Source organism: Eretmochelys imbricata, chromosome 12, assembly GCF_965152235.1.
Source record: "Eretmochelys imbricata isolate rEreImb1 chromosome 12, rEreImb1.hap1, whole genome shotgun sequence".
In the NCBI taxonomy this organism is placed as follows: Eukaryota; Metazoa; Chordata; order Testudines; family Cheloniidae; genus Eretmochelys; species Eretmochelys imbricata.
In genome coordinates this window covers 4,538,623-4,655,778 of record NC_135583.1, presented here as the reverse complement: position 1 = coordinate 4,655,778, position 117,156 = coordinate 4,538,623, and the positions used below count along the sequence as shown (strand labels likewise).

At 56.5% G+C, this 117,156-nt stretch overlaps 2 protein-coding genes and 1 non-coding gene across 4 annotated transcripts; 1 reads left to right on the top strand and 2 right to left on the bottom strand.

Annotated features, from left to right (window-relative positions):
* Positions 1–42,859: 42,859 nt before the first annotated feature.
* On the top strand, positions 42,860–58,560 carry ENKD1 (enkurin domain containing 1). The gene is made up of 9 exons (XM_077831179.1): positions 42,860–42,926; positions 46,530–46,624; positions 50,653–50,756; positions 51,908–52,132; positions 53,557–53,729; positions 55,534–55,695; positions 55,855–56,024; positions 56,809–56,945; positions 57,454–58,560. Exons 3-9 carry the CDS (start codon positions 50,672–50,674, stop codon positions 57,612–57,614), a joined length of 1,113 nt encoding a protein of 370 aa, XP_077687305.1. The 5' UTR covers positions 42,860–42,926; positions 46,530–46,624; positions 50,653–50,671; the 3' UTR covers positions 57,615–58,560.
* An 8,349-nt stretch (positions 58,561–66,909) lies between these two features.
* PARD6A (par-6 family cell polarity regulator alpha) lies at positions 66,910–84,161 on the bottom strand. 2 transcript variants are annotated; one of them, XM_077830668.1, is made up of 3 exons: positions 84,018–84,161; positions 81,902–82,124; positions 66,910–68,036 (listed from the first exon to the last, which is right to left on the bottom strand). In XM_077830668.1, the coding sequence occupies exons 1-3, from the start codon at positions 84,078–84,080 to the stop codon at positions 67,285–67,287; spliced, it is 1,038 nt and encodes a 345-aa protein (XP_077686794.1). In that variant the 5' UTR covers positions 84,081–84,161; the 3' UTR covers positions 66,910–67,284. The 2 variants fall into 2 exon arrangements, with proteins under 2 accessions (XP_077686794.1, XP_077686795.1); XM_077830669.1 differs by having other exon boundaries at positions 66,910–68,033.
* Positions 84,162–111,089: 26,928 nt separating this feature from the next.
* Positions 111,090–111,165, bottom strand: TRNAF-GAA (transfer RNA phenylalanine (anticodon GAA)). The gene has a single exon. It is a non-coding gene; the product is annotated as a tRNA-Phe (tRNA).
* Between the last annotated feature and the right edge of the window lie 5,991 nt (positions 111,166–117,156).

The following is a 117,156-nucleotide window of genomic DNA, read 5'->3' as shown; positions in this document are numbered from 1 at the left end:
GTTGATTCCGAATATGTACCCTATAGCAATGAACTACAGAATGACTAAGTTGTCTTTTAAGTCCTGGGTATTGCTGTTATACAGTGACCTCTACTGGAGGGAAGGGAGAGGATGTTTACAGGTTTTAAAACAGGTTATCCTTATTGGTGGTGGTTTGAACACTTCTCATTCAGATTTGGAGTTGGCAGCTGTCTCTCTGGCAGAGTTTCACCAGCTCTGAGTTTGGCACCTGTCAGGGTTCCTTCCCCACTCTGAACTCTAGGGTACGGATGTGGGGACCTGCATGAAAGACCCCCTAAGCTTATTCTTACCAGCTTTGGTTAAAAACTTCCCCAAGGTACGAACTTTGCCTTGGCCTTGAACAGTATGCTGCCACCACCAAGCGTTTTAAGGCCATCTGTCTATCATGCTCTTTTTGTTTCTCTTCAGCTTTGATTCTGGCTTGCTCTAGTTTATTAGCTGCTTCACTGGTAGTCATTTTCCTGCTTTCTTGTGCTTAACTCTAGCTATACCTGAAAGTTCAGGGGAGGGAGACTTGTGAATTTCCCTGCAGGAAGTTAACTACCCTGCCTTTAGATAGAGAAAACTCCAGCTCAAAAAAGAAAAATCCCTTTGTAAAAAAACTAACACCTCTGTCTCCAGGCAAATAGACAGAAAACCCTCTAGCTGCTCTCAACTTAAAAAAAAAAAAAACCTCTTCAGGTCTGTGCTTTTGGTTCAGAATGATCTCTGGTTCAAAGTGATCCCACTGCTCTGCCACCATGTCAGGATTCCTTCCCCACTCTGAACTCTAGGGTACGGATGTGGGGACCCGCATGAAAGACCCCCTAAGCTTATTCTTACCAGCTTCGCTTAAAAACTTCCCCAAGGTACAAACTTTGCCTTGTCCTTGAACAGTATGCTGCCACCACCAAGCGAAACAAAGAACAGGGAAAGAGCCCACTTGGAGACGTCTTTCCCCAAAATATCTCCCCAAGCCTTACACACCCCCTTTCCTGGGGAAGGCTTGATAATAATCCTCACCAATTTGTACAGGTGAACACAGACCCAAACCCTTGGATCTTAAGAACAATGAAAAATCAATCAGGTTCTTAAAAGAAGAATTTTAATTAAAGAAAAGGTAAAAGAATCACCTCTGTAAAATCAGGATGGAAAATACTTTACAGGGTATTCAGATTCAAAACACAGAGGATCCCCCTCTGGGCAAAACCTTAAAGTTACAGAAAACAGGAATAAACCTCCCTCTTAACACAGGGAAAATTCACGTAAAACAAAAGATAAACTAATCTGCTTTGCCTGTCTTACCTCTACTGGTTGCAATATTGGAGACTTGGCTTAGGATGGGTTGGAGAAGATGGATTTCTGTCTGGCCTCTCTCAGTCCCAAGAGAGAACAAACACGTAAACAAAGAGCACAAACAAAAGCCTTCCCTCCCTTCTCCCCCCCCCCCCCCCCCAGATTTGAAATATCTTGTTCCCTTATTGGTCCTTTGGGTCAGGTGCCAGCCAGGTTATCTGAGCTTCTTAATGCTTTACAGGTAACAGGATGTTGCCTCTGGCCAGGAGGGATTTTATAGCACTGTATACAGAAAGGTGGTTACCCTTCCCTTTATATTTATGACAGCACCGTATATCTGTGTTGACCTAACGGGGTGGAAATCAATAAAATACAGGGATTTTTGGTGGTAGTTCAATCCACTTCCAGAATTTCTGTTGCAGCTACAGGAGAAGAAATCTGCTCTCATGTGCTGGGTAGCTTCAAGAGCCTTTTAAGTCCTGCCCCTTCACTCCTGGGCAATTCAACAGCCATTCTCTCTCCCTCTCTCTGACCTGTGGCTGCCACCAGTATGTACAAATGGGTCCAGTGCACCTCAGCTATAAGTCAAGCAGGTGGTAACAAACGTGGATGCAGTATTTCTATATATAGTTCCTCCACCAGTTGGGCAGGTGGGCTTCCCACATCTTCTGCCTAGCTGGAAGCAGCAACACCTTCTGTTCATCTTAGCCCCCAGCAGAGTTTCGGAACTGCAGGGGCCAGGGCAGGACAAAGGAAACCTCTTCCCAGAAAAACCAGGGAGGAAAGCCTGCTCCTGTGCCTCTGTCCTGCGGTGCTGGGGGGCAGGTCCATTCTGCTTCCCCCTCCCCCTGTGGCCTTGTGCCCAGTTGCTGCAGGCAAGCCTGGGCAAGTACTGAGCTGCTCTGACCCACACAGCCATGCTCCGTTGTAGTGGCCCGCACATGCACACTTTGTAGACAGCTCCCACATAATCCTGGACACCCAGGGAGAGGCCCTACAGGTGGACCAGAACTCAGGTCAGAGTTCATGCCGAGTCTTGGGTCTGCACTCCCAAGAGAGCCTCCTCCCTCAACACGTGAGCTCCCAGCCCCTCCTACCCTCCATCATCCCTGCCCTTTAAAGTCTCCACGAAGTTGGCTCTCAGTCCTCAGAGATCCCCCTCCTCACACACAGTTGCATCCTCCCCAGCATACACTCACATCAGCCAGGTAGCCTATTTGAATTATCGAGATGGGACCTGGAGCATTTCCCTCCAGTAGGAATCCAGCATCCTCTTGCACAGGGCTGACAACTAGCCAGGGTGCCTCACAGCCCTGCAGGGGCCTGGCTGTCTGAATCTTCAGGCAGATGGGCTGAGCCAGAAACACCTCCTTCCAGAGGGAATAGCCCCTTCACTAGGAGATTTTCAGTCCTGCTGCTGCCTGGTCCTGGTTTCCCTCAATCAACCTCTTCTTGTCAAGCTGCAGTTCCCTACTTCCCAGATACTGCAGTAGGTACCTGGCAACTCCCAAGGCCTGGGTGTAAGATGTCATGGGCGGAGGAGGTAGCTTACACCACTCCTTCCTTCTGTGACATTGGGTTGTGAAGAAAGCAGAAGAGAATTGGTGTTTGCGGAATCCCCCAGCCTCAGAAGGTCTATAGGAGCCTGATTTGCAGACCACATCTGGCTGTCCCCAGGTCTCAGTCTGTATCTACCAGACAGAAAAGACCATTCTGACCCTTTACTTGGCCCCATCCTTCTCATACTCAGGGCCTGACTCCCAAATGCTCCTTCCTCTTGAAGCTAGAGATCCCGGGCTTGGTTCTTATCACCATTCCCAGACGAAGAGTTCTTTCTCCTTTGGCCATCCATAGGATTTTGGCCAGGAATTCGCTCTGTCCTGGAGCTCCCCCAGTATGGGTCTGAGGGAGGACTCTATGCTAGGTTTGATTCCAAGGTCGTAAGGGGACATTGTGATCATGTAGCCCAAACTTCTGTAAACACAGGCCAGAGAACTTCCCCAAAATAATTCCTCTTGAACTAGAGCAGATCTACTTCCCTAAGGGTCTCAGCTTCTACCCTCAGGGGCTCTGTAGGCAGCTTCCCAGTGGGGGGGCTGTGCCCTCATAACCAGATTCCTTAAGGCAGTATCTTACCTTAACCCCGCTGTTAAGTTACTCTTGGGGGAATTCTGTGCACAATATTTTAAAATTATGTGTATTTTATTTGTCAAAATAACACAATATAATCATGCCAGTTTCAGTTGTTTTGGTAATTTATTTCGAAATATCTGTTAGCAAGTATGTTTTTAATAATGCGAATACAACAAAAAAGATTCAGGATATGTTTTTTGACAAATAGATTCCTCACTAGGCATATTAGTCAAGAACTTTGAGAAATAATTCATTTAAACTACAATATAGAAATTTCTTGCACCCCTCAGAAGCAGTGCAAAGGCTTGGGGAAGTCAACAGAGGAGCTGAGGGAGAGGGAAGTAATTTCTGGGAAGGAGCCTGGGAGTGAACATGGAGGGGTGTGGGTGGGAGAAGTATGGAACAGTTGGGTTTTTTTGAGGGGGGATTGTTAAGAAGCTGGAGAGCCTCCCCCATGCAGATTCTGCCTGACCCCTAGCCTCTCCCTTTCAGTCAGGCACATCTGCCCCATCCATGTGTCCCCCTCCCCTGTCCCCATGTGTCCTTGCACCCCTACTTAGCCACCTCTTCCCCCTATCCTCATGTGTCCCTAAACCCCACTCCCATTCAGCCCCTGTATCAATGCTGTCACCCCACTAGCTTCTGTGCCCCTGCCTCAGTCTGTTCCCCCCACTAGCCCTTCTGAATCCCAGTCTGTGACCCCCCAAGCAGCCCCATGTGCCCAGCTCTGTCCTTCCCCCCCATATCCTGTGTCTCCTCACCTGGCCCTGCGGGCAGAGCTCTCTGAGAAGGCAGCTTCTGCTCTCCTCCCTCTCTGTGGCTGGCTGCTCTGGCCCTGTGCTGGCTGCCCTCTCTTCTGGTGACACAGCAGCCCCTGGTGACTGAGACGTGTAATTGTGGCGCCTCCCCGGCAGAATCTGTTTTCCGTGGGGACATGAATTTTGTGCATGCGCAGTGACACAGAATTCCCCCAGGAGCATTAAGTGTCTTGTGTCTTTTGGAGCCTAAAGGTAATGTCCTGCGCTCTGAGCGGTTTGACCCGTCCTTGCTGTTCCACTCACTCTCTGGCTGGAAAGTGCCTGTTCCCTCAGCCTGGGGAGCCTTGGAGCTTATAGCTCCCTGAGTTCTCACTTCCACAAGGAGACACTAGCTCTCTGAACGAGCTGAAGCTTCCTCCCTGAGGTGGTCTTGGCCTTCCACCTTAACCAGGAGAGCTCAAGCTGTTATCCCACGGCCAGACTCAAGGTTGATTGCCCGTCTCTGGATGTCTCCCAGGTGTTTTGGATCAGCCTTTTTCAAAGTAAACCCTTTTGCAACACCAGGTTCCTCTTCATGCTGCTTGAAGGGTCTCATAAAGGGATGAAGACTTCCAGAAAGATTCTTTGTCCTGGATCAGAGCCTGCAATTAGCATCCTCCCGTGCTGCCTGCCTCTTGCCCGGGAAAGGTTCAAACTCATTCTGCCCCCAGATTACCAGCAAGTGCATGCATTGGACCTAGTCTATGCACCCCATGCACCTTTTATTAAAGTTCTCTTAGGGGTGCTCTCCGCAGCTCTTGTGATTCTAGTGCCCCCTGCCTGCAGTATTTAGCTTCATCCCCATCGGCCTGTGGTCAGTCTATGGTGCAATGACACTGCATTGCACAGCAAGGGCTAAATTAATGTGAGCATTTAATCCTTGCGTCTTTCAGCCAGGTGTCACTGCAGCTGAGCACAAGTGCAGTAGCTTTTTTAACCATCTTGGCTCCTTTGAATAATCTCTTTTCGACATTGCTTTTGGATGTGTAAATAGAACCGCCAGCTTATTTGAGAATTACCTGGTTGAAAATATGTTTATCATTGTGTGAGCTGTATATTCTGGTAGCTGGATTGCTGCTGTATTTATTTAGCTCAGTGGTTTTACTTGCATTTTTCTATTTAATTAGAACTGTTCAGAAGCATGTGGTCTCTTTTCAATAAAAGGGTTAATAGATGATTAAATTGTAGCTGTCTGTTTTGGTTGTAGGTACAGTTCTATTTATATTTCTTTAAGATGGGGGTGAACCACTAGTATGGTAGCCAACTTGGTTGAACCTGACCCTGTGTATAACCTGGGGCTGTGCAAACAGCAATAAACCTGGCCATGTGGACAACCTTGTGAGTGAGAGGAGTTATAAGGCTGTGGTCAGGAAAGCAAATTCATTAATTAGGAGAAAGGAGAAGTACGTGGCGACTGGGTCTTTTTGTAACTTGCCTAGCACAATGAGGCTCTGATCTGATTCTGTGCTAGGCGCTGCCGTAAAACCAACAATATAAGCCCCGTGGAGCTTACCCACAGCAGATGTCACATTCCTTCAGGGAGGATCTCACTGGCTTATTTCCTGCTAACTTTATGCCCATTTGGAAGCTGTAATTCCTGAACTGACTCTGACAGTGTTCCAAATGCTAAGATGGTCTTGTACAGCAAAAGGATTAAATGTATTCTGGAGCGGAAACATTAAATGAAACACTGTTCGTCAAGGGAGAGAGGGACTCAGAAAACAATTCCAGATAGACCCCAGCAAGTCCAGCAGTGGAGTAGGAATCCTAGGAAGGAAGGAGAACATACAAGAGGAGTGAGAGAAGAGAGGATAACTGGGAGTGGCTTCTTTTGTGTTTGGAGCTGGGACTGGGCTTCCCATCTAATGGTGATAGCATATGGGGCACTGGCCAAATCGATGTTCAGCCCGAACCCCGCAACCCAAAGTGACTCATGCCGCCGCACCTCTTGGTAGAGTGGGAGGAGATTTTGCCGCACAACCCCCCGACCCTCTTTTTTAGAAAATTGGAATGTAAGCAGTGTCCCCACCTGCTGTTTGCTTGTGCAGCATGTTGTGGCTGGAGAGGTCTCTAATGCTATCTCCTCCAACAAGTGCGCTCTGCTGCTGGGGAGGGGCAGCCCAAGGGAACCTGGGAGCCTGAAAAGTCTGATTTGAACCAGAAATGTAATCAGCGGTTGACTCCTGCTCCAGGGCCAAACTAAGCCAGTTACAATGGTGCACTGAATCTTTAGACAGTTCTGAGAGCCAGCAATTTTAAAGTCTCCCTTTATTTCATAAACAAGTCAGAAAGGCACAAAAGGTTAATGCTCACCTCCCAGCCATAATGAGCAGCATCTGGGAGATGCAGGAGCTCATTATAAAGGCAGTGGCTTTTACCAGGAACGCTTGGCAAAAGCTGTCTTAAGGGTTCACTGCAGAGTTTTAAGAAGGCAGAAAGTCAACAGGCTTCTTTTATGCTAAACTGACAAGGCAGGAAACCTGTGAGATTATTTATACTGTGGTGAGAGCGGTGGCACCAGGTGAGCTGCACAGACACTCAACATCTTGTCGATGTCAACTTGTGTTGACTTGTCGACCACTGCCTGGGGTGGAGTTCCTGGGGAGCAACTCTCTGGATTATCGCTTTTTGTTCCTGAAATGAGATGCAAGACAGGTGGGTATCTGAGCTTACCTCCCAGGGCAGAAATGGGTAGGATGATTCGTTTTTGGAAGGAGAATGCCAGCTGGTGACTATTTCAGATGGGAACTGAAGGGGCTCCTCTGCTGGGAGAGTTTCTAATCTGTCTGTCTAGGCCCTCTAGAATCTATGATAAAAGACAGACTGCTGTCAAATGGGGTGTAGTAGACCAGGTGCGTCCAGCTTATCTGGAACAGCTACAGCTGTAAATGGAACAAAAGTGGCAGGATCACGTCACAGGATCACATGGAGCTGTGCCCTCTCCAGGGTGGGTCCCATGCCTGGAGGTTGTGCTGCCATTTGAGTGTCACTCAGCTGCATGTGCTGAAGCCCTAATGATGCTTCACAGCTTCCTAGGCTAACGGGAAATGACTCGAACACAAAGAAGGTTATAGCCTGTGCCCTTCATACAGGAAACGGGCAAGTGTGAATTGTGCGCCCGTTCCCTTCCCCTCTCTTAGGTAACTTTGAACTAGTCCCTGGCACTGGCTCCTACATGATGGGATCTGAATCTGAGACGCAGGGGCAGACCCGTCCTGGCCTGCACAGCTGTGAGTGGAGTTAAAGCAGTGCTGAGCGAGATGCTAATATTGCAGTGATGGGTTTCCCATCTGAGGCCGAGAGCTTCTGACCCAAACTCTGCCACTTCATATCTGCCTGAGGCACGGCCGGGACACAAAGGCTGGACTTGTAGAACTCCCTGGCTGATTTACCGAGGGTAGCTCTGTGACTCTGCCGCAAAGCATCATCCTTAGGCCAGGCAGTAGGCGGCTGCTCTACACACCTTACGTCCACAAGAGCCGCCCAGCTCACTCCCTGACCATAGCTGGTCTCCTCTTCTCTGTCGTCTTCCCATTACTGCACTCCCCATTTCAGCCACACTGGCAGCAGCCTTTCCTCACGCTGCTCCTAAATCCCCCTGGAGCCTGGGTGCCATGAACCTCCCCAGCCCACCCACATCTTCTCTCTTCCATAGCTCTCCCCGAGTTACTGATTAAAGGGGCTAGAAGCATTTTAATGCTTCCCGTATGTTTACAGGCAAAAGGGAGACTGAGGCATGGTGCCTGTGTCAATGTTGCTCGGTGCTGTGGACCCCCCCCCACCCCCTCTTGTGCAAGGGCAGCTTTCCCAAAGATCTGCTGTAGCCCCCGCAGGTCTGGGCTGGACACAGGAGATGGGTGCTCTAGCCTGTGCTGTAGGAATAAACAGGAGCTGCTGGTTCAGGGGTTGCCCAGGGTGTGAGGGTGTCTTCCTGTCCTCAGAAGGTCACGGGTCCTTTTCCCAGACATGTGCTAGTCAGGCCTGTGCCTCTCTGAGCACAGCGAGGGAGCCCCTCTTGGTGCAGATCTAATTGTGGGGCTGGGCAGGGCCAGCCTGGCTCTTCCTCGGACCAATGCCCCACACGCCATCCCAGAGCAGACACACAGGCTGGCTGTACCTGCCCCAATGGATCATTTCCCTGCTACTACCCACCAACTAAGAGCATCTGGCCTCATGTCTCCCGCAGGGGGGAGTTCTCATGGTCCATCCCAGGGAGCAGTGAGCCCTCTGCCCCCAACCCCAACCCCCCCGAGCGCTGGAGCAGGTTGGGCCTGTCTCTCGGTCTGCATTGAAACCACCCCGCAGCGCCATGGCCTGGCCTTTTCCTGTCCACTTGGTAATGGGGAGAGGGGGGAGCATGCTTCATTGCAGCTCTGCTGCCACCAGCATGCTCGCAGACCTGGAGCATTTCACTTGGGGGCAAGGGGGCGGGCGAGGGAATGACCCCCTGGCCTGTGATCAGCTCTTCAAACAAGGGTTCCACTCGGCCTGGGCCACACCCTCAGCAGGGAGCAGAGAAGAGCTCTTCTGGGCTCAGAGAAAGGCGAATCAGTTATTTGGGGCTGGAGGAGCAATTCTTCCAGCTTCCGAGGGGATGTGATGCAGGGTGTGGGGGAGGCTGTAGGCTGAGGAAATCCTAACCCTCAGCAGCTCTTCCAAGCAGGCAAAGCGTTTTGACTGTTCTCCCCTCCTTGCAAAGGTGCTGCCCCACCATGCAGGGAGTTGTCATCAAAGCAGCCGGAAATCGGTATTAATGTTTACAAAACACCAACCAAACCTGCAGAGCATCCCTGGGGGAGGAGCTGCTGGCTGGCAGAGAGCTCTGCACACTGGACGGTGCAAGCAGGCTTCTTTCTGCCCTGGCTTGCTCAAGAGCTAGTGGTTTTCAAAGGGGGTGGGTGGGACCCCGCAGGGGGTTGTGAGGTGACTACATGGGGGGTTGAGCTGTCGGTCTCCACCCCAAACCCCTCTTTGCCTCCAGCATTTATAATGGTGTTAAATATAAACAAGTGTTTTTAATACGTAAGGGGGGGTCGCACCCGGAGGCCTGCTGTGTGAAAGGGGTCAGCAGGACAAAAGTTTGAGAACTACTGAACTAGGGCCTGGCCCACCCGGCCTCATGGGGAGCAGTGGAAGCTCGCTTCAGCAGCAGTGACAGGGCCCAGCCTGCACGGGTACCGAGAGCGACTCAGCCAGAAGCCGCAGTGTTCCAGCCCTGGGACGGAGCAGATCACACACGGCGCTGCCAGCTGCTCGGGGAAGCCCAGTGTGCTCAGGCAGGATGGAGCATTCTCTGTGCCCAGAATCAGTCCACAGGCCCCTCACTGCTGGGCTGCCCCCACAGAGGGGAGCCCGGCTACCTGGCTGTGTCTCACAGCATTCAGTCCATAAGCTTCCCAGTGGGTCCCCACTTCACGCCGAGCAGCACGGTGCAGTTCTTAGGACACAGGACTGGGAAGTGAGAGACCTGGACTCTGCTCCTGGCTGTGCCCCGGGCCTGTTGTGGGCCCTGGGACGAGTCACTTCACTTCTGGGCACCTGTTTCCCCCATGATAGAAGGGGTGATACTCGGCCTGCGTTGTGAACCAGCCAATAGCGCTGTAGGCGTGAGGAAGTCTGGAGAAGGCTGTGGGTTCTGGTGATGTTACTCTCCAGAGGTAAGTGGGGCCCAGACTAATTCCTGCCCCTGCCCCAACCCCCTGCTTCCCCAGCTCATGGAGCGCTGGGGCCAAAGGCAACTGGACAGCGAGGAGGGTAAAGCTGGGTCAGGCGGCCTGGCCCTGTCTTAGTGGGATCAGGTTTCCCTCAAGTCAGGGCAAGTTCTGCCAGCGCTATCCAGCTGGGGCCGTCCTCAGCCGCCCAACGGGGCAGAGGATTCGAAGTGTGCCCACAAACCCAAGGGAGGAGCCCCTGGGTGGAAAAGGGGTGGTAACGAATCAACATACACACACAGCACTGTGGGCTGCCCCTCGCTCTCCACAGGACAGAGCTGGGCTGCCCCAGAAGGAACAGCACGAGCCCCCCATACTTTAACCCCCTTCTTGCCTCATCCCATGTGTCCCTGGCTGGAAGCCACCCTTTCTTGGAGCAAACTGCTGTGTTAGCCCCAGCAATTGCTAGTCTGGTGGCTGGGCCCAGGCCCAGAGCCACAGCTCCTTCCCTGTTACCTGCGTGTTGAGACTCTTTTGACTCCTCAGTGTCTGCCCTGTCTGGGGCTCCCACAGCATCCCCCAGTACAGCTGTCCCTGGTGTGTCGCTCTCATCCTCCGAAGGGCTGTTCAGCTCCGGGTTGTCATAGTTTATGTACTGGTATAAGGGTCGCAAGCGCTGTGGTCTCCCTAGCGGGGTGATAACACCACCGCTGTAACACACAATACTCTACACCCCAGCCTCCCAGCCCAGGCCCTCAGGGCACCTCCCCAACGCACTGCAACAAAGCCTCGTGGCCCCAGGGAAGATCATGATCCCTGGGCTACAGAGGGGGAAACTAAGGCACAGGGCAGGGGAGGGACTTGCCCAAGATCACACAGTTCAGCAGTGACCACTCTCGCAAAGGAGGTTGGTTCTGTGGCGAAGGCTCCAATCTCAGACTTGGGAGACCTGGATTCAGTTCCTGGCTCTGCTGCAGACTGGCCGGGTGCCCTGGGGCAAGTCTGTCAGTTCCCCATCTGTGCTCTGGGGATACCAACCCTTCCATCCCCCACTTTGGTCTGTCATGTCTAGTTAGACTCCCTGCTGGGACTGCCTCCCTCTGTGCCTGGGAAGAGTCTGGGGCGATGGAACCCCAATCTCAGGCGCAGCCTGGGGGTGCTATCACCATAAGGAGAAGCTGGGGTATGTGGCAATGGGGGAGTCTCTCCTGGCTGAATCCTCTTTGGGGGCCAGCCCTAGGAAGGGCAGCAAGGCTCTTGGAGCATGATTGCCTTGGGGGCCCAGCTCTCTGAAGGGAAGCCCTCCCTGGGCTGGAAGAGCTCAGAGCTGGTGGTGATGGAAAGACGCCAGGGAGGAGGAGGAAGAATGGAATCTGGCACTGGGGCTCGGCCCTTATCCCCTTGGGGGGCACCTGCTTGTATATATTTGGAGAGAGGCAGGACTCGCCCAATCTGTACAATGGGGTCTATGGGGAGGAGGAAGCAGACCGGGCCCCAGCTCAGCGATCAGGCTGCTCCTTAGACCTGAGGCCAAGGCTGGCAAGTGGAGGATGTCAGGCACGCACACAGCCTGATCCTGTAAGGAAACTGCTGCTGGGGACAACAGTCACCCGGACTCCACAACACACACCCAGAGTCAGGGAGCCCAGCTTGGAGCTCTTGCCTGTCTGTCCCCAAACCACAGGTCTTTGCTACCTGAGCTACAGGAGATCCCCTTTAGCTGGTAGCACTAGCAGGGCCATTATCTTTTCTGGGGGCCAACCTACCTTGCCCTAAGCCGGCCCACCATACTGCCATAGACGGCACCACAAAGGCACCGGCGTGCACTGAGAAGGAGGATGCCTGCTGCCTCCCACAGGTACAACGAGAACAGCGAGCACCGCCGTCGCGCCGGGAAGGGGGCTGTGCGATTCTTTGGTTGTACATCGTGTGCACTTACTGTCCGTGCGCAGTGTGTCTGGGGGCAGAGCCGCTGCCGTGCTGGCTGCAGAAGCAGGGAGGTCTGACGAGCTTTTCCTTTTCTTGGCTTTCTTGTGCTGCCTGGTAGCGAGGGGAGAGTCCACCTCCCCCGCCTTGGGAGGCAGCTTCCTGAAGTCAGCGTGCTGGAAAACAGGTACTGCAGGATCAGCCCTGTGGAGCAGAACCAGAGACAAGGGGACGGTGGGTTTGAGCTGCTGGGCAGAGGGACAGCAGCCCCTGGCAGGGCAGAAGCGTCCCCTGCTTCCCACACAACCTGCACCAGTGCCAGGAAACTTCCAGAAAACAAGCTTACCTTTGGGCTATTTTGACTCCTTCTGGCCCTCCGCAGGCTGGGAGAGCATTTCCCGGGGGGCTTGGGCAATGCTGCTCCTGTCTGAAGCTCGAGGCATCACAGCTTGAAATGCTCTGCCCCTAGCCCTTGAGGAAGATGGAGAAGTAGGACCTCGCCCCTTGTGCAGATGGGGAAGCTGAGGCAGAGAGCGGGGCAGTGACTTGCCCAAGGTTGCGCCCAAAGTCAGTGGCAGAGTCGGGAGAAGAGAACCCAGGACTCACATTCCCAATCCCCTCTGACCTAACTGCGAGAGAACAGTTTATAAATTAACCCAACCCTTGCTGAACCTTGTGCTGGCTTTGTATCTTAGGAGAGGGTCAGGGCAGGTCTGCGTTTTAGCCAGCCTGCTTTACGCAGCCCTGGTGCGGCTGCCTCTCATAGCTTTGGTGCAGCTCTCCAGTGGGCTGGCATGTTCCGCTGTCTCTGCCCTCTCCTCTGGAACGGTGGGGAGAGGCTTCACCAGGCACGCCCGACGCATGCGTCTGCATTGCAGAAGCTGGTCATGGCGAGCTGTCAGGCTGCAGTGCAGCTGAATCCTACTCTGGACGCTGGAGTTACCTTGAGATGGTCCCAGAAGGGATGCTGGTTAGTAGAACCTGTTCTGGGTCCATTTCCTGATGTGTTATTAACGGGACTGAAGCTGGTATTATTTAATACGGCCGTGTTCTGAGAACACAGAACAGCCACAACTGCTGTGCCAGCTTCCCCTGCCGTGCCCAGCCGCCGTGCTCAGCCAACGTGCAACAGGCCCGCTCGGAGGGGAGCCCCTCTAAGGCAGCTCAGTCTCTGCTCCATTCAGCTCCTGGATCCTCTGCTGGGTGCCAGCTGTGGTGGGTATGAGCCCTGGCCACCAGTCTTGCTGGCTCATGTCGGAAAGGTCATGCAGCAGCCATCAGTGGGTCCTGACTTTGGGTCAATACTGACCTGGACTGCGTTCGACTCTCTGTCTCTGAGACAAGAGGGTTCAGGACTCCCAAGCGACCCAGTGTCCATATGCCATTGCGCTAAAGACAACAAACACTTCCCCAGCTGTCCCTCCACCCCTCCTGCCACCAGGCCTGGGGGCTGAATGAATGGTGCTGTCACAGGAATGGCTGGGACATGCCAGGCTGGCCTATGACCATCCCATCCTTCCAGTCCTAGCATAGACTGGAGGCTCTCCCATGTTGAGAGATGGCAAACCCTGTAGGAACATACACGTGCAAAGCCCATCCACAGGTCCAGCAGCCTCTCTGTACCAGGGCCCAGCGCAAAGGGCTGGCGCAGGACACAGACAGCCCCACAACAGGGCAAGTCAGGGCCTGCCAGCCCCTGCAGGATCCCCAGAAGGGCCTGTTTGGGGCACCAAGCCCAACAGCTCCCTTTCCCCCCACAAGAGGAGCAGCAAGCAGCAGCTGGGAGGAGCCTTCACAACCTGGCATCATCATTCACTCAGCTCCAACGCCCTGTTGCTGCATTACCCTTGTGTGCTGGTGTCCCCCACCTCTCATTCTGGCCTCTGAGATTCTCACCTCCTCCCTTCCCCCGTGCCCACTCCCTGCCCAGCTTCAACCTCCAGTGCCAAGCTACTTAATTCTCAACAGAACACAGGCCTGAGCCAGTGTGTAACCAGGCCTGGCACTGGGACGCCATGTGCTGGCCCCTGCCCTAAGCCCTTTGTGCATGAGTTAGGGCCCTGGTCCCAGCCTCTGTCTCAGCTCTTTGCAGGTGGTGAGCTCCTGGGAGCCAGAGGCTAGGCCTCGCCATTTGGTTGGTGCCCACGGCACACTGGGGTATGATCTCACTGCAGTTTGATGCTAGTAATACAGCCCACAGGGGACCCTCCAACCTACTTCACTGCCTTTGCTTTAAAGCCAGAGGTCAGCAGCCATGCCTGGAGCACGGAGACAGATCGCAGGGGTTTCAGCTCCGGAAAGAGCTCTTTGTGCTTCTGACCTTCTTCGTCGTACAGCTTGGTGTTCACAACCACTCCTTGCCCGTCCTCATCCCACTAGGGAGGGAGACAAAAGTTACTGCTTGGGAAGCGTAAGATGAAAGTAACACTTAGCGGCGGCAATGCCTGGCCCAGATGCCAGCTCTCAGACCAGCCCCGCGACAGCCCGTTCTGTGCTGCTCCTCTGGACCTGGAGGGGAAGCTGAGCTTCGCATTGAACAAGTGGCTGGGGGTTTCTGGACTGTGAATTGCTTAAGCTACGTTTAAAATCCATCTGCATAAGCGATCAGGCGTCCTTGGACCTGTGCTGTGGTACAGAGCCTGCCCCCACCAGGCCATGGGACTGGCTAGCAACAAGACCTACATGGCAGCTTGAGGCCCGTGTGCTGCAGCTCGGAGCAAACGCTGGGTTCTGTGGTGTTAGACATACGCAAAGGTAGGATACAATAATTTCATGGTAGGATGCCAGGGCTCTGTGCTGCTATGAGACGAACAGCATGGGAGTGAGACTGCTGCTGAACAGCAATGCTGCACGGTCAGCTACTGAGGCAGGACAATGCGAGGGAGGCAGGTCAGCTGTAACTATCAAAGTCCCCTTGTAATGGGAACCCTGGTCAGGGTCTCTGGGGCAGGAAGGTGTCAAAACAGCCAGGAGAAAGGTGAGCCCCAAATTACCCAGCTGGTTTTTCACACGAATGAACTGGAAACTTTGAAAATCATCATTTTGGGGCCCACTTCTTCTTGTTAAATCTCTCGCAAGGACGGGGTGGAAATGTAACAGAACTGGTAGGTTGCCTTTCTGGGACACAGCCCCTTCCCCAGGGGAGACGAGCTGGCTTCCTCAGGGCCTGGCCACGTCTCAGCCCCACACCGCGGCTGGAGGAGACGCATTCCCCGCTCCCCATGCGCCTGGCCAGAGCCCCTGGTGAACATGCCTGCTTCAGGCAGCCGCAGCTCTTGCAAACGTGCCTGTTCCATTATGGCTCGCATTCTAAACGTGCAATCGTTCTTTACCTCCAGCGCCTTGATGGTTGGATTGTTCAGTGCAGCTGCCAACTGGGAGAGGAAGCGTCCGGGCACGGCCTTCCCCCCAGGCCTCTTCTCGCTTGGACTCCTTGCTGCAGTGGCCATTGCCTGAGAACAGGGCAATCAGTGACATCAGATACGTGTGCACTGTGTTCAGCATGATTTGATCCGCTGTCTGATAATGATGCTTAGCCCTAGATCACTGAGCACTCCAGGCAGGGTTGTGTCAGTAGCCCCCCAGCCTGGGGGCAGGGAGATCAAGCTTTACGAATGTTGCCACCCTGTGCCCCTCTCACAAGACCCCATTACAGCTAGCACAGGTGAGTTCTGGCCACCTAGCAGCATCTTTCACAGCAAAACTGAATGTGAATTTGGGCATCCACAGCGGCCAGGCCAGCCAGCTGTGTTGCAGTGAACTATGGGAAAAGCTGGGCGACTATCCCATAATACTTCAGCAGGGGAGTGGATGCCCAGAAGACATGCACCCAGAGCAGTGCACTGTGGGATGTCACAGTACTGGGAGGAATGGCTGACACTCCAGTTGCACAGATGCAGTGAGGGGGGGCCATTCCTCATGGCAAAGATCACCAGGGAGCCAAGCCTGTGCCAGCCCAGGCTGCTGCCAGGGGCATAGATGCCACAGTCACTGAGGGTGACCCAGGCTATGTGCAGACACAAGCTATGTTCGGAGCGGAGCAGGCCCTAGACCACTTCCAAACTCAGCTAAGAGCTGCACATGGACAGGTGCCCAGTCTCCTGCCTCGGATAACAACTGGCAATGGTCCCAAGGGCTTGGATTCTCAGTTCTACCAAGACCCCTTTACACCTCATGGGCAGTGTCAACGGGCCATACGGTGGGTGTCAGTTATGTCTGAATGCGCTTTAATGACACCTCATGCTGCCACGGGGCTCAAGTGGCTGGTATAAATGAGAATAAGGACCATAATTTATTTGCAATGAATAATCCCACCAGCTCAGGCGGGAGATGCGATAGAAAGATCAGGTCACATACAGCGGTTGCTCCTAGGGTCTGAGCATGGTTCGTCTGACCAGAGCAGACAGAAATTTTAATGCTATAAAAACCCAGTTGGCAGGAAGCCCCATCCAGGTTCCCAAGTGAATGAACCCACTTGAATGATCGTTTCACCATACAAATGCAGTGTCCTCGCTCTCACGGCTTTAACCAGAGCTGCCTGATGATTGGAGGTTTTTCTTAACCACCTGGGTCTACAGTCCTGTGAATGCATAGAACCTCAGCTTTTGTTTTCTGAAGAATGGTTTTAGCCTTCATGGTTGCAGAGAAAACCCTGGAAATGGGAACCCAACAGGTTCTGCTGGCAAACAGAAAGCCCAGCACTCCAAGCCACGCTCTTATTCAAATCTCTGACTTAGAAGGTTGGATCCCATAGGTCTGGAGGCCTGATTCATGCTTTCTGAACATGAGGGTTTGGCAATGCTGGGCATGCTGAAAGCCCTTCCCATCTTCTAGTCACCAAGTACCTGACCAGGAGGGCCCAAACCAGGGAAGATTAGCAGGGTTCAAATATTTGACTTTCAACTCTGAGCCTCAAATGCTTTCCACACAGGTCAGCTCAGCTTTACCAGCGCTCTTTATCCCATTGGGTGTCCCCCATGCTGTGAGATTTACATTCAGTCACATCAAATAACCCTAACTATGAACTCCTCATCTCCTAGCCCCGGGGAGGAGGGGACCACACTCTGGTGCTAGGAATCTGTGCCGCCGTTGGTTTCTGTGCCCTGCAGCTTTTACGCTGCAAGTCTACAAACACTCGCTTGCAGACTGAAGTGGGACCACCCACAGCAATCCAGGTGAGCCCACGTGCAGGTGTTGGCAGGATCAGGGCCCAAAATGACCTCAACTCATCCTGCAGCTGTTTGTCTCCCTGTGCTGCTGCAGCCTATTCCCGGGGATGCCCACACTGCGCTCTCCCATGGAAATGTGTCGGTGTTCTCTAGCGTCAAGGCTTCCTTAATCTAAACAAGGCACTGTTCAGACCGCAAGCACAGGGCTGCTCTATGCATGGATTGAGAGGTGTCTTTGGCACTGGGCTTGGTAGTGTAACACCGACCCATCCAGGGGATCATACCTGGGCCCTCTGGAGCTAAATGCATGAATCTCCAGCTGGCCTAGCCACCACTAGAGGGGGACAGGGCGAGTAAGCTGGCGTTACGGTACCAGATCTGGGCCCCAGGCAAACCATAAATTAATAAACACACCCGCTTAGCAGAGCGTAGCTAACCCCTCACCCGGCTTCCAGAGCGTCCCGGTGTGCTCCTGGGAGCCATTCCCCCTGCAACTCCACTGCGAACCATTGGTTCCTTTCCCTGCATCGGTGTTACATTTCCGCCTCTCGGCCCTAGGGCTCGCTCGGAGCGTTTCCCAGGGTTGGTACATGTTCCCTCCTCATTTCAAGCCTGCAGGTTTCACAGTCTCATGGAACTTGACAACATGGACTTTCCCCCACTGCCAGCCAGTGGGTGTCCAGCCTAACGACTTCCCCCCACTGCCAGCCAGCGGGTGTCTGGCCTGGCACCTTTCCCCTCTGCCAACCAGCGGGTGTCCGGCCTGGCACCTTCCCCCCTCTGCCAACCAGCGGGTGTCCGGCCTGGCACCTTCCCCCCTCTGCCAACCAGCGGGTGTCCGGCCTGGCACCTTTCCCCTCTGCCAACCAGCGGGTGTCCGGCCTGGCACCTTCCCCCCTCTGCCAACCAGCGGGTGTCTGGCCTGGCACCTTCCCCCCTCTGCCAGCCAGCGGGTGTCCGGCCTGGCACCTCCCCCCCACTGCCAGCCAGCGGGTGTCCGGCCTGGCACCTCCCCCCCACTGCCAGCCAGCGGGTGTCCGGCCTGGCACCTCCCCCCCCACTGCCAGCCAGCGGGTGTCCGGCCTGGCACCTCCCCCCCCACTGCCAGCCAGCGGGTGTCCGGCCTGGCACCTTCCCCCCACTGCCAGCCAGCGGGTGTCCGGCCTGGCACCTTTCCCCTCTGTTGGCCCAGCACCTTCCCCCTCCCCTGAAGCCAGTGGGTGTCTGGTCTGGCGCCTACCCCCGACCCTGCAGCTGGTGGGCATCCAGCCTAGCAGCCAGCAGGCATTCTGGGTGGCCGAGGCTGAGTGTGAAACCGACCTCAGGCCAGAGCTGCAGGGTTTGGTCAGACACACCCACACACGCCCCAGTCCAAGGCGCAGGCTGATCCCCTGGGAGGGAATTGCCCAGCACGCCATGCATGGGCTCAGCGGGTCGTGCTGCACAAACACACCTCAGGGCTGCAGGTTCACTCTCGGCAAGAGGATGCCTGCCAGCCCCACCCTGTGGAGCAGAGCAGCCAGTCAGAACCCAGGAGCCGAGCAGGGGTTTTGAGTGGAGGGAGGAGCCTATGCCATTATGGGGGTCGTGGGGGCCAGAAAGAGCCAGGCAGCTCAGGGTGGCTCTGCCCCTTCCCCTCTCGAGGGAGCAATGGACTAGTATGCTGCCCCCTCCCCCTGCATCCCTGTGACACCCAGCCTGGTGGGGCGGGGCGGGGTGAAGAGCCCCTGCAGCTGGAGGAACAGCAGAGGCAAGCCAGCAGTGGAACAGTGCTGGGCCAGATACTTGGGAGAGTGCTGTGGGACTGCTAGCCCATCAGGGAGCACCCTGGTCTCCATGGCCATGGATAACAGGGAGCCTTGTTGAAGCACATGACTCTGCAGATGAGCTCTGCTCTATAGACCTTTTGGGGTGCATGGGTCTTTGCAATCTCCATGCCACGCAGCTACGAGACAATGCAGACCATGACCAATGGGGCTTATTGACGGCCTTTGTTGGGCGTTTTGGGGTAGGAATGTACTTTGCCATGATCCGACAACACGCACTGAATGTGTAGCGCTGATCAGGTCAGCCCATATGCTCTGTCTTGCCTTTTTGGTTAAACAACACTGTTAGAGAGCTTATTCCTTCACTCTCCCACTTCCCTGGTCCTTCTCGCATGAACAGAGAGCAACAATACCCGAAGTCCGAAGGTGCAAACAATTCGATGTTTATTGGGGTGAACCTCCAGCAAGCTTAAATACAAGTTTCTTTTTCCTTATTTTCGAATCCCAACTTACTTCCTGTTTGCCCCTAATTTATATAGTAATATTCTTAGCTATACCTTAACCAATCATTCTACTGAAATTTAACTAACCAATCCTAACATATTGTAACATGATTAGCTAACCAATTATATCCCACCACCTTAATTAGTTTACAACCAGCAAAATTAATTATACAGCAGACAGAAACAATCACAGAACCAGACAGAGACCATGCCAATAAACAATAGCAAAATGGGAACTATAATGACAAAACAATACAGAAGTGAGGATTTCACATCCCAGTATTGATAAGTGAGTTCTTGCCAGACAGGATGCTATCAAACTAAGTTTCCTTTTACACCTTCTAGGCACTTCCCTTTCTCTGGAGGCGATAGGCACTATCAGGACAGGATTGTATTCCTAACAGCCCAATAGCACCTTATTTCAATGTGACTAGTTTGGAATGTGAGGATGTGACCGTTCACTTCCCAGCTTATGGCTGCCTCTGTCGCTTAGCCAAAGGCCTTAGCCTAAGCACAGGGCCTCAGACTGTCACAGTAAGAGAAGGCCCTTACACTGGCAGACAGTGATTTTGATTCTTTCTTTTATACCTCTAACTAGCCAAGTGATAAGAATACACCTAAATTCTTAAAGTACAGGCCTTTGCAGACAGGTCTGAATATCTACCCTAACAAACACCGGGGTCAGATGTGGTATGTAAACCATGCTCAGCCCTGCCCTGGGAACGAGGGGCATTTGGCGCTGCAATGCTGCCTTGAATTCCCTGTGCTCTGTGCCACCAAAACTGCTGCTCTGGAGCTGTCTCCACTGCACTGCTGGTGGCTTTCTGGTGTCATTTCCCTGGTGTCTTTTCATATAAGGTCTGTCATTAGCTGCATTGTTATCATAGAATCATAGAATATCAGGGTTGGAAGGAACCTCTGGATGCCATCTAGTCCAACCCCCTGCCCAGAGCAGGACCAATCCCAACTAAATCATCCCAGCCAGGGCTTTGTCAAACCTGACCTTAAAAACTTCTAAGGAAGGGGATTCCACCACCTCCCTAGGTAACCCATTCCAGTGTTTCACCACCCTCCTAGTGAAAAAGTTTTTCCTAATATCCAACCTAAACCTCCCCCACTGCAACTTGAGACCATTACTCCTTGTCCTGTCATCTGCTATCACTGAGAACAGTCTAGATCCATCCTCTCTGGATCCACCTTTCAGGTAGTTAAAAGCAGCTATCAAATCCCCGCTCATTCTTCTCTTCTGCAGACTAAACAATCCCAGTTCCCTCAGCCTCTCCTCATAAGTCATGTGTTCCAGACCCCTAATCATTTTTGTTGCCCTTCGCTGGACTCTCTCCAATTTATCCACATCCTTCTTGTAGTGTGGGGCCCAAAACTGGACACAGTACTCCAGATGAGGCCTCACCAATGTCGAATAGACGGGAACGATCACGTCCCTCGATCTGCTGGCAATGCCCCTACTTATACACCTCAAAATGCCATTGGCCTTCTTGGCAACAAAGGCACACTGTTGACTCATATCCAGCTTCTCATCCACTGTCACCCCTAGGTCCTTCTCTGCAGAACTGCTGCCTAGCCATTCAGTCCCTAGTCTGTAGCGGTGCATGGGATTCTTCTGTCCTAAGTGCAGGAATCTGCACTTGTCCTTGTTGAACCTCATCAGATTTCTTTTGGCCCAATCCTCCAATTTGTCTAGGTCCCTCTGTATCCTATCCCTACCCTCCAGCGTATCTACCTCTCCTCCCAGTTTAGTGTCATCTGCAAACTTGCTGAGGGTGCAATCCACACCATCCTCCAGATCATTTATGAAGATATTGAACAAAACCGGCCCCAGGACCGACCCTTGGGACACTCTGCTAGATACCAGCTGCCAACTACACATGGAGCCATTGATCACTACCCGTTGAGCCCGACAATCTAGCCAACTTTCTACCCACCTTGTAGTGCCCATACTTCTTTAACTTGCTGACAAGAATACTGTGGGAGACCGTGTCAAAAGCTTTGCTAAAGTCGAGGAAGAACACGTCCACTGCTTTCCCTTCATCCACAGAACCAGTTATCTCATCATAGAAGACAATTAGATTAGTCAGGCATGACTTTCCCTTGATGAATCCATGCTGACTGTTCCTGATCACTTTCCTCGCCTCTAAGTGCTTCAGAATTGATTCCTTGAGGACCTGCTCCATGATTTTTCCGGGGACTGAGGTGAGGCTGACCGGCCTGTAGTTCCCAGGATCATCCTTCTTCCCTTTTTTAAAGATGGGCACATTAGCCTTTTTCCAATCTTCCGGGACTTCCCCCGATCGCCATGAGTTTTCAAAGATAATGGCCAATGGCTCTGCAATCACAGCCGCCAATTCCTTTAGCACTCTTGGGTGCAACGCATCCGGCCCCATGGACTTGTGCACGTCCAGTTTTTCTAAATAGTCCCGAACCACTTCTTCCTTCACAGAGAGCTGGCCACCTCCTCCCCATGCTGTGCTGCCCAGTGCAGTAGTCTGGGAGCTGACCTTGTTCGTGAAGACAGAGGCAAAAAAAGCATTGAGTATGTTAGCTTTCTCCACATCCTCTGTCACTAGGTTGCCTCCCTCATTTAGTAAGGGGCCAACACTTTCCTTGGCTTTCTTCTTATTGCCAACATACCTGAAGAAACTCTTCTTGTTACTCTTAACATCCCTCGCTAGCTGCAAGTCCAGGTGTGATTTAGCCTTCCTGATTCCATTCCTACATGCCCGAGCAATATTTATATACTCATCCCTGGTCATTTGTCCAATCTTCCACTTCTTGTAAGCCTCTTTTTTGTGTTTAAGATCAGCAAGGATTTCACTGTTAAGTCAAGCTGGTCGCCTGCCATATTTACTATTCTTTCTACACATTGGGATGGTTTGTCCCTGTGACCTCAATAAAGATTCTTTACGATACAGCCAGCTCTCCTGGACTCCTTTCCCCCTCATGTTATTCTCCCAGGGGATCTTGCCCATCAGTTCCCTGAGGGAGTCAAAGTCTGCTTTTCTGAAGTCCAGGGTCCGTATTCTGCTGCTTTCCTTTCTTCCTTGTGTCAGGATCCTGAACTCGACCATCTCATGGTCACTGCCTCCCAGGTTACTCTGTGACCGCCTCTCTTTGTGCTGGGATCATATCAGATCGCACAAGCCAAGCAGGCTTGGGCTGTTAGAACTTGTATGGAGCCTCCCCAGCAACAGCCCTCCAAGGTGGGGCTGGAAAGGGGGTTGGTGATTCAGCAGGAGACTCCTCAATTTCTTTTTAAAATATCAAAGGTGATTGTTGCTGTTCAGTCACTTCTTTTGCTGGAACCTCTCCTTTGCCACAGTCCGAATGTAGCTACAGCACAGAACAAATGGCAAACACTGCTCAGAGGCAGCAAAGATAGCGATGCCTGTATAGGGTGCCCAACACATCCCATTACAAGGCCCTGTTTGTAGTTGCTTATAACTTTGCCAGACTTTAACTCTTCGGGCTGAAAAGTGTTCATGCCGGGTGTCTGCCTCAGACTGATCTTTTTCTTTTTTTTTTTCTTTTTTTTTTTTTTTTGGGGGGGGATTTCAGCTAAAATGGTTCTGCTCCCGCCCCCCAACCAAGAACAAGATTAGGGAAAAATTTGTTTTCCCCATGTTAAAACAAATACTACAGCCATTTTGTTGAGAAGTTCTAGCCCCCCCGCCATGGTCTGTAGCAGGGACTTGCTGTTGAGGGGGGGTTGCCCAGGTGTTAAGGACATGCCCTTTGCCAACCCCACGAAAATCTGCCCTAATTTGGCCAAGTTCTAAACCTTTGAAAAATGTCACTTTGCACATTGTGACAAAGTTCCTCCTCTACCTTGGTGGATCTTGCGCTTATTGGCGGATTTGCTCGCCTTAGAGCTTCACGGCAGCCCTCAGCTTGGCCGTTTTTCTGAACCTACAGTCCAGGTCGACTCCTCCTGCGTCTGACCAGGAGTTGGGAGGATTTGGGGGGAACCCGGGCCTGCCCTCTACTCCGGGTTCCAGCCCAGGGCCCTGTGCAATGCAGCTGTCTAGAGTGCCTCCTGGAACAGCTGTGCAACAGCTACAACTCCCTGGGCTACTTCCCCATGGCCTCCTCCCAACACCTTCTTTATCCTCACCACAGGACCTTCCTCCTGGTGTCTGATAATGCTTGTACACCTCAGTCCTTGTCCTTGTTCTCACTCTCAGCTCCTAGTGCCTCTTGCTCCCAGCTCCTCACACGCACACCACAAACTGAAGTGAGCGCCTTTTTAAAACCCAGGTGCCCTGATTAGCCTGCGTTAATTGATTCTAGCAGCTTCTTGATTGGCTGCAGGAGTTCTAATCAGCCTGTCTTAATTGTCTCCAGAAGGTTCCTGATTGTTCTGGAACTGCCCCTGTTCCCTTATCCAGGGAAAAGGGACCTGCTTAACCTGGGACCCATAGTTCTCCTTTTGAATCACTCTCCTGTAGCCCTCTGGCCTGAAGGGAGAAGGAGGGAGAGGGCTGCTGCTGATTCTGGGCTCTGCCTGCTGCTACTGCTCCTGCTCCAGCTGCTCCCCTGGCTAGGCCAGACACCCCCCCCCCTTTCTCTGCTGCTACCTGGTTGCTGGCCGGCTGCTGGACCCCCCAACTTTGGGTGCTGCTACTGCTCCAACTGCAGCCCCCCGGGGGGGGGAGCCTGCTGGCCCGCTCCCCAGAAGGGAGGAGTGAGGGACCCCAGCCCCAGCTGTTGCTGCTGTGAACACCACCACCACTGCCTGCCTGGACCACCACCTGGAGGTCCTGGAGCTGCTGCTGCGGAGCTTGCTGGCTGGAGCTGCTGAAGCCCCGAGGAGGAGAAGAAGAGGACCATCTACCAGTGGGGGAGCACCTAGAGACTTTGCAGACCACCGTGGAGGGGGCCTTTGGAACTGAGAAACTTTCAAACTGTGCTCTTGTGGTGGGGGTCTTGACTGTGTTTGTAGGGACACAGGGGGTGTGGAGTGGGGCTGTCCCCTGATCCATCTGTGTGTCCCCCCAACCCCCACCACTACCACCACCGCTGCCCCCTCCACCACCCCCACTGGCTGTTTACCATCTGCCTCAGCTCCTGCCTCTGGACTCAGCTGCTTGCTTGGCTGGCCACACCCTGATTCCACCGTTTGGGCCAGAAGCAGCAGCCAGCCAAATTGACTTTGTGCAAGCACACGTGCGCTGAGACTTTGCAGAGCGGGGTCCTCCCTCTTTCGTGCAGGCAAGCCGTGCTCACCTTATTGCCAAAGAAGGGGTACCGCCGCGCTTTACGAAATTGGCGTCCCGTCTCGCTCCTCAGCACGGACTACAAGGTCGTAGCGAAAGCCATCTCGCTGCGGCGAGGGTCCGTGCTGGCGGACGTGATCCACCCAGACAAGACCTATACCGTCCCGGGCTGCACCATCTTCGACAACCTGTATCTGGTCCGGGACCTCTTGGAACTCGGGTGTAGGGACGGTCTGTCGTTCACCCTCCTGTCCCTGGATCAGGAGAAGGCGTTTGACAGGGTGGATCACGGGGATCTCCTGAGCATTCTGCGAGCGTTTGGCTTCGGACCCCAGTTTGTGGGTTTTCTCCAGGTGCTGTATGCCTCCGCAGAGTGTGTGGTCAGGCTCAACTGGACCCTGACCGAACCGGTCAGCTTCGGGCGAGGAGTACGGCAGAGGTGCCCCCTCTCGGGCCAGCTGTACGCTCTAGCAATTGAGCCCTTCCTCTGTCTCCTCCGCAGGAGGTTGACGGGGTTGGTGCTACAGGAGCTGGAGCTGCGGCTGATCCTGTCGGCATACGCTGACGATGTACTCCTCGTGGTCCAGAACCCGGGCGACTTGGCACGGGTGGAGGCTTGCCAGGCTGTGTACTCGGCAGCCTCCTCCGCCCGGGTCAACTGGGTCAAGAGCTCTGGCTTGGTGGTAGGGGACTGGCGGCAGGCGAGCTCCCTGCCACCCACGCTTCAAGCCATCCGGTGGAGCGTGGGTCCGCTGCTCTATCTCGGCGTTTACCTTTCTGCCACGCATCCGTCTCCGCCGGAGAACTGGCACGATTTAGAGGGCAGGGTGGTAGAGCGGCTCCGGAGATGGACAGGACTACTCCGGTGTCTGTCCTTCCGAGGGCGGGCACTGGTGCTCAACCAACTGGTCCTGTCCATGCTCTGGTACCGGCTCAACACCCCGGTTCCGGCCCCGGATTTCCTGGCCAACCTCCGGAAGTTGATTCTGGAGTTCTTCTGGTCAGGACTGCACTGGGTCCTTGCAGGGGTTCTCCATCTACCCCTGGAGGAGGGAGGGCAGGGCCTGAAGTGTCTCCGCACTCAGGTCCATGTCTTCTGCCTCCAGGCCCTGCAGAGGCTCCTTTATGGTGCAGGTAGTCCGGCGTGGAGCATACTGGTGCACGTCTTCCTGCGCCGCTTCTGAGGGCTCCGATACGACCGGCAGCTCCTTTATCTCCATCCGAGAGGTCTTCCGCGAGATCTCTCCAGGCAGCCGGTCTTCTACCAGGACCTCCTCCGGACCTGGAAACTGTTCACAGCGACCATGTCCGTGGCGGCCTCCGTGGGGGAAGATCTCACGGAGCCCCTGCTACACAACCCCCAGCTCCGTATGCAGGTAGCAGAGTCCCCCTCGGTGCGCCAGAGGTTGGTCCAGGCAGAAGTCACCAGAGTCGGAGACCTCCTGGACTACGACCGGGGAGACTGGCTGGACCCCCTGACGCTCGCTCAGCGCATGGGGCTCTCCAGACCTCATACTCCCCAGCGCGTACTTCAGGAGGTGAGGGCCGCTTTGCCGCCCGCTGCTCGGGTTTACCTTGACCGAGTCCTGCGAGAGGGTGCGCCCCACTCACCCTCCACCCCAGGCCCTCCGGACCTTTCCATCGGGCCCCTGCCCCGTGGACCCGACCAACCCCCCCGCCCCTTCACCGTGAGCCGGCTACGCGAGCTGCAGCCGGTCCGGTTCCAGACCGTGCGAAGGAAACATCTCTACACGCTCGTGCTCCACACCCTTCACGTCCTCACCCTCGCGTCCCGCCCTGACATAAAGTGGCGGGACCTCCTGCCACCTCTAGAGGGTGAGGAGCCCCGGTGGGCCAGCCTCTATTCCACCTTAGTCCCGAGGCCCGCCGGGGATATCCGTTGGCGGCTCCTTCATGGGGCCGTGAGCACGGGCATGTACTTGGCATGGTTCACCCAATCCCGGACACCTGCCCCTTTTGCGGTGTGAGGGAAACCCTGGTGCACGTCTATTTGGAGTGCGCCAGGTTGCAGCCCCTATTCCGGCTCCTCACGAATATTTTGTTAAGGTTTTGGTTGCGCTTTTCCCCTCACCTCCTTATCTACGCACTCCCTGTCCATGGCCCCACTAAGTCGCGGGACCTCCTGGTCAACCTCCTCCTGGCCCTGGCTAAAGTGGCCATCTATAAAACCAGGGTGAGGAGGTTGGCTGATGGAGTCTCCTGCGACTGCGGGGCCTATTTCCGATCCTCTGTCTGTTCACGCCTCCGGGCAGAGTTCCTCTGGGCGGCGTCCACTGACTCCCTTGACGCCTTTGAGGAGCGGTGGGCGCTGTCTGGGGTTCTCTGCTCGGTGTCCCCGTCCGGTTCCCTTCGTTTGACCCTTTGACTGCACTCCCGTCCCTGTTGTTCATTAGTTGTCCCCCATAATTATTTGGTTTCCCAGGTCCTGTGGATCCCCCCCTTAGGCTGGGGGGGGATCCTTTAGCAGTGGGTGGCTTCGCTCGCCCACTTCCTGGATCCCAATAGGGCTACTGGTCCTGCTCCAGCTGCTCCCCTGGCTAGGCCAGACCCCCCCCACCCTTTCTCTGCTGCTACCTGGTTGCTGGCCGGCTGCTGGACCCCCCAACTTTGGGTGCTGCTACTGCTCCAACTGCAGCCCCCCCGGGGGGGGGAGCCTGCTGGCCCGCTCCCCAGAAGGGAGGAGTGAGGGACCCCAGCCCCAGCTGTTGCTGCTGTGAACACCACCACCACCTGAGGGGTCCTTTCTGCCTGCCTGGACCATCACCTGGAGTTCCTGGAGCTGCTGCTGCGGAGTCTGCTGCCTGGAGCTGCTGAAGCCCCGAGGAGGAGAAGAAGAGGACCATCTACCAGTGGGGGAGCACCTAGAGACTTTGCGGACCACCGTGGAGGGGGCCTTTGGAACTGAGAAACTTTCAAACTGTGCTCTTGTGGCGGGGGTCTTGACTGTGTTTGTAGGGACACAGGGGTGTGGTGTGGAGCTGCCCCCTGATCCATCTGTGTGTCCCCCCCAACCCCCACCACTGCCACCACCGCTGCCCCCTCCACCTCCCCCACTGGCTGTTTACCATCTGCCTCAGCTCCTGCCTCTGGACTCAGCTGCTTGCTTGGCTTGCCACACCCCGACTCCACCCTTTGGGCCAGAAGCAGCAGCCAGCCAAACTGACTTTGTGCAAGCGCACGTGGGTGCCCCCTCCCCCCCCCGGACTGCCCACCTCACAGCTTTTCCCCTTGCCACCTGCGCCATTTGCCTTTTGCAGCTTTTGCCCCCCTTTTACCTCAATCCCCCCTTACTAGCTTCAGTTTGTTTGCCTGCCCCACCCGTTTTCCCTCCTCAGCCTTTGTTTGTTTGCCCTGCCCCAGCCTCTGGAGCTAGCCCCTTGGTTTCCCTGCCCTAACTCCAGCCCGCTCAGCCCCTTGCTCCGTGCGCCCATGCCCCCTCCCATGCACTTGTGCCACTCCCCATTTTAGCTTAAACCCTCTTCACTGCACCCCCAATGCTGTTGTATCCCCCTCCCCCAGTGCAGCTAGAGGAGCTGGAATTCCACCCCGTGTCGGCGACGGACCCCTAACCCCTGTTTTGTCCCCCCCGTCCAGCCCACCCCTTTTTGACGCCCTCCTCCCCTGCCTGCAGCCTAGCGGGGAGGAGTGGTCGACCTGCTTCCCCTTTCCCCTCCTCTTTCCTGTGTCTCCCCTTCCCTCCCTGCTCACGATGGCGGGGGACGAGACGGGTGGGGCCCCTCCAGCAGCCCCAGCTACCCCTCCCCCGCCTGCCCCTCTGTCACCCCCCCAAGCCTCTACCTCCGCTGCCGAACCACCTGCCGCCGCCCCCGCGGTGACCTCCGCTGCTGCCGCGTCCCTCCCCCCCTCAGATTCGGGGGGGAGCCCCCCCAGCCAGCGGGAAGGGCCAGGGTAAGAAGAAGGGGGAGGGCTCCGCTAAAAAGACCAGGCCCTCCATGGCAGGGCCTGCCCCCACTGCCGCGGCCCCGCCACCGGCCGCGGCGTCCCTCCCTGCTGTTCCCCCCACCAGCTCTGCAGGTGCCCCTCCCCCGGCCCCCAGGGCATAAGGCCAGGTGGCGGCAGCCCCCCCGTCTGCCACTCCGTCATCTATCCCACCCACCGCCTCCACGACCAGCTATAGTGGCCGGGGCCCCTTCCCCACCATGACCAGGAAGCACGGCGTCCATTGCCTCCTGGTGCCCCCCTCGCCCCACGTGGAGACCTACGTGCGGGCGTTGGTGAGGGTGGTGGGGCCCACAGCCATTGTGGCGGCTCCAAAATGTACGGCAAGGTCGTCTTCTTCTTCGCATTGGAGGCCGCTGCCCAGGAGGCGGTGGAGAGGGGCCTGGCGGTGGGGGGGCGTTCGTCCCCCTGGAGCCGCTAGAGGACCTGGGCGTCCGCCTGGTCCTGACCTCCGTCCCTCCCTTTCTTCCCAATGCCGCCCTGTTACCCGCCCTCTCCACCCAGGGGAAACCCATCTCTGTCATCAGCCCTCTCCCACTGGGCTGCAAGGATCCCGCCCTCCGTCACGTCCTCTCGTTCCGCCGGCAGGTGCAGCTTCAACTGCTGCCGGCGGCGCGTGGCGGAGAGGCGCTCGAGGGGTCCTTCCTGGTCCCCTACCAGGGGGCCCGTTACCGGGTGCATTACTCCACGGGGGGGCCCGGTGCTACCTCTGCTGGGCGATGGGGCACGTCCGAAGGGACTGCCCCTTGGCCCGGCAAGGAGGGGCATCCGGGAAACCCTAGCCCCCAGCAGGGCACCAGCACCATCATCGCCTGAAGCCACCCCTCCTCCTACCCAGCCCACCACTGCTTCCACTCGGGCCCAAGGGGCAGCTCCCCCACTATGCCCAGACAAGTGGGAGAGCCCCGCCCCTGCTGCTTGCAATCTGGAGGGGCCCTGTAGAGGAGGGTGCGGCAGGGACCCCGCCAGGCATGGGAGAGGTCCTGCCCCAGGGGGAATCTTCCCTCCCTCATGCTGCCCCACCGTTACCCCCCGAGTCCCTGAGCCATCACCTCTGCCCCCTGACATGACCCCTGCTAGCCAGCCCCTGGCTGATGCCATGGAGGGCTGGGCCCTGGTCCAGGGGCAAGCGGAAGGCTCAAGCTCCGCTCCTCTTGTCTGATGAGGAGGCCCCCCGGAAGACCAGGAAGGGAGGCACTGATGCCGAGCCTTCCGCTTTGCCCACGGGTGTGTTCCATCCACCGGTGCCAGCTGGGAAAGACGTGGCAGCACCGGAAGGCAGTATCTCCCCTCCACGGGAGTCCCTCCCCTCCGAGGCCCCCGAGGGAGCCCCTCCTGCCCTGGTACTATCTGAAGCCTCTGTGAGCCGCGAGGCGACCGTCGTGTTGGGTGCCGGTGGGGAGAACACCAGGGTGGCGGAAAGTGATCTCCCCTCCATATATGAGGAGATCGAGGCCCTGGGTCTGACCCTGGTCACCCAGGGGGAGGATGACCCTGTGCCAGCAGGCCTCGATCTGGGTGACCTCACTCCAGCCCCCCTCTCCCCATGCTCCCTCCCCCTAACCGTTGCCTCCGCTCCCACCTCCGAGGAGCCCCTGGACTCCTCCATCAACCCGGCCACAGATGGCACCCTGCTGACAGCCACCGAGCCTGTTCAGGCGACAGCCAGTGCCATGCGGCCGGGACCCAAGCCACCAGGGGCACCCCTCGTTGGTGTGGAGCAATCGACTTCCTTCCCGGGCGGGGGCCCTACAGAAGATAGTCCACCTCCTGATGCCGCGGCTGCCAAACCCACCATAGAGCCTGCACCCGGCATCACTGAGAGCCCCCTCCCCACCCCCTTAACCCTTGAGCCTGACCAGGAGGTGCCACCACCCAGCTGCTTGGCTTCTGAAGCCCAGAATCTCGTCTCTGCCCCTGTCCCTGTCCCTAACCCCGGCCCTGCCCTTGATCCACTTCCCGCGATGTTATTGCCACCCCTGGGGCTGTCTCCTTCCCGTTTCCAGGAGATTGTTGGAGACCCCAGGGCATGGCCACTAGTTAAGTCGAGGGGATGGAAGGCCATAAGGGTCGAGGAAGTCTCCCTGCTGAAGGCCTAAGGGCTTCTTCTCAACCCTCCTTAATAGAATTCAGGCCTGGCTGGTTTGAATAAGCTCTTTTGCTCTTAAAACAATGTTGCAGCCGCAGATAATGCCTTATAGTGTAAGGTTTGCTGATGCCAAGATAAAGATAATAGGAGAGAGAGCTACAAGGCCAGACAGAATGTGCTGGTTGTTTAAGTTGCTAGGAATGCTTGTTAGAGGTTGCAGGAAATAAACATTGTTGTAACCCATATAAGGAAGGCAGAGTATTTGTGCAAAGTTTTAATTGGCTGATGTGTAGTGCAGTAGCATTAAGGAATATAAAAGTGTGTGTAATGACCTGCTCTGGGTGCAGGATTTGAGATTCTGTTCTCCCTGTACCTTGTCTGCAGCTGCAAATAAACTTTTCTGCTTCTCCACCCCGTTGTGATTATTGGGTGACGCACACCGGGCAACGAACCCCTGCTGTTGTTTTGCCTCTTGGCACTGGGTGCCGGCAACAAGATGACCCCCAGGGAGTGGCCTTTATGTTTCCCTGTCCTGACCCAGTAGGGGCTGCTATCCTCCCTCCGCCGCCCCTTATTGCCCCAAGGTTCAAGGCGGGCCAAATGGCGCCAGTCCATCAGGCGCCCCGTCAGGGGTCCGCACCCTGTCTGCCCGTCTCGGTGGGCCACGGGGCTGTACCAAGGGCCCCATCAGGGGATAAGCAGGAGACCATAACCCCACCCCCCCATGCGCTGCGAGAGGAGTTGCGGGAGTTTTTAGAAGACGTCCGTGGCTCCCTCAACAAGGTACAGCTGGCTCTCCAGCGATGGGGGGACTTTCATCAAATCCTTTGGGCCGCGAAGGCCCTCATGGGGGAGGGTAAAAGAACTGGGAAGCAAAGCACCGTGGCCTGCCGGCGGGTCCCCCTCTTCCGTGACTCCTTACTCACCTACGGGGTAGGTCATGGACTGGTGGACGGCCCGTCGGGAGCCGCGAGCGTCCCTGCCGGCGAGGATCCCCCTAGCCCTCCTCATGGCACCTCTCACCATCACAACATTGAACACCCAGGACTGTAGGATGGGTCTCCGCAGGTCCCAGGTGCTCCCCTTCCTTCAGGAGGGGGGTTACTCTGTGGTTTTCCTACAGGAGACCCATACGGATCCGATTGCCGAAGACAGCTGGCGGTTGGATTGGGGGGACAGGGTCTACTTTAGCCATCTCACAGTTCGTACGGCTGGAGTGACGACCCTGTTCTCCCCCGACCTACGGCCTGAGGTGCTGGGGGTCACCGAGGCTGTGCCGGGCTGCCTGCTGCACCTCCTGGTCCGTATGGAGGGTGTCGTGGTCAACCTCGTTAACGTCTATGCCCCGACATCGGGCCCAGAGCAGCTGCAATTCTATCAACAGGCGTCTGCCTTCCTCGGCACCTTGGATCCTCATGAGTGACTGGTCCTGGGTGGGGATTTTAACACCACCCTCGAGGAGCGGGACCGCTCGGGGACCGAGCAGTGCCCGGCCGCAGTGGACATCCTCTGGGAGATAGTCGAACACCACTCCCTGGTGGACGTCTGGCGCGACCACCACCCGGATGACATTTCCAAGTTCACCTTTGTCCGGGTGGAGGCCCATCGGTCGTGCCACTCCAGGTTGGACAGCATTTATTTATCACGCTTCCACATTTCATGAGCCCACTCCTCCAGCATCCGGCCGGCCCCTTTTTCTGACCATCATTTAGCCACTGTGACAGCCTCCCTCTGCGCAGAGAGGCCGGGGCCGGCCTATTGGCATTTCAACAACAGCTTGTTGGAGGATGTGGGCTTCGTGGCGTCCTTCTGGGAGTTCTGGCTGGCCTGGCGAGAGCAGCGGCGTGCCTTTCCCTCGGCGCAGCGGTGGTGGGATCTGGGGAAGGTGCACGCCTGGCTCTTCTGCCGTGACTACACCCGGGGCGCCAGCCGACGGAGGGATGCGGCGATAGAGCTGTTGGAACAGGAGGTCTTAGAGCTGGAGAGGCATCTGGCTGCCAGCCCCGAGAATCCGCCCCTCTGCGGAACATGCCGGGAGAAGCGGGAGGAGCTCCGGGCCCTCGAGGACCATCGGGCTCAGGGTGCCTTTGTTCGATCCCGCATTCGTCTCCTTCGGGAGATGGATTGCGGCTCCCGCTTCTTCTATGCCCTGAAGAAAAGGAGGGGGGCCAAGAAACACGTCACCTGCCTTCTGGCAGAACACGGCACCTCCCTCACATATCCAGTGGAGATGTGCGGCAGGGCGAGAGCCTTCTACGTGTAACCCTTCTGTCCGTCAGAGTTGGCAGCAACAAGGGCCGGGTTCAGTATCTAGGGGATTCATTCTAATAACACAATGCAAACCGGCTCAAACCCCCACCCAGTGACCTGGGACAAATATATACCACCCCCGCTGGGCGCCTCCAAGAGGCAATACTTCCCCTCTCGCAAGCACATAGTCTGAGTGTAGCAAAAAGCCTTTTAATAACAGAGAAACAATGTGGCATTATGTTGGGGAAACACCACCAACAGGATTCATAACACAACCCATGAGCAAAAAACCCACCCCAAGCAAATTGGGGCATGCCCTTTCCCTTTGGTTCTTGGGTCCAGCAACCCGAAATCACCCAAAGTCCCAAAAGTCCAATGACCCAAAAGTCTCCGTCCCTGGTCAGGGCCAGCGCCAGAGTTCGAAAGTTTATCTGCAGAGCTTTACCTCCCAACCTGGGTGGAGATGGCGGGGGAAGAGGTAAGGGGCACCTTACAGGATCTGAAGCTGACCACCCCACAGCTCCATAGGCCTTCGCTCCGCTAGCTGCCCCATGAACTGCTTTGCTCGGCTCCGCTCCGCGGCCCACAAGCAGCTCCTGCTGCCCCACAAATTGCTCCACCAGCCGGTCCACAAACTGCTCCGCTCTGTGTCCCACAAGCAGCTCCCGCCGTCCTATGAACTGCTCTACCAGCCTGTCCACAAGGCACTCCAGCCATCCCACAAACTGCTCCACAATATATCTTCAGGGTCCCCCACTACTTAACACAACGCTCAGTGATTTCAGCTCTTAGTCAGTTCAGCTCTTTGGTGAATTCAGCTTGTAGTAGGGGAGCCTCAGTGCTGGTGCACCATTAGCCCAAAGTGAGCTCTGCAGCCTGTAACTAGACTCCTGATGGAATCAAAATTAGCTCTGATATTCCACAGTGGAGAGATGAGGAAATGCAATTAGCACATAAGGCCCTCACCAAGGGGCCCATACCACCAAGTATTAATACTTATCCCCAACCTCTCTCTCAATTCACAGACTTTTGGAACCCACAACCCTTGCCTAGAGAGTGCTACTTAGTTGATGGTGAGTCCCTCCATCCTAACAAAAGGCCAAGTACAGTTCCAAGCACAGTTCCCATAATCAGGGTAATAACAATTTATTCTTCCTGCCCCAATAACAGAGACACTGGGGATCCCACAGCAGCCAAAGTGACCATTTGGGCAGCTATGGCCTCATTCTAGGTGGGGTGGGTGTGCCTATGCAAATGAGATCAGCCCCTGAAGTTCTTTTCCACAAACTTGCCACACCTCACCACCAGATGTCAGGGTGGAGCTCATCCTGACACTGCTTACATACACAAGCCTTTTCTCCCCGGATCCAACCAATCCTAACGCTTGCAGAGTGCTCTGGGAGGAGCTCCCTACAGTCAGTGTGGGCGACTGAGACCGGCAAGAGCTGCCTCTCACTCTGGCCGAGTTCTTGGAAGCCCTCTATCGCATGCCCACCAATAAATCTCTGGGCATGGACTGGCTCACCGTGGAGTTCTACCGCGTGTTCTGGGATGTCCTCGGCCCAGACCTAGTCACCGTCTGGGCCAAGTATTTGCGGAGCGGGGTCCTCCCTCTTTCGTGCAGGTGAGCCGTGCTCGCCTTATTGCCGAAGAAGGGGGACCTCTGCGATTTACGAAATTGGCATCCCGACTCACTCCTCAGCACGGACTACAAAGTCGTGGCAAAAGCAATCTCGCTGCGGCTAGGGTCCGTGCTGGCGGACGTGGTCCACCTAGACCAGACCTACACCTTCCCGGGCCACAGTATCTTTAACAACCTATATCTGGTTTGGGACCTTTTGGAACTCGGGTGTAGGGATGGTCTGTTGTTCGCCCTCCTGTCCTTGGATCAGGAGAAGACATTCGATAGGGTGGATCACGGGGATCTCCTGAACACTCTGCAAGCGTTTGGCTTTGGACCTCAGTTTGTGGGTTTTCTCCAGGCGCTGTACGCCTCCGCAGAGTGTCTGGTCAGGCTCAAGTGGACCCTGACCGAACCGATCAGCTTCGGTCGAGGAGTACGGCAGGGGTGCCCCCTCTCTGGCCAGCTGTACGCTCTAGCGATCGAGCCCTTCCTCTGTCTCCTCCGAAGGAGGTTGACAGGGTTGGTGCTGTGGGAGCCGGAGCTGCGGCTGATCCTGTCGGCGTACGCTGACAACGTGCTCCTCGTGGTCCAGGACCTGGGCGACTTGGCACGGGTGGAGGCTTGCCAGGCCATCTATTCTGCAGCCTCCTCTGCCCGGGTCAACTGGGTCAAGAGCTCTGGCCTGGTGGTCAAGGACGGCTGGCAGGCGAGCTCCCTGCCACCCGCGCTTCAGGCCATCCGGTGGAGGGCGGGTCCGCTGCTCTATCTTGGCGTTTACCTTTCTGCCATGCATCCCTCTCCACCGGCGAATTGGCACAATTTAGAGGGCGGGGTGGTAGAGCAGCTCCGGAAATGGACAGGACTACTCCGGTGCCTCTCCCTTAGAGGGAGAGCGCTGGTGCTTAATCAACTAGTCCTGTCCATGCTCTGGTACCGCCTCAACACCCTGGTCCCGGCCCTGGGTTTCCTGGCCAACCTCCGGACATCGATTCTGAAGTTCTTCTGGTCAGGACTGCACTGAGTCCCTGCAGGGGTTCTCCATCTACCCCTGGAGGAGGGAGGTCAGGGCCTGAAGTGTCTGCACACTCAGGTCCATGTCTTCCGCCTCCAGGCCCTGCAGAGGCTCCTTTATGGTGCAGGTAGTCCGGCGTGGAGCATACTGGTGCACTGCTTCCTGCGCCGCTTCTGAGGGCTCCGATACGACTGGCAACTCCTTTATCTCCATCCGAGAGGTCTTCCGCAAGACCTCTCCGGGCCACCGGTCTTCTACCAGGACCTCCTCCTCCGGACCTGGAAACTGTTTTCAACAAGCAGCTCGATAGCGGCCACTGAGGGGGCAGATCTCCTCACGGAGCCCCTGCTACACAACCCCCAGCTCCGCGTGCAGGTGGCAGAGTCCCCCTTGGTGCGCCAGAGGTTGGTCCTGGCAGAAGTCATAAGAGTCGGAGACCTCCTGGACTACGACCAGGGAGACTGGTTGGATCCCCTGACGCTCGCTCAGTGCATGGGGCTCTCCAGACCTCGTACTCCCTGGCACTTCTGGAGGTGAAGGCCGCTTTGCCGCCCGCTGCTCGGGTTTACCTCAACCAGATCCTGCACAAGGGCGCGCCCCGCCCACCCTCTACCCCAGGCCCGCCAGACCTTTAAATTGGGCCCCTGACCCATGGACCCAACCGACACCCCCGCCCCTTCACCATGAGCCGGCTGCACGAGCTGCAGCTGGTCTGCTTCTAAACCGTGCCAAGGAAACATCTATACACGCTCGTGCTCCACACCCTTCACGCTGTCACCCTGGTGTCCCGCCCCGATACAAAATGGCGGGACCTCCTGCCACCTTTGGAAGGTGAGGAGCCCCGGTGGGCCAGCCTATATTCCACCTTGGTCCCCAGGCCCGCCGGGGATATCCGTTGGCGGCTCCTTCACGGAGCCATGAGCACGGGCCTGTTCTTGGTGCAGTTCACCTCTATCCCAGACACCTGCCCCTTATGCGGCATGAGGGAAACCCTGGCACACACATCTGGGGTGTGCCAGGCTGCAGCCCCTATTCCGGCTCCTCACCAATATTTTATTACGTTTTTGGTTGCACTTTTCCCCTCACCTTCTTATTTATGCACTCCCTAACGCGGCCCCACAAAGTCACGGGATCTCCTGGTCAACCTCCTCCTGGCCCTAGCTAAAATGGCCATCTATAAAACTAGAGTTAGGAGGTTGGCCGATGCAGTCTCCTGTGACTGTGGGGCCGCTTTCTGATCCTCGGTCCGTTCACGTATCTGGGCAGAGTTCCTCTGGGCGGCGTTCACTGACTCCCTTGATGCCTTTGAGGAGCAGTGGGCGCTGTCCGGGGTTCTCTGCTCGGTGTCCCCGTCCGGTTCCCTTCGTTTGACCCTTTGACCACACTCCTGTCCCTGTTATTTCATTAGTTGTCCCCTGGATTTATTTGGTGTCCAGGTCCTGTCGATCCCCCTCTTAGCAGCACTTCCCGGATCCCAATAGGATCACTCTCCTGTAGCCCTCTGGCCCGACCCTGTCACACACGTTCCGCAGAGACTTGGTACAGTTTGGCAGCTGCATTCCCTCAAGATTCTTCTGTCTGTGCTGAGCATGGTGCAGCCCCTCACAGCCCCTATGTGTGACCAGACTTTCCCTGTAATGGCGTGTCCTGGCAGCCAGGGGCCGGGCCAGGCATTGGAGCCAAGAGCAGGGAGCCTGTCTTTCCTGTGCACTCCAGGCTCCCAGGGCTGGCTCCCAGATAGCAAGGAGGAGGAATGGTTCTGATTTAGAATGCAGAGGGATGGGGAGTGGGCCAGGGGAGATGAGGGGTTTGCAGCAACCAGGGGTGTGGGAAAAGCAGAGTGGGCTGGGGGGCAGTATCCAGAAAAGGGTGGGGGGAGAGCTGTGGAGGAGAGAGGTGTGCTACAGAGTGGGACAGGAACCCAGTGGTATGGTTGGATGGGAGCAGAGGGGGAAAGGGCTGGGGGCTATATAGGCACCGATGGTGGAGACGATAGGAGCAGAGTGGGAGAGGGGGCAGGAACAGAGACGGGGGGACAGAGACAGGTATGCTGAGGACAGGGGTGGAAAGGTCTGTAACCGATAGACACATTCCCCTCCAGAACCTGGAATGGAACCCAGGTGTTCTGCGTCTCACTATTCCTCTGCTGTCAGCAAATAGCTGTGAAATGCACCAGCAATGCGTGTCTCATCCCATTCTCATGCCTGATCAGCATACTCAGCCTGCTACTGCTCCCAGTTCCTTTGTTAGCACAGGGCTGCTCGGTGGCACTAAAGAGCTGGTCCCTGCTGATGACCCAGTTTGGTTCCATCATGTGATGGAATTTCTGTTTTTTCAGTTTTTAAAAGACCGTTTGAAGGTGGCTCCATCAAGCACCCTACAGTTAGGGGATGCCAGGGTTAAGACAGCCTGTGCAACTTTGATTCAGCCCCCTGGTGCATATGCAGTCTTTAATTACATGCACGGGCAACCTTAATTGTGACATTTCTCGACTTTCCAGTGTATGACTGCGGTACATTTGTGGCGGTAACGTTGATATATATCGGGCACATATAAGTAGCTGAAGCGATACTGTCAAATAGTACTACAAATGTTGTCTTCTTCCCTTTGTTATTAAGAACATCTCAGACAATTGAATCTGAAATGTGCAAAGTGACATTTAGTGTCTGCTCCGTGTACAGCCTTTCTTAGTGCTTTAACATTAAAACTAGGTGGGGTGGGCCAGAGACCTGGGCTATAAAGTTAATAAGAAAAGAAATAAAATCCACCCAAATATAATGACCCTGCTTAATGACATAGCGATTTGCAGCTTCATAGCAGGTTCTAGGCATCAGCTGATTAAGCCTCACACTACCCAGGTGAGGTGCTTTAAGTAATTAAGTATAAAACAATTAAGAGGCCTCTTGTTGCTTTCAACTGCAGTTCAATAGCAGTGATTACAGTAGCTCTGAGGTTCAGGGAGAAGCCAGCAGCTGGTTGACGCTAATGTTCAGCTTGTCCTGATACCCTTTTATCTGTGGGTCTCTTAGAGCTTCACAAAGGGTCAGGCTCTGTCCTACAAGGTGCTGGGAACTCTTCCAGCCTCAAGCCAGCAAAGCACTTAAACCCATAACAAGTCCCCTTGCAGCCGATGGTGCTGCCTGCCTGCTTATAGTTAAACCTCTGCTCAGGTGCTTTGCTTTGCCAGAGCGCTGGGTAGGTACCTCGCCCGCTTGAGCCCCATTCCACAGCTGGGGAAACTGAGCTAAAGAGCGGTGCTGGGCCTTGCTGCAGGTCAAGCAGTGCGTCTCTGGCATGGGTCTGAATTGGCGTGCTAGGGACCAGTTTTCCCTAGTCCACTCCTGGTCTCATTTTCAGCTGTGCACAGGGGGTGGAGCTATCTCCATCCTCCCTCCCCCTCTGTATGGGCCCAGCCACCAACCTGCATGCCACAGCTGAGTCCCTAGGTGTGGTTCTGACACAGCTGGGCTCCTCGAGAGCCCTGCCCGGCTCCTGGGGGAAGAGGCAGCTCCCTCCGTTGGGTCATTGCTCCATGCGATAACCCTCTTGTGCACCTGCAGAACCCTCCCCAGAGAAGCCGGGAGAGGGGCTCTGGGAGAGGAAGCTGCAGTGAGGCTGTTTAATGCCTCTCTTCAGTGGGGGTATCAAATGGGGTAGAACGACCCTCCCAGCACGCTGGAACTGAGCAGAGACCTGTGCTGCCCCCACAGCCTTCCCCTTGCCCAGCCCTTGGGCTGCATCGATACAACGACCCTGAGGCTGCGATCAGAGCTGCGCTGCTCTGGTCCGTTTTCCTCCTTGCTCTGATACCCAGGCCTCCCACAAATGGGGCCCGCAGGAGGAGGGAGCCTGGGGCTGCTGGGTTTAGGGTTATTATTGCAGGGGGTGGCAGGGAGTCACCCTTTTCCCACGTTGGTAGGGCAGGGGGTTCTCAACTTTTTTCTTTCCGAACCCCTCCCCCACCATGCCCTAAAACTCTCTGGCCCACCTGAGCCACAACAGGGGTTTTTCTGCATAAAGCAGCCAGGGCCAGGGATGTGGGTAGCAAGCCGGGCAATTGTCCGGGGCCCTGCAAAGCTAAGCTGCTCGGGCTTCAGCTTCAGCCCCAGGTGGTGGGGCCCAGGGCCACGGGCTTCAGGCCCGCACGGCAGGGCTTCGGCTTTCTGCCCCGGAGCCCCAGCGAGTCAAACGCTGGCCCTGCGTGACTCTGAAACCTGCTCATGGCCCCCCAGGGTTGAGAACTGCTGTGGTAGAGAACTTCCAGCCTCCTTAAGCCACCAGTCACCTCCCAGCTCCAGCAAAGAGCACCAGCCAGGCCTCCCGCTGGGGAGTGGTGAGGAGTTCTGCTCCAGCCAGCTGGCTGCACAGGCGTCGTGGGATGGTACCCTGCCAGATGTTACATGCTGGGTGGGGGCAGCAAAGGGACTCAGCTCCCACGCTGAAGGGTGACCTGATAGGAAAGGGTCTTGGGCTGTGAAGGAAGCCACCTCTGGCCTGCCTCAGTTGAGAGAGGTTCACCTCCACGCGGGGGCAATGGAGCAGCCCCAGGACATCTTTCCTCCTGCCCTGAACACACCTTTTAGGTGAAATTTCCAGTCTGAGCTTTGTTTTTATACCTGCAATTTTGCAGGTGCAAATAATCTCAAGGCCAAAAATTGCAACCAGCCATGCAGAAGCTGCTGAGCTTGTGAGAACAATGAAGTCCTGATGTGTGGGCACAACCAGGTACCCAGGGGCCCAGCCCATGTGACACTTGGGCACCTGCAAATAATTGCAAGGGGAAAATGGAGGCCAACGTTGGACCAGCTGGCCCTTAAAAGCTACAGAAATCATAGAATATCAGGGTTGGAAGGGACCTCAGGAGGTCATCCAGTCTAACCCCCTGCTCAAAGCAGGACCAATCCCCAATTTTTGCCCCAGATCCCTAGATGGCCCCCTCAAGGATTGAGCTCACAACTCTGGGTTTAGCAGGCCAATGCTCAAACCACTGAGCTATCCCTCCCCCCAATTGCCCTCCCCGCTGTGTGCTGCTCAGACGGGATCTCCCAGAGAGCCAGTCACAGAATGGCAGCCTGTTGTGAATGAGAGACCCACTGCAGTGAAGTCCCCCAACGCCTGGACACATGATCCTGGTGCACGGCCTGTGCCTCCCTGGAAATGATCCTCTGCCTTTGATTCTTGCTTTCCTTTGCTGCAGCAGGGAAAGCTGTTTCAGCCCTCTCAGCTCCCGCTGTTTAGCTAGGAACAGACTTTCAGGGGGACTCCGAATACCCTTGACTGTTAGATGTTAAGGCCAGACGGGACCGTACTGGTCACTTCAGCTGCCCTCCTGACAGCACAAGCCAGAGCATGTCAGCCAGCGACTGCTGCTGGGAGCCCAGGGCTGCTGGCTGAGCTAGAACAGAGGTAAGACTCCCCTTCTTGATGTAAAGCCTCTCATAGCAGCGAATCAATCACAACCCTCAGTGAGCTGCTCCAAAGGGTGGCTCTCCTCACCGTTAAAAATTGGCACCTCCGCTCCAGGCTGATGTCACCCAGTGTCAATTTCCAGCCTGGGGATGTTCTTTTGCCTTTGCTAGTTTACGGAGCTCTCTGCAATCAGAAATCTCCACCGTGGGGAGGTACCTGTATATTCTTTTTCTACTACAGGCCCCAGAACTGGTACTCTTCCTGTTTTCCTTCTTCAGGGCAAATGTTTGGGGTTATTGTCCCCAGGCTGCAATCAGAGCTGTGTAGGCAGTTGCGTGTGTTCGACTCCACTGGGACTCCGTGTGGGGGTGAGGGTAGTCTGCCCATGGAGAGCCAATGGCAGGACCATTGTTTGAATTAATGCAGCCCATAAACTAAGCAGGCCCTGCAAGAAGCTGAGTAAATGCTGTGGGAGGAACCTCACCCCTTGCCCTGCCCTGTGAGTGCTGCAGTGCGGTCAACCCCAAGCAGGCCGAAATCACGAGATTAGCTTCAGAATCACGCGATTTAAAACAGGTACATGTCGGGCTCCATTTATTTGCCTTCTGCTTTTGTCCGTAACTAGAGGGCTAGAAACATAGACCATGGGAGGGCTGATGAGCGGGGGGGGGTGTGTGTGTCATTTTCTCAGGCCCCTCCCCCGAAACATCTGTAACTGGGGTGAAATGCGGGGGGGAGTGAACGTGATGTTGTATGGCCCCGAATTTCTCTTGATGAGCTGTCTGTGCAAGAAAGTTGTGCCACTTTACCTTAAATGAGCTTTTAAATGGGTTTGGTGAAACTGGTGCAACCCCCTATGTAGATACAATTTGAGTGGCATATTGTGGTTTAGTTTAAATCTGGTTTGAACTGATTTAAGCTTAACTGAAAGGAGCGCATTTACATGGGGCTGTAGGAGTCTCACTAATGCAGTTTAAAATCTCACTTTTAGTTACGTCAGTGGAGCTTTCCCGTGTAGCCAAAGCCTTATAGACATTTTTAAAATTGCTAACTAAGTATGTCATAATCCCATGACTCTGGGAGCTGGGGCTTTAAGAAAAACACCAAAGGTCCCATGACTCTCCATACCATGCTGAGCTCTGGAGATGGTAAGATTTCACTGGGGTATGGGGTGTGCATTAAGCTAGGGCAGTGGTTCTCAATCTGCGGCCCGTGGGCCACTTGCAGCCCAATCAGCGCAGAGCTGAGCCCGTGTGAAATTCTCAGGGCCATACTGAGCTAGGGGCACTGGCTGTTGCTTGGTCCTAAATGAGGCAGAGTGGGGAGGGGAGGATAAGAAATGAAGGAATTATGGATTTTCCAGTTCTTTGGTTGTTTAAAAAAGCAAAATGTTTGGGTTGGAGTGAAAGTGAAAATTCCCAACGTTTTGGGCAAATCAACAAGTTGGAAAGTGATTGTGCTGGGTGAGATGAAAGGCTTTTATGTGTGTGTTACAAAAATCAAAACATTTGTTTCACATGAGATAATTTTTGGATTTAAAAACAATATAAAATTCAAGGCCAAAGTGAAGCAAAGAGTCATTTCACACCCAACCAGCCCATTGTTTGGCTTAGAAAATATCAGAGTGACATGTTTGGAGTTTAACGTTCTTCCCCCCTTGAATGAACAAGTCCACACACTCCCGCGGCGGAACCAGGGGGGGAATCATGACGTGGAAGGGGGGGTCACAACAGGGAATCGGGGGAGGGGAGCAAGACAGAGAATGGGGGGGTCACGACATGGAATCCAGTGGGAGCGAGACAGAGAAGGGGGGGTCACGACACGGCATTGGGGGCGGGGGGGGTTAAGGCGAATCACGACACGGCCCCTGTCGCCAAATCAGGCCCCTCCGGCCACCGCTCCACCTGCAGGGCTGGGGCGTCAGTCACCTGGGCTGAGCCCGGCGCGGCCGGCAGGGGGCGCTGCTGGACCGGCCGGGCAGCGAACTACAGCTCCCAGCAGCCCCCGCGGCGGCCGGAAGCGGCGGCGGCGACGTTGTTGCTTGGAGAAGCTGGGGGGGGGGGCGTGTAACCGCCTGAGAGCGCGAGCCGGTCAGTGCGGGGCACGGGGGACCTGGGGGGGACGCCGCGCCGTGGGGGGCGGGGCCGGGGCCCTCCCGGCGATGTGGGGGAATGAGGGGGGCATCTCTGCGTTATGGGGAGCTCGGGGCAGGGCGCCCCCTATGCTGCGGGGTGAGGGTCAGGTCGGGGCACCCCCCGTGCTGTGGGGGGTCCGGGGTATGGGTGGGGGCACCTCACACTATGGGGGGTCAGGTCGGGGCACCCCCCCGTGCTATGGGGGGTCGGGGGTATGGGTGGGGGCAACTCACACTATGGGAGGTCAGGTCGGGGCACCCCCCCGTGCTGTGGGGGGTCGGGGGTATGGGGGGGTCAGGTCGGGGCACCCCTCCCCGTGCTGTGGGGGGTCGGGGGTATGGGGGGGTCAGGTCGGGGCACCCCCTGTGCTGTGGGGGGTCGGGGGTATGGGTGGGGGCATCTCACACTATGGGGGGTCAGGTCGGGGCACCCCCCGTGCTGTGGGGGGTCGGGGGTATGGGTGGGGGCACCTCACACTATGGGGGGTCAGGTTGGGGCACCCCCCCGTGCTATGGGGGGTCGGGGGTATGGGTGGGGGCACCTCACACTATGGGGGGTCAGGTCGGGGCACCCCCCCGTGCTATGGGGGGTCGGGGATATGGGTGGGGGCAACTCACACTATGGGGGGTCAGGTCGGGGCACCCCCCCGTGCTATGGGGGGTCGGGGGTATGGGTGGGGGCATCTCACACTATGGGGGGGTCAGGTTGGGGCACCCCCTGTGCTGTGGGGGGTCGGGGGTATGGGTGGGGGCACCTCACACTATGGGGGGGTCAGGGCGGGGCACCCCGTACGCTGTGGGGGCATCCAGTCTGTGATGCCGGCAGGTTGGCACAGACTCCCTGTTGCAGGCTCTGCCTCGGAGCAGGGGCCCCATACTGCTGGGGGCCCCCACAGTGTCCAGGGGCCCCAAGCCTGCTCAGCCCCTGACCCCCCTCCTTCCCTGGGCAGGGACCCTCCTCCCTGAGGAGCCAGGTGGAGCCAGGAGTGTCCCACTTGGACCCCAGCATGCCCAGGCCGCCCGGGACGCTGCAGGGGCTGGCTCTCTTTGGCCCCGCGCCTAGCCCATGCTCCAGCACAGAGCTCTGCTGCGGGGGGCCAGCGCCCTGGGGGCTCTGCCACATTCACCAGGCACACCGAAAGACGGGTACTAATCCCTGCTTGCCCCTCCTCCCCCAGGGCTCCTGACCCCACCAGTAACCGGCTCCCCTGGCTTGTTGCCCGTTGATTGGGGGAGCTTTGTTTGCATTCTGCCTGGAAGCGGTTTGCCCTCCAAGCCAGCAAAATAAATAAAGCACAAATGCCAAGGCTGGTACATGGCCAAGAGCACAGTGCCATTGCTGTTGCACGGACGCCTGGCCAGATGCTGCTTGGCCGGCTGGTGGGAATCAGGTGGCTGGAGCTTGTTTGTTCATAATTCCAGTGGGAAGGGTGTGGGGTCTAGTGGTTGGAGAAGGAGACTGGGAATTCCAGGACTCCTGGGTTCTATTTCTGGCTTGGCCAGTGGCAGCAGCAAAATCTCTTTTTTTGGGCCTTCAGTTGCCCTGTGTGGAAAGGAGGAGCCATGCCAATGTACCCCACTAGGGAGCTGTGCAGGTTGGTTGATCGTTCTAACGTGCGCTGGGAGCACCAAGTGGGAGATACGAGAGGAGGTTACAGCGCTAGCAATAAAGGACGCAGATAAAGGGGCTCCCCCTACTTGATCATACCAGTAACCTGTCCCCAGCGGGACTTTGAACACCTGGTTCTGTTCCGACTACTGAGCTTTGAGCAGCATGTGTGGTGTGTGTTCATAGCAAGGGTATTTCCAGGGCTTGGTGTGTAGTGGGGCAGTGTGAAAGGGGGGCAGGATTAAATAACTCCAGAGGCTCTAGTGCTGGGCAGCTGTAAATTGAAAAGTGGTTGGAAGGCAGCAATCATTGGCCAGTGGAGGAGATTACAGTGGAAAGAGATAATCTGGGGAACAGGTCATGGTGTCAGGGAGGGTCTCTCTCTCTCACTCACCTTTGCTTCAGCCCTTGTCAGCAACTGTCCAGGTCATGTCAGTTACAGTTTTTTGTGGCCATGGTAGTATACAGTAGCGATAGACTGGAGATCCTCCAGGGAGAGGGGCTGTATAAAAATATGAAAGAGAGAGAATGGCATCCATTTCTGTAGCACCTTTCGTCTCTGGGAACCCCAAAGCACTATACACGCTGTAGCTGGGGAACACTCCTCTCCTACCGAAATACAGCCACTTCTGGAGTGGAATGTGACAGCTGTTGAACAGCACGCAGTAACACCCTGCAGCAGTTAAGGACAAGAAGTGGTCCCTCATTGTTGGATGTCTCTGAAGGGCTGTGTGTATGCGGTAGAATACTATGGACTTTGGCCCAATCAATCAAAATGCTTTCCCAGTGAGCCTTCCCTTAGAGGTCTCCAGGCAATGGGCTTAGGGCAGTGCCCCGCCTTACCCATTATGTGAGCTGTCCATGCCACCTTGGGAGCTGCAGGCAGGGGCCAAGGTTGAGCCCAGAGCTATGCTGGGAGCGGGGCCAGGGCCTGGGGCCAGAGCTGCAGCTGGGGCCTGGGGCTGAGGCCGGAGCCGCGGCGGGGAGCAGAGCCAGAGACTGAGGCCGGGGCCGTGGCTGGGGTGGGTCTGGGCCCAAGGCCAGGGCCACAGCTGGGGAATGGAGCTGGGGGGTAGAGCAGGGCTGGGTGGTGATTTCCTCCCACCCTGTGGGGGCTGGCCTGGGCCTGCTGTGCCCTCCCACTGTTCCTCCCTCTCGGGGGCTCACCCCACAGTTTGGGGACCATTGCTTAGGATATGCCTGCCCTGGAGCTGGAAGATGTACACTCCAGCCCGGGGAGACACGCCGAGGCTAGTGTGCCTAAAAGAGCAGTGTAGCGGCAGCGGTGCTAGTGGCGGGAGGGGCAAGTCACCTCAGGTGCCATCCTGTCAGAGACCCTCGGTATGGAAATGAGAACTTCCAGCTCCAGTGCTCCTTTGTGCCCAGCTCCTTTGTGCCCAGTGCTCAGAGAGGGTGATATTGTAACCTTAGCTGAAATCTCATTTGAAAATTTTCAGCTTGGTTCCCATTGGTTCTGGTTGGCCATCTAGGGGACCAAAGCTATGTAGTGCTCCAGGAGAAACCACCAGAAGCTAGCTGAGATCAGCTGAATTATTTTAATGGAGCCTGCTGGAATTTCCTTTAGGATAGGCCAGGGTTAAACCCAAGCCTCCTACTCCACCTGGGAAATTGGGGCAGGGGAGGCCGCTAGTTTCTCCCCCTCTCCCCCAAAGGTGGGGACTACAAATGAGAGCTAATTCCAATCCAACTATATTTAACTAGAGGTCTTCTTTTGTATGGCTGAAAGCCATCAACATTGGGTGTTCAGTGAGATGTAGGGCAGCTGGCTGACCTCTCCAGTAGCAGGATCTTGGGCTTTTCAGGACCTCAGTGGCTCACAGCGTGAATCGGTGGAATGAGGATAATTGCATCTACCTTTGCAAAGTGCTGTGTGATCGCTGGCTGGTCCGAGCTGCTGCGTACAAGTGATTTTCGTTGCATCGTTTCCAGGTGGACGGTCTGTGGGAACCACTGGCTGATACACACAGCGAGTCCTCTGCCTGCTTCCTGACATCTCTCTCCTCCTGTCACCTGTGAAGTAAAAGGTAAAGAAACCTGATCTCTGGGACACCAGAACATTGCCCAGTGGAGATCTGCATCCCCTTCCCATATCTCTTATAGGAGAGGTGTGGCCTCTACAGATCCCAGCATGCAATGCTCCATCTTCATCCAAGTGGCTGGATCATTGAATGCTGAGTCCCGTAATCTCTGCATGGTCCATGCACCCTAGGTTAAGGATGAGGGAGCTGCAGACCTTGATGTAGCCCTACTACGTTATCCTACCTGCTCTGGCCACAGGACGTACAATCCCCTTGTCCTTGGAGCATTGAGAGGATGCTGCTGCCTCCCCAGCCTCCTCTCAGGGAGGTACCTGAGTACCCTCCTACCATCCCTTTTGGAAGAGAGCCCCGTTTTCCTCCTTCTTCTAGGCTGTTGCTGCAGGGTGTAATTTCTGCTTGTTGGAAAGAACATAACTGCTAAGCTGGCTTTGTTCATGTGCGTGGAGATCTGTCCAGCTCCTAGGGAACAGATGTCCCCATGCAAAAGCCACCAGCACAATTGGCCGTAATTGGCTGCTCCTCAGCCTCTCTGCAAACAGGCCTTGGAGGCCCAGTGGCAGGGCAGAGGGTACAGTGAGGCCTGCAGTCTCCAGGGCTGCAGTGGACAGCTCTCACCAGCACCGACTTCCAACAGGAAGGGGTTAAAGGCAGAGTCCTGCTCTGTCTGGTTGCTCTCTGCATGGAACAGCGAGTGGGGAACTGTACACATGAGGCTGGAGTCATGGGAGCTCTGAGCCGTGAAGCGAATTGCACATCAGGTATAACTTCGGGGTTGGGAAAGCTCCTGTTGGCAGGGGAAGGTGGGCTCCCATTCCACCTCTCCTGCCAACTGCTTTTCCTGCCACCCCTCTTGCCCCCACATTAAACCCACCCAGAACTGCTTTCTGATGGCCTCGGGCCTGCTCCTGCTGACACTGAAGTTGGGGAAATTTCAGCCACTGATGTGGATGGGAGCAGGCTCAGATTCCAGTGGTGTACAGCGCCCTCTCTGCCGGCTCTGAATTTGCCCTGTGTCTCCCGGGGCAGGAGTAATGCCAGCAGCTCCAAGTGGCACTCTTCTGCTCCTTCCCTCTCTGATCTGCCACCAGCTCATGCGGCATTCCAGGCAGTGGAAGTCACCCTGCCTCATTTGGAGGACTATTTGCACAGCAAAGGCCAGGCACAGGAAATGCTCCATCTGTTTTAATCCTCGAGAGAGAGACTAGAAAGGGAAAGATGGGATAGGTCTGAAATGGGCCTTTGAATTCACTTGGGAGGCCCTGCTGCTGCTATCACAGCCCTCCAGTTGAATCATGGCTCCCTCCTGGCTTTGGGGCCAGTGGACTCCAAAATCCGCTGGATTATGTCTTTCATAATAGGCTATAAATGTACTTCTGCTCACGGTTCTTTTGTGTTAATCTCTGTGACAAATTTTCTATCGATGCTGCGTGATCTCTCTTGCTGATTTCCACAGGGCTCGGCTGATAACGGTGCGCAGCTGCCTTTGCTTTGCTCTGACAGTGCGTGTTGCTCTGCTGGTGGCTTTCTTATGGAACAGGGACTGGCTCGAACAAGGGACCTTGCCAGGAGGGGAAAGGCCGACAGTGAGACCTTCTGGGCCAAGGTTTTGAAAGTGGATGAAGCGAAACTGGAACAAGGCACTCTTATTCCAGAGTAGGAGTGTCCACAGCTGGAGCTGTTCCCAAATAGCTCCATGTGTTGACAAGCCCTTATGCTCTCTTACTGACATGTAACTGTCGCCGCATTTGTCACTGCTGCATTAGCCCCTGGGGGGCAATAATTAGCTCTTTGCTAATGGGTCTCTTTCCAGTAAGAGCTGTACCTCCATGACGGCAGGCTTAGGCGGATTAGCTGTTAGCATCATAGGCCTTCTTATCCCCGCTCTGTATCAATAATTCATTGGCTTGTAAATGGAATTGGGGACCGAATGGCTCGGCAGCAGTTCTGCAGAAAAGGACCTAGGGGTTACAGTGGACAAGAAGCTGGATATGAGTCACCAGTGTGCTCTTATTGCCAAGAAGGCCAATGGCATTTTGGGATGTATATGTAGGGGCATTGCCAGCAGATCGAGGGATATGATCGTTCCCCGCTATTCGACATTGGTGAGGCCTCATCTGGAGTACTGTGTCCAGTTTTGGGCCCCACATTACAAGAAGGATGTGGAAAAATTGGAAAGAGTCCAGCGGAGGGCAACAAAAATGATGAGGGGACTGGAACACATGACTTATGAGGAGAAGCTGAGGGAACTTGGATTGTTTAGTCTGCAGAAGAGAAGAATGAGGGGGGATTTGATAGCTGCTTTCAACTACCTGAAAGGGGGTTCCAAAGAGGATGGATCTAGACTGTTCTCAGTGGTAGCTGATGACAGAACAAGGAGTAATGGTCTCAAGTTGCAGTGGGGGAGATTTAGGTTGGATATTAGGAAAAACTTTTTCACTAGGAGGGTGGTGAAACACTGGAATGTGTTACCTAGGGAGGTGGTGGAATCTCCTTCCTTAGATATTTTTAAGGTCAGGCTTGAGAAAGCCCTTGCTGGGATGATTTAGTTGGGATTGGTCCTGCTTTGAGCAGGGGGTTGGACTAGATGACCTCCTGAGGTCCCTTCCAACCCTGGTATTCTATGACCCTGCCTATCCCTGGAGCATCACTGTGCTCTCCTTGCTACCACGCATCACAGCGCAGTGGTGCCGAGATGCAGGGTCGGTGGGAAGGACTCTTCCCTCTGGAGGGCTCGCCTATCTGTGACGATTGTTGAACCTTCCAAACTCTGCTATCCAGGGCTGCGGCCTGATTCCGTCCCAAAGTCCCAGGGAGTTGATGCTGCTCAGTTTGGCTCAGGGCCTGGCCCAGTTTTATTATGATTTTCTGAGTGGGGAGCGAGTCTCAGTGTGTGAGCACATGTCCCCCCCAGTGTTATGGGGCTCTCTGGAGGGCTTCCTTCGGCGCTGCAAGGGGAGAGGTGCTGGCTGCTCCCGTGTCGGAGATCTAATGCCTGACCAGCTCTTGGGGCTAAAGGGAACCAGCAGGTGCAGTTGTGACCAGGGTGCAAAATGAGGTTCTGCCCTGAAGAGTGACTGTACAAGTGGCATCACAGGCCTATGTGTGACCAAGTCAGGCTGCAGCAAATCTGTCTAACTGATAACTAAGCAGCCAGCCCAGCCCACTCCGTGGAATCTGAGGGTCAGGCTGGGCACTTTCCTTCTCATGCATTGTTCCCGGAATGGAAGTGCCTGGTGCTTCTGTTGGGTAGGGTTTGGTATTGCACCCTTAGAGGGAGCTAAGGGTTTAAGCTACAATGCATGCTCCCAGCTCAGGGCTGCAGCAGGGGCAAAAGCAGCCTCCGATGGAACAAAGCAGGCCAAGCCCCACAGCAGCATGAGACGGCCATGGCTGGAGAACCTTGGCCATCAGTTCTACTCATGGGCCCCCGAGAGAAACCCTCTCGCACCCCAAAGCAGCACGTACCCATCTCAGTCCCTGCAGTGAGCAGCTCAGCCTCTGATACTCCTGGGGAGTGAGATAGGGCCATTCTTACAGTCACGCTGCAGAGAAAACCCACGGTGACAGCGCGTGAGCCAAGCGACCTCTGGCGAAGGGGAGATGCCATAAGAACGGCCATACTGGGTCAGACCAGTGATCTATCTAGCCCAGTATCCTGTCTTCCACAGTAGCCAGTGCCAGATGCTTCAGAGGGAATGAACAGAACAGGGCAATTTATCATGTGATACATCCCGTCGTCCACTCCTAGCTTGGCAGAGTACAGCAGCAAACATGTATGCTTTGCGTGGGGGAGCCATACTGGTCACTCACTACCTGGTGGGGTTCCCAAGTGATGCCTGCAGCTTGGTCAGTGTCCAGATTGGAGGGTGGGTGTTTGTTTTCCCTAGCTGGGTGTCTCCAGCAAAGAGCAGCAGCCCAGATGTATTTAAATATTAAATATGTGGCTGGTAAATGATTCCCAGGAAAAACCCAGCTGGTTTCTCTTTCCAATGACGTCTGCTTGTCGATTGCAGCTGCAGAGCCGTGGCCGAGATGTCTGAGGGACCTTCCAGGATCTCGGGACCCATCCCTCCCGACCCTACGCTGTTCCCGGATTATTACAAACGCCCCCTGTCAGGTGAGTGCCGGTGGAGCATGGATGGGGTCCTACATAGTCATGGGGTGGCTTGTTCTCATTAAAGCCTTCTCGTCCTAGTCCCATTTTGCTGCACAGTCACACTGGATCCATGGAGGGGGCCAGCATGGTGGCCCATTGAGGTGCCAGGCCAGAGGGCTTTTCTTTGGCCTGGCTTCCCCCAAGTCCTCCAGTGCAGGCAGGCAGGGGCTGGGGGTTCCTGCAGAGCCAGCACGCTCTGCTCCAAAGGGCATGGAATGGGCCTGCAAAGAAGCTTGGCACCTCTGAGATGCTGAGCACTCCCAGGACCAGGCTGATGTTAGGAGCAGCGGGGCTGGAAATTAGGAGAAGGTGGGCTGGGGGGGCAAGGGGGTTCTCCAGCCCAGGGCTGGTGCAACCACTAGGCGAACTAGGCAGTTGCCTAGGGCGCCAAGTGGTTGGGGGCGGCGGTGGAGCGGAGGTGAGCTGGGGCAGGGGGGCGCGGGGAGGGCCGCCTGCAGCAAGTAACCGGGGGATGGGGGGTGGTGCGCGGCGCACAGGGGAACTGCTCCCCGCCCCAGCTCACCTCTGCTCTGCCTCCTCCCCTGAGCGCCGCCCCACTCTGCTTCTCTCCCTCCCAGGCTTGCGCGCCAAACAGCTGATTGGTGTCGCAAGCAGGGGAGGCGGGAGAAGCGGCGGCATGCTCGGGGACGAGGCAGAGTAGAGATGAGCTGGGGTGGGGAGCTGCCGCATGGGGGGCTCCCCGGGCCGAGGGGGTGGCGGGGAGCTGCCGCGGGGGGGGGGAGGGAGGTAGGGGGTGGCGGGGAGCTGCCGAGGTGGGGGGAGGGGGGGGTGGCGGGGAGCTGCCACGGGGGGGTCTCTCTGGGCCGAGGGGGGGGAGGGAGGGGGCGGCGGGGAGCTGCCGCAGGGGGGGAGGGAGGGAGGGGGTGGCGGGGAGCTGCCGCAGGGGGGGGCTCCCCGGGCTGAGGGGAGGGGGCGGCGGGGAGCCACCGCAGGGGCGGGGCAGTGCAAGGTGGAAGTTTCGCCTAGGGCTCCAGCCTCATCCGAGCCCTCCTTGGCCAGAATGGGGCTAGCCCACAGCAAGCCTGGGGCATGGAGGGAGAAAGCGATGGGGTGGTGCTGTACATCTTGACTCTCACACTTTCTCTCTCTAGCTCGAGGGAGGCTGGAAGGGAATGCCTTGAAGCTGGACTTCTTCTCTGGCCCTCTAGCCCCAGATCCCAGCCTGTACCCCACCTGCCACAGTGCCCGCCCTGCCCATCCTGCCCCGCGTATCCGCCCCAATGGTCAGGACATCCTGGAGAAGGGGCAGAAGGGGACGGTCGGGGTCTTGCTGAAGCTGGAGGGGATCTCTCTCTACAGGGAGCCTCCCCTGAAAAGTAAGTGCAACTGAGCAGCTGGAGCTGACTGTGGCTAAGGGCAGGACGAATACTTTGATTGGACGCAGTGGCAAGGCCTTAGGGTGGGGATTTCCAACCGAATAGCCAAGGGTTGGATTTGTTGAGGGCTGATTGGCTCTGGGTGGGCTGCAATGGGAGCAGTGTCCGTACCCTGGGGTTATTGAGGTCGTAGCCTCACCCTAACTGCAGCATGGCCTTTGTTTGGGGCTAGGAAGGGAGAGTGGAGAGGAGACCTGCTGGTGGAGGACAGGCTGAGGGGCAGTCTGGGAGCAAATGGAGCACTTCAGTTTACCCTGGCTCAAGGTTGCGGGATGGTGGTTCAATAGAGAGGCAGCACACTTAAAGCTGATGAAAAGAAGTGTTTTTTACACAACACGGTTAGCCTGTGGAACTCACTGCAACAAGAAGTCATGGAGGCCAAGAGCCAAGTAGATTCAAGGTGATTATCCAGGTGCGTGGATGATAACAGCCATGGGGAGTGCCTTGCAAAGGAGGGCTCTGCTGGCCTTGGAATCTATGACCTCGTTCTGGCTCCCCTGTTTGCTGCCCCAGCTCAGCAGTCTGGAGATTGTTCTGGCTTGTGCCTGCAGAGGACAGCCAGAGTGCACCAGCCGCTGTCTGTCCTGGAGCTGGGAATGTCAGTGGGAAACTCCCCTGTCTGGGGTAAATCCCCACCAGGAGGATTGTGGGTAATTTCTACAACCTGAGCTGAGGACAGAGAATCTGCCCTAAAGTACTGACTATGGACCCTAGACCTTTCTGAATCAGTCTGGTTGGCCCTCAGGCAGGAAGGGCAGATGGGTCCAACATAGAGTCTGGCATTGCTGTTAACACTGCCCCCCACACGCTGGGAAGGCCTGTGGTTCCCCATCCCACCCTCCCCCTGGGGCAGGAGCGACCAGCAGTAGTTTTCTCCCCTGGGTGCTGGGGCATTTGTGGCGCAATGCTGAGTTAGAGCATTGGCCCAGCTCTCTGGGCTGTCAGGTAGTGGAGGGGGAGGGACAGTCTCCGCATGATCCCAAACAAGAGAGCTAGGATTCAAACCAGTCCCACCTCCAGCTGCGTGGCGGAGCCTTCTGGCTCTACTGATCGGCTGTGTGACGCTTGTCTGCAGCGCTCCCGGGGCCAGCAGCAGAGGGTGCTAGTGAGTTGCTCTGTGTCATGGCACAATTGAGTCACTCCAGAAAAGCCAGTGTCTTATGTGTGCTTACAAGGGGCTCAGTGGGTATGATTCTATCGCCCCCTGGTGGCTGGCGCATAGGGAGGATAACCGCTTGCTGCTGTTTGCAGTGAACGGACTAGCTTAGGTAGAGGCCTTGGTTTCTGGTGCCAAAGGTCGTGGGCACCCACTTATGGCTCGGGAGGGTTTGTTGGTAAAAGCTGTCTCTCCCTGGGGCGTGCAGGGAAAGAGGCCAAGGACCATGAGAAGGAGAACGTGAGGCGGATGAGGGAGATCCAGAGGAAATGCAAGGAGAAGGAGCTGGCGCGGGAGCACAGCCATCCCAAACCCATGAAGGCCCTGTGGAAGTCCCAGAAGTATGAGAATGTGGAGTCGAAGGTGAAGGCCAAGCTGCAGGTACCTGCCCACTGCCCTGTAGCCCTTCATGGTCCATTGCCACGGCTGCCAGGAGGCTCAGCCCAGTCAGCGTGTCCCAGAGATACCAGGCAGGGCACCTCGATTTGCAGGGAGACCATGTGTAGCTCTGCAGAGCCCTGCTCAGTAGCACAGGGGATGAAGTGTTCCCTTCCCATGCTGCTGCAGAGGTGAGAGCAGAGCCATGTCCCGGGCGGGAATACCCGGCTCTGGCGAGGAGACCAGTGGCTAACATCCGGTTAAAGGTGCCTCAGTGCGATGGGAAGGGTCTGGCCACTGCCCAACTTGGGGAGAAATGGAATCCCCGCTGTGGTTCTGCACTGTGGCTGTCGTGGGATGGGATCAGAAGATGTCCCCATGGCAGTTGGCTGCTCCAGCAGGTGGGTATGACGCAGCACTCGTTGGTATGAAGAGATCAGGGCGTTCCGACACTACTAGATGGCGGCATCGCTGAGGCGCTGCCTGGAAAGCTGCTGTTGTGGTCTGTGGTCTATGCCCTGCAGCTCTCACCTATGGAATCGGACGGGTCCATGCCATGCTGTGCTGTCCCACTCTGCAGGTGGGTCGCTGGTCTCATGCATGAAACCAGATCAAAAGGGAAGAGTGACCCAGCCCCTCAGTCCGAAGGGCACAGAGCTCTTAATAGCTCAGACCCACTCGGGACTTAGACACTTGGCATTTTAACAGGCTGTCACAGAATCACAGGATCTGGTCTATGCCACGTCCGGACCCCCAGGACCCACACGGTTCCACAGGACAGGCCCGTGACCATGAAACTGGGCCCTTGGGCACCTGCGACCCCGTCTCTCTCCGTGGCTCCCTGCAGCGAATCCAGCCCAGCCAGGCTCCTGTGGGAGGCTTGTACTGTCCCCTTCAGGGCACAGCGCTCTCAGGGCGTGTTTGCAGTGACACCAGGCAGGCTTTTCACAGCAGAGCCGGGTTTATTGTGGGGAATTCCTTAGGTCAGCACAGAGAAGTGAAGGTTGACATGGTCCGTCCTGGCTATGCCCGCACTCCACCCAGCCATGGTGCTGTTAATTCCATCTCCAGAGAGAGTTGCTGAGTCTCCCCAAAAGCCACCACTGAGACAACCCACTTCCCTGACAACCCACTTGGAGGTCACGTGTTCCTCCAACTGGAGATTTCCCAGGCTAGGTGTCAGTCGTTCGGCCCCTGGGGCTCCCGTTGTTGTTCTGGATCCTCCACTGATATGGGTCGGTTTCAGCCAGTTCTTTAACGCCCCATTCATCCCACCCCAGCCAGTGACACCTCCCTCAGTCTCCCGCTCTGCCCTAGTTGCAACCACTGGGTGACAATGCAAAGTGCAGAGGGAAACTGAAGCACGCAGAGGCATAATAAAAAGATTATAGAAAATTCCCACTTTGTCACACAGGTATTCTAGTCCCTGCCACAGCCGGCTGCAGTGTGAAGCCTAGGCCTGTCTGGGGGCACTCAGGGCACTGTATGTCCGAGTGCTAAATTCACTGGCAGCCCATGGGTTTGCTTCTTCAGATTCCTGTGTCATACTCCAGTGTCACTCCATTGTAAATCTGCATTAGGCCATTGAATTCACTGGCAGGATCTGGCTCCGCGTATCCCCTGCTGGCTGAGTTCCCTGCCTGGCTGCCTCCTCGAGGAGACCTTCCCGTGGCATGCAGCAGCAGGGCCTGGGGTTGCCCATCTACCATGGAACTCCTGGGTGATCCTGGGCCCTGAGGGGCTTTGCCGTGTGGTTTGCCCTGTCCCAGCAGTAGTGTCTTTCTCTCTCTCCCTCTGCATTTCGCAGGAGAGCTCTCCCCCCCCAAACCCAGAGTCTCAGAAATTCCTCCGGGCGTATTCCCGCTGCGGCTCCGGGGTCCAGCCACGCCGGTCGCTGTCGCCCAGCCCTGCCAAAACGAGAGCGGTGACAGACACAGAGGCTGCAGGAGCACCGCACACTGATGCCAAGGTGAGGGACTGTGCTCCCCTGGCTCCATGCTCCTGGTGCTCCAGAATCGCTCCTGCGTCTTGCTCTGCACAGGTTCCTTCACTCCAGCCGCAGAAGGCCCCATGCTGTGCAGGGGGGTCACTGCTGTCTGGCCTCTCATGCTGCCCCCTTTCCTTCCAGATCCAGGTAGAAGGCACCAGCGTCGACTTCGTCAGCCACAATGCCCGCACCGCCAAGCGGGCCCCTATGCGGCGCTCGCGCTCGCTGCAGTCACTGGCCGAGGTGCTGGAGCAGAAGCGCCGAGAGCAGGAGGAGTACAACGCCAAGCAGAAGGGCCACGTGCCCCAGTAGTACGTAGGCTCCTGCCCAGCCGGCGCCTCTGTCACGAGCAAGCCTGTACCCACTTGCTGCTCCGTGCGTGGGACGGCAGCGGCTTCTCTCAAGCAGCGTGCTCCTTCGCCACTCTGCGTAGTGACTCCCGGGGTCGGTGCAGTTGCACCAGCAATGAGCTTGGCCCAAGAGGATCCAACGAAATCCCCGACGAAGCTGCTGTGTGCAGGGCAGCGGGGCCAGGGAAGGCTGCGTAACGCGGCCTGGTGGCTCTGTGCAATGAAGCTGCTGAGTGTCAGCTGCTTCTGTTGCCTTGCGGGTGCTCAGCTCTGCTGGGAATGGGAGCCAAAGTGACTTAGGAGCCTCACTCTCATTGAAAGGCTCCTCAGTGCCTGAGTCACTTCCCCTAAGTGCCGAGCATGTCCAACAATGGCCGGTGGGGCCTCCGGAGCGACACCCGTAGGGGACCGAGCAAAGCCCAGAGCCTAGGGCTGTGTGGAGATGCCACAGGGCTGATTCCTCCAGATCAGGCCCAGGCCCTGGCCCTGGCCCTGTGCTGGCACCATGCTGTGTGGGAAGCCTGCGCTGCCTGTGCTGTGCCAGGCCTTTGGAGAGACTGAGGCCCATGGTCTCCAGGGCAGTCTGTCGCTCAGTAGGGTGACAAGTCAGCTCCTGCTGGGCCAGTATTGGTGAGCCTGGCACCCATCCCTGTCCCATCTGAGCCTCTTGCCCCCGGCCATCTGGCCCTTCCTGGATCCCTTCCCTCGCCGCACGTGCTGACGAACCCTCCTTCTCCCTCGGCAGCCTGCTGGAGCGGAAGGATCACTGGCGCAGGGAGATGGAGGAACGGCAGCGAAACCTGCCCGACCCTGACATGCCACCAGGTCACACCATGATGCCAGAGAGCGAGCGGCTGGAAACCCTCACCAACCTGAAGCAGAGTAAGAGGAGGAGAACCACTGGCGCCTGCTGGAGAGGCCTCCCCGGAAGGGTGGGAAGAGATGAGCCCGTGCGGCTCTGCAGAGCCACACGCTATGCCAGAGGACAGTTCTGCTGACTGCAGCGCTAGCCTCGGCCGTGGGGTGTCACTCTTCTAGGATCCATGGTGCTAATCTCCCCTCTCCCCCCTGGACAGTCAGACGCCCAGCCTGCCCCAGCCCCAGCCCAGCCCAGCTGCCCCCTCTCCCTCCAGCTGAAGGGCCTGCAGAAGTGTGATGCGCGGAGTGGGACACAATGTTCTGGGGGGGGTCTCAGTGCAGGGTGGCTTCTTCCCCCTGTGACATGCTGCCTCTGTGAACAGGGGCCTTTGTGTGGGTGTAGCAGGTCAGCTGCCCTGGGGACCACATAATGGCCTGTTAGCTGATCTCCAGCGAGTGAGAACCAGTGCTTAGTGCTACAGCAGGAAAGGCGTGGCTGTGCCCCCTCTCACCAGCTCCCTGCCATCCGCAGGCCAGGAGCAGCTGGTGAAGGACCTTGTGATGCTGCCGGTGCGGGCAGACACCCTGAGCATTCAGAAGAGGCGGGTGGAGCTGGAGAAGAAGCTGTCGCAGATCGATGAGGCCCTGAAAATCTTCTCCCGGCCCAAGGTCTTCATCAAGCTGGACTCCTGAGAGAGGGGGGCGGTTGTGCTGTGCGTGGATCTGCCACTCTGCTGCGGGGGCTCCTGGTCACTTCGCTCTGTGGGTTGGGGGGGAGGGAAACCAAACTCAATCTGCTTCCACTGGCTGCTGCAGCAGCTCCTGCGTTGGGGATTCCCAGAGCCCGGCCCAACGCCGCACAGCCAAGCTGGCCCCCGGCAGAGGGCAGCTGGGCCCTTGTGGGTCACAACACCAAACAAACCCAAGGGGTGCTGCCAGGGGCCATTGTCTTCAAGGCAGCGCCCCAGCCTCTGACCGGTGCGGGGCTCCTGAGGGGCAGACTGGCCAATGGCACCTTCTATGCAGCGTTGCTTGGAAAGCTGCGGGCCCGGTGCTGCTCAGCTGCCTCTCTGCCACTCTGTGCAACTGGGCATACCAGCCTCTCGCTTACATGGAGTGATGGTTTGTGGGGAAAAAGGAGGAGCAGCCATTCCTGTGCCGCTCTGCCCGGCACCCCCTCTCCGGCCCGCCTTCCTCCCAGGATGGAGCTGGGAGCCACAGTGGGCGTTTGGAGGGAAATCCTTTAAGGCGGTAGATCGGCAGCTCATGGCTTGGGAGAGTCTGAGCGTAACCCTGCAGCACCCCACTGCTGGGGAGGGTGTGACACAGCCGGGCCTGAGAGCCAGCTCCCTGCCAGCCCAGGCTGGACCTCTGCCCGATGCTCCTCTGGCCTGGCCACCGCTCCCCTGCAGCCCTCTGCCAAAGGCCATCTGCCTGGGCCGGGGGGGCAGACCTGCAGCCGCGGCTTGTCCCACCTGCTAGGGATGCTTGGTAGGCCAAGACTAGCAAAGGGGCAGAGTAACCAGGTGTGGGGATCTTGTCCCTGCTGGCAGGGAGCTGGCACTGGGGACTTGGGGGGAGCTTGGGAACCCTTCTGGGGATGTGTTGGACAGCTTTTAAATAAAGGGTTTTGTAGGTATTGTGTGCGGCAGGTGTGTGTGAGGGGGAGGGCTGGGTGGGTGCTGCTTTGTGCTGTGTGGACAGGTGAGGCTGGAGTGGGTCGAGTGTTGGGCATTGGCAGGGCCCAGGGTGGGGAATGCCTGGCTGGGCACTGCACTGGCTGGCAGGTGGGGGCAGTGCATGGTTGGTTGGTGTCTGGGCAGTGGGGCCCAGGGGCTGAGCGGGGAGCCTGCCAGGTGCTGTGCTGGGGGGCAGAGTCTGGGTAGTCTGCACCTTTCATGCTCCTTGGTGATCCAGCTGTATGCACGTGTGGTGCCAGATGGTGCTGTCCTCCAGCTGTGCAAGCCTGCTGCATGAGGGGGAGGCAGGGATGCCTCCAGCTGTTCCCAGTGACTGAACCAGCCCCTTAAGGCTGAGCAGCCCGTCCCACCAGCTGAGGATTTGACCTCCTGTCTGGGACTGTCAGTGGTTGCTGGTGCTGCTTCTCCCTGCTGCCTTGCAATGGGCCATGGAGGAAAGAAGAAACTCCTGGCAGAGGAGGAGCAGCAGCTAAAGGCCTGTAAGTCTGGGGAAAGCCAGGCCAGGCCTTTGTGGGCACGCACTGTCTGCTGAAGCTAGCCCAGTCTTGCTGCTGGAGCAGGGGGAGCGTGATGTGCAAGCCCTGGACCACACTGCCCTAGCCAGGCTCCCGCCAGGGCTAGCTGGTAAAGATGGGGAAAGAGGCTTCAGGCAGTGCAGTAACCCACGAGCTCTAGAGGCTGCAGGAGATGGGGGTGAGATGGAGACTTTCCCTTCCCAGGGGTAGAGAGTCCAGCCCCTCTCAGCGGTGGTGGATGGTGGCCTTTGCGCTGGGTGTGTAGCTGGTTCGTTCCCCTGCTTCATGGGTGACTCTCCCCATTGCAGGCAGTGCTAAGGCACCAGCGTGTCAGGCTCACGGCCCCCACGCTGGCTTGGTGGGGGTGCTGCTGCACCGTCAATGCGAATCCCTTCCGCAGCACCAAACTGTGCCCCGCAGCCTAATAAAATCGCCGGGCCCAGAGTGCGAGCGGTTCCTGCTGCACTGGCAGAATTGTCCGGCCCAGGGGTAGGAGTGGGATTGGAATCTGCCCCCTGGGTCTTTGGAAATCTCCAGTCTTGTGCCCTGAGAATGGGAGCGGGCAGGGCCCTGTGCCTGCGGGCAGAAAGTGTGTGTGGGGGGGGAGATGACCCCTAAATGGAGAACGTAGCTGCTGAGGCATGTGCTGGAGGGGGCTCTGTTACAATTGTCGGCTGCTGGGGCCCTGCTGTTCGGGGGCTGGGGCGGCGGCTTCAGGAAAGGGAAACGGCAGAAGAGCTGGTGGACTGGTTGCAAAAGCTGCAGCAAAACCACAGTTGTGTAAAGGAGCTGAATGCAGAGGAGCTGTAACTGATGGGGCCAGGGCAAGGCGGTCGAGCTCCCAGCCTACTCTGAGCAGGTCCTACACCTGCTCCTCCCCACCTAAGCAACTCAAACACCAGCTCATGCTGCCCTGTGGCTGCTCTGTGCTGCTGGGGGAAACCAGCAGGGGAATGCCCCCGGCTCAGGAATCTCACAGCTCCGCATGTGTCAGGAGGAGACTGCCGCATGGGTGAATGCTGGGCTCTCGAGACTGGATTCCCCACAGTCCATCATTACCCCTGTGCAAGGGAAGCATGACCTGCTGCCAGCTCAGGATGGCAGAATTTCCCCCTCACTGGGCCCAGGGGCAGGCTGGGGGAACATCCACCCTGCTGCATTCCAGTCTGATGCTCCAAGGCCCTGGGCAATACATCAGCCAACTAGTGCTAAATTTGGAAAAGGAGCAACTCCAGCCGGGTAATTGTGCAGTATGGCCCCCTTGTGTATTGTTAGGCTTCTTTTTGTTCCTAATATACCTTAAAAAAACTCCTCCTTATTGTCCTTAACTCTGCTGGCCATAGATTTTGCCGTGTGTCCCTTTGCTTCCCTTATCAATTTTCTACAATTCCTAGTTTCTAACTTTATATTAATTACTAGCAAGTTCCTTTGTCTTCCGTGGTTATTTTTTATAGCTACCCTCACTTGCCCTCTAAGCCAGGTTGATTTAACCAATATGGCCTTTTCCCTCAAGTATGGCTTTTTGGGCATCTAGTGAAGTGTTCTTAAACAATTCCCAATTATCATTCACATTGTTCAGATTAAATTCGTCCTCCCAGCTGATTTGGCTTCTAACTGTTTTTAGCTTTGTGAAATTGGCCCTTTTGAAGCACCAAGTGTGTGTGCGTCTCTAATCTATCTGTCTGTCTGTCTCTGTTGTGGACTTTATTCTGTTTGCACACTATAAATGTGATCAAATCATGAGTCCTTCTTTTTTAGTTCTGTGATCAGTTCCTCTTTAGTTATTCGGACAAGGTCTAATATAGAATTTCCCTGTATTAGAAGCAACAGTGTTGGAGTTTGGAAATAGTTGTTTATGGTTAGAAGTGCCAAGCGAGGTTTAGTGTGGCACCAGGAGCCTTGCAGCGTGTGTCCCGCAGGTTGAAGTCCCACGTGGCACTTTTTTCTACGTTGGAGGTCGGTGCCTAGGGAACCACTCATGCTGGTCCCTGCTGTGATTTGGTGGGCTGTAGCAGACACCAATTAATACCCCATCTTGTGCTTTATCTGTTAGGCCTTGATCTATATACATCCAAGATAATTTTCTTTCACATTTTCCGTGACAGAGTGCCATTCCCCCACCCCTTTCGCGCACTCAATCCTTCCTAAATAGGTTAGAACCATTGATTTTAACATTCCACTCATGGGTCCCATCCCACCGGGTTTCAGTAATACCAGCGAGATGAAATTTATGATCCTATGAGCACTTGCAATTCCTTTTGTTTGTTACCCAGGCTCTTGGCATTAGTGTGTAGGGAATTAAAGCATTTCTTCTCTTCCTGTCCTTTGGTTCCTTGGTTAATTGTATTCTCAACATCTCAATGTTGTTCTAAATGAGCGCTCAGATCATCCCTTTTACCCTCCCCCTTTAACACCCTCCAGACTACTGTAGTCAGCCTATCCCTGAACTGATTGGTTTCCTGTCTACTGAAGGGGAGGTCATCCAAACTATACAGCCTCCTCACTCCGTAGGTGGTGGACCAATGTTCCAGTAAACCAAACCCTTCCACGCTACCCCACTTATCTAGCCAGCAGGTCACTTCCAGCATCTTCTGCTTTCCTTTGCTTGTGGAACAGGGAGGCTCCTAGAGACAATCACTTGGCCGTTCTGCTTCCGGGTTCCCTGAAGTCACCTACTAGCTGTGGTGAACAGAAAAAAGTAACAGGAGTACTTGTGGCACCTTAGAGACTAACCAATTTATTACAGCATAAGCTTTCGTGGGCTACAGCCCACTTCATCGGATGCACAGAATGTGAGCTCTAGCACAGAATACTAGCTGTGAGCTCTCCCGTGACGCAGTGTCAATCTGAACCATCTGTGATGTTGGCAGACCAGGTGCCGGCTCATGCCTCCATTGAACGTGGACAAAGACCGTGCTGGGATCAGTCTGGCGCCTCTGTGTGTTAATATTGTTCAAAGAGGTATTAGCATGTTCAGGGGTTAGACTTTATTGAATGCTTGGGAGTTGCTGCCTGCGTTAAGCTCACTGATAACAGCTGCTTTCCACACTGTAAGGTCATGTTTGAGCAGTTGTATTATGAGCCTCTCTGTACCTGTGTAAATCACCAGCCAGGAGCGAGCCCCATTAATGAGCGTGAAGTGCTGGTCTCCAACAGGAGGTGTTCCGGCCTGCCCGCCAAGGAAGGCCCCTCAACACCAGCTGACAGCAGTGGGACACATGAAAGAGGACAAAGGACTGTATTGTTGACTCCCACCCCCACAAAGAGTAGTCTTGCAAGGGAACTCCTCCCATCAGCTGAAGTTGCAGTTCAAAGCAGGAGTAGGGCAGGCGTTAAAAACCCCTAACACGGAGGAACTGGTTGTCTATGTTGCTTGGACACTGGGGGCCAGGTTTCTAGGCATAAGTGAGAGATCCCCAGTGCTTAGCCTGAGTTAGATGCACAAATGAGTTCCAGGCTTCAGTTTCCAAAGGTAATAGACATTTCTGTAATAAGCAAGTTCTGTATGTTCTTTAGGCCTATGTTTACCTGCTTTAGCCTTGTCAATGACTCTCATTTCCTTTTCCTGTTAATAAATCTGTATATAGTTTATGATAGGATTTGCTACAAGCATTGTCTTTGGTGTGAGATCTAAGGTGCAGTTGACGTGGGGTAAGTGACTAGTCTTTGGGACTGGAAGTAACCTGGATATTGCTGGTATAAGGGACCATCTATCACACAGCTACTCACCTGGGTGCCAAGGCAGATCGGCGTGCCCAAAGGGGACTGTTGTGACTGTTAGTGCCTGAGGCGTTTACACTGGGTACTTTGGTGAAATCCAAGTATAGAGCTTCCGGCCAGCTTGGGGCTTGTGCCCTGTTTCATAACAGCCTGCCCTGATGTCAGCACTCTTGAGCCCCTGCAGGGCAGGGTGCCGCCATCCCCAAGGGATCTGCTCCTGGTGCCGCCCGCCTTGGCCCCGTCCTTCTGTTCCTGGCAGAATGTTCTGTTCGTTCTCCTGCGGACCGAGGTCCCAGCTTGGGCGGCTGGAGAACTCTTTGTGGATAAGCTTGATTTTTCTTACAGGTTGGGCTGAGCTGCCAACCACACATGTGCCCCGGACACTGCGCTGGTCCCTTGGGCCTGCTGGATCTTGAGGTATCTGCCTTACTGGCCCCATTGAGGACCTGGTATTGATTAGAAACTCTCAGCTGTGGCAGCCCCAGTCAGCCCACTCGTATCTAGCCCTAGCCGTGTAGCAGCTGGCCATGCCCTCTTGCCTCTCCTCTCTGATGTCAGCTTTCTCCAACTCATCTGCCTCAGCGCACATAGGGGCTAACCCAGCAGCAGGCTGGGGCCAACCTGGCTTGCATCTTCCAGCCCCAGGCATGTGAGAGATCCATGCTTCTCCCAGACCGCCTCTCCCCCACCACCCCCCCGCATATTGGTGCCTGCCCCAGGGAAAGGCAGGGGCTTTCCTGGAGGGGGAGCCATGTTTGTATGAGCGAGGCACGGTTAGAACAGGCCGGGGGTAGGAGCCTGGGGGCTGGGCTAGCTGCCTGCACTGCTGCCCCACAGCCAGCATTAGTCTGGTGCGGCCCCCCCCCACCCCCTGCACCGTCAATGCTGGGGCCCCACCTAGCTTTGCTGAGACCCCTTCGTCCTGCCCTACAGCCCCGCTGCTTGTCCAGCCCTGTACCCAGACCCGGCGCGGCACAGGGCCCATGGGGGCTCCTGGCTGCTGCAGTACCGCACGCTCCTTGAGCAGCAAGAGCATGTCGCTGGCTCCGGGGCCGGGGAGAAGCTGGGATGTGCCTTTGGCCAGGGCAGCCCCTCCCTGCAGCACACAGCCCGTGAGCACTGAAACCAGCCGCATGCCTGCACCTGGCTCAACCCCACTGGCTTTCCGGCTCCTGCAGGGGATTTGCAGTGCAGCCTGCTGCCCCTTCCCCGCCTACATGCGCGGGGCTGGCTGCCGGAACTGGGTTGCCTTGGCGGGAAACCCAGGCAGGGCCCGTGGACTCTGGATACACATGCACACACCCTGGGTGCCCTGCTGCACTCGCGAGGCCAGGCAGGACCCTCGGGAGGACACCGCTACACGGGGGCTGGAGCTGCTATTGGGTCTCTTCCCCAGCCAGGCAGGCAGGGAGCATCTGCCCTTCTTCGCGATCAGCTGTATCACACAGGTGCTCCCTGGTCTGGCCAGCCCCTAGTGCACTGGGGCTGTGTGGACACACACGCCAGTCCCAGCCCTCTGGATGGATTTGCATTGTCAGAAAACTAACTTAATCCGCCGGGTGCTTTTTTTTTTTTTTTTAATGTGGGTCTAACGCTTTGCCGTGTGAGCCCAAGCCCCTGGGCTAACGGTAAACGTTTCTGTGGCCAGCTAGAGCGGCTGAGCGGTCCCGCGCTAACAGATCCAACTGTTGCCAGTACAGCAGCTGGCGTGCCCCCAAGCGCCCCGCCCAGGAGCCACGTGCGTGAGGGGCCGGGTGCCGTTAGCCATCTCAGCCAGATGCGTTTCTTTAGCGAGATGTGTTTGTGGCTGTTGGGGGGGGGGGGGGGTGCAGTGTTGCCGTGTGTGTGTGTGTTTGGGGAGTTGGGGAGGTTTTGGTTTTTTTCCTTTTCCAAGGTACTAACCTTAGGGCCAGCCGGGCGGGCCAGGGCGCGTTGCTGGCTGCGACCTGTTTCAGAGGCAGGCTCCTGCTCCCACTATGCAGTGCTCAGCCCCCAGGGCCAGCTGGGACCCATGGCCTCCCTGGCCTCGCAAGCATGGCCCCAGGGTCTGTCCGTGGTGGGGCCTGTGGGTGTGGGAGGGCTGCCACCATGGTGGTAAAACGAGTGCAGCACAGGCCTGGGGCCCAGCTCAGCTCTGGAGCAGCGAGGGGGCCCTGCTGACTACAGCTGTGCTAAGGCCTGCAGAGCCCTTGGCTTCACCCCCTGTGGCCGGCACTGGAGGCTGACGGTCCCATGCTGCACTAGTGCCTGGGAATCCCACCTGGCGCACCCCAGGCCCGTGGCCAGCGCTCAGCCCAGAACCAGCCAGGGCCCCACTTAATTCCTGGGCCGTGCTCCTTGGGCAGCACCGTTAGCTCCACTGGGGCACCTGGGGGCTGGCCGAGATGAGGTGAGAGGCGTTTCGGGGGAGGGAGATGAAGGCTGCTCCGAGGGGGTTGGTTTGGGGGGGCTGGGAACACCTGGGAGCTGAGCACAGGTCTGGGGCTGGTGCCACGGCATGGTTTGTTCTAGGCATGCCCTGCGCCATGTGACTCCCCCCGGCAGACGGTCTCCCCCCGAGAACACAGGTTCACGCCTTGGGGGAAGGGGTCACTGCCACCATGTCCCTCTGCCTGGCTCCCTGCAGCCAGCCCGGCCTCGCCCCTCACGACTTGTGTGGCCCAAGAGCGGGGGGAGGCAGCCGAGCTGGGGCCCAGCTAAGCCTTTGGCCTGAGCGTTTTGAGTGTCCTTCTGCAGCAGAAATGGGCAAGGGCCCCCCCCCCCCCTCACCTGGCACCACCCAGCGAGGCCTGGCCCCTGGGCATTTCTGTGGGTCGGTGCGGGGAGGGAGGGGGCAGCAAGGAAGGGCACCCCCAAGACGCCTGTGGCAGAGGCTCTGCTGGCCTGGCAGAGCCCAGCCACCTGGGCAGCGTTAGCCCCCCCACGCGGCGCTCGCAGTTTGACCTGGAGCCACTGGGAGCTGCCTGGGCGGGTGGCGAGATGAGCTTTGCCTCAAGGAAATGCTGAGGCAGCCGTGGATTACTGCTGGCCCGGGGCCGAGGGCTGCCTGGGCACAGCTAATCCATGTCCTGCTAGTCACAGCAGGAGTCCTCCTGCCGGGGGCCAGCCCGCGGGGGGGGATACCAGGGCAGGATGGAGGGGCCCCAGCTCTCTGTCCCCCCCAGGGGGAGGCAACGGCGCCCCAGCCCAGTGCACGGCCCTGGCAGGAGTTTGTTCCTGGGCTGCAGCTGGGATTCTCCAGGGCAGGTTCACCCCATTCCCTGGTTCTGGCCCATGGCAGGGGCCGGGGGCTGCTCCTGGCAGGACTGCACTCAAGCGGGCTGGGCAGCACAGGGCCTGGGAAGCCTAGGGCTGGAGGGAGGAGCAGCCGCTGGGCCCCGAGGGCCAGGGAACAGCTGCTTACCACGGGGAGGGCCCCAAGAAGCAGGGCCTGGCCGCATGCCAGCACCTCTGGGAGAGGCGCCCATCTCCGACTGGCACCTCAGGGACTTGTGATGTGATTCATGCCACATCCTTGCACAGGGGGTAGTGATTTATGGCTCCTGAGCCAGTGGGGGAAGGGCACGGGGGTTGGCAGACCCCAGTGCCCTCATGCTGAATGGCACCCAGGCCCGGCGGGTGGGTGTTAACCCTTTCGCAGCTGGGGAGGCGGAAGTCCTGCTCCGTGGGGCAGAGTGCTGCCCAGGGCTGCGCCCAGGGGACGTCCGTGGGATGGAGGGGGGCGTGCCTTGGGCAGCACTCACCTGGTCTGGAACGTGCCCCCGTGGTCTGTAGGGCGCAGCCACTGCCCAGCAGAGAGGCGGGGACTGGGGAGGCGCCATTCCCCTCCTTAGGGGGCAGCCCTGCCCATGGGGTGTTAGCGGCCGCACCGATGCCCCGAGGGCCAGGCAGGCACCAACCCCTCCCTGCTCGGCCTGTTACGGGCCAGGAGCGCTCAGGGCTGGAGTCACTAGCATTTCCGCCCGCCCTCCCTAGTTACCCAGGCTTGGGAGTGGGGCAAGCCCTGGGCCCTCTTGGGACCTGCCCCCAGGGCAAGCACAAGAGACGAGCGGGCGCTTTCTAGAAAAGGTTTAATGGCCCATCGCAATATATTAATTTATGATGCATATTTTCATAAAACAATTTAAAAAACCCACTTGATTGGAAGGAAAGGGGCGGGGGGGGTGGGTCTGGCCCAGGGGGTGGGGCCCGAGAGGGGCAGTGTCTAGTCATTTGGTTCCCCACGAGGGTGGGGGAGCCCCACAGCCAGGGGAGGGGAAGGGCTCAGCGCTCACGTCTCCACTCCCGGCTGCCACCCTTCCTGTGGCGGGGACAGGGCGCCCAGAGGAGGAGACTGGCTGGGGCAGGGCCCGGCTGGCCACCGCTCCCATGCCAGCGAGAGGGGAGGGCAGGCGGGCAGCCCCCAGGCCTGCCACCCAGGTGGCTCCTCTATAGGGTGAGGAGCGTGCCATCCTCCCGCAGACTGCCCCCGCGGCTTCCACTGGCACTGCCCAAAGAGTGCAGGGAGCTGGGCAGTGCCAGGCTCTGCTGGCAGCTCTTGTCCAGGAGGCCGCCGTTGGGGCAGCGGGCAGCGCCATCGCTCTCGATGACCAGGTCCCCCTCCTCGTCGCTCTCGCCCTCGGCCGTGCTGTAGTGGTTCAGGTAGTGGGAGGCGGGGCTGGGCGTGCTGTCCGTCGAGACGCCCGAGCTGCCCGAGGCCTTGCTGCTGCGGATGACGTTGTTGCGCTGGTTGGCCGGCTTGACGGTGACGATGAGGTTGTGGCTGTTGGCCACCATCATGTCCGTCACCTGGTCCAGCGACTTGCCGGCCACGTCGATGCCGTTCACCTCCAGGATCTCGTCACTGACGGCCAGCAGCCCAGTGCTCTCGGCCAGCCCACCCTTCACCAGGCGGGAGATGAAGATGCCGGGCACCTTCTCGACGCCCTGGGGGGCCACACGCACGCTGATGCCGTCGCGGATGTAGAAGCCCAGCGGCTTGTCGGAGCCGTGCTTGTGCAGCCGGACGCGCCGGTGCGTCTCGGGCAGGATGTCCACATCGATGATGGAGGAGATCTGCCGGAAGTCCTGGGGCAGGCCGATCAGCAGCTGTGGCTTGGCCCGGTGGTGCGCTGGCCGCAGCAGCCCCTTCTTCTTCCGCTGCAGGGAGTTGGAGGTGAAGACGCTGGAGTCGGCTTCTGCTGCAGGGAGCAAGGAGAGCGCCTGGGTCAGACAGGAACCTGCCGGCCCCGGCCCCGGCCCCTCCTACCTCCTGGAGGCAGCGCCCCAGCCAGGAGGGCCAGCCCCCTTGGGCGCCCTGGCCCCACAGCCAGCTGCCCCAATGCAGCAAGCAGTCCACTTCAGGATCTTGACCCAGAGCCCAGGATCACCCATGGCAGAGGCCCCTCCCTGCTTCGGCTTTGCACTCGTCTTCCTGGGTTGTTTTAATGACATGGAACCCCTGGTATCCCAGCCCTGGGCTCCCCCTATTCTGCCGGTGCCCCTCACTCCCGACCCGCAGCCCCCTGCTAGCCCAGCCCTGGGCTCCCCACTACTCTGCCAGTGCCCCTCACTCCCGACCCGCAGCCCCCTGCCAGCCCTGGGCTCCCCCCTTCTCTGCCGGTGCCCCTCACTCCCGACCCGCAGCCCCCTTCTAGCCCAGCCCTGGGCTCCCCCCTTCTCTGCCGGTGCCCCTCACTCCCGACCCGCAGCCCCCTGCCAGCCCTGGGCTCCCCCCTTCTCTGCCAGTGCCCCTCACTCCCGACCCGCAGCCCCCTGCTAGCCCAGCCCTGGGCTCCCCCCTTCTCTGCCGGTGCCCCTCACTCCTGACCCGCAGCCCCCTTCTAGCCCAGCCCTGGGCTCCCCCCTTCTCTGCCGGTGCCCCTCACTCCCGACCCGCAGCCCCCTTCTAGCCCAGCCCTGGGCTCCCCCCTGCTCTGCCGGTGCCCCTCACTCCCGACCCGCAGCCCCCTTCTAGCCCAGCCCTGGGCTCCCCCCTGCTCTGCCGGTGCCCCTCACTCCCGACCCGCAGCCCCCTGCTAGCCCAGCCCTGGGCTCCCCCCTGCTCTGCCGGTGCCCCTCACTCCCGACCCGCAGCCCCCTGCTAGCCCAGCCCTGGGCTCCCCCCTTCTCTGCCGGTGCCCCTCACTCCCGACCCGCAGCCCCCTGCTAGCCTGCCCTGGGCTCCCCCCTACTCTGCCAGTGCCCCTCACTTCCGACCCGCAGCCCCCTTCTAGCCCAGCCCTGGGCTCCCCCCTGCTCTGCTGGTGCCCCTCACTCCTGACCCGCAGCCCCCTTCTAGCCCAGCCCTGGGCTCCCCATACTCTGTTGGTGCCCCTCACTCCCGCCCTGCAGCCCCCTGCTCCCCCACAGGAGGGGTCAGCAGCTTGGCAGCAAGACTCCACGGTGCCATCCCCAGGCGGGGGGCTCTGCCACTGGGCTGAATTGGGGCGGGGGAGCCCTCTGGTCTCTGTCAACCACACCAGCCCCACAGGGACTAGGCAGCTGCTTCTGCTCAGCCCTAGAGCCAGTGTCCCAGCCCCCGCCCCTCCAGCTGGAATCCCCCCCTTCCCCCACAATAGCCCATAATCTCCACCCGCCATCCTACCTGGAAGAGCCCCTCCCCCACCAAACCCACCCAGCAAGAGCCCCTCTCCCTTCCCCTGCAGGCCTGGAGCCCTCTGATAAGAGCACAGCAACCATGGGGGGAGGGGAAGGACTGGGCTGGGCCCCCGTCACTCTCTGGGATCTCAAGCCCGGCCCCCCCTCTTGGGATCCCAGCTCACTGGCCTGTGGGTAGTGACACCTCACTCCCTTCCCACTTGGTGCCCAGCCCCACACCATGGGGAGAGCCACCTGGCAGGGCTGGAGGAATCCCCAGGACTCAGCTCTAGGTGTAGCCCCAGGCCTCTCCCCAAGGCATTGCCACAGAGACACCTGCCTGGCGCATGGCTAACCCTGCCCCAGCTCCAGCGCCGTGTGCCCCAGCAGCGCCCCCGGCTGGCTGCCAGGAGCATTGCGGCCCTGCTCAGCACAGTCCCATGGCACCAATCGCTCCTTCTGGGCACCAGACAGGCCTGGTGCTGCCCACACGAGCATCACGCCAGCCAGATGCAGAACCCAGGACTGGCCAGGGAGTGCCCAGGCTAGGGGTGACAGCCCCTTCCTGCAGGCCTGGAGAGGGGGCCACATCCTCTGACCCCCAGGGGTCAATGCATATGTCGAGCCGGGCAGGCCTGCCACCAGGGGGCCAGCTGTCTTCCCCAAAGCTCCATGGCAACAGGGCTCCAGCCCTGCCCTGGGGCAGAGACTGCTCCTGGGCTGGCCATAGCCGGGCAGCCTCCCTCGGGCTGAAGAGAGGGCACCTGGGGGCGACGGGAGCAGGTTCCCCAGGCTGTGAAATGCTCTGAGCCTTTCGTGACACCCCCGCACTGCCCTGACAGCTCCCCAGGGCACTCACGCGGTGCCAGGCCCGGCTGGTGTCACGCGGGCTCCGGGCTGCTATGGCAGGGGGAGGGCAGTGCCACGGGAATGCTGCTATCAGGATTAGCTCCGCCAAGGGGCCAAGCGGCCAGCGAGGGGCAGCTCCTCAGGTCTGCCCGCTGCCAGGCTGGCAAAGGCGCTCCTTGCCAGGGCCTGCTGAGCTACATGCGGCCCAGGGATGGGGCGAGGGGAGACAGCACCACACGAATGCTCTGCGTGGCCCTCCCCCGGGCTTCACCACCCCACCAAACCCCTCCCTGCTTCTCCTCCCCTCCACCAAGGCCACCCCCCCACAGCACACCCCATCTCCCCAGGTCCTCCCTCCCCACCCCGTCAGGATAGGCCAGGCCAGGCCAGCCCAGCCCACCCACTGATGGGCACAGAGATGCCAGCCCCAGATATCTGCCATGGGCCCCCTTGGCTCACACTCTGGGATGCACCCTCGCCCCTGGGCTCCAGCCCATCCCCTGCTCCCCTCCAACACCAGACTGCCCTCCGCCCCACTGGCTTCTGCTGGGGCAGCCATCAGACCCCGTGCCTGAGAGAGGTAGGAACCTGCATGCCCAGGCCGCCAGCCCCTCCCAATACCCTGCTGCCCCTCCTAGCGCCCTGCCCCCACAGAGGAGCCTGTGCCCATGGCCCCATGGAGTCTGCTGCCCCGTCATGCTCTGCACCCTCGGCTGCCAAAACCCAGGTTACGCCCTTCGCGCTGGTGACCGAAGTCTTAAAGCCCCAAGCCGAGGCCCCCAGGCCGCGCTGAGAGCCAGCGTGCCACGCCAGGCCATGGCAGCTGGGAGACGCCAGGCCCATGCAGGGCCTGCTCACTGGTGCCAGGCACAGAAGCAGGCAACCGCGCCAAGCCTGGCCCTAACACCCCCTCTGCCTGCATGCCCTCCCCTGTCCACATACACCCCCCCCCCCATCATTCCCCTCCCTCACACAGGAGCTGCTGGCTCCCCCCATCCTGTGGGGGGGGTCTCCCTGGGACAGCCCCAGTCCCCCTCCCCAGGCTGACTGGCACAGCAAGGACACCTGCTGCCAGGGCTCAGGGGAGGAGCTCAGGACGCTCTTTGCTCAGGGAGGACCTGGCCTTGGCCGACTCACTGGCAGCAATTCCCCTCTCCTCCTGCAACAAGCCCAGCTCTGGGGTGCCATGCAGTCTCTGATCAGTGCCCACGCCGAGGACACCCTGCTCTGCCCCGGCCCACTGCTGTCCCTCCCTGCAGCCAGGCAGATGCTGGCACAGCAGTGGGTGAGAGCAGCGGTGGGGCTGTACCCGCCAGTGCTGGGGGAGCAGAGGCGCTGGGCCAGGGGATTACATGGCATGGGCTGGGCTGGGATTAGAGGAATCTGAATAACTCGGCTTTAATCGTACTGTGAGTCATGCCCCTTGGAGTTAACCCTGGAGCTGCCAGCTCCCACAGACCAGGTCAGGGCACCTGCATGCCAGCTTGGCCTCTTCCCACTCGAGGAGAGGCCAGGGCTGGCTGGCATGCAGGAGCCAGTGGGCACGTTCCCTAGCTCCACTGGTCGCTCCCCCATGCGTGTCCCATGATGCTGGGGGTGCAGATGCTCAGGGCAGTACCAACCAGTGCTCTGAGGGCACCCACAGCAGAGATGGGGAGCCCACCCCTGGGGGTGGATCACCAGAAGGGGCACATCTCTATGCCAGGCCAGGCAGACTGCCGGCTCTCGGCACTGTGGAGCAGTAGACATGCCCCCCAAGACAGCTGACGCCAGCCGGGACAGCACGGGAGCTAACCAGAGACGCTGCCCCGAGCTGCCAGGGCTGGGACTGGCACCAGCTGGCTTGGGGTGCTGGGCAACTGCATTGCGGCTTGCGCTCCCATGACCGTGAGATCAAGCCCAAGAGAAGCCAGGGAGAAATGGGCTCCCAGCCCCCTCCCCGCACAGGCATAGAGGAGGGCCCATGGGACAGACAACTTGCAGCCAGCCCTTGGCCCCAGCTGGGCCACAGATAGGGATAGGCCCCTGGTGCCTCTAGCCCAGTCCAGGTACACTCATCTGTGCTCAGCTTCCCCATGACTCCAGGTGCCCCAATCCCAGTGGCTGCCATTGAGCCCAGGAGGGCAGCCCACCCCACAGTTCATGACACACCGCAGCACCTGGCTGCTCCTTGGAGATGTCCCCTGCAGGCCTCCTCGCGACAGGCCCCGCCAGCCAGCAGGTTTCTTTCGCGAGCACCGCGAAGCTTTGGGCATGGCGTTTACGGACAGGTGAGGGGAGGCGAGAGCCTTGGCCGGGTTGGGAAGGGTCAGACCCTGGGGCTGTCCAGACCCAGCCTGTGAGCCCTGCTGGGGACTCCTCGCAGAGATGCCCGGCTGAGCAGCGACCGCCTCCCAGGGCACACGCCCGCCTGCAGGACTGGTGGCTATAAATATCTCACCGTACACACACCACACTGTATTTTTAGCCCAGGAAATTCGGCAAGACCTTTCCCGGCTATTTCTGTGAGTGATTCTCCGCTGTCTGAGTCACCGGTGGATGTGAGCAGCTCAGCACCATCTCCTCCGGGGCAGCTGCCTCTGCACACCTGGGGCAGGCAGACCCCACCACAGAGCAAAGCAGGGCTGCCCAGCTGCCCCCGCTGACACAAGCCTGAGGAAGAGGCCGATGATGGAGCCAGAATCCACATGCTCAGAGCCAAGGCCATTTCTTATCAGGCTGCAAGCTGTTCCTTCTGCATTCCCCCCCTGCCCCGAGAACCCCCCTTGGGACTCACCAACCTCAGCAGCTGCCGGCTGAGGGCTCCCGGCCTACAAGGGGGAAGTGCGCAGGTGGCAGGGGGTCCCCACATCACAGAAGCCTTCTTTGGCCACACAGCGGGGTCTCTGCCCGCATCCCGTCATTACTGCCCCAAGCCTGAGCCCAGGGACTGCTGCAGAGCAGTGCATTCATCAGTGTGCAGCGGGAGCAGATGGCTGGGCCCGGTTTCTGGTGCAGAGACACAGCTCACTGGGGACGCACACCAACATGGGCTCCGCGCTCCCTGCTGTTTACAGGGGCAGTGCCCAGAGAAGCGTGGCCGAGCGGGCAGAGCACAGGGCTGGGACTCAGGAGAGCTGGGCTCTGTTCCTGGCTCTGCCACTGGCCTGCTGGGTGAGCTTGGGAAAGTCACTGCCCCCTTGGTGCCTCAGTTTCCCCATGGGTGAGGGGACAATAGCCACACTGCCTCCTTCGCCATTGGAGAGTCCAAGCTGAGTGGGGGGCAGGGGGTGGAGAACAGGAGTGCTGGGGCCCCTGGTAACGTTGTCAGGGACCCGGTGGCTCCGACGCTCCCCAGAAGCCAAGCTGCCGGCCCAGCCCTTTGCTACCCGCCTCCATTCCCCACCTGCCTAGCTCCACCAGTGTACCTATGTCACACTTCAGGCAACACACAACATTCCCCCTTGGTGGGTCCAGCAGGGGCACCTGCTCCCGGCTCCTCGGCTGTCACCTTTCTTGGACAGAGACGCGCATCTCTCCACCCACTGACCAGGGTTTTTCCAGGCTGCACAGTTCTCTGCCTACACAGTGCTGTTCCCAGCAAGCCAGACTGTCTAAACAGGCCTTTGATCTCTCTCCCGACACCACGAACAGCTGTAAATTGCCCACAGTGACAAGTCACCATGCAGCCCTTTGTAAGCGAGCACGTTTATTCTTAAGGTGAAAGCACTAGAGAGAAAACAATAATTCTTACACACATCCTAAAAACTTACCCGCGGTCATGCAACAGTCTTATGGGGCCTCTGGAGGCCAAAGCCCCCAACCCTTCCCAGGAAGGATTGGGGCCCCCTTGTACAGAAGGTCTGGTCCGGTCCGGCTGATGGATCAGAAGTAGGCCCTGAGTCAGTTTAAACTCAGGCTATTGATCCAAAAGTCCTTTCTTTGTCTGTTGGCCTCCGGAGAATCCAGTCTGAACCGGTGCACGTGAATCTCTCCAGATGGTGGTACCTCTGGAGGGCGGGGGTGGGGGCTGTTGCAAGCCAAATGAATTTCCCTCATCACCCTGCACTGCTCTTAGTTCATGGGGTGAGCTGTGGCCACTCTCCCCCATGGAAATACAGGCAATCCCTGGCCCACCGTGATGATACGTAAACTTAACACAGTGAGATCTCCCAGTGATACTGCAGGAAATTGCCGTATCTGTCAGAGCGGTCTTCAGAATGGGGAACAAAGCGGACCCAGGGAGTTTTAGACCAGTCAGGCTAATTTTGATACCAGGAGAGATACTGGAACAAGTTAACAATCAGTCAGTTTGTAAGCACCCGAGGATAATAGGGTTACAAGGAAGAGCCAGCATGGATTTATTAAGAACAACTCATGTCAAACCAAGCTAATTTCCTTCTTTGACAGGGCAACTGACCTCACTGGATGGGGGCAGCAGTAGATTTAATCTAACTCCATTTTAGTGAGGCTTTTGTCACAGTCCCACGAGACAGTCTCATAAGCAAGCTAGGGAAACGTGGTCTCGATGAAATTACTCTATAGTGGGTGCACAACTGGTTGAAAGGCCAGACTCGAAGAGTCGTTATCGATGGCTCGCTGTCAAACTGGGAGGGCATATTGAGTGGGCTCCCGCGGGGGGTCTGTCCTAGGTCCAGTGCTATTTAGTATTTTCCTTAATGACTCGGATAATGGAGCAGAGAGCATGCCTACAAAAAACAGCAGATGACACCAAGCTGGGAGGGATCACGTGCACTTTGGAGGACAGGGTTAGAATTCAAGACAACCTTGACAAATGGGAGAATTGGGCTGAAAGCAACAAGATGAAATTCAATAGAGACAAGTGCCATGTATTACACATAGGGAGGGAAAAATCTCCAAAGCACCAATATAAAACGGGGAAGACCTGGCTAGGCGGCAGTACCGCTGAAAAGGATCTATGGCTCATAGCAGATTGCAAACTGAATACAGTTATCAATGTGATGCAGTTGCAACAGGCTAATGTCATTCTGGGCTGCATTGGGCTCCACATTTCAGGAAGGATGTGGACAAACTGGAGAGTCCAGAGGACAGCAACAGAAATGATTAAAGGTCTAGAAAACATGACCTATGAGGGAAGATTTTAAAAAATTGGGCTTGCTTAGTTTGGAGAAGAGAAGACTGAGGGGGGACATGATAACAACCTTTTATGTGCTTGAAAATGGTTACAAGGAGGAGGGAGAAAAATTGTTCTCGTTAACCTCTGAGGACAGGACAAGAAGCAATGGGCTTAAATTGCAGCAAGGGCGGTTTAGGTTGGACATTAGGAAAAACTTCCTAACGGTCAGGGTGGTTAAGCACTGGAATAAATTGCCTAGGGAGGTTGTGGAATCTCCATCACTGGAGGTTTTTAAGAATAAGTTGGACAAACCCCTGTCAAGGTTGCTCTAGGTTCACTCGGCCCTGCCTCAGCACAGGGGCAGGACTAGGTGACCTCTCGGGGTCCCTTCCAGCCCGACACTTCTGTGATTCTGTCTGCTGCAGCCACAGGAAGCGGGTTCCTCCTCTGTGCAGCAGCTGCCCCTGCACGACTCCTTGGAGGGTTAAAGGAACAGATGGGACAGAAGCAGAGTCAGCTCCATGCCTGGGATAATGCAGGGAGTCACTGAGGGCAGTGCGTGTGTGTGGGAGGGGGGGCTGGAAGGGCAACCTCCAGGACTGTGGGTTCAGAAGGACCCAGCTCATCTCAGATCCCGGCAGAAATAAAACCCCAACTCCTTGGCTCATGGGAGCCCACAGTGCCACCTCCCCACAGTGAGGAGCCATTGCCCAAGACAGCCAGAGCCTGCCCCTAACCTCCTGGGGGTAAGCGCGTCCCGCCCAGCAATACCGCTTCCAACAGCATGCACACAGGCCAGTTTACAGCCAGGCTGGCACCTGGGAGTGCGGAAGTACACAGCCCTCAGCAGCAGTCCTGGGCTTTGCAGAACACCACGCGTGTGATGGCATGTGTCACCCTGAGCAATACACACCCCCCGCCCTCAGCCCAAGCCCCAGCCAGACCTAGGGCGCTGGCCCAGCTGAGCAAGAGGGGACCCGGGCGAGTGGAGAACTGAGTCTCACCCTCCCTGCCCTGGACTCCAACACGTCTCAGCAGGACCTCTCTCCAAGGGGTGCCAGGGAAGGTCTCCATTGCTGGTGCCCCACCCTGGCCTCAGATAGCAGGGGCCCACCCCTCGCTCAGAGCCCAACCACCCATCAGCCCCTTGTTGGCGACCAAGAGTGTCAGAAACCGAACCCGAGGCTCCTTGCTGGGCAGGCTGGCAGGGCGGGGGATGAAGCTAGCCCTGCCCCTGCTGTGCGGTCTCTAGGCTGGGCCGTCCAGCACCTGGCCCTGGACGTACAGTCAGAAGCGTGAAGAATTTGGGATTCTCCCCACAATAAATCGTTCACTAGCTGCCAGCACAGCATCCCCTGTCCCCCCTCCCCATGAACGGAGCAGCACAGTGGGGGCAGAGAAGCACGGCCCCAGAAGGAAGTCCCCTCCCTCACCCCCCCAACACTTCCCTTTCCTACAGTTCAACGCCCTCCAGCCCTTCGTTCCTGCACTAATTCCCAACAGTCGCTTCCCATCAGTGGCCTAGGCTCACTCACAGAGTCCTCAGCATAAGCCAGACCAAGGGAGGGAAGGGGAGCGACCCCAGATGAAGCAGGTCTGGCTCCATCCCTCCCCAGCCTGCACATCCCGGTTCGTTATCCTATGCCTCTACGGCGCCTGCTCCCCCACCCCCCGAAACGCAGCCCACCTGGGGTGGGATGCGACACAGCAGTGTGGACAGGGGAGTCCTGCACCCTACCGGAGCCGCCGGGGGTGGGGGAGAGGGTGGGTGTCTTGGCAGGTAGGAGGCGGCGGGGAGGTAAGGGGTAGCTCAGTGGTTTGAGCATTGGCCTGCTAAACCCAGGGTTGTGAGGTGAATCCTTGAGGGGGCCATTTAGGGATCTGGGGCAAAAATGGGGGATTGGCCCTGCTTTGAGCAGAGGATTGGACTAGATGACCCTCTGAGGTCCCTCCCAACCCTGATATTCTAGGAAACCCAGGCTGGGATCCAGAACTCAGTGCAGGCTGCAATTTAAGGGCTGTGCTGTGGGTCTCCGAGCCTCTGTTTTAGGCCTCGTCCTGCCCCCAGGGAACACGCTCAGGCCTGACACCCCGCCCTCCCCCCCCACACTCAGGCAGCCCCACGCTCGCCCTGTCTCCCTTCCAGCCACTGGCTGGGCCCCGGGGCTCTGTAGGATCACAGGCTGTGGGGGCCCTGCTGCAGTTTTGCACAGCGTCCCCCCCGCAAGGGGCCTGAGGCTGGGGGGCCCTGTATGCCAATCCCATGCTCTGCTCACAGGACAGGCTGGCTTTGCCAAGGGAGGGCTGCATGACAGCTGGACTCTTCCTCCAGGCCTGGGCTGGAGACCAGCAGGTGGGACGGCTGCCGGAAAGCGGCACTGCTCTCCCCAAGCAGGTCAGAGCCAGACTCTTGGCAAGCCCCCCAGACCCAGTCCCCACTGTCAGGCCCCTCCTTTCATGCTAGCTCCCAGGAGGAAGTGGGAAGAGCCTAGGCAGAGGCAGGGCAGACACAGCTTTGGGGTTAGGCGGTGGCTTCTGGCAGTGCCCCCCCCCCCCACTGTCCTGCCTGCCAGCGCAGAGGAGCGTTGGCTCCTTTCTAGTCAGTGCTTCAGGATGGGCAGAAACAGAGGAGAGGGGTGGTTACCCAAGGGCCCCTCCCGTCTGACCCCCCTGGGACTTGGGGGTCCCTCCGCCATCCCAGCCTCAGCAGAGGTGCCCCGGACTGGGAGGGCCCTAGAACCAGATCCTCCAGGACCTCTGGGGCGCTCCCAGAGCCCGGCTCTCCGACATGAGGGCAGCACCCCCGTCCCAACCTTTGCTCAGGGGCGGGGGACGCACACACACAGACCCTGGGGCAGACCCAAGCCGGTCTCTTTTTCCCTGCCCAGGACGCTGTCCCTTGGGGGCCTGCCCTCCAGCCAGCTAGTGCCAGAGCCTCAGCCCCCCATCTGCCAAGAGCATCACTAGTGGGGCCTAGGCATGAGCCCCTTTGGGAAGGGGGGCCCAGAGTCACTGGACCCAGGGGACGCTGCCTTCATCTGGGCCAGCTTTAGCTCCCGCCCAGCCTGGAGGTAAACCGGATCCTGTTAAAACCCCACATCAGCAGCTCCCAGACATCTCGCCCCCCATTGGCCGGCTGCCTGCTTCAGGGACAGCCAGCCTAGAAACCCCACGGAGCAGTTTGTTTTTACCAGGGCATCCAGCCAGACTCCCCCACACCCCCCGCCCAACCTTTTATCCTGGCTGCTCAGAGCACCCGGCCGACGCAGCCAGCACCATGCAGGCAGACAGACCCCTGGGCCGTGCTCTAGACCTGGGCAGAGTTTCCCATGCCTTCCCGCTGGCTGCGCTCTCAGGGCTTTCCCAGAGCAGAGGGCTCAGCCCTCCTGGCTTCAGCTCGAGCAATAGTGCTGGTTAGGGGGTGGCAGCGTGGGGAGCAGGGCTTGGCGGCAGCGTGCATGGCAGAGCTCCATGGCAGCAAGATGGTATCATCAGCCCACGGCCTGCTCCCAAGCCAGTGCTACAGACAGCAGCCGCCAGACACTGGGTTTTAGGTCTGTTCACCCACAGACACAAACGCGTGACTATGTCATTTAAAACGAAGTCCCCACCCAGCTCCCGCTTGGTGCGGCTGGAAGCCTGGGCCTGGCAGCCTGGGCCTGGCAGCGCCTGCACTCCTGGGAAGCGGATGGCTGCTTTAGTGCCTAGAGCCCAGGGACCAGAGTTGGCAGCTCCTTGATCGGGGGAAGTCGCTGCCCCTCTCTGTGCCTCAGTTTCCCTGACCCAGGAAACAGGGCCAGCCTCACCTCATCAGGGTTTGGATTGGTTTAGATGGTAGGGGCTAAAGAAGGGCCAAGGATTAGACATGGGCTCTGTCTTTCGCGCGTCCTGGGCTCTGATCCTGCAGCGATCTGCCAATAATTTTCCTCTCCCTCCATGGCTGGTAGTAAGCTCCCACCCAGAAACGTGCACACTGGGCAGGAGGAGGATCAAACCCTTCTCAGCCACCGCACAGGACAAACAGGCTGAGACCAGGGACGCTCCCCAGAGGGGTTAGGACCTGGCTCTCGATGAGTATTCAGGTCCGAGAGAGTGAACAGCTCAGGGCTGCGTGGAGACCTGAGAGGAGCAGGTGTCTCCTCCCTCCAGTTCGTGCTTTGAGAGCACCGATGCCAGAGGCAGATGAACAGGTGGCTTCGGGAGCCCTTTAGATTTTTTTTTTTTTTTTAGAATATCAGGGTTGGAGGGGATCTCAGGAGGTCATCTAGTCCAACCCCCTGCTCAAAGCAGGACCAACCTCCAATTTTTGCCCCAGATCCCTAAATGGCCCCCTCAAGGATTGAACTCACAACCCTGGGTTTAGCAGGCCAATGCTCAAACCACTGAGCTATCCCTTCCCGCCCCGTACATGACAGCAGGGGAATCCCCAGCCCTCCAGTTGGTTTGGGGCATCATTCTTACCAAGGGGCTCCACAGGGCACCAGAAAAGCACTCCATCGGCATGAGCAGGGATGATGTTTGGCAACTCACTAGGCAACACTTCCAGAGAGCGGCACTTCAACCAGTGCCGTGGCACAGCCCTAGGGGGCCTGTGCTGCCCCTGAGAGCAGGCAGCCGCTACCACTACTGGCCACGCGTGGTCTGTAAAGACTCACAGGCGCGTTAGCCAGAATCATGATGTTTGCCCAGGACTAAATCTAGTTTACACTCAGTCTCACAATCTGCTGACTAATCCTCCCTGCAGTGGTGATTGGATATGGTCGCCTCCACTTCCTGTCCTAAACTGCTGGTACAATTAAGTACAGCTTGTTCCATCCCAAAGGAAGCTGCACTTCAGCAGCGACCGGTCACCCTAGCACCTGCATGCATGTGACCAAGCACTCAGAGATCCTTCCGCATGAAAGAAGTTATAGGCATGCAGCAGATTCCGAGAGGTTCACATGTATTTCAGTTTTTGTTCTTATGATCTGCATATATGGGTAATGAAAGTAGTTTCCCTACCCAGGGAACATTCACCCATCTCTGGGGTGGAACACCGCCACTGCTCAGCAGCACGCAGCATCACCGCACATCGCGACAAGAAGCGAAGAATGCTGGGAGGAGATAAATCACAGTCCCGGTGGCTTAGAATTGCACCTGCCCTTTGTGGAAGAGAAGAGCTACTTTCCAGGAACAACGTGTTCTTTAATTGAATTCACCCTGCAGGGCAGCGGGGCTTTAAAGCTGCAGGATTTTAAGTCTCTGGTATTTCTTCTGTTGAAACTTAACTAGTTTCACCCATTCCACAGAAAACTCAGTCTGTCCTGCAATAGACTGCAAGGGCTTTAATCTGTGGCCTCACACACCAGAACCATCTCTTCCAACACACACAACCATTAAACGAGGCCCAGCGCAGGAGGGAGAGCACAGGCAGAACCCCTCAGACACTTTGCAGTTGGCCCGTTTGTTGGATGGGAATGATGCATCAATGCAGTTTGTGAGATGGGCGACAACTTCTGCATTTTGTTAATGATTCCTCCACACCTCCCTGTCCTAGGCTGCCGGGCCCTGCTCAAGTCCTGGGAGAGAGCCATGGCTTAAGGAACTCTCACAAGCTGCTAAGAAAAGCCTCTAGGATTTTGGTATTGCTACCTTATAAAGCTCCAAGATAAACAGGCTCTGCTCCAGCTCCTATGGAGCCAGGCTGGGTGGGCAAATCCAGCTCCAGGGCTGCAGACATAGTGACAGCCCTTGCTTTCAATGGGAAGAGAAAGCAACTTCAGCTTGCAAAGCCCCTGAGCCTGCCAACGGGGCTGGGTTGACAGCCAGGCCTCAGAGGTCAGTGCAGTTCCAGGACCAGCACTAGGGGACACAGCTGCACTCACTAGGGAGAGTGCTACGTACTGTGTTCTTAACAGGTCCTAGACACACTTTCCCTAGAGCCACGCTTCCAGCAATCCTGGGATAGGTTTAAGGAATAAACTGATTCCTCGAGCATCCAGAGGATTCTCCTTCTTCGACTATAACGATTTGATAACAGGTCAGATCACAGCAGTCTCTCCCACCCCCAAATGCAAGATAAGGAAAAGGCACAGCCAGACCCCCCACCCCAAAAATCACTTCTCCCATCTAGGCCATTATGATAGGCAGAGCAGCTGCACAGTTAAAGTCCACCCAGCCACCCCTCCCACTGGGCCACAAGTCACCATCAAAGCAAAAGAACCATCAGAGCTAACAGTTCCCATCAGAGCCAGGGCATAAAATTCACTGGTTGATCACACATGCCATCTGGCTCTGCTCTCTTGTGCAGCAAGAGGTCCCGACACTGGTTGTGTACCGGCGCCTGTAACACACAGCTGAAGGGGCTGGGCACAAACATACTGCAGAGTTATCACAAAATACAGGCTGCTGCTGGTCTGATGTTTCGTGCTCTGGAATAGCAGGTCAACGCAATCCACTCCTCACTTTCCCCTTGGAGGGAGCTCTCAGTCAGGAAAGGAACCCGAGGCCAACATGGGCGGCCGACAGCATCCTGCGCTGGCCCCACTGGCCCAGACTTACCCCTCTTCTGGATGATGATCCTGAGCAGCGGGCTAGCGGAGGAGAGAGCTTTGTGGTAGTTATCGTCATTGTTGATGGGCAGCAAGTCCCCGTGAACGTCCGTGTACCCCAACAACACATCCACGCAGGGGATCTGATGGACCGTCTGGATCAGCTGGTAGAACTCCTGGAAGCCGCCCACGCTGGAGCGCTTCACGGCAAAGCGGCGGAACTCGGCGTCAAACTGGGGGCAGAGAAGAGGGGTCAGGGCCAGAGACCAGCATAGGAGCCATGGGGCTCAGCCTCAGCTCTGCCCCACGATTGGCTTCGCGTCCAGCCCATAGGGGATCAGTCAGGGGCTCTCACCAGCCGAGACGGCCAGGGCTTGGTGTCTGCACATACATGGAATGAGGTCAGACTACACATAGCCCACTGGGTCCCCCACACCGACTCCTTCCCCAGGAGCCATGAGCGTCACCCCAGCACCCTCACCCCTCCAGGGGGCTCCTTCCCACCCCACACTGACTGACTCGCTGCTGCATCGGGGCACCCTCTGGCCCATATGGGGTCCAGAGCCCAAGGATCTGCCTGGACCTAGCGTGTGGGCTGAGGAGTCAGACCCATGGGAAGACAGGTGCCACTGGGAATGCCAGGTGGCACCGCAGGTCAGAGGGAAGCTCCGAGGTGCAAGGAGCCCTGAACAGGGTCACACAGCCAAGTCGCACCCTAAGCACTGCCTTCGCACTCGGCCAGTTCTAGCCACTGTGTGTTCACCATTGCAGGGGGCTATGGAAAGCCCCTTGCCCAGCATCACTTTGCAAGGCAGAGAAAGCAGACCTGGGTCACCTATAACTTGGCTGCCACACAGGAAGGGACGCAAAAGCCTGCTCTGCGTCCCCTCACTCCCCGGTAAGCCACGCTTACCCAGTAGCCAGCGCTCCACTTCCACCGCGGGGTTTACAGAGGCCCCCCCTTACCAACTGTAAGCCTGACACATGCAAGCAGCAGGTCAATGCACGCCGGTGCCAGGAGGCAATTCCACAGTCACGTTTCCACGAGGAGCTGCTGCCTACTAGAGTCTCTGAGTGGAAAGGTTAAAATCCATCCGGGGAGACGACTGCCAGGAGAGCCAAGCCCCCAGGTGTCCCCTCCATCCCACGCCTCCTCCAGCGAAGCCCCAGACCAGAGTCAACAATAAAAAGTCTACCCAGCAACTTCAGCCGCCACGGCGTGACGACGGGGCAGACCCGCCGTGCTGCGGCACCGGGGACACTCAGGGCGGTGGCACTCAGCCCGGGCTGGCAGAATAAAGGGTTAATTGGGGGGTGCAAGAGAACTTCCCTGTCCTAGGCCGCAGGGGAGGCTGCATATCCAGCCCCTCATCTCTCCTCAGACAACCCAGGCACTTGGCCCAGCAACCGCCCTCATTCCTGCGCCCCTCAGGAAAACCAGCCCCCCGCCAGGAGACCAAGAGAAGCCGATGAAACGCCAGGTGCGGTCCTGCAGGCGCCAGCCAGACTCCAGCGGGCACAGATGCCAGAGGAGAAGCCAGGTGGATTCCGGGGGCGCCCAGCCGGGAACCTGCTTCTCTTCTCTTCCCCCCGGCCAGAGACGGAAAGTTTCCGGCCCGCACAAGCCGAGCAGATCGGCCGGTCCCTCCACCAGCTCCACAGGCGAGGGCCCTTCCTCGCGCAGCCCACGGGCGTCCCGGGGACCGACGCTGGAGCTGTCGCCCTGCAAGGCGGCAGCGCGGTTCCGTTGCATCGTTGCATAACCTGCCGGCTATTGCGAGGGCTCCGCGCTGCACAGGGCAGCCGAGCCAGCCCCCTGCCTCCCCCGGGAGGGGACACGGGCTCGGGCGATCCTGCCCCTGCACTGAAGGGCGACGGGAGCCCCCAGGCTGCAGCTCCGTGCACGGAATAACCCGCCGGCCGCGGCGTCCGCCAGAGCGGTGGATGCGCGGGCTGACTTGGCGGCAGCCGGAGCGCGCCCGTCCTGCCCCGGCTGCAGCCACGGGCCGCGCGGGACCCCCTGCGACAGGGACCCGGGGCCTCCCCCGGGGCCGGAGGCTGCACGCGCCGCCCCCGAGGCGGCGGGGCGGGGCGGGGCGGGGCGGGCGGCGCGGGCAGAGGCTTACCTTGCTCTTGACCTCGATGACGGGCTCCGGGCTCCGCGCCGGGGTGCGATGGTGCTTGGCCATGCTGGGCCGAGCTGGGCCGGGCCGGGCCGAGCCCGGCTGCTCCTCCCGCCCCGCCGCCTGCCCGCCCCGCACTGGCTGCGGCTCCTGCGGCCACGGGGGGTTGTCACCGGCCGTGACGTCATCCCGAGCAGGTTAGGGGCCGCCACGGGATTGGTGGAGGCCGGGCCCGGGGGCGGGCTCAGAACGTCCCCTGCGTCTGGATGGAAGATTGCTGACAACGTCGCCTAGGTAACTGGGGCGGGAGCGCTCCAAGGTGTAGTATCGGGATCTGAAGGACGGGGGGGGGGTGAGAGTGTCCGGGGGCGCAGGGGAGGAGCGTGTCTGGGGGGGGCCGTGCCCCGGGGGGCGCAGGGGCAGGAGCGTGTCGGGGGGGGCCGTGCCCGGGGGGGCGCAGGGGAGGAGCGTGTCCGGGGGGGCCGTGCCCCGGGGGGCGCAGGGGAGGAGCGTGTCGGGGGGGGCCGTGCCCCGGGGGGCGCAGGGGAGGAGCGTGGCCCGGGGGCCGTGCCCCGGGGGGCCTAGGGGAGGAGAGTGTCCGGGGGGGCCGTGCCCCGGGGGGCGCAGGGGAGGAGCGTGTCCGGGGGGGCCGTGCCCCGGGGGGCGCAGGAGAGGAGCGTGTCCGGGGGCGCCGTGCCCCAGGGGGCGCAGGGGAGGAGCGTGTCCGGGGGGGCCGTGCCCCGGGGGGCGCAGGGGAGGAGCGTGGCCGGGGGGGCCGTGCCCCGGGGGGCCTAGGGGAGGAGAGTGTCCGGGGGCGCCGTGCCCCAGGGGGCGCAGGGGAGGAGCGTGTCCGGGGGCGCCGTGCCCCGGCGGGGGGCGCAGGGGCAGCAGCATGCCTGGGGGGGGGGGGGCCGTGCCCAGGGGGGCTCAGGGGAGGAGCGTGTCTGGGGGGGGCCGTGCCCCGGGGGGCGCAGGGGAGGAGCGTGGCCGGGGGGGCCGTGCCCCGGGGGGCGCAGGATTCAGGGGCTGCGAGTTATATCGGCCCGTAGTGCGGGGCTCCAACAATATTCGGGGCATGGGGGCCCAGCTCCACCAGTGTTTAGGGCTTGGTCTCACCCCGGCTCCGCCTGCCGCCCCCAAGTGTCCCCCTCGGCCCCCACTTGCTGCCCCCGCGCATCTCTCCTGGGGCCCCAGAGCGTCCGTCTCTCAGCCCTGCAGCTCCAGGCGCTGCCTCTGCTCGCTCCGGGCGTCAACTACCACCGCAGGGTCCTAGCGCCCCCAGCACCAGTGCCAGGGCAGGCAGCCCTGACCCTCCCGGGACCCTCCACCAGCACAGGGGGCCTCCCGCCTGCAGTCACCACTTCTGCCCCACGCTGGGCAAGGGGCAACCCCATCCCCCACCCCAACCCTCTGCCTAGCCCTGAGCCCCTCGCACACCCCAAACCCCTCATCCCCAGCCAGAGCCTTCATCCCCAGGCACCCTAACCCTCTGCCTGAGCTCCTCCTCATCCCCAGCCCCACGCCACAGCCCTCACCCTGCACCTCAACCCTGTGCCCTTACCCCTCCCACACCCCAAACCCCTCATCACCAGCCCCACCCCACAGCCCTCACCTCGCACCTCAACCCTGTGCCCTTACCCCTCCCACACCCCAAACCCCTCATCACCAGCCCCACCCCACAGCCCTCACCTCGCACCTCAACCCTGTGCCCTTACCCCTCCCACACCCCAAACCCCTGATCACCAGCCCCACCCCACAGTCCTCACCCCGCACCTCAACCCTCCGCCTGAGCCCCTCCCACACCCCAAACCCCTCATCCCCAGCCAGAGCCTTCATCCCCAGGCAACCTAACCCTCTGCCTGAGCTCCTCCTCATCCCCAGCCCCACACCACAGCCCTCACCCCGCACCTCAACCCTCCGCCTGAGCCCCTCCCACACCCCAAACCCCTCATCACCAGCCCCGTGCCACAGCCCTCACCCTGCACCTCAACCCTGTGCCCTTACCCCTCCCACACCCCAAACCCCTCATCACCAGCCCCACCCCACAGTCCTCACCCCTTACTGCAACCCTCTGCCTAAGCCCCTCCCATACTCCAAACCCCTGATCACCAGCCCCACGCCACAGCCCTCACCCCACACCTCAACCCTCTGCCTGAGCCCTTCCCACACCCCAAACCCCTCATCACCAGCCCCACCCCACAGTCCTCACCCCTTACTGCAACCCTCTGCCTGAGCCCCTCCCACACCCCAAACCCCTCATCCCCAGCCAGAGCCTTCATCCCCAGGCACCCTAACTCTCTGCCTGAGCTCCTCCTCATCCCCAGCCCCACGCCACAGCCCTCACCCCGCACCTCAACCCTCTGCCTGAGCCCCTCCCACACCCCAAACCCCTCATCCCCAGCCCCACCCCACAGCCCTCACCTCGCACCTCAACCCTGTGCCCTTACCCCCCCACACCCCAAACCCCTCATCACCAGCCCCACCCCACAGTCCTCACCCCTTACTGCAACCCTCTGCCTGAGCCCCTCCCACACCCCAAACCCCTCATCCCCAGCCAGAGCCTTCATCCCCAGGCACCCTAACCCTCTGCCTGAGCTCCTCCTCATCCCCAGCCCCACGCCACAGCCCTCACCCCGCACCTCAACCCTCCGCCTGAGCCCCTCCCACACCCCAAACCCCTGATCACCAGCCCCACACCACAGCCCTCACCCCACACCTCAACCCTCTGCCTGAGCCCCTCCCACACCCCAAACCCCTCATCCCCAGCCAGAGCCTTCATCCCCAGGCACCCTAACCCTCTGCCTGAGCTCCTCCTCATCCCCAGCCCCACGCCACAGCCCTCACCCCGCACCTCAACCCTCCGCCTGAGCCCCTCCCACACCCCAAACCCCTGATCACCAGCCCCGTGCCACAGCCCTCACCTTGCACCTCAACCCTGTGCCCTTACCCCTCCCACACTCCAAACCCCTCATCACCAGCCCCACCCCACAGTCCTCACCCCACACCTCAACCCTCTGCCTGAGCCCCTCCCACACCCCAAACCCCTCATCCCCAGCCAGAGCCTTCATCCCCAGGCACCCTAACTCTCTGCCTGAGCTCCTCCTCATCCCCAGCCCCACGCCACAGCCCTCACCCCACACCTCAAGCCTCTGCCTAAGCCCCTCCCACACTCCAAACCCCTGATCACCAGCCCCACGCCCCACATGGTTAGTTTTCAATATGCCACAGAGTCTTTTATTGACAACACATAAGTGCCTCACATCATATCAGCTGGGCAGGAATCTCAAACTTCATTGCACCGCGACCCCCTTCTGACAACAAAAGTTACTGCATGAACCCAGGACGGGGGAATGAAGCCTGAGCCTGTCCAAGCCCCGTGGCCCAGGGTGTGTGTGTGTGGGGGGGCAAAGCCCAAGTCCCACCGCCCCATGCGGGGTGGGTGGGGAGTGGAACTGAAGGCCAAAGGCTTCAGTCCCAGGCAGGGAGCCTGTAACTTGAGCCCTGCCACCCAGAGCTTAAGCCCTCAGACTTGGGCTTTGGCCCTGGGCCCCAGCAAGTCTATCCCAGGCCTGGTGACCCCATTAAAACAGTTTGAGAACTGCTGTGCTAGGGGAAAGCTGGAGGTTTGGGCAGCAGGGGAAGGAACAGCCAGGGCTTATGGCATCAGGGAAAGTGGGGAGGCAATTTGGAGTAAGAAAATTAGCTTGATAGTTCTACTGAAATTATCAATAGTGAAACAGATGTCAGCATTACGCTTCAGAGTCAACCCTCCCTTTTGGTGATTGGGGCAGTTCAGGCCCCTCAGAGCTATTGTTCCAGGCTGTCTGCACACTCAGGAAGCTTCCACTATTTCACATTTTCAGAGGTGTTTTTTTTTAAAAACCAACCATAAGGGCTAGAAACATAATTTAAAAAAACAGAAAGCAAAGATTCTGGAGCAGAGTTTTGCTGGATTCTGTGTAGATTCCATGGCTTAGGAATTGTGGTGCACCTAATACCCTGGAGACTGGGGTCTAGGAGGGTGGGAATGAGTGCTCCTCCAGGGAAGCAATTGTTTCAGGGCGACGATGAGGACAGCTGCTTTCTGTGTTGAGATGGTATCTGTGGTGCTTTGAATGGCCTCTCTGCGCCATGGCTCCTCTAACGTGATCAGAGAGATTTCCTGACACACAAACATTCTGAGGGCGACATGACACTTAAATATTCATCTGGCATCATGGCGCACACTGCTTTGCATGGCAAGGTGATGTGGCATGTGCAGGGCAGAGGGCATTGTCCAAACCCCATTTGTAAGGAGGTTGCTTTCACATGTTAACACCAGGGAACAGAGGAGTGATAACCAGCGCACAGCCTGGTAGACACACTATGGTTCCTAACTAAGGGAGGGGACCGGGTTTTGTCTTTGCCCATCAGCTGTGATTGTCAGTTGTACCCAAGGTCTGACAGGGTGTTGCCGCTTTGTGGATGGGCCAGCCAAACTGTGGCTGCTTTGCAGGGTTCGGCTGTCATGGCATCCCTCAGGGCCTTGCAGTCTGTTACCAGACGTGCTCTGTTCACTCACCTGCCCTCTGCCAGGCATCACACAGGGCTGGGATCAAAAGACACGTCCGAGGCATTGGCAGCATTTGGGAGCCCAAAAGAAAACGGGAAACCAGGACTCAACTGTCGTGCAGTTTGGTCCCCTGCCCCAGTTTGTAACTATGGTGCAAACGGGAACATGTGCCACGGCCCTGGAACGGGGAGGCCCATGCTGCCCTCAAGCGTTGTCCAGTTGTCTGGTGTCAAGCTGGCGCTGGTCTGGAGAGCCCCTTCGCGTCACGCTTGCAGCGAGCACCGTTCTGCTCCCAGCAGCTTTGTCCGGACATGGGGAAGTGGTGGAGCTTAGGTCAGGCTCAGCTTTCCTGTCCTAGCCAAGCCTGGCCTCCACTCAACCTGTTTCCGAGTCGAGATGCAGAGTAACACCTTGTTGCCTGATTTAGCTGGTCGAGCTGCACATGGGCTCTTGCCTGGACTAGGACACGACCAGCTAAAATCAAGCTAAAGATGTTACTCTGGCATCTACATCAGGGAGAAGGTTTAAGTTGGGCTTAGCTAGCTCTGCTCACCTGAGCCTGAATGAAACCTCCTAGACAAGATAAACACTTTGTGGCTGGTTTCCTGAGAGTGATGGTAGCTCTCCCTGTAGACATGTGCATTTGGCAACATATTTGGAAACGGGAGCTGGATGCTTAGTCTATTGCTAGGTGTGTGGGTGTGGGTGTGAATGAGACAGCTGGTGTTTGTAAGCCAATAAACACATACAAAAGCAGTGTGTGTCAGGATCTGCCGATGCCCCTCAATCCCGACCCGCAGCCCCCTTGTTATGCCAGCCCTGCTGATGCCCCTCAATCCGGACCCGCAGCTCCTCCCTCCATGATAACAAAGACCTCATCTATTAACCTGCTTTCCGTCTCCGGACAGTCATTCATTCTGGACCATTCAGCTGCAACCGGAGTCAAATGCTGTGCTGGGAGCCAGAGATGTTTTGGGAGGCTGTGGATCCTGTGGGGCTGGTTTAGGTTTGACAGAACTGGATAATCCAGGGATCTGTGGTGCCCCTTTGGTATGGGGCTAATTAGGGCAAATACCAAAGGGTTGGGCCCGGCTCTCTGCCCCAGGAGGGGCTGAAGGGGAGGTGAATCTCCTCCTCAGAGCCTGCACTGCCTCTGGCTGCTGGAACAGCGTTCCCCAGTGCTGTAAGCCCCAGCTCCCATCTTCCCCCAATAGCTCCTACAAGGGAGCTGCCCCTCAGTTGTGTTGTGCATCCAGCTCCCGGCACAATGGGGTCCTGATCCCTGTGTGGGGCCCCATTTGCGCTACTGCAATCCCCATAACAAGGATATCTGCCCCCACCCAGCTCCAGGCCACTTGGGGGCAGTGCAAAAGAAATCAAATCTACTGTCAAGCCGTGGGGGAGAGGGCGAGGGTTTGGGAACGGCCGTGCTAAGTAATTGCAGGGTATCTGCCAGGTGGTATAAAGTACTGCCTAGAATACCCAGTACAAAGAAATCATTTCACCCACTCCCGCAATGCAGCCACCTCTGGGGTAGAAGACAGCAGCGGCTTCCCAGCACGTGGCAACACAGCACAGCAAGTTAGAACAGAGGAGGAAGGGGAATCCCACGAAGCTGCTGGGGGTGGTTATGGAGGCTGAATGTAACTGGTTGAGCTGGACCCATGGCCAGGACCCAGTGGCTAATGCTCCCGCTGTTATGGAAGGACCCTGCCCATGAGCACAAATGGCCCAGAAGCCCTTTCTCTTCAAAGAGACAGCACCCCTAGTGGCAGGCTGGAAAACTGCACTCAGCACAACATGGGTGGGAAGAGCACCTTGACACTCCAGCCCTGCTTGCAGGAATGCAACCCCCTGCAGGAGGTCCTGGGGGGCCTCCCGCTGAGCGAGCGAGCGCTGATCTGACCTGCCCCCATGGGGCTGCACAGCATCTCAGCAGGAGTCTGCCTGTGGCAGGAGTGACTGGCGGAGGGACGCTCCTGATCAGGTCCAAACCCCAGAACAGAGCTCAGCGTTAAATGAGGCTGGGGGCGAGTGAGGCTAGCTAACTCAAAGCACCGTTCTTGGGGCTAGCAAGGGCTCTGGCCCCTGCGAATGGACGGGGCTGCGGACAGCAGCTGGCCAGTGCCACGGGGAACGATGCTTTTGGCCGGAGAAGGCCCTAGTCTCCTTGGTCCTTCACACATCAACGGCCTTCAAGGCCAGGAACGGCAGACACAGGGAGCTGGGGCTACATTGGCCTGAGGAAACGGGGATCTTCTGCATCCAACCTGACCCCCACCCCGCCGCCCAAAGCCAGGTCCACGGGTACCCTCCCGTGGGCCCTGGAGATGGGCGTGGCTGGGGCCCTGAGTCCTAGTGCAAAGGATTCTGGGACTCTGCCCATCCTGGTTCCCTACCCTGCCACTGGCTCCATCTGCTCCTGCGCTGTGGAGGATCTGTTATCCCGGCACTCCCCCGCTCCTGTGGCCAGATGGGCCCGTTTCTGGCTGGTGGGAAGCGGGGTGTGAGCGTGAGGCTGGGGGCTCTGGGAATGTTCAAGCCTCTGCTGTCTCTCTGCCCCACACTTTCCCCGCACGTGGCTGGGGGGGACATGCCTGTCTTGTGGCCTCTCCTCCTCCCCCCCCCCCCCGCCCACCAGCTCTGCCCTCCAGTGCCTGTGTCTGGGGTGGGGCCCAGCTGCTTTAGTGATAATCTCAGGCATGGGAGGAGTGAGCTAGCCCAGACAGCTCCATAGGAACATCCACACCATGCAGAGAGGGGAGAATAGGGCTGGGGCCGGAGGGGGAACCCAGGCTGGAGGCTCCCAGGGCAGGCTGGCGCCTCCATGCACTTCAGGGAACTGGCCCAGAAAGGCAGGGACATGCTGCAGTGCGCAGAGCCCCTGTTACCAATGGCCAGAGGGCTCAGCCCAGTGCGGCCGGACCCCAGGGGCAGACAGCTCAGTGCTAGGCCCTGGCTACAAAACGACTCCACCTTGGCAGACTCCAGAGAACCTTATCACATCTCTCCAGCTGCCAGCTGCAGCATGGCTCAGAGTAGAAAGCCCTGGGGGGGGGGGGGATCTCGCCTCTCCCCCCACCCCCCTCGGCACTGACAGCTGCTGCAGATTGAGGGTGTCTGCTATTCTGCCTGCGGAGCACGAAGAGGGGGCTGTGCGCCTTGGCCCCATCGCTTGGGGACAGTCTGTTACTCTGCTGAGAATATACAAGTTAGAGGAAGCGCCCTTTCCCCAGACTGGCCCCTGGCAAGCCCAAGGCTGGCAGCCTCCCTCTGGCACCAGGGAAATCCTTGGATGCCCAGCTCGCCCTGTCCCCAGCAGTGGGCACTGTCCCTTCCAAGCTGGTGCTGAGCCCAAGGCCCAGCAACACCCTGTGCAGCTGGAGGGTCTTTTAGAGAACGCTCTGCTGCCTCGTGGAATTTTTCCTACATCCGGCGCTAGCCCCAGAACCTTGGCAAAATCCCATCCTGGGGACTTAGATCCCTAGCCCCAAGCAGCTGCGCCTGGAGACAGGGTTCTCCTTTATTTCCTGGCCTAGGCTTTTGGATGAAGTCACTGCATGGGAGTTAACAGTGGCTATGCTGTGCCCCAGAGGTGGCTGCATTTCTGTGGTGGGAGAAAGGAGACCCAAGTGCACCCAGTGAATGCGTTAAGTGCGTCTTGCTCCTGAGGGGCCACCGTAGAAATGCAGGGGAATAAAGTCAGCTGACTGGGGGAAGGGATGTGAGGAGAGCCCCAATGTGCTGAGGGGAGGGTTTTATCCATTAAAGTGAATGTGAGCTGCGTGGAGCACCAGCAGACTAACAGGCTCGGTTCATCCCAGCCAGGGCGGCAGGGCGATAGTGGCTTGGCAGATTGTGGCCCCCCTTAGCGCACTGCATCACGGACCAGGCAAGTATCAGCATCACCAGCCCCAGCGCGGTAACAGAGGGTACCAGCTCCAAACAGTACGGCCATTAACCTGCCCCGCAGCAAACAAATGGTTATTGCAGTTCCCTGCTAATGGGTGGTTTGTGTAATTCAAAACAAAACTGGCTCCAGCCCTTAACCCGGGAAAACCTGGAGGGAGGCTGCCCACAGGTGGGAGACAGGCGAGCAGCGAACAAGGCAGCAACTGGCCCCGGAAAAGAAGTGATGCAGCAAGTGGGGAGCCAGTGGATTCTGGCCTATAGGCTGGTTTAGGTTAAGAAATAAGTAGAAGTTAAGTTTAGTGCCTCAGTGTCAATGAGTATGGGAAATTGAAGTTGCTACTGAGAAAAGTTAGAGAGAAGTTGGAGACAAAGTATTGTGGGAAAGTCAGAGCTAGCAAGGACATGGCCCTGGGTTATGTCCCCGTTCAGTAGTGGTTATAACTGGTTGGAGCGGGGTTTATAAGGAGTGTAATTGAGAATTGTGAATGTTTTATTAAAATGCTTCTCCACTGATAGTCTGGGAAGGACATTGGCCCAGATGCTGATTTAAATAACAGGTGATGTTAAGAGTCAATAAGATGATGGAAATATAACTATGGTGAAGGGCAGTTTAATGTTGATAAGTATTATTGGAAGCGGAACTGACATCTAGTGACAATCTGTGGGACGAGGACTTGAGGAGCAGACTGTATTTGCATAGACCTGCCTACGCTGCCTGAGTGCTCAGCAAATGCAGCTGCTTTGCCAAAATGAGTTTTGGCTGGTTCTGGGTTACAGTTCACTCTAGTATTGAGTGTGGGGGTAATGAAATGTTGTTCTCCTTATTGGTACCTCTCTGATGGACTGCAACCGTGTCACGGTGGAGAGGCTTGCATGGGCTAAAAACACTCAGCATTATATCATCCGGAGCTTTTATACTCCTGCTAGGGTCCCCCTTGGCGAGCAGGCCTGAAGCGAGGCTCCTGACTAACCGTGGTCCAGACTTCAAAAGACCCAATAGTGGATTGGGTGCATATAGAAGACTTTCTAGTACTCTGTGGCTATGAAGGCGGGCTCACACCCGCACAAAGTCCTGTGACGATGAGTGGCAGGAAAGACAGGAGCTGTGATCTCTGGGAGTCTTTAGTCACAAATCTGCACACAGGCGGCAGCCGTGTGATGGTCATTTTGTGCTTGGTTGAGACAGAAGTACATTTTGGCAGCAGCAGCTGTGACTGACCAGGTCCTTTTTGGGATCCCCTCTGCTCACCCGAAATGGGGAGGGGGCTAGAAAAGGTGCCCCAAACATAGGCTGTCTCACACTCTTCCAACTGGATGGCCACATGCAGTGGGATCACTCAACTCCGCGACCGAAACAAGAGCTATAAGACAACGAATTTTGTCACCTGGAATGTCTGCACCCTTATGGGCTCTCAGCTCAGCGAATGCCCAGAAAGAAGAACTGCCATAATGGCCAGAGAACTGGCAAGACTCAACATTGACATTGCAGCTCTTAGTGAGACCCACCAGGCCGACGAGGGCCAATTAAAAGAGGATAGCGGTGGCTACACCTTCTTTTGGAGAGGAAAGCCACCTGAAGGGAGACGCATTCATGGGATTGGCTTTGCCAACAAAAATAAGATGACCAGTCAGCTTTTGGAGCTTCCCGTGGGGATCAACGAGCATCTCATGACTCCTCGGCTCAAGGTCAGCAACACCCAATATGCCCCGGTCATCAGTGCATATGCCCTACACTCGGTGATGAGGAAGACAATAAGGAGCGAGCAGTTTTATAGAACCCTTGATGCAGTCCTGACAACCACACCGAAGGCAGACAAACCCATCCCCTTGGGAGATTTCAATGCCAGAGTCGGATGGGATTTCCAACTCTGGAGGGGCACAATAGGCAAAGAAGGGGTGGGAAATATAAACCCCAATGGTATTCTCCTCAGCAAATGTGTGGAGCATGACCTGCTCGTCACAAATTCCATCTTTAGGCAGAGTAACAAATTTAATCTCACCTGGAAACATCCTTGGTCCAAACACGCCTCCTTGACTATGTTATAGTCAGAGCCCGAGACTATACCGACGTCTGTGTAACACGAGCTATGAGAGGTACCGATCGCTGTTGGACAGATCATTGATTAGTAAGATCTGTCATGTACCTGCAGCTCACTCCACCAAACTGCAAACACCCAAAGACGAAGCAAAAGCGGTACAACATCAAAGCACTTCAAGACAGGGGTGAAAATAAGTCTAGGGACTTACCGGTATGGGGCTGGGCTGGGGCTGGCTCTGGCCCCCAGAAGGGGTGGGGCCTCAGGCAGAAGGGGCGGGACTGGGGGGTCAGAGCCAGCCCTGGCCCACCCTGTACCGGTAAGTCCCTCCTTCCCCCTCCCCTCCCCTCCTCCCCCCGCAGCCGAGGGCTCTGGCAGCGGTTTAAAGGGCCCTGGGCAGTAGCAGCGGCCAGAACCCTGGGCCCTTTAAATCGTCCCTGGAGCCCCACCGCCGCTTCTCCAGGGCTCCGGCAGCAGGGCTCCGGGGACAGGGCTCCGGCCGCCACTCCACCCCAAGGCCTTTAAATCGTCCCCGGAGCCCTGCTGCCGGAGCCCTGGGGAAGCGACGGCGGGGCTCCAGGGGCTATTTAAAGGGCCCAGGGGTCGGCCGCCGCTACTGCCCCGGGCCCTTTAAATCGCCGCCCCAGCCCCGCTGCCGCAACCCCAGGTCTCTGGCAGCAATTTAAAGGGCTGGGGGCTCCAGCTGCTGCTGGGAGCCGCAGGCCCTTTAAATTGCACCTGGGGAAGCCGATCCACCCCGGTACGGCGCACCGGCTCTTGCCGGTACGCCGTACCAGCTTACTTTCACCTCTGCTTCAAGACCAAGCCAACTGCGAGACGTTCCAGCAGCATCTGTCTGAGAAACTCTCTAACCTGCCTGACAACATCATGGACATTCAAGAGCACCGGGATCAGCTTAAAAAACACCATTCACGATGCATGTGCTGAAACCATAGGGTATTCCACACATCGGCATCAAAACTGGTTTGAGGAAGACAGCAAGGAAATCCTAGCATTAACTCAACAGAAAAGAAATGCATTTTGTAACTGGCAAAACGATTCCTCTAATACAGTGGTTCCCAAACTTTAACAACCCCTTTCAATAAAATGTCAAGTCTCTCGAACCCCCTCCTAAAAATGAATATTTCCAGGTATTTTCTCCTTTACCGGAGTATAAATGATAAAAGCAGCGATCTTGGAAATATAAAATGTGTTTTTATGACATGCTTATTACACACTATTATTAATTATTATTTATTATTACAGTATTTTTATTACATTATGAACAGGGCAACACTCTTCCAAGATCTCACTTTCGTAGTTTGTATTACTTGGAATAAGCCTGTTATAGGACAAGGCTCCTAGGTTTCATCAAGGAGTATCAGATGTGAAACAGCATGAAGACATTAAGGAGCCAACTCAAAGAGTTACTCCTGCACAAGCAGTCAGGTCTTGAGCAGTCCAGGCAAACAACAAAGCTTAAACTTGTTCTTCATAATCATTTTAAAAACACTAGCTGCCTATTTAATTTTAAAAACAGCAAAAAATACCCACCTCCCTTTCCATTTCTTATAAGGAATCTTGAAGTTTAAATCTCCTCAGTGTGATAGATAGGCTTGCTTTGATCTGCTTAGCTTTTGGAAGTCCAGGTGCTCCAGGCTGCTGGCCCCATGCTGCCTGGGGTCCCTAGGGACAGCTCTGTCCACTATTAGGGAATTTTTCCCTGAGAACCCCCTGTAACATTTCACAAACCCCCAGGGTTCACAAACCCCAGTTTGCAAAAAGAAAAGGAGTACTTGTGGCACCTTAGAGACTAACCAATTTATTTGAGCATGAGCTTTCGTGAGCTACAGCTCACTTGGTTAGTCTCTAAGGTGCCACAAGTCCTCCTTTTCTTTTTGCGAATACAGACTAACACGGCTGTTACTCTGAAACCTATCAAACTAAGTTTCCTTTTACATTTTCTAGGCACTTCCCTTTCTCTGGAGGTGATAGGAATACAATCCTGTCCTGATAGTGCCTAAAAGCCCAATAGCACCTTATTTCTATGTGACTAGTTTGGAATGTGAGGATGTGACTGGTCGCTTCCCAGCTTATGGCTGCCTCTGCTACTTAGCCAAAGGCCTTAGCCTAAGAACAGGGCCTCAGACTGTCACAGTAAGAGAAGGCCCTTACACCAGCAGACGGTGATTTTGATTCTTTCTTTTATACCTCTAGAACTAGCCAAGTGATAAGAATACACCTAACTTCTTAAAGTACAGGCCTTTGCAGACAGGCCTGAATATCTATATCCTAACACACCCTGGGAGACTGGAGCTGCACCGAGTGGAAGCGGGAGAGGGGAGCCTGGGGGTGGAGCGTGGGTGGTGCCCTGCCTGGCTGTTTGGGGAGGCAACATGGTCCCACAGTAGCTCAGCTAACGGTTAGCACTTAGAGATCGTAATCACTCATTTCAGCTCCAGTGACCACTCAAAAAAAAATTTCTCATTTGAGTCTAATCAGCTCTCTCTTTAAATAGGCAAAAGGTCATTAGTTAACAGCTGAAATTGCTGACCAGTTATGCGACAGAAACACCCTACACTGTCCTGCCAGGGCCGCTGACTAGCAGCCTGCATGGCTTCCTGCAAGCCCCAGAGCTCGCAAGGTGCTAGCTGGGAGCCTGGCGACTAAACCCAAACATCCAGCAGAGTGGCACAGTGGACGCGTGCCCGGCCCCCCCAGCCTGTGCGTCTGCCTGCCGGTGCCAGGGCTCGCAAGGCGCTAGTCTGGATGCTGGGTGTTATCTGAGACGAGCTAGAAAAGTGATGCCGCCCATGCGTGCTGGCCCCATAACCCAGAGGTGGCTGGATCAAAACTCTCCTTTGTAAACGATGGGCCTGTTTCTTTTGACTCTGGGCCTTTAACGAGTCAGCGACCGGCAGAGCGCCAAGAGCCTAGGCCATGAGGCAAGAGGTGGCTGAGGCAGCGGCCTGCCAGGGACCTCCCCGGCTCCCGGGGCTGAAGGCAAGAGGCAGGCCTGCGTGAGGTGAGGGCCTCCTGACTTGTGTGGCTCTGCGCTCGGTCAGCCGGGGCGGGCCAGGCTGCAGACCCAGCGGAGGCTTGGCCAGCATGGCTGCGCTTCCCTGGTGAGGCATGAGGCAGGCCTAGAAGTTTACGCAGGCACTGGGAAATGGGAGGGAGGCAGGCTTCGAGCCGGCATGTCTTGTCAGTTTCTCTCTTCCCGCTGGGGCGGAGGTGTTAGGGGAGCGACTCATGCCTGGGTGAAGGTTTTGCACTTGGGCTTGAGGATTAAGCCCAAGGCCCAGGCGCGGCTGCTCAGAGATGGGCTTTTACGGCATGGCCCCTGCAATCTTCCAGCCAGCAGGTCAACCCACTGTGTCCAAGAGGGCAGCAAAAGGGGACTTCACAGCTCCCAGCAGACCTTGAGGAGCCCACAAGGAGCACGCCTTCAGCATCCCTGGGGAAGCATAAACCACTCTCCTTTCGATTAACAGCTGAACACAGCGACCTATGATGCCACATTGACACCTACCAGCAGCTGGTTTGGCAGGGCCGCTGCCCAGCACCCTGCACCGCTTCTGGTCAGTGCCAGAGCTCGCAAGGCGCTAGCCTGGAGCCAGGGCCGCTCGGGGCTGCTGACGCTGAGACAGCAGCGTGGCACAGTGGAAGCCTGCTGGGCCTGTAACTCAGAAGCCGATGGATCAAAACCCTCTTCTGCTGGCACTGGGCCTCCTTCTTCTTACACTGGGCCTTCAAGCCAGGGGGCGGCTAGCACAGTGCCCAGATCCGGAGGCAGCTGACACCGGCAGCCTGCTGGGGAGCTCCCAGAAGTTGTTAAGGGACAGAGACTCCTAAATGTCCTGAGTAACAAGGGTTCCCCGAGGCTGGTAAGGGGGTCACTCTCTCTGTCCTATCACCCTGGGTGTCTGGTTGCTGTGCAGCTTTGATCTAGAGCTCTGATTTCAGCAGCCCACAGCCTCACCTGGTTACTCCTTACAGGCTGGCCTTACCTCCCTTCCCACCCCACACTCACCCCCTAATTGTCCTACTGCCACCCAGAGCCACACACGTGGAGGGGCTGAAGGAGGGAGGTGTGACTCTAGGATGGGGGCCTTCGCTAAAGATGGCTGGCAGAAAGGTGGTGCTCAGCTCTGTCAGCGACTTGCCCGGTTGCCTTGCTGACAGGGGATGTAGATATTTCTGTAAGGTGCATAAAGAAGGTATTTGGTTTCCAAGTTAATGGGAGGAATGTGCATTTGTGAGAGAGAATCTCTGTCCGTCCGTCCATTGCAGTGTGAGGCCCCAGTGGCCTAATGGATAAGGCATTGGCCTCCTAAGTTAGGCATGGTGATTTCAAGACCCACCTGGGGTGAAAAGCTACTTTCTTCCTGTATATTGCACCCTTGGCCTTATTTTCACCAAGAAAACTGAGGGATGTTTGAACACAAAGTACCGGATCTTGGGAACAATCCCCCAGAAATGTCACCTTCCACACAACAAGAGCTTTCTAGACCCCTCAGTAGCAAACAGTTAATACTAGTTTCAGAGTAGCAGCCGTGTTAGTCTGTATTCGCAAAAAGAAAAGGAGTACTTGGGGCACCTTAGAGACTAACCAATTTATTTGAGCATAAGCTTTCATGAGCTATAGCTCATTTCATCGGATGCATTCAGTGGAATAAATTTTTAGTCTCTGTCATAAATATAAAGGGAAGGGTAAACCCCTTTGAAATCCCTCCTGGCCAGGGGAAAGCTCCTCTCACCTGTAAAGGGTTAAGAAGCTAAAGGTAACCTCGCTGGCACCTGACCAAAATGACCAATGAAGAGACAAGATACTTTCAAAAGCTGGGAGGAGGGAGAGAAACAAAGGGTCTGTGTCTGTCTGTATGCTGGTTTCTGCTGGGGATAGACCAGGAATGGAGTCTTAGAACTTTCAGTAAGTAATCTAGCTAGGTATGTGTTAGATTATGATTTCTTTAAATGGCTGAGAAAAGGATTGTGCTGAATAGAATAACTATTTCTGTCTGTGTATCTTCTTTGTAACTTAAGGTTTTGCCTAGAGGGGTTCTCTATGTTTTTGAATCTAATTACCCTGTAAGATATCTACCATCCTGATTTTACAGGGGGAATTTCTTCATTTCTATTTACTTCTGTTTTTATTAAAAGTCTTCTTGTAAGAAACTGAATGCTTTTTCATTGTTCTCAGATCCAAGGGTTTGGGTCTGTGGTCACCTATGCAAATTGGTGAGGCTTTTTATCCAACATTTCCCAGGAAAGGGGGGGGTGCAAGTGTTGGGAGGATTGTTCATTGTTCTTAAGATCCAAGGGTCTGGGTCTGTAGTCACCTAGGCAAATTGGTGAGCCTTTTTACCAAACCTTGTCCAGGAAGTGGGGTGCAAGGTTTTGGGAAGTATTTTGGGGGGAAGGACGCGTCCAAACAGCTCTTCCCCAGTAACCAGTATTAGTTTGGTGGTGGTAGCGGCCAGTCCAAGGACAACGGGTGGAATATTTTGTACCTTGGGGAAGTTTTGACCTAAGCTGGTAAAGATAAGCTTAGGAGGTTTTTCATGCAGGTCCCCACATCTGTACCCTAGAGTTCAGAGTGGGGGAGGAACCTTGACAGTCTCTAAGGTGCCACAAGTCCTCCTTTTCTTTTTAGTTAATACTAGTGTTTGTCTGAGAATAGAGTACAGGGGAGTGTTTACTGAAACATCAATGGGCAAAACGGACAAGAAAGAGCAAGGCCCTTCTGAAAGAGAAGGGAAGGGATCTGTCTGGAGACAAAGCAGCCCCTGAGATGTGAAAAGAAGAGGTTCAAATGTGTTAGGTATTAGTTTGGTATTTTCTTTAAATTTGTCAGACCAACCTATGCCCTTTGCAAGATGCAGACACTGGCTGTTTCTGACCTTTTACAAGGAGTTCATTGAGAAATATTTTCCTTAATTATGTTATGGAATATAGGGTGGGCTATGAAGACACCATTCTTCCTGCTTTCACCCTTCAAGACAATATGGCTACATGGCATGGGGCCTGTGATAAATGAAGGGGGGAAGGAGGAAGGTCCCTTTTATGGACACCCAGCCAGTCAATTAGCTACAAAATCCCTGTTAGTAGCTGTTCTCTACTTGCTTTACCTGTAAAGGGTTAAAAAAGCCCACAGGTAAAAGAAAGGGAGTGGGCACCTGACCAAAAGATCCAATGGGAAGGCTAGAATTTTTAAAATTGGGGGAAAACTTTCCCTTTGTCTGTCTGTTGTTCTCTGGAGAGAGGGGACAGGGCTGGAGCTATGCTGTAAAAAGCTTTAAACCAGGTATGAAAAATCATCAAATTATACCTAGAACTACGCGTTGAACCCCAGATATGTAAGTAGATCAGGAATGTCTAGGGAAAACGTGATTAGATTTATTTATTTATGGCTTGTGGACTCCTCTGTGCTAACCCCAGTTGCCTTTTACTTGTAACCATTAAGCTGGACCTCAGGAGAGCTATTCTTGATGCTTAATTCTTCTTCTTTTTTTTTAATCTAGCAAAAAGTCTAAGTTCCAATTGTATTTTCTTCCTTGTTGTTTTTAATCGAATTTATTTTTTAAGACCAGGATTGGATTTTTGTGTTGTAAGAGGTTTGTGCACATGTTGTTTAATTAGCTGGTGGCAACAGCTGGTTTCCTTTGCTTTCTTTCTCAGCTCTTCCCCGGAGGGGGGAATGAAAGGGCTTGAGGGTACCCCACAGGGAGGAATTCCCAAGTGCGCCTTCCTGGGTCTAAAGGGGTTTTTTGCATTTGGGTGGTGGCAGCATCTACCCATCCAAGGTCAGAGAGAAGCTGTAACCTTGGGAGTTTAATACAAGCCTGGAGTGGCCAGTATTAATTTTTAGAATCCTTGCGGGCTCCACCTTCTGCACTCGAAGTGCCAGAGTGGGGAATCAGCCTTGACAGGGCCTATGCGCACCTTCCAGTCAACTGCTGGAGAGTACAACAGCAACACCGCTGCAGATGGCAGAAGGACAGACTGGAACTCCAGCAAGATGATGGTACCAGATCTCACCAGCGGGGAGGTGGCCACCACAGCATGCACAAGGCTGAGCCATCAAGTATGGTGTGTGCTGCAGTGTGCCCCTACTCACTTTTGCAACTGTGTTGCCCTGTGGACACTCATATGTCTGGGTAGTATCAGATCTCTGGACGGGCTCACAGAGCAGCTCAGCTCACCTCACTTAGCAGAGATTTGATAGAGCCCCAGGAAGGGGAGGGCATGCACTCAGGCCCTGTAATGGGGTTCACTCACCAGGATGGCGCCTCCTGCTGTTTGTCTCAGGGATTAGGTGGCTCAGCCAGTATGCCCTCTCCTGGTGGCGCCTCGTCCATCATCATCACCGCTTGCAGACCCACCTCAGTTCAAGTACTGCAGCATCCTCTTTATGACTCGGCCATCCGGCCGTGCCATGATCTATGCTCCTCCCTTCCAGGGCAACGGAAAGTGTGGAGGGGGGGAAGTATCCCCCAGTCAGGGAGGTGGGGGAAGAGAAGAGCCGAGCCCAGGCTGGAAAAGGTGTCTGGCCTGTGACAGAAATGCCTAAAACATTTAGGGTGAGACACTACCACTTGTAATCAGTTTTTTTAATGTATTGAGCTTAATTTTGTTTTATTTGCTCAGTAATCTGCTTCAATCAGTTTAACCCTTATAATCACTTAAAACCTATCCTTTGTAGTTAATAATCTTGTTTTGTTTATTAAAATCCAGTTTGTGGAATTCGTAACGGGGGAGCGGGTGCAAAAAGCTGTGTATATCTTCCTCCATATTGAAGGAGGGGGAAATTTTCATGAGCTTATGCTGTACAGATTTCTGTGCAGCGCAATACAATACAATTTTGGGTTTGCTCCCAAGAGGTGGTGTACACTTGAGTGCGGGTCAATCCCCAATCTGATTCTTCTCATGCAGGGCTGATATCAGTGTCTGTGTTTTTCTGCCACTGGGTGTGTTCCTACCTCTGTGTGTGTGTGTGCACGCACTGGAGGAGGCTTGAGGACCTGGCACAGCAGAACAGGGTGAGGGGCCCCAGGATGTTGGAACAAGCAGGCTCAGCAGGACCCCAGTACATCAGGTGCATCCCGGAGCGGGGGGTAACCCGTCACAGGTGTTAACTCCTTGCAGCCCTGTAGGAACTCAATCCTCTCCCTGCAGACCCTTTTCTGCCCTGCGGCTCCCTTTTATATGAGGCTATAATTGGCTGCTCCCTATGCAGCCTCCCTTGGCTGCTTTTAAGCCCTTCTTTGCTAGTGTGGAGTGAACACCCCATCACAGGCCCTGTTCCTGGACAGTTCAGATATTATTGGTCTGTTGCCCTTGTAAAGTTAACTTAGCAAACAGGACTTGTTTCGAGGTCAGATCCTTCCCACATGTTCCCAGCAACAAAGTTGACCATGTTCACAAGTCATGATCTGCCCCTAAAGTCAAAGGGCTGGTTCTTTTGTCTTCTGAAGTGTGAGAGAGAGAGAACTAGAGAGCAAGGTGACCTGAGGCATTTTTGCCCCTCTCTTTTATAGTCCTGTCACCCTTTGAAGTGGATTCATCTAATGATTACCCCTCAAAGCAGCATTTATTCAAAGAGTAAAGTAGGTGACATGGAGCCTTGTGGTAAAGGAGGTTCCATGCAGTGCTTGCTAAAATGTAAATCGATCTGCACCTGCTCCCCTTCCTGGCCAAAAATGGTCACTTGACAGGCCATTGCCAGTCAACTCTGATGACACCTGGCTGAAGGCATCAGCTTGTGCTTTGTGTTTGGTAAAGCCCTTTTCCCCCTCCCCAAATTTGTCTGGTAAACGCATACTCCTTTGTTCAGGATAGGCCTGTTTAATCATTTATGCCTAGGCAGGGCTTGCGTGATTTTGAACACGTGCTAATAACATCACAGAGGGGGATTTCATAACTATATATAATGTTGCTACATACATGTCACCATGATCACAGAATCACAGAATATCAGGGTTGGAAGGGACCCCTGAAGGTCATCTAGTCCAACCCCCTGCTCGAAGCAGGACCAATTCCCAGTTAAATCATCCCAGCCAGGGCTTTGTCAAGCCTGACCTTAAAAACCTCTAAGGAAGGAGATTCTACCACCTCCCTAGGTAACGCATTCCAGTGTTTCACCACCCTCTTAGTGAAAAAGTTTTTCCTAATATCCAATCTAAACCTCTCCCACTGCAACTTGAGACCATTACTCCTCGTTCTGTCATCTGCTACCATTGAGAACAGTCTAGAGCCATCCTCTTTGGAACCCCCTTTCAGGTAGTTGAAAGCAGCTATCAAATCCCCCCTCATTCTTCTCTTCTGCAGGCTAAACAATCCCAGCTCCCTCAGCCTCTCCTCATAAGTCATGTGTTCCAGACCCCTAATCATTTTTGTTGCCCTTCGCTGGACTCTCTCCAATTTATCCACATCCTTCTTGTAGTGTGGGGCCCAAAACTGGACACAGTACTCCAGATGAGGCCTCACCAATGTCGAATAGAGGGGAACGATCACGTCCCTCGATCTGCTCGCTATGCCCCTACTTATACATCCCAAAATGCCATTGGCCTTCTTGGCAACAAGGGCACACTGCTGACTCATATCCAGCTTCTCGTCCACTGTCACCCCTAGGTCCTTTTCCGCAGAACTGCTGCCTAGCCATTCGGTCCCTAGTCTGTAGCGGTGCATGGGATTCTTCCATCCTAAGTGCAGGACCCTGCACTTATCCTTATTGAACCTCATCAGATTTCTTTTGGCCCAATCCTCCAATTTGTCTAGGTCCTTCTGTATCCTATCCCTCCCCTCCAGCGTATCTACCACTCCTCCCAGTTTAGTATCATCCGCAAATTTGCTGAGAGTGCAATCCACACCATCCTCCAGATCATTTATGAAGATATTGAACAAAACCAGCCCCAGGACCGACCCTTGGGGCACTCCACTTGATACCGGCTGCCAACTAGACATGGAGCCATTGATCACTACCCATTGAGCCCGACAATCTAGTCAGCTTTCTACCCACCTTATAGTGCATTCATCCAGCCCATACTTCCTTAACTTGCTGACAAGAATACTGTGGGAGACAGTGTCAAAAGCTTTGCTAAAGTCAAGAAACAATACATCCACTGCTTTCCCTTCATCCACAGAACCAGTAATCTCATCATAAAAGGCGATTAGATTAGTCAGGCATGACCTTCCCTTGGTGAATCCATGCTGGCTGTTCCTGATCACTTTCCTCTCATGCAAGTGCATCAGGATTGATTCTTTGAGGACCTGCTCCATGATTTTTCCAGGGACTGAGGTGAGGCCGACTGGCCTGTAGTTCCCAGGATCCTCCTTCTTCCCTTTTTTAAAGATTGGCACTACATTAGCCTTTTTCCAGTCATCCGGGACTTCCCCGGTTCGCCACGAGTTTTCAAAGATAATGGCCAATGGCTCTGCAATCACAGCCGCCAATTCCTTCAGCACTCTCGGATGCAACTCGTCCGGTCCCATGGACTTGTGCACGTCCAGCTTTTCTAAATAGTCCCTAACCACCTCTATCTCCACAAAGGCCTGGCCATCTCTTCCCCATTTTGTGATGCCCAGCGCAGCAGTCTGGGAGCTGACCTTGTTAGTGAAAACAGAGGCAAAAAAAGCATTGAGTACATTAGCTTTTTCCACATCCTCTGTCACTAGGTTGCCTCCCTCATTCAGTAAGGGGCCCACACTTTCCTTGGCTTTCTTCTTGTTGCCAACATACCTGAAAAAAACCCTTCTTGTTACTCTTGACATCTCTCGCTAGCTGCAGCTCCAGGTGCGATTTGGCCCTCCTGATTTCATTCCTACATGCCCGAGCAATATTTTTATACTCTTCCCTGGTCATATGTCCAACCTTCCGCTTCTTGTAAGCTTCTTTTTTATGTTTAAGATCCGCTAGGATTTCACCATTAAGCCAAGCTGGTCGCCTGCCATATTTACTATTCTTTCGACTCATTGGGATGGTTTGTCCCTGTAACCTCAACAGGGATTCCTTGAAATACAGCCAGCTCTCCTGGACTCCTTTCCCCTTCAAGTTAGTCCCCCAGGGGATCCTGGCCATCCGTTCCCTGAGGGAGTCGAAGTCTGCTTTCCTGAAGTCCAGGGTCCGTATCCTGCTGCTTACCTTTCTTCCCTGCGTCAGGATCCTGAACTCAACCAACTCATGGTCACTGCCTCCCAGATTCCCATCCACTTTTGCTTCCCCCACTAATTCTACCCGGTTTGTGAGCAGCAGGTCAAGAAAAGCGCCCCCCCTAGTTGGCTCCTTTAGCACTTGCGCCAGGAAATTGTCCCCTACGCTTTCCAAAAACTTCCTGGATTGTCTATGCACCGCTGTATTGCTCTCCCAGCAGATATCAGGAAAATTAAAGTCACCCATGAGAATCAGGGCATGCGATCTAGTAGCTTCCGTGAGCTGCCGGAAGAAAGCCTCATCTACCTCATCCCCCTGGTCCGGTGGTCTATAGCAGACTCCCACCACTACATCACTCTTGTTGCACACACTTCTAAACTTAATCCAGAGACACTCAGGTTTTTCTACAGTTTCGTACCGGAGCTCTGAGCAGTCATACTGCTCCCTTACATACAGTGCTACTCCCCCACCTTTTCTGCCCTGCCTGTCCTTCCTGAACAGTTTATAACCATCCATGACAGTACTCCAGTCATGTGAGTTATCCCACCAAGTCTCCGTTACTCCAATCACATCATAGTTCCTTGACATCACCAGGACCTCCAGTTCTCCCTGCTTGTTTCCAAGGCTTTGTGCATTCGTATATAAGCACTTGAGATAACCTGTTGATCGCCCCTCATTCCCAGTATGAGGCAGGAGCCCTCCCCTCACAGACATTTCTGCCTGTGCTTCCTCCCGGTATCCCGCTTTCCCACTTACCTCAGGGCTTTGGTCTCCTTCCCCTGGTGAACCTAGTTTAAAGCCCTCCTCACTAGGTTAGCCAGCCTGCTGGCAAAGATGCTCTTCCCTCTCTTCGTAAGATGGAGCCCGTCTCTGCCCAGCACTCCTCCTTCATGGAACACCATCCCATGGTCAAAGAATCCAAAGCCTTCTCTCCGACACCACCTGCGTAGCCATTCGTTGACTTCCACGATTCGACGGTCCCTACCCAGGCCTTTTCCTTCCACGGGGAGGATGGACGAGAACACCACTTGCGCCTCCAACTCCTTTATCCTTCTTCCCAGAGCCACGTAGTCCGCAGTGATCCGCTCAAGGTCATTCTTGGCAGTATCATTGGTGCCCACGTGGAGAAGCAGGAAGGGGTAGCGATCCGAGGGCTTGATGAGTCTCGGCAGTCTCTCCGTCACATCGCGAATCTTAGCCCCCGGCAAGCAGCAGACTTCTCGGTTTTCCGGTCAGGGCGGCAGATAGATGACTCAGTCCCCCGGAGGAGAGAGTCCCTGACCACCACCACCCGCCTTCTCCTCTTGGGAGTGGTGGTCGTGGAACCCCCAACCTCAGGACATCGCATCTCATGCCTTCCAACCAGCGGAGTCTCCTTCTGCTTTCTCGCCCCAGACATATCATCTGGTCCACTCTCCGCAACGGTACCTGCGGAGAGAACATGAAAGCGGTTAGTTACCTGTGTCTGTGTTACTGGAACCCGGACATTCCGCTTACCTCTTCTGGAGGTCACATGTTGCCAAGCTTCTTCACTGGCCTCTTGGCTCCTCTGTGCAACCTGCTCTATATCTTTAGAGCTTTGTGCCCCTAGAAGCCTATCCTGAGTTTTGTCCAGAAAATCCTCAGTTTCTCGTATGCAACGCAGGGTCGTTATCTGTTGCTCCAGACCTTCAATCTTCTCTTCCAATATGGAGACCAGCTTGCACTTTGTACAGACAAAGTTGCTTCTGTCCTGTGGAAGAAGACAAACATGGCACATCCAGTGCAGGTCACAACAGCTGAACCCCCCCCTTCCATATCACCTTCCTACTACGAGCTTCCTCAGAGCAGTTTGCAAGACGTAAGCCTCACTGGGCTCACTCCAGGCGAACTCCCAGGCAAACTCCTGCTGATATTATTGACCAGAGAGCTATGGTTTTTAAATGATACTTCACAAGCCACATTGTGTACAAAGATTATTACAATAGTGTGTAGGGTGTGAATAGAGGGGTGTTTCGGTCACCATTATATGGCTGTGTTGTAATGTGTTGCAGACTCCATCCCCTTTTGGGGGTGGATCGGGGTTGTGAGGGCACTGCGGTTGCAGTCTACCAGACTGTCCTTAAACTCAAGATTTAGGCACACTAAATCCAGAGTCAACCTGACTGTCCTTGCATTCAGGACTGCATGGCCTAATGGCCCGAGTCTTTATGGCCACCCTTTGGTTCAGGGCTGCAAGGCCTAATGGCCAGATCCAGGGGCCACTTCCAAAGGGGGGGTAGCGGCCGGAGGAAGGGGACCTGGGCCCACCTGACTCCACTTCTGTCCCAGCCCAAGGCTCTCTCAGGTTGAGTGCGTTCACCACCCAGCCAGCTGGTATCCTACTGCAACATGCTGACCTTACACGGGTATGAGATATTGCTCACTCCGCCTCCCTGGGCCCCTTCCCACGTTGTTCCCTGAAGCTGGAGTCCATGTATCGTTGGGGTCGCCGAGTTCCCTGACACTGGCAGCGCCATGGAACTTTGACTCCCACCAATTGACTGTAGGTAGCAGGTTTCCAGTCTGGTCCCTGGGATCTGTGGTTCCTACAGTCAGGGGCTCTAGCAGCTCCTGGCCTGGAGCCTCCACCAAGCATGCTTCTTCCTCAGTGGCCAGCCCAGACTGGGTCAAGCTGTTCTCCTTTATACTTACACAGCAGTTGGAGCATGCCCAGCAGGGTCTGAGGGGTGGGATTGCCTACAGCCACAGCATGGAATTAACCCTTTCTCACCTAGTGCGTGATATGCACGCCCCACCATGGACTGTAATATTTGATGTTATTATTATACCCCTCCCATGCATCGGTCGAAGTACAGGAGGCACAGAGGCTTCTTCTGGGTCTCCTTTCTCCTGGCCCTGAGCCTTTTATGGTTCTTATGGTGGGCAAGAAGTAGGACTTTCTGCAAGGGTAATTAACAGCCAGAAGGGCCTGGCTTCGTAGGGTACTCGTCACACCAGCGCCTAAGGGTTACCTGATGAGTCTCTCAGGGAAACCTCTCCTGTTTTTCCTGATTCTACCACAGGATTCCTTTCCTCCTTGGGAAAGGAATATGAATGAAGGGATGCTGGTAAAATACCAGTTGACACAGACAGGGTAGCCAGATCCATGAAGGATCCCAACAAGCTCCCACATAATGTAACCGGATGCCCCAAAGTCACTGGGTAAGGAACCACTGGATGTTTCTACTCCCAGAATGTAACTGTTCTGCCAGGTGGAGCCAGCAGCAATAAGGGCCAGGTTCAGTCTCTAGAGGTTCCTTTTCAACAATACAACACAAAACCAGCTTGAGCCTCCACCCAGTGACCTGGGACAAGTACACACCACGCCCAGGACTCCTCTAAGAGGCAATACTTCCCCTCTCGCAAGCACAGAGTCTGAGTGTAGCAAAAACTTTTAATAAAAGGAGGGAATTAACTCAGCAATAATTTGGGAAAACACCTCAGCTAGGGTTCATAAACACAAACCATGAGCAAAAGACCCAGCCCCAAGTAAGCTGGGCAGTGTCCTTTTCCCATCAGGGCCTTAAATCCAGCAACCCAAAAATTTCTTTAACTTGCCTGTCCCTTCTCTGTACCCCACTCACAGTTCCTGTCCTTGGCCAGTGCAGCCCCAGAGTTCAGAGGTTCATCCAGAGTTTGCCTCCCACCCTGTGTGGAAGGCGGGGGGTGAGGGTAAGGAGGCACCTTACACACTGGGCACTCGCTCATTACACCAACAGCCGATTGCCATGCCTCTGCAGGGCTCTGCTGGTCACTTTGCCATGCCTCTCCAGGGCAGCCACCCTGCTAGCCGCTGGTCCCACCTCTCCACCAGCCACCCACTTACCAAGATGTCTTCAGGGCCCCCACCCTTAACACAGCACTGAATAATTTCAGCTGTTAGTGGGGGGAGCCTCATTCCTGGTGCACACAGAGCAGTCTCTTGCAACAGAGACACTGTCCCAAAGTAGAGCTAATACTTAGCTCTAGGTACTAGTGATTTCAGCTTTCCATTGAGTCTAAATTAGCTCTTTTATTATAGCATGGAGAGCCCCACACCACCAAGTACAAGCACCTGTCATCTCCCCTCTCCCCCGCCAACTCATTGGGCTTTGGAACCCATGTCCCCTGCCTAGCGAGGGCCCTTCAGTTGAGGTTTAGTCCCTCCCTTGGGGTATGCCAGGTACAGTTCTGCTGCCCTCGGTTCACACAAGGAAAACTTTTATTACTCCTGCCCCAATAACAAGGAATCCAACGCCAGCCACAAGTGATCATTTGGGCAAGCAATCTCACCATGCTGAGCACCTAGGCAGGGTGGGTCTATCCATCAGAAGTCTTTTTCCAGAGCTCACCACTAGGTGTCAGGGGAGAGCTCATTCACACTCCGCTCACACTGGTAAGACACAGGCAGGGCATAGAATCAGAGACTCTCAGGGTTGGAAGGGACCTCAGGACGTCATCTCATCCCATCCCCTGCTCAAAGCAGGGCCAATCCCCAATTTTTGCCCCAGATCCCTAAATGGCCCCCTCAAGCATTGAACTCACAACGCTGGGTTTAGCAGGCCAATGCTCAAACCACTGAGCTATCCCTCCCCCCTTAAGAAAGCTGGTGCTCCAGGTGAGGTAGTCATGAAGGGGCCCAACCACCTCCCACATAATGTTGCCAGATACCCCAAAGTCACTGGGTAAGGAACCGCTGGATGTTTCTTCTCCCTTCCCTCATACCTTGGCAAATCATGCAAAATTCCAAGGGCAGAGGAGGCCAAGGCACAAGCCCCTAAGTGGTGACTGGCCTAATGCCTCTAGCTCGCCCAGGCCGATGCAAAAGTGCATTCTGTCACCACGCTCTGTCATGCCGGGGCGGGGGGAGCGGGAGGAGGAGGAGGAGAGGGCAGAGGGAAGCCTAGGCATAGGTCAGTGGTAGAAGGAAAACTGCCTTCCAGGACACCAAGGGGAACTGCAAAAAATGAGATACTGTTTCTGCCCCGTTTCGATGGGGGCCCTTTTGCGTGCCAGGCAAACGAGGTAACCACTACAACACAGAAATTCTACTGGGCTCTTCTGCCGCTCCCCTGAAATTCCATCCCCCGGGGTGGCGCTTGCCCTGACATGCACGGATGGGCTAACCTGGCCAGAGTGGTGGCCGCAGCAGCCAACAGCTGCCCTTTGATAGCTCAGCTGGTAGAGCGGAGGACTGTAGTGGCAGACGCTCAGCAAGATATCCTTAGGAGGCCGGTTTGACTGTGGCTCGAAGGTGAGCTTCTTTTTCTGCCCCTTCCTGAGGAGGAGCAAGCGAAGAGAGGATGGGCATCTTGGCACAGCAGAGAGTCAGGCAACATCCTTTCATGGAACAACTCCCACCAGCTCAGAAGACATGGGGCACAGCTTTAACCCCAAGAAAAACCCACAGTGACAAAGGGCCCTACTAAAGCCCAGGATTGAACCAGGGCCCTTGAGATCTTCAGTCTAATGCTCTCCCAACTGAGCTACTTAGGCAGTTGCTGAATGCCCGCTGGGCCGGCCGCATCTCTCTCGGGGATGTTTTTGACAGCCGTAGCACACAAGAAGGAAGATATTGCAAGCGGCCCAGCAAGACAAGATTAGTTTTGCCTGATTCCCTCAGCTTGACTTGCTTCTTTGCCCCATTCCTGCCTTAGTACCCGGGTTGACCTGATGGCCGAAGGGGACTGTGGCCCACTGGTGGCAGGGAAGAAGGTGGGTGGCAAGACCCTGGCAGCAAGAGGGTCCAGCACAAGCCTCGCAGAGGTGACTGGCCTAACGCCTCCAGCTTGCCCAGGCTCATGGCAAGGCCATTCTGTCACCGCCCCCTGTCGTGCGGGCGGCGGAGGGAATCCCAGGCATGGCCAGTGGCAGAAGGAGAAATGCCCTCCAGGAGAGCGTGGGGAGCCGCAAAATCCGGGATGCTGTGTTTGTGCCTGGTGTCGGTCGGGGGCTGTTCTGCGTGCGAGGCAAACGTGGTAACCACGACGACAGAGAAACTCTACTGGACTCTTCTGCAGGGCCGGCCTTCGGGGTGGGCCGTACGTGCCCCTGCCCAGGCCAGCCCGTCGAAGGGGGCGCCGTGCACAGGATTTGGATTCCCACCAGACCTGCTCCCCAGAGCCAGCTGGGCTGACGGAGACAGCGCACTCACTAAGGCACACACACATACACACTCTCCTCAACACAACACACACACACTCACACACACACCCCCTTCACAAAGTCCCCCCAACACACACACCAGGGCTCCCTGCATCCAGGTCACTTCCCCACCTGGGCTGGGCCGAGACATCAGGAGCTGCTGCTCTCCTGCCCTCCCCTTACGCAGCCGGCAGGGAAAGTGACCTGGATGCAGGGAGCCCTGACAGCTCCTTGCTCCCCCCTCACAGGCTCAGCCCCCTAGGGTGCGGGGGGCGGAGGAGCAGCAGTCCAGTGGGGGAGCGAGAGCAGTGCCAGCTGCTTTGTGCATCCAGGTCAGTTTCCCCACGTGGGTGCAGGAGGGAGGTGCAGGGGTTGGGGGCACAGGGCAGGGGTTAGGGGCTCAGGAGGGAGGGACAGGGAGTAGGAGTGAATGGGTGGTGGGACTGGGGCACAGGAGGGGGCAGGTGTTGGGGCTCAAGAGGGAGGGGCAGGGGTTGGGGCGAAGGGGGCACAGTGCAGGGGTTAGGGGCTCAGGAGGGAGGTGCAGGGGGTGAAGGGGTGCAGGGAGCGGGGCACAGGAGAGGAAACCATCAAACACTCCAACCTGTCAGCTTTCTAGGAGCATACCTAGCACCGATGATTTGTAATGAAAGCAAAACACGTTTAACAAAAGAGCTTGGATTCACTGATACCAAATGTAACCTTCTGCCAGCAGCAAGGGCCAGGTTCAAAAGCCAGGGGCTCCCCTTAATACAAAACAGGACTGGCTTGAGCCCCCACCCAGTAATCTGGGAAAAGTAAGCACCCACCGCGTGACAATAAGAGACAACATGTCCCCACTCGCAAGCCCCGAGTCTGTGTATAGAGCAGAAAACTTGTAATGAAAAGGAACCTGACGCGTCCTTTTCCTCCGTTTCTCACCTTCCGCTGTGAAAACCCAACAAACCAATGTTCCTTTAACCACTCCCTGTCCCTCCACGGCACCCCGCGCACAGGCGCGGTCCTTGCTCAGAAGTGCCTTCATGGGAGTTCACCTCCCACCCGAGGGCAGGGCAGGGGGAGGCGTCCAGCAATGCCTCCGCTGTAGCCATTCACTCTGCGGCCAGGCCTTTGCTCCTCGGCCACTGCTAGTTCTCTCCCAGGGCTGGCTGTACCATGAGCAAAGAAACCCAGGTGCCAGACTGGGGGGGGGGGCACAAGGACCCAGAGCGTAGAAAACGGTGTCTGCAGCTGGTGCATCTGTATCCTCTCCGCTGGAGATGCACAGAGATGGGGGAGTGCTGGGCTGGAGGGAGGAGGGCACAAGAGACAGAACAGGCAGGCAGGAGAAAAGGGGAGCGGGAATAACAGAAAGCAGCAGGAGCTTCAGGGAGAGAGAGGAGGAGGAGCCTCTTATGTCCCTCTCTAGCCCCCCAGGAGCCTGGACTGATTAACCCCAGCTTCTCAGGGAGCTTCCTGTGTCCTGCTGCTTCCCTGAACCCACTTGAGGAGAGCAGGCCATCAACTGGAGTAGCAGGAGCCAGTTAGGCCCTAAGACGCTGATGTCTTCCCTCACTCAGGCCCTGCTACCAGCCTGCTTATTTCTCCCCTTCAGCTGAGTGTTGAGAGCCACTCTAGCTGGCACAGAACAGCAGCCATGAGTGAAAGAAGAAAACGCCCCTCTGGGGCAGCATTCAGAAAAAGAAAGCAAAGGAAGCTTTTCTACCTAAGCAGGAAAGAGCTCTCCTGAGATACATTGACACAAATGTTCACGGTGAGCCTTCCGGCCCCAGGGAGGATGTGAGTGGTGAGGAGATGCCTGATCTTCCAGTCAGTCAGAGTGCAGGTGACCTAGCAGCTACTGCAGCATCCATATCTCCATCTCAAGTGGATGTAACCATGCACATTCCTGAAGAAAAGTGTAGATCAGAGAAGAGTGTGGTGGAGGCGCAAGAAACAGTTGCTGCTGAGTTTAGTTCCTTAAGTCCAGATGATCCAGGACTGTTGACCTACTTGAGCAGTAGCCTGAGGGAGTTCCTTGTAGTGCATGGGCCACAGCAAGTGAAAAACTTCATGTTCCCCAAAGACAATGAAAATAGAAGTTTCCATCCAACACATTACTGTCGTGAAATCCCCAATGGTGACAAAGTGGAGAGGCCATGGCTTAGGTACTCAGAAACCCAGAATGCTGCATACTGGTTTTGTTGCAAACTCTGCCAGTCTAATGTTCCAGCCACATTGGGTTCCACAGGAACAAAGGACTGGACAAATCTGGCTAGAAATCTGGCATGCCATGAGAAGGCAGCAAATCACCAGAGAGCATTCCACAGGTGGAAAGAGCTGGAGATGAGACTAAGGTTAAAGGCCACCATGGATGATCAGCATCAAGAGAAGATTGCGTCAGTCTCTTTACTGGCAAAATGTTCTGAAAAGGCTCATCGCCATTGTGACAATGCTTGCAACCCAAAACCTAGCACTGCATGGCACTGCAGATCAGCTGTATGTGCCAAACCATGGAAACGTCCTTAAAATTGTGGAGCTGATGGCGGAGTTTGATGCTGTACTCCAGGAGCATCTAAGAAGAGTCACCACCCAAGAAGATAGATGATGCCATAATTGCCGTTATGGAGGATACTGCTATGACAGGAACTGTTCGTGGGAGAACAGTGGCAGAGGGAAATGGAATCACCAGAAACATACATAACTTCACATTTCTGTGTGGCTTAGTGTTGTGGCATGACATACTGTTTGAAATAAATGTTGTAAGCAAGAGACTCCAAGGTGTTGACCTTGATATATCTGGAGCAATGGAACAACTGGACAAAACAAAGTCATACCTACAGTCTTACTGGTCAGATGGGGGATTTCAAAACCTTCTGAAGAGTGCACAGAAGTTGGCAGAGGAACTTCACACTGAAGCTATTTTCCCCACCCAATTCAAGAATACAATAGTCACCAAGGGAGGAGACTTTTTGATTACGAGGCACGGGATAATCCCATAAGAGACCTCAAACAACTATTCAAAGTTGAATTCTTTAACCAGGTGCTAGATTGTGCAATACAGTCAGTTGAAGAACGTTTCATGCAGCTCAAGGAACACAGCAGTATATTTGGGATGTTGTGTGATATTCCAAAACTCCTCACTATACCTGAAGAAGACCTACAGCAGCAATGCAGGGCACTAGAGACAGTGTTGACACATGATGACATGCGCGATATTGATGCGAGTGATTTAGGTGATGAACTGAAAGCCCTTTCAAGATACATTTCAGCAGGATCAACTCCAAAGGCTGTTCTGGAATATATGTGCACAAATAAGATGACCACCCTCTTTCCAAATGCTTTTGTTGCTCTGCGCGTACTTCTAACACTTCCTGTAACAGTTGCCAGTAGAGAACACAGCTTCTCCAAGCTGAAGTTAATAAAAACACATCTACGCACCACAATGACACAGGAGAGGCTGGTTGGCCTTGCAACAATCTCAATAGAGCATGAGCTGGCCCAGACTGTGAACCTTCAGCAGGAAGCAGTTCAAATCTTTGCAACCAAGAAGGCACGGAAAGCACCACTTTGATTATCCAAACAGATACAAATGCCAGTGTTTACTGTGCAGACAAGAAACGTGACATTTGCTGTTTAGGCGTTTGAAAGTGAAGTGTTTTGAACAAGGCATTTTAAGTTGTTAGTTCTGCTTTATTGGGGTAGGTAGCAGAGCCGTACCATGAGAGGAGTAGAACGGGAAGAAGGCAGAATGGCGACTTTTCAAAGTTTTGGCCCAAGCGAGGGGGCATGGGGGGCGTCATTTGAACTCCCTGCCTCAGGTGCCAAAATGTTGTGGGCCGGCCCAGCTGCTTGCTACTCCCACAACATCATGTTCCGAGGCTCTGCCACTTAACCCAACTCCTAGTGATTTCAGCAGACAGTGGGGAACCTCACAGCCAATGCAGCCTCTGTGTTGTCTTTCACTGTCCCCACACAAGACCTGAGTCTTGGTGCCTAGACCGGCTCAGCAGTGATGCCATCGCTAGGAATCACCAACCAGAAACAAGGACTCTCATAGAATCATAGAATATCAGGGTTGGAAGGGACCTCAGGAGGTCATCTAGTCCAACCCCCTGCTCAAAGCAGGACCGATCCCCGACTAAATCATCCCAGCCAGGGCTTTGTCAAGCCTGACCGTAAAAACTTCTAGGGAAGGAGATTCCACCACCTCCCTAGGTAACGCATTCCAGTGTTTCACCACCCTCCTAGTGAAAAAGTTTTTCCTAATATCCAACCTAAACCTCCCCCACTGCAACCTGAGACCATTACTCCTCATTCTGTCATCTGCTACCACTGAGAACAGTCTAGATCCATCCTCTTTGGAACCCCTTTTCAGGTAGTTGAAAGCAGCTATCAAATCCCCCCTCATTCTTCTCTTCTTCAGACTAAACAATCCCAGTTCCCTCAGCCTCTCCTCATAAGTCTTGTGTTCCAGTCCCCTAATCATTTTTGTTGCCCTCCGCTGGACGTTTTCCAATCTTTCCACATCCTCTTTGTCATGTGGGGCCCAAAACTGGACACAGTACTCCAGATGAGGCCTCACCAATGTCGAATAGAGGGGAATGATCACGTCCCTGGATCTGCTGGCAATGCCCCTACTTATACATCCCAAAATGCCATTGGCCTTCTTGGCAACAAGGGCACACTGTTGACTCATATCCAGCTTCTCGTCCACTGTCACCCCTAGGTACTTTTCTGCAGAACTGCTGCCTAGCCGTTCAGTCCCTAGTCGGTAGCCGTGCATGGGATTCTTCCATCCTAAGTGCAGGACTCTGCATATGTCCTTGTTGAACCTCATCAGATTTCTTTTGGCCCAATCCTCTAATTTGTCTAGGGCCCTCTGTATCCTATCCCTACCCTCCAATTGAATCTTCTCTCAATTGAATCTAATTAACTCTGTGATTAAATGCTAGAGAGGAGACGGTCAAAGGATGTTTAGGACTCTTGGGGAGCAGCCACACCCCCACGTAGGGACACCCGTCCCCACGCACTCTCATCTTCCCTGAGGAGCCGGAGGCACCCAGTCCAGAACAAGGCAGAACCCAGTTGTTTGGACAGTTTCCTGGTCCTGCTGATGGCTTAAGGAGGGCCAGCAGGCCAATCAGCTGCTCTTGGACTCTGCCAGTAGGACTCCAGGGTGGAGTCTCAAACTGGGGCTGGGCTTCATGTGTCCCTGGTAAGCAAACATCAGCTGGTTGCCAGAGGAAGGACTGGAGCCTAGCTATTTCTATTAACCATACGGATCCAGGTTTGAGACCCATGGGTTATTGTGACATCCCCAGGATACAACCTGGGCTGTGGAATTACTGTGTCCCCTTAACTCTC

Bases quoted from the DNA above. Each gene is read 5' to 3' on its own strand.
- ENKD1 (XM_077831179.1), top strand. From the start codon at position 50,672: ATGTCTGAGGGACCTTCCAGGATCTCGGGACCCATCCCTCCCGACCCT. The intron at 52,133-53,556 runs GTAAGTGCAACT...TGGGGCGTGCAG, and splicing joins CAGGGAGCCTCCCCTGAAAA to GGAAAGAGGCCAAGGACCAT. The intron at 56,025-56,808 runs GTACGTAGGCTC...CTCCCTCGGCAG, and splicing joins AAGGGCCACGTGCCCCAGTA to CCTGCTGGAGCGGAAGGATC.
- PARD6A (XM_077830668.1), bottom strand. From the start codon at position 84,080: ATGGCCAAGCACCATCGCACCCCGGCGCGGAGCCCGGAGCCCGTCATC. The intron at 82,125-84,017 runs GTAAGCCTCTGC...CTCTGCCCCCAG, and splicing joins TCATCGAGGTCAAGAGCAAG to TTTGACGCCGAGTTCCGCCG. The intron at 68,037-81,901 runs GTAAGTCTGGGC...TGCTCCCTGCAG, and splicing joins GATCATCATCCAGAAGAGGG to CAGAAGCCGACTCCAGCGTC.